A 144,179-nucleotide genomic window follows, 5' to 3' on the forward strand; every position below is an offset into this window, starting at 1 on the left:
ATTGCAACACCAAGGAACACCAGCATCAAGGTTTTATAAAGTAATTCAAGCATTAAAGGATTTTGGATTATAGAGAAATAAGAATAAGCTAAAATAGGAGGCTCACAGATTTTTGTCTACGTCACAGCCATGGCATTTATTAGCTAAGAGGGCAAGGGACTGTTTTGAGGGCTGATGTGTGCTGGATTGAGCAGAGCACTTACAAATGTGTCCTATGGTTACACACACAAGTGGGAAGCCAGCAGAGGTCTGCCTTTGTTTTTGGTGGCAGATGTGTCATTGTCAATGAGAAGAGACATCACTTGGGCCACAGCTGGAAAGATGACATGTGAGACACTATTTGTGTCTTTCAGTGTACAAAATAGCTTTGGCTATCTGAAATAGAGATATGAATATGTCACTTCAAAAAAAGCAAAGTGGGCAATATGTGATCCCAGTGTATTTGCCATATTTTTCATTAGATTATCTCAGTGTTCAGCTCTGGGATGCCTACTGACAATCCTGAAGTGACTGTACTAAGGAAACTGCAGTTCTTATTTTATTGCATTAATTTGTCCCTTTGTCCTTCAGGTTTGGATGTAGATACCCACCCGGTACTGATGAGCTGAGCTTTTTCAGAGTCAGAGGCCCATGAGGCCCACAGAGGTTGTTCATACAGTTCATTTTTGAGCCAGTTATAGTTTCGGTCTGCCTCCTCCAGACCTGCTGTCCCTGCTTCTCTGTGCCCCCCGGGAGATGAGTCTAGTGGACCACGACAACTGGGCTCCCTTTCCCTCTGGCTTCCCATTGATTCTGCCCAGTGGTATGTGCCCGCAGGACAGCAGAGTGTAGGAGCACAGAGTTTAGGATACTGATTCCCTGGCTCACCCTGTACATATGGCTTCTCTGGTTGGTTCTTCTCTCCATAGGGTTCCAGCCATTCTTTCTAGGCTCTGGTATGCTGCTCTGTCCTTGCCTCTTGAAGCCTCATCGTGGTGAGGATGCCTCACTGTTGCTAGCCCCTCATGTTTCTGCACCCCCTTTGGTTCCTTCAATCCTGCCCACACCTCTGTAATATTCCTTTCATTGAATACTCTCCAGTTAAATACTTTTGAATGTTTCATGACTTTCCTGCTGGGACCTTGACTGATAAAAATTCCTTTAGGAAGAATAGTACTTTAATCATATACTTGGGGTCATCAGTTTATTTGCTCATATGTTTTTAATCTTGAAACATAATCCTATGTGCCAGGTGTGGTGTCAGGTACTGGATGTAAGAGGAGTAAACATGACATACACTTGAACTTTCTTTTACTGTAGATGTTTTAGGAATTTCAAATTCATAATCTGTATTCAGTCACTTATGCAGGTGCTTAGTGTTACTTACAGTAAGGAAATGAGGCATGTAGAACATCCCAATCTTGTTTCCTTACAGAACATCATCACATCTGCAGTGTTCATCTTTTAGAGAAGTAAACTGTTTTTTTATGCTTCCTAACATTTACCACACAAATAGATTATATTAAAAAGAATAAGTACACTGCTGAATTTCTAGAAAAATGGGTTGAGTAGTTCTGATTAAACTTTTTGATTAGTAGAGAGTAGCCACACGAATCACAAATTTTTAAGAGAATTACAATAAAATATTCTTTTTTTAAGAGTAACATATTCTCTTTTTTAAGAGTTTATTTATTCCTGAGACACACACACACACACACACACACACACACACACGCACATACACAGAGAAAGAGAGAGAGAGAATGGGGGAGGGGAAGGGGGTGTCTTAAACAAACTCTGAGCTGATCACAGAGCCCAGTGTGAGACTCAATCCCACAATCCTGAGATCACAACGGGAGCAGTAACCCAGTTGATCGCTCAACTGATTGCACCACCCAGGCACCCTGAAAACTGAAGTACTAATGAGAAAAAAGTGTACAAACTTTTTATTCCATAAAAATGTCAACACGTTGGAAGAATATGTGAGGAATGAAAATGAGCCCGATTTTTGAGATTGTGTAAGTCCATTCTCCATAGGAAATTGGATATTTTTCACTCTTTTAGACACTAGATCACTTTCATTCAGTATGTACATTCCTGTAGTACAATTTTAGTCATATCTTGAATACACTGGGTTTTATCCTAGACGCCTAAAAACAGTAGTTTTGCTTCCCTGGCATATCTTCCTGTGAGGAAACTAGGAATTGAACAGGTACACTTCACAGAAAGCAGTGTTTGTAAAGTCACCCAGGAAAAAAGATGCATGCAAGAACACTGCATTCTTCTGAATGGAGCTCCTTAACAAAAGACAGAACAGGAAAGAGAGAAAGGAATTGTCTGAAAGACACTGCAAGCCAGGGATTAATTTCAGGTTCAAAACTGAATCCTCTGTGGCTTTCTCTACAAACCTGACAATGTGGATTTTTCTTGGGCATAGTTACTCAGCTAGAAGTTCAGGATGGTTGTTTCATTTGGGGACTGTTGGGTGTATCTGAATTATCCTGGCCAGTATGTAGTTTTTTCATTATTATTATTATTATTATTATTATTATTATTATTATTATTTTTTACATTTGTGAAGGGTTCATATCTTTCTGACCTATTGGAAGCCCAATGAATATCTGTTGAATTGAACTGAGTTTAAAATATTTTTTTTTAGGAGCAGCACGGGTGGCGCAGCGGTTTAGTGCCGCCTGCAGCCCAGGGCGTGATCCTGGAGACCCTGGATTGAGTCCCACGTCGGGCTCCCTGCTTGGAGCCTGCTTCTCCCTCTGCCTGTGTCTCTGCCTCTCATGCTCTCTCTGTGTTTCTATGAATAAATAAATAAAATCTTTAAAAAAATATTTTTTTTTAGGATTTTATTTTTAAGTAATCTCTATACTCAACAATGGAGATCAAACTCACAATCCCATGATCAAGAGTCATGCCAGCCAGGCACCCCAAGTTTAAAAGAATGTTGATCCTGGTAGCTGAGCAAATTATAAGATGAGGGAGAGAGATTTTCTGTTGGTAGATAAGTACCCAGACAGGAATTAGAACTGGAAATTGAGTGCAAATTTCTCATCTGACAGAAGGGGAAGTGAGATCAAGAGTTAACAAAGTTGCTTGGAAAAGTCTCTCTCTGGCTGGGGAAGCTGATGCTGTCCAGCATGGAAGCAAAGCCAGGCTGACAATATGTAGGGACTTCTCTACATATATATGCAGATCACGTGGCAGCGAAGGGCCTTCTTGTCTGCTCTTTAGTATGGGGGGAAGGAGGAGGAAGGCTACTTGAATTTTTTTTTTTGAAATAGTTTTTATCATGTGCCATGTTGACTTATGAATAGGTTATGTCTGAAACACAAATTTAAAAAGGATTTGCCTAAGAAATACCTAAAAGATGATGACGGGAATAAAGACGTGGTTTTCAAAATAATTTGGGAACTCTGATTTATGTGACATTAGCTGAGGCATGCTGATGGTAATGTATATTGCCAACTGAAACTTAGTTAAGAAGGAATTGGGCAGTTAAGGGATTATGCAACTCTTCAACTTTTTTTTAATCTTCTTTATACTTGCATGTTGAAAAAAATCATGTTATTGTTTTTTGATCCTCTTTTATAAGGGAATTTACAAAAGAAGGGACAGCTGATGAAAGGATTTCCCTACATAAGTAGCTCTGATAAAGACTTGTGGAGGAAAAGTGAGCAATTGGCAAAAAGGAGCTTTAGGCTTCTCTGCAAATTTGTTAGGGCATGCTCATCACAATAACTTGGTACACGGGAAGAAGGTGGACAGTATGTATAGAGTTGAAAGCTACTTCATGTCCAGCGTCAATGGGCAAAGAGAAGCCAACCCTTGTGTTCTTGACTTTTGATTTAATTGGTGACAGTGGCTTTCACTAGTTTTAGAAACAAAGTAAAAGAAAATAGGAAAACCCCGAAAAAAAAAAAAAAAGAAAATAGGAAAAGGAAAAGAAGAGCACAGTCTAATCCCTTAATCCCTTGTGGGCTCAGTCTTTTCTCTGCATATGTGTATCTTTCTCTCTATGTATCTATACAGTCACATATCTATATTTGCACATATCACCAGAATAGATATATCACCAATGACAGTACAATATCATTGATAACTCAGAGCTGCTAAGCTCTAAAGACATATAGTCTCATTCTGTTGTTAGGAGATGTATTTTGAGTATTAAAATCCTTAAAGTCTTTCAGTCAAATGAGCTACAAGCACTCTGCTTATAGTCAGATGGTGTCATTGATGAAAACGGTGGTTTTATCTGGTTCTCCAAGCACTGCACCCACTGGCATCAGGAGAACTAATTCAAACTTCTCAGGACCCTCCAAGGTGCGCTGTTTCAGGTCACCAAGGATCATCACTTGGAATATCTGCATATGCACTCCCGGAGCAAAGTCCAGATTTTGGCTGATGCCAACGTGGTCTATTCCAGCTAATGGGAAAGGAAAACTCAAGAGTGAGATTGTAGGATTCATTGTCATAAATTTTCCCTCGGAGAAAAATTTCCTTCAAAGAAAAACAGCATTCTCCTACATACACAGCACTCTCAGAATCCTAGTTTGTGGGCTCAACCCCAGAAAGGAGGTTTTCATATTCTACTAAACGCAATGATAGTCTTGCTCATCCAGGATCATAAGCCATCCTCATCAGTGTTCTCTATGTTGAGACCAGGCACAGAATTTTCTAAGTACTTCCACAAAAATCCCACCAATAGACTGAAGGCTCTCGGAAGGCAACTTGAATTTGTAGGGAAGAAATTCACTTTTCTAATTATTAGGGACACTATCATGAATTTTGTTTTCATTAGGTTTCACTCATTAATCCACCTTTGCTGGATATTTGGTTAATATTACCACATTCCACTCGATTTTACTAAGGCATGGAGTTTCTGCCACTTCCTGGATTATTAGTTACTTTGTAAATTGGATCACCCAGTCATGTAGTTTCTTTGCTACTCATTTAAAAAGTCATCAAATGTAATGATAGCAATTATAACCAATGGAATAAAATAGAAAACCTTAAGTGATATAAATAAATATGTTAGTAAATTGAGGAACAGAATATTTATATTATCTCAAGGTATCTCTCCATAAAATACATATTTTTTGTATAAAATATTTTAATATTGGAGTTCAATTTGCCAACATATTGCATATCACCCAGTGCTCATCCTGTCAAGTCATAAAATACATATTCATTGCAAAGGAAAAAAAATAACTTCAGAGTGGGGAAACCTGGCAGATACCACTTAACCAAGTGATCAAAGTTAACAGCACCATTGATGAGAAAATGGGAACTGTGTGCCATTTGATAGAATCCAGCAAGAACACAGTGTTATATCTGCAAGCATTACTGCCAAAGATGCATAGCCTGAGTCTAATTATAAGGAAACATAAGACAAGCCCAAACTGAGGGACATTTTATATGTCACCAAATCTGATAATCATGAAAAATATCAAGGTCACGAAAGTCAAGGAAATACAAGGAACTATTTCAGATTGAAGGAAACTAAACAGACATGACAACTAAACAGAATGAAAATCTCAACTGGATTCTTGCTGTAAACAATGACTGGACAACACCTGGTGCATCTTGAATAAGGTCTAAGGATTTTTTTTTTTTGATTTTTTTTTAAATTGGAGTTCAATTTGCCAACATACAGTAGAACACCCAGTACTCATCCTGTCAAGTGCCCCCTTATATGCCTGTCACCCAGTCACCCTTTCCCCCTGCCCAACACCCCTTCCACTACCCCTTGTTCGTTTCCCAGAGTTAGGAGTCTCTCATGTTCTTTCACATCTCTGATATTTCCTACTCATTTTCTCTCCTTTCCCCTATAATCTCTTTCACTATTTTTTATATTCCCTATATGAATGAAACCATATAATGTTTGTCCTTCTCTGATTGATTACTTCTGATTGACTTACTCATCATAATACCCTCCAGTTCCATCCATGTTGAAGCAAATGGTGGGTATTCATCATTTCTAATGGCTGAGTAAAATTCCATTATATATATAGACTGCATCTTCTTTATCTATTAATCTTTCAATGGACACTGAGGCTCCTTCCACAGTCTGGCTATTGTGGAGATTGCTGCTATAAACATCCGGGTGTAGGTGTCTTGGTCTTTCACTGCATCTGTATCTTTGGGGCAAATCCCAAGCAGTGCAATTGCTGGGTCATAGGGTAGCTCTATTTTTAACTCTTTGAGGAATCTCCACACAGTTTTCCAGAGTGGCTGTACCAGTGCACATACCCACCAACAGTGCAAGAGGGTTCCCCTTTCTCCACATCCTCTCCAACATTTGTTATTTCCTGTCTTGGTAATTTTCATCATTCTTACTGGTGTGAGGTGGTATCTCATTGTGGTTTTGATTTGTATTTCCCTGATGGCCAGTGATGCGGAGTATTTTCTCATGTGCTTGTTGGCCATGTCTATGTCTTCTTTGGTGAAACTTCTGTTCATGTCTTTTGCCTATTTCATGATTGGATTGTTTGTTTCTTTGCTGTTGAGTTTGATAAGTTCTTTATAGGTCTTGGATACTAGCCCTTTATCTGATAGGTCATTTGCAAATATCTTCTCCCATTCTGTAGGTTTTCTTTTAGTTTTGTTGACTGTTTCTTTTGCTGTACAGAAGTTTTTAATCTTGATGAAGTCCCAATAGTTCATTTTTGCTTTTGTTTCTCTTGCCTCTATAGATGTATCTTGCAAGAAGCTGTTGTGGCCAGGTTCAAAAGGGTGTTGCCCATGTTCTCCTCCAGGATTTTGATGGATTCTTGTTTCACATTTAGATCTTTCATCCATTTTGAGTTTATCTTTGTGTCTGATGTAAGAGAAAGGTCTACTTTCACTCTTCTGCACATGACTGTCCAATTTCCTCAACACCATTTATTGAAGAGACTGTCCTTTTTCCAGGAGATAGTGTTTCCTGCTTTGTCGAAGATGAGTTGACCATAGAGTTGAGGGCCCATTACTGGGTTCTCTATTCTGTTCCATTGATCTATGTGTCTGTTTTTGTGCCAGTACCACGCTGTCTTGAAGACCACAGCTTTGTAGTACAACTTGAAATCCGGCATTGTGATGCCCCTGGCTCTGGTTTTCTTTTTCAATATTCCCCGGGCTATTCAGGGTCTTTTCTGATTCCACACAAATCTTAGGATGATTTGTTCCAACTCTCTGAAGAAAGTCCATGGTATTTTGATAGGGATTGCACTGAACGTGTACATTGCCCTGGGTAGCATAGACATTTTCACAATATTAATTCTTCCAATCTATGAGCATGGATTATTTTTCCAACTCTTTGTGTCTTCCTCAATTTCTTTCAGTAGTGTCCTGTAGTTTTTAGGGTATAGATCCTTTACCAAGAGGTGAGGTTTATCCCTAGGTATCTTATGCTTTTGGGTGCAATTGTAAATGGGATTGACTCCTCTTTCTTCAGTCTCATTGTTAGTGTATAGAAATGCCACTGATTTCTGGGCATTGATTTTGTATCTTGCCACACTGCCAAATTGCTGTATGAGTTCTAGCAATCTTGGGGTGGAGTCTTTTGGGTTTTCTATGTACAGTATCATGTCATCTGTGAAGAGGGAGAGTTTGACTTCTTTGCCAATTTGAATGCTTTTTATTTCTTTTTGTTGTCTGTTTGCTGAGGCCAGGACTTCTAGTACTATGTTGAATAGCAGTGGTGAGAGTGGACATCCCTGTCCTGTTCCTGATCTTAGGGGAAAGGCTCTCAGTGTTTCCCCACTGAGAATGATATTTGCTGTGGGCATTTGTAGATGGCTTTTAAGATGCTGAGGAATGTTCCCTCTATTCCTACACTCTGAAGAGTTTTGATCAGGAATGGATTCTGTATTTGGTAAAATGCTTTCTCCACATTTATTGAGAGGATCATATGGTTCTCGTTTTTTCTCTCATTGATGTGATCTATCAAGGCGATTGTTTTACAAGTGTTGAAGCAATCTTGCATCCCAGGAATAAATCCCACCTGGTTATGGTGAATAATCTTCTTAATATACCATTGGATCCTATTGGCTAGTATCTTGTTGAGAATTTTTGCATCTGTGTTCATCAGGGGTATTGGTCTATAATTCTCTTTTTTGGTGGCGTCTTTGTCTGGTTTTGGAATTAAGGTTATGTTGGCCTCATAAAACGAGATTGGTGGTATTCTGTGTCCCTTTCTATCTTTCGGAACAGCCTTAGTAGAATAGGTGTTGTTTCTCTTTTAAAAGTTTGATAGAATTCCCCCTGGGAAGCCATCTGGCCCTGGACTTTTGTGTCTTGGGAGTTTTTTGATGACTACTTCAATTTCCTCCCTGGTTATTGGCATGTTCAGTTTTCAATTCCTCCTGTTCCAGTTTTGGTAATTTGTGGTTTTCCAGAAATGCATCCATTTCTTCTAGATTGCCTAATTTATTGGCATATAGCTTCTCATTTGAAAATCATTTGTATTTCCTTGGCATTGGTTGTGATCTCTCCTCTTTCATTCATGATTTTATTACTTAAGTCTTTTTTCTTTTTAACAAGACTGGCTAATGGTTTATCTACCTTATTCATTCTTTCAAAGAACCAACTCCTGGTTTTGTTGATCTGTTCTACAGTTCTTCTGGTCTCTATTTCATTGAGCTCTCTCGAATTTTTATTAACTCTCCTCTTCTGCTTGGTGTAGGTTTTATTTGCTGTTCTTTCTCCAGTTCCTGTAGGTGCGAGGTTAGGTTGTGTATTTGAGACTTTTTCCAATTTTTAAGGGAGGTTTGTATTGTGATGTATTTCCCTCGTAGGATTGCTTTTGCTGTATCCTAAAGATTTTGAATGGTTGTATCTTCATTTTCATTAGTTTCCATGAATCTTATTAATTCTCCTCTAATTTCCTGGTTGACCCATTTATCTTTTAGCAGATGCTCTTTAACCTCCACATATTTGAATTTCTTCCAAATTTCTTCTTGTGATTGAGTTCTAGTTACAAAGCATTGTGGTCAGAAAATATGCAGGGACAATCCCAGTCTTTTGGTATCAGTTGAGACCTGATTTGTGACCCAGTACGTAGTCTTCTGGAGAAAGTTCCATGTGCACTTGAGAAGAATGTGTATTCAGTTCCATTTGGATGCAAAGTTCTGTATATATCTGTGAAACCTATCTGGTCCAGTGTATTATTTAAAGCTCTTGTTTCTTTGGTGATGTTGTGCTTAGAAAATCTGTCATTTGCAGAAAGTGCCATGTTGAAGTCTCCTACTATTAGTGTATTATTATCTCAGTATGTCTTTACTTTGGTTATTAATTGATAGATATACTTGGCAGCTCCCAAAGTAGGGGCATAAATATTCATGATTGTTAGGTCCTCTTGTTGGATACACTCTTTAAGTATGATATAGTGTCCCTCTTCATTTCTTAGTACAGTCTTTGGGATAAACTTTAATTTGGCTGATATAAGGATTACTACCTCAGCTTTCTTTTAAGGACCAGTTGAATGGTAAATGGTTCTCCAAACTTTCATTTTCAGGTTGGAGGTGTTCTTAGGTCTAAAATGAGTCTCTTGTAGACAGCAAATAGATGTGTCTTGCTTTTTTATCCAGTCAGTAACCCTGTGTCTTTTTATTGGATCATTTAGCCCATTCATGTTCAGAATAACTATTGAAAGACATAGTGTCATCGTAATACCTGTTCAGTGCCTGTTTCTGTGGGTTATTTCTTTGGTCTTCCTCTTTCATTTACACAGTCCCCCTCAATATTTCTTGCAGAGCTGGTTTGGTGGTCACAAACTCTTTCAGTTTCTGCCTATCCTGGAAGCTCTTTATCTCTCCTTCTATTCTGAATGAGAGCCGTGCTGGATAAAGAGTTCTTGACTGCACGTTATTCTCATTTAGTGCCCTGAATATATCCTTCCAGCCCTTTCTGGCCTGCCAGGTCTCTGTGGAGAGGTCTGCTGTTAATCTAATACTTCTCCCCATATAAGTTAGGGATCTCTTGTCTCTTGCTGCCTTAAGGATTTTCTCTTTATTTTTGGAATTTGCGATTTTCACTATTAAATGTCAAGGTGTTGAATGGTTTTTATTGATTTGGAGGGGGAACCTCTCTATCCCCTGGATCTGGATGCCTGTTTCCTCCCCCCACTCCTGCAAACTAGGGAAATTCTCACCTATGATTTGTTCAAATATGCTTTCTGGCCCTCTGTCACTTTTGGCGCTCTCTGTAAGCGGAATTATATATAGATTTTTCCTTCTATGGCTATCATTTATTTCCCCTAACCTTTCCTCATGGTCTTTTAATTGTTTTTTCACTTTTTTCCTCAGCTTCCTTCCTTGCCATCAACTTGTCTTCTATGTGCTCCTTCTTTCATCCACCTCATTAACCCTTGTTGTTAGGACCTCCAGTTTGGATTGCATCTCATTTGATTAATTTTTAATTTTGGCCTGATTAGATCTAAATTTTGCAGTCACGAAGTCTCTTGATTCCTTCATGCTTTTTCCAGAGCCACCAGTAGCTTTATATTTGTGCTTTTGAATTGGCTTTCTGACATCAAATTGTAAACCAAATTCTATAACTCTGTGTGAGAGAGTACTGTTTCTGATTCTTCCTTTTGTGGTGAGTTCTTCCTTCTAGTCATTTTGCTCAGTGCAGAGTGGTTGTATGAACGGGCTGAATCAAAAATATCAACCACAACCTAAGTAAATATCACCCTAGATTATTCTGCCAAGGTCAGAGGCCAGAAATTGAAATTAAAGATCAGAATAAAATAAAACAAAAGGGGCACTAAAGTGAAAAACAAATTTTAAAAGAAAGTAGTAAAGAATAAAAGACCAAGAATCCCAAAGAAGAAGAAAGAAAAAAAGGAAAAAAGAAAGAAAAAAGCAAAAGTAAAGAGGAAAAAAAAGAAAAAAGACAAAAAGAAAAAAGAAAAAAAAAAGAAAGAAGACAAAAAAAAAAGAAAAAAGACAAAAAAGGAGAAGAAAGAAGGGAGGACTGGGAGATGGTGGTGGTGACGAAGTTGTAGTTGATGGAGAATGTAGTCTACCTGTGGGGTCCTAGAGGGTGATCATCTTGGTTCAGAGTATATTAAGTTCTGTATGCTAGAACATGCTCAGTCCCAAATTTACATAAACCAGAAATACTTGTAGAGGACCCAACCATTGACTACCAAAACATAAATGAGATAAAAGAGGGGGGCAGAATGGGAATGAGGAATCTCACAGAATGAACCAGCACGGTATACCACTTGGTTCTGGGTGCCTGCTGGTCATGTTTCAGAAGGTATTAACTTCTGCCATTGTAGAACAACATGAGGAAGAGAAAACAAAAAACACAAAACAAAAAAACTTTTCTTGTATTTCTCCCAAAATTAAGTTGAGTATGTTGAAGGGAAGTGGAAAATGTATCTAGGACATGTAGTTGTAGAAATATGAAAGTCAAAAAGGAAGAAACTTAAAAATGAAGAGGTGGTAAAATATTGTAGTTAAGTTGGGAAAAGAGAAAAAAAAAAGGAAATTTACAGTTTTATACAAAAACGAGTTGTACTGGAAAAAGGAAGAAAAAAAAACAGAGGTGTACCCTCTGGTTTTATATCCTGTAATGCCCTCGACTTCCCCTGGAGCTTTCCAACGCTGCTTCGTCAAGAACTTGCTCTTCCCCCATCCTTCCAGCTGGTCTTCTGGGGGAGGGGCTTGCCGTGCTGATTCTCAGGTGTGTGCACCTGGTGGGGATGCCCTGCTTCCTGCCGGTGCCGGGCTCAGTGGGACCTGTTTACCCTGTGAGACCTCTGTCCCCTGGTGGCCCCGCCCCTCCCAGGCACAAGGTAACACAAGGAGAAACAACACTAGTAGGGACAGCCAGCTCTCCAGCTCTGGAGTCAGCTGCTGCAGTAACCACCGCAGCTCCCAGTCCGCACCGGCCTAGGTGCTCCCAGGGAGCAGGGGCGCTGACCTGCACAGCTTGGGGGTGCCCGAGGCAGGAGAGTCCTCACTGTCCTATGCCCTCCCTGCCTCTGCCCATCCCGGGGAATGCAGGATCCTGGGCTGTGTCTCCCAGTGCCCTGGGATCTGGGGCTTGTGCTGCTGGAGTCGCGCTCCCGGGCCGTGGCTCCCGAGGGCAGCAGGCTGCAGCCTCCCCCATCCGGAGCCCCCGCCTGACCGACCGGCTTCTCCCGAGGCCCGGCCGGGTGGAGCTCCAGCTCTTTACCGAGATTGGCCTGTGGTTTGCGCTGCGCTCTCCCTCGGCCGCACTTCCCCTAATAGTGACTCCGGGAGCCTGGAGGCTCCACTGCCCCTCGATTCTGCTCGGTTTCCCTGCTCAGCGCCTTTCCCTCCGGGAAGAATCCGGTGCGGATTTTTTAAAGTTCCCGCTTTTGGGGCTGGGCTTTCCCGTAGGGGAGGCTCTTGCTGCCCGGCTTTAGCCTCGCTCCTCGCGGGGCCCCTCCCCACTTAATTCTTTTATATTTTATTTTTTTCCTGCCTTCCCACCTTGTTAGAAGTGAAAACTCTTGTCTCTGTAGCATTCTAACTGTTCTCTCTTTAAATCTCAGGTCGAATTAGTAGGTGCTCAGGATGGTTTGAAAGTTCTAGGTAGGTTGGTGGGGCCAGGTGGGTTGAGGACCCTACTCCTCCACCGTCTTGCCCTGCCCTAGGTCTAAGGATTAGATTGTAGTAATGTATTAAGTTAATTTCCTGATTTCATGCTTGCATTGTGGTCATAGAGGAGAATGTCTTTGTAGAAATGGCATTCTAAGTTTTCAGAAAGATGATTCCAAATTTGTTGGCAACTTTCTTTCAATGGTTCAGGGGAAAAAGTGCTTTTTCATTGTTCTTGTCACTTTTCTGGTAAGTTTGAGATTGCTGCAAAGATATTTTTTCTTTTTCTTTCTTTTTTTTTTTTTTTAAAGATTTTATTTCTTCCTTTGAGAGAGAGAGAGAGAGAAAGAGAGACAAGCAGGAGGAGGGGCAGAGGGACAGCACAGCGCCTGACATGGGGCTCAATCCTTGAGATCATGACCTGAGCTGAAGTCAGACCTTAACCAACTGAGCCACACAGGTGCTTTCAATTATATTTTTTAAAAAAGCCATTAAGTAATTATGTTAAGAAAAGCAAAACAAGATTATGCTGAAGAGTGCCAAGGCAGGAGAGTAAGGAGACCATGGGATTTGCACTCTGTGGTTTGGATCTTGAAACCACTGCTTATTTGTATAAACTATTTAACCTCCTTGAGTCTCAGTTTCTTTTACTGGGAAATGGGGATAATTATTGCTATTTTACAAGGTTGTCGAGAAGATTAGAGATAGTACAACATGGATTCTAGCACAGAGTCTAGCAAATAATAGGCATCAAAGAAATTATAATTATTATTTATGCAACAAGTTGTAATGATATAGTTAACTACATATGCATAATTATTGTTGTTTATTAACCAAGATGAGCAGATGTATTGCTTCTATTAGTCCATCCCTACCTGAGAACTAGCAGAAGGGTGATCTCACATGCAAGGGGATTTATCTAAATGAATTAGAATTAATTTTCCCAACCCCAAGCAAAATGGCCCAATGAGCCAATTAGTCTATTTATTTTCATTTCCACAAAAACAGACTGAAAAGTGGCTTATCTGACAATTAAGAAAAAGAAAGAAAGAAAAGGAAAAAAAGCACTGCCCCAACAACTCGTAAGCATCATTACTAGTTTCATGTGCCATATGCTATGATACATTCATTGGAGAGTTATAACCTGTGAATTCTTCCAAGAACTCTTCCAAGAGTAAGCTCTGTGCTCTAAACTCAACTGGATGTCTTTATTTTCCTTAAGTGTTTCTGGATGCATATTGAATCTGGGTTTACATTCTCAGATATAAATGCATATTTAATCTCTTTATATCTCACCAGGTAGCATAGGCTTTTATATCACTGGGTTTTATCTGCAGGATTTGTGCTTTTATCTTAAAATATTGTCATTGTCTTGGATATAGATGATGCTAGTCCTGAATGTTATAACCGATCATCCATAACCCTTCTGGGTAGAAGACTAAAAGGTGCAGGTGGCAAACAAGAAAATGTGGGTATCAATGCAAATGGAAATTTCCCCTTCATATCCTGCTGAATTCTTCTTTTGTTTTTTTTTTTTTGTTTATTTTTTGGTAAAGCAGCTGACAGGCTACCCAGAGGAAGTGTTATCAGAACTGTCTAGCTCCTCTGCTGGCCAGGTCTTGATTGTCCATATCAAGAGAGGCAAAGGTGAGTGGGACATGAAGACATGCTGCTTGAAGCCAAGGAAAGTGCCTGAGTCCTAGTGCAAATCTCCTATCCTGCTAGGGTCTATGAGGGGCCTGGATTTTCCTGGGAGGCCTTGCTCAACCATTAAAGGTATACCTTGGTCTGAAAAACTGTTTATGAATAGCCTACAGTATCTACAAATATTCTGAGCTTTGGAAATTAATTTGGGTCCATGACAAGCCAGTGGGTAATGAATGAATCATAAAGGTTGGTGTTGAAATAGTCTGTTTACTTTATAAACAGCCGAAATCATTACATATACAGACAATTTATGTGCTCAGGTGGGAAAGACTTACGATCAGACTCCGTCAATAAAGACCAGGCATACTACACATGACAGACCAGATCCCACCCAATATGTATATCTTTTTTAAAAATTTAAATTCTATTAATTAACATATAGTGTATTATTAGTTTCAGAGGTCCTTATACATATATGTTGATAATGATATATTTTTTAAATGGCCCTTTCACCTTCTGCTGCGGCTGGCTCGCTCTTCCTGGAGCGCACAATGACAGAGGATGCTTGTGAAAGGCCAGTGCTGGTCCTCCAGACAGAGATCTCCACAGAGCCAGCACTTTCCTCGACATGATACTCAGCATCCCCAAAGTACAGGATAGGCTCTAGGGAGGCCTAGAGACAGACTAAGAATACTTCAGCCCTCCAGGCCAATATTTCGTTGGCTTCTGTGACCCTGGGTATTTGTCACAATCATCAGACTTGACAGATCCCACAGGCTCAAGGAAGAACAGACACCCCACACCCCTGCCACACACACACACACACACACACACACACACACACAAAACCATGTCAGAGTCACATGCCACAAATCTGAGGTGGTACAGTGAAATAAGATCTGTTAGAATTCTATTCATTTTTCTGTTTCAAAAGATTTCTGTCATATACAGAAATTTCCCAATTGGGGAAAATTGGCCAACTAGCTGTGACTCAGGCAAGTCTGCTATTATTTGGGAAAAGATGGTGGGGGAATTTAGAAGGCTTTCTTCTCGGGAGAAATTGCTCTTTATGTTGAGGGATAGTCCAGCCAGGGTTCTGAATTCGGGGACTGCTACTGATCCTTTTCTCATGCTATTTGTTGATTGCAGGGATAGACAGAAATCCTAGAGGAAGGCAGAGTTGCATCAGCTGGGATACCAGAAATGCTCTCCTGGAGGCAGAGAAGGGGTTCCCTACAAAGACAAGATCGAAGGAAGCCAGAGTGGGCATCAGACTTTGGGGGGCAGGTGGCAGAGTAGTGTGCATTTCCTGAAGGGAGGAGAAGTTTGACAATGAGAAAGCTGGCATTTTTATGGGTATACCTGTTTGTATCTAGTTCTCTGTGTTTCAGAAAGTAGTCTATGAATTCAGCTATTTAAAGCTTACACAAGGTCTAGCTGCTATACCAGATACGTTGCTATGAAAAGGATTTGAAACAAATGTTTATTTTTTAAAAAATATTTTATTTATTTATTTTGGAGAAAGATACAAAGTGAGCCAGAGGGGCACCTGGGTAGCTCAGTCTGTTAAGCATCTGCCTTTTGCTCAAGTTATGCTCCCAGGACCTGCACAAAACAGCTCACCATGTACCCAACACACCATGTGTTTACAGGCCTCTCTTGTTGCTGGTGATGTTCTCTGAGTTGGAACTCTCATCCCAAAGTGCCAGTTTCACACATTTCTGCTCATTCTTTAAGACTGTTGTTAAGAGTTACCTGCTTTGGGAAGCTGTATAATAACTCCCTTAAGAAATTAAGTATTCTTTACCCATGGTTCCTAAGATTTTGAATAGCTCTATGCCTGCGATGATGGGCCACACTTGCTATTGGCTCACCTCAGTTGTACCACAGATGGGAGGCTTGCACTCAGAGAAGAGGAAGGGCATCCTCTTTTTTATTCTTGCCTAGACCTTTCATGCCATCTCCCTATTGCTGAATGTTTCTGATAGTTCCAAACTTGGGGCAGGAAAGAGGGAGGAGAGGCAAGAGGAGCAGGGAAGCTTTTTCTTGGTATTATCATGGTGATCACACTCTCTGGTCTTAGATGATGGAAGAAAACTGATTCTGTTTCTCGTGGGCACTTTTGTGTGTTCTGTGGAGACCCCTCACTCCCATAGCTGGATATTTCTCTGCTCCCTTGAAGGGGATGATGCCTCTCTATTCTTACTCTCTATACTTACTCTATTCTATTCTCACTCAATCCTTCTTCAACCCATTAATGTTGGGAACACTTCTGCTGAGGATTGTTCACCCCTCTAGATGGCGCTTTTAGACAAGACCTACGACAAATTCATTTTTGTTCTCTTGCATGCAAGGCTCATGTTAGGTCCATTGCAAACCTCCTGCAACCGTTTCCTTGATAAACTCTAAGAATACTGCCTAATCCTGATGCAGCCCTTATTTTTTGCTCATCCATCAGAGCGGCCAACCAGCTTGTCCTCTACATTGTGATTTTCCAGGTAACGCTAGACTTCAATTCACTGCATCTTCCATATTGCACATGACACATATGACTTCCCAAATGGTCTCCTTAGAACTCCATCTCCTGATTTATGAATTATGTGAGAAGTTAAAATGTTAAAGCCAACAAACTAACACATTATTCTGTATTTTTATTGAACCATACAAACGTCTCAAGGTCAGTGACCATAGTCCAAATGTCTTTGTCCCCTTAGTGATACAGAGGCTGGTTTATAATAAGAATGCAAGAATTTGTCTAATGGATAATTTTAATTCACTTCTGAAATATTTTGAACTTATTACAAAGCTTTTTAAAAAAAGTTGGGACAAAGTGATATGTATATATTTTAGCACAGAACTTATTCTGTAAAGTATTAGGGAAGGGCAAGAGGTAACAAAGAGAAAACATATTTGGGTCACTTATGCTGCTGTGCAGAGAAAAAAAAATGTATCAAATATCTATGAAGATAGATACAAGATGCAAGAGGAGGATAACATCACTTAGAAGAAAAATCATGAACCTCTTCCGAGATGCTCTGTGTATTGAGCATCAGGAGATTTGCTGAAATGGAGACAACTATGTGTTGCCCAGCAGCATCTCCTATTATCTTTGGTCTTGCTCTGTCTGAAGAACTGAGACAGTGGCAGTAATCCTTAAGGGGGGGGCCATTATGAGAGTATGATATTTTGACCACATCATTCCTATATTAAATTGATTCCATAGCTATAGATGGTTTTTATCTTTCACAGAGAATGTTCTTTAAATGGAAATAGGAAAAAGGAATATGAAAAGTTGGAAAGTGAAGCTCTCAAAAGAGATCTGACCACTATTTAAAATTAATTCAATGTCCAGATTCAGAGAAATGTCATGACAAGATCCAAAAAGGACTTGCGGATGAAGTGACAGAAACAGTATTGGTCAACTTTGAGAAACCACTCAGAACAGGATAGGTGTCAAAAGTTGGAAGATAGGAAAATGTTTTTTTCTGTCGCCTCAGCAGAGAAAATAAAATCTAGAAGCAAACTGGTAAGCTTAATCTCTAGAAAGATTCTAGAATAGCTTATTTAAAATGATTTCTGAATTTTTCAGAAAGAAAGAGGTGATGCCTATGAGTCAGCATTAGTTCTTTAATATAAGACTTCATGTCGTCAAATTCAGTTTTTTGTTGTTGTTCAGCTAAACATCTACTGAGCATCCTTTCTGTGCTCTAAGTACTGTGGTAGCTACTGGGGATGTAGAGGAATACTCATTCTGTCTTTGAGGTGTTTTTGGTATAAGAGGGCAGCCACACCAATTTCAGTCAACTAACCTCTGAGTGCTTTGACAAAAGAAGGAAGCAACCTAAAGGCTCAGAGGAGGAGGACTGGGAGGAAATAAAGCTGTGCTAGATCTCAAGGGATGAATGAAAATGGGCCAATGGAAATGGTGGGAGGAATGTTGTTGTTGTTGTTTCTGTACATCTGTCAACTCCAGTGTGAGCCACAGATTTAAGGAAGAGTTAAGGCTACCAATTAGGAAACTATTGCAACTATCCAGGTGAGACATGGCCATGGTTTGAACTATGCACTAGTATTAGGGTTGAAGTCGGAGATGAATGTGTTAAGTGCCCTGAGCAGCACCCAGTGGCTGGATACTGGGGGCTTCTAGAGAAAACTATGCATTGCCCAGCAGTATCTCCAGTTATCCTTGGCACCCAAGTTAAGAGTAAGGGCTGAAATAAACTTTTTCTACTTGTAAAGCCTACGGCAATTGTATTATAATATGAATAGCCCTATACAGCATAGTGATGCTCTTCTGAATGGTTTCCTGGTTTTACAGCACAGCAATGTCTTTCAAGTTTTAAAAACATTTATGTGTTGAAGTTTATCTTGGCCCATGCAACATTATTAACCACATTAAAAAAAAAAAAACTGGATGTGCTGATCTCACCACAATGACACGTTAAGTGCAGTTTTTCTTTACAATGTTTTCTTCAATCTGTCATCATTCTGTTAGATACTCATTTAATGATCAAGATACTAATCTAGCTGGCAATCTTTATAGGCAAATTTTATGCATGTTATACAAATCTTATTGCCTCAGGGCAAAATTAACAGCCCTCTATGAAATTGGGCATCAATTCTTGTTTTGTAGCAGATTATAAGTTTTCAAAGCACATACTAACAATGGAAAGAAACATTCTCACTAGAAAAGCAGAAACCTGTCTTAAGTGTTTATATATAAAACAGACACAATTTGCTAATTAAGAAGTGTCTTCAGCTTCTTCTTGCCCTTGGTATAGAGCAAATGGAATCTAGGGTCTGAAGCCCAGTGAAGCCTGCATTCATTCAGCTAACACTTATTGGCCATATTCTGTGTTATCTGCCCCCATATAGCTGATGTTTGGTAGAAGGGTTCTTGTGGTAGTGTAGGGCTGGGATCTTGGATGGTTAGGTTGTCTCTGCTTCTGTACAATTTCTTTTCTAATATTACTCCATGGAAGTTGCCTTTACAAAGATATTCTGTGGGTGACCCATTTGACAAGGGGATATTTGATCCCTGTTTAAAGAGGCAAAACATTTCTCAGAATCTAGCTAAGTAGAATGAAAAAAATTTCATCCTTTTAAAGGTACAGCACAGGGAATATAGTTATTGGTATTATAATAGCATTGTATGGTGACAGATGGTAGCTACGCTTGCGATGAAATAATAACACATAGACGGTCAAATCACTATGTTGTACACCTGAAACTAATGTAACATTGTGTGCAAATTATACTTCAATTAAAAAAATTATCTAAAAAACCCAAAACCAACTAAACATAAAACCCCATTTCATCCCAATTCTAACTAGAAAAAAAAAAGTTTTCCTTCAACTTACTTGGGTAAATCTTTAGATTGCTGGATACTGTGTCATTAGTTGGCCTAAATAAAAACATGCTTTTGCTATGAGATGATGGACTTGACATGTCTGAACAAAGAAAGCACTATTGGCACTTAACAAGTGTCAAATTACACTGTGGCAAATTACACACAAAACCATAACCCTGGAAAATGAATGTACACTTTCCTCAATATTTTCCCAAATCATCAATTTTGTATGACACTTGTTTTTATTCCTGACCGAAATGACAACTATATTATTACCTGAGATACACTACACATTAGGGTTTAATAAAAGCTTAATGCTTAAAAACTGAATTAGAGGAATTATCATTTCACATCAATATTTCAAAAGATTATAATCATGTGGTAGGTATGCTAATAATCACTGTAGATGTTTTCTCAAGAAGATAAAAGGATATCATTCAAAGGAACCATTAGCAGCATGAATGGCAAAATCTCTATCTTAAGTCTAGTGACTAAAGTGGAAGTAGTACCTATAGCAGTCATTCAAGAGCAGCTGCTAAATGAGCACCTGCTCACTACCTGAAAGGGGAGGAAGTTACACATTAGAATTTCACAGGATACCTTTTCTGAAATATCATTAATTCTGATCATGGAGATTGGGATGTTTTAGGGCACTTAGTAGAACTATAGGGAATGTGACCATGCAATCTCAGGAGGGTGGAACTAGATTAGTTTGGTCACATCTGTAGCAAAATAGTTTTAGCTGAAGTTTACTCTGTGTGGAATCTAGAAAAGAGAAAGCATCCAGAATAAGAAAGAATGGGCTGCCCATTTTCAGCCATGTTAAAAGGAAGAGTATTCTGACCACGGATCTTGACAGTCCAGGACCTCTGGCAGTATTTGCCCAGGAGTAGAGATGGCTTGTGGCTTGATGGTGTTGCTCGGATCCCAAACTTATCAAGCAATTTCCTGCTTGTAAAGTCACTGCCCATATAGAGTCTCCTTTAAGAAGAGGATATGTTAGGGGGTCCTTGGGTGGCTCAGTGGTTGAGCAGCTGACTTTGGCTCAGGGTATGATCCCGGAGTCCAGGGATTGAGTCCTGCATCTGGCTCCTCATGGGGAGCTTGCTTCTCCCTCTGCCTCTCTCTCCGTGTCTCTCATGAATAAATAATATGCCCAATGTGGGACTCAATCCTGGGACCCTGGGATCACACCCTGAGCCAAAGGCAGACACTCAACCACTGAGCCACCCAGGCATCCCAATAAATAAAATCTTAAAAAAAAAAAAGAAAAGAAAAAAAAAAAGAAGAGCATATGTTAACAAGTAGCTGTTGGTTTGTTTTTGTTTTTGTTTTAAGCTTAGCAGTGTTCAATCTTCAATAAGTGTTACAGGATCTGAATGCAAGTTTCCTGAACTCAACAATTAACAGTGACTTGCTCAGAAAAATGTGTAGTGATAAAGATTGTTTATACTGAACTAAAAATCTTCCATTGTTATTTCTGCACATGCTTTTTTCCCCCCATTCAAAATCCTTCATGAGTTTGAGAATAGTTTAATTAGAGATCAAGTCAGATGTGATAGAAGGCAGAAGAAAGAGCTTGTTTGACTTTGTATTCTTATACTAAGTGCACAGTAGGCCACTATAAATATTTCTTGAATAAGTTAATTACTTAAAAATCTACTAAAATCATTTCAAACAATACTACAAGTTAGCAAATGTATAATATACTGGATTTTGTGTTAATTTATGACCATCTCTGGTGTTTGTAGTGTTGAGAGACACTGGTTTTTTGATAAACTCTTAGAAAGTATTAGGTAAAGAGCTGCAGGAAACATACTTCTTATTGGGAAAAAAGAAAATTATTGACAGTCAGGCACCCTTATTCTTTACTTTTGCTTTAGTTTTCCAGGATGATTTTTTAAAATACACGTCTTTCTAAATGTGTGGGTGAGATTGTAATGTACTTCCTTATCCAAGGGTAAGTCATTATGTGACTAGAAAATATTAAAGCATGGAACACTATATTATATTTAAAATAGAGCTTAAAACTCTATGCTTTATTTTGAGGAGTCTCTTAGCACCCATGTGAGAAAGAACAGCATGAGTTAAACAATAGGAATTTATTTATCTGGGGGAAGCCCTGGAGAAATAGAAGACAAAATGGACAGTCTTAATCACAAGACCATTCAAGTACAGTGATTAGCTCTGTTCTTTATCTGACTTTTTTAGGAGTAAAATTTTATTACAAATTTTTAAGTTCATGGCACAATGTTATTAAAAAATACTCAAATATTCTTCAAGTAAGATACTTCATTTTATGGGTATGAGTAATAATTAACTGAAGTCTTCATCTTAAAATGACTTCAAGAACCATCAAATGCTAGAGTTTGCTAGAGTTTGCTAGAGATCACCCACTTAAACCTCCTTATTTTACAAATTGGGAAACTGAGCCCCAGATACCTTGATCTTCCCAAGGTCACCTGGAGCAGTAGTAGTGCCCAAACTCAGGATCCAAGTCTCCAGGCTCCCAGGGCAAGATTTTCTCACTCTGGCATTCCACTTCCTGATTTTTTCTTTCCTCCCACTTTTTTTTTTCTAGTGTACTTGGAGCAATAACTAGATCTAGCAGAGAAAGAGAACTCAAACTGTACTGACATCACTCTTTCTGGCATAGGGAAAGGTATGATGAAGGTGAAAGGAATTTGAAGCTTTATGTTTATAGATTTCCACATTTTCATGTGAATTGCTCCTCATCAGAGAAAACTGAAAATTGGTTATAAAAGGAAAGTTACCATGAAGAAAAGTATATAGAATGATCTGAGAAGTCCCTTCCTTTCTCTTCTTGTTTGGTGCTGAACTTCTCAGTCTCTGGAACTCAGTCCTGCAAACTTTCCCTACCTCACAGTAAGAGATAGGTGCTCTAGGGCAGCCTGGGTGGCTCAGCGGTTTAGCACCGCCTTCAGCCTAGGGCTTGATCCTGGAGACTTGGGATGGAGTCCCATGTTAGGCTCCCTGTTTGGAGTCTGTTTCTCCCTTGGCCTGTGTCTCTGCCTCTCTCTCTTTCTCTCTCTCTCTCTCTGTGTCTCTCATGAATAAATAAATAAATAAATCTTAAAAAAAAGAGAGAGATAGGTGCTTTAGCCATAATTCTAATTAGAAGCCTGATACTAAAAAGAATCTTTCATTTGAACTTCAAAAACCATATAATATCATATTATCATTCTTTCCTTTCAGACTGTTCTTGCTCTTTTACTGACTCTTCATATTTTTCAAATAGACTTGACTATCGGATTTTTCAGGAGTCTCAGTTAAAGTTACTCAGATTTTCCTTCTCTTCTGTTGGGAAACAACAGAGAATTTATATATAAGACTATGAATAACATTTCTCTTTCCAGAAATATTGGAAAATCAATACTGATATTCTTAGTAATCACTACCTAGTAACTCTTTGGTTTAGCAGAGAAGATTATATAAATTCTAAATTTCCATATAGTAAAAATTCATTCACAGTTTTTAAGAAAAATATCATTCTCTTAATTCTAATAGGGAAATTTTTAAAAAAGATTTTATTTATTTATTCATGAGAGATACACAGAGAGAGATAGGCTGAGACACAGGTGGAGGGACAAGCAGGCTCCATGCAGGGACCCCAACGTGGGACTCAATCCCAGGTCTCTAGGATCATGCCCTGGGCTGAAGGTGGTGCTAAACCACTGGGCCACTGGGGCTGCTAATAGGGAAATATTTTAAAAGAAAAATACACAATGAAGGAAGCCTAGACCTCAGGATCTATACTTATTCTTAGCTCTTGATACTTGTGAAAATACGTTTTGGGATGGAACTTAGTCTTTGATGATTTCTTTCTTTTTAATGGAGCAAAACTGGTTGACTGTCCAACTCTGAGATTTTGTCCATAGGGTGCAACATCAACAAATAAACCCACTTAGGAGACCAAGCAAACAAACAAAAACCAAATTACCTTTAATTACTTTTAATCTCACTCATATTTTCTTTTTTTCTATGGTTGCTATAAAAACATCATTTCACTGAAATAATGTAGTACATTTGCCATCCCATCTAGAAACTGTATACACTCTTCACCCCCAATTCAATCTGTTTTTATCACTTGGCACAGCTCTCAGTTTCATGAAAGCTCTGTGCATATCCATAAAGCAGTCACACGAATTTTGGGTTTGTGGTAACAACCAGCCTTATCTTGCCTAGATTTGAACACACAACTCACAGATTCTCAAATCCTAATGGAGGCACATTTGATAGATGAAGCAGGCTGAGACTAGTGATAAAATAGTCTGATCCTGCCCCTGGCTTTATCAACATTTTCTCTTGAAAGTGCCTCTTGTAGAAAGGGTGAGTGAGACCTAGGAAAATAATATTGGGTTTGATACTTCTTATCACATCTGGGACAGGGAGTTGGTATTGAGAAGTGAGGACATCACCCCTGCCCCCCGCCCACTTCTCTGGCTGAATTTCAGCTGAGCTCCCCAGGAAGTGAGTGGAGCCAAATTTCCTGCCACACAGGGGTAGGAAAAAAATCTGGACACCTCCACGCTGGACCTCCAGGCACCCTTGTACCATCTGAAGACTCATGTACTTACTGTTGTGAGCAAGCCTCCTTTTGCTACTAAGATGAAGGTTTTTGTGGGCAGATCTGTTTGAGGAATGAGATACTTAACTTTGGTCCTTAGGTGACTTCTTTAGAATTTTTTTTTAAAGATTTTATTTATTTATTCATGAGAGACAGAGAGGCAGAGATATAGGCAGAGGGAGAAGAAGGCTCCCAGTAGGGAAGGAGCCTGATCCCAGGACCTCAGGATCACAATCGGAGCCAAAGGCAGATGCTCAACTACTGAGCCACCCAGGTGTCCCTAGACTATTTTTTTAAAGTAGGGTCAGATACAAATATTTCATCTTCCTAAATTGCTTTTTTGTTTTTGGTGTTGGTGATATCTATGTGTTTGACAAGCTACTCACAGCCTTTGGAGGAGGAACATCAAATATTCCTATTTTTTAAAAATAAATTAATTTTTCATTGGTGTTCAATTTACCAACATACAGAATAACACCCAGTACTCATCTCATCAAGTATCCCCCTCAGTTCCCGTCACTCATTCACCCCCACCTCCACCCTCCTCCCCTTCCACCACCCCTAGTTCATTTCCCAGAGTTAGGAGTCTTTATGTTCTGTCTCCCTTTCTGATATTTTCACACATTTCTTCTCCCTTCCCTTCTATTCCCTTTCACTATTACTTATATTCCCCAAATGAATGAGAACATACACTGTTTGTCCTTCTCTGATTGACTTACTTCACTCAGCATAATCCCCTCCAATTCCATCCACGCTGAAGCAAATGGTGGGTATTTGTCGTTTCTAATGGCTGAGTAATATTCCATTGTATACATAAACCACATCTTTTTTATCCATTCATCTTTCGATGGACACCGAGGCTCCTTCCACAGTTTGGGTATTGTGGACATTGCTGCTAGAAACATTGGGGAGCAGGTGTCCTGGCGTTTCATTGCATCTGAATCTTTGGTGTAAATCCCCAAGAGTGCAATTGCTGGGTCATAGGGCAGGTCTATTTTTAACACTTTGAGGAACCTCCACACAGTTTTCCAGAGTGGCTGCACCAGATCACATTCGCACCAACAGTGTAAGAGGGTTCCCTTTTCTCCACATCCTCTCCAACATTTGTGGTTTCCTGCCTTGTTAATGGTCCCATTCTCACTGGTGTGAGGTGGTATCTCATGGTGCTTTTGATTTGTATTTCCCTGATGGCAAGTGATGCAGAACATTTTCTCATGTGCATGTTGGCCATGTCTATGTCTTCCTCTGTGAGATTTCTCTTCATGTCTTTTGCCCATTTCATGATTGGATTGTTTGTTTCTTTGGTGTTGAGTTTAATAAGTTCTTTAAAGATTTTGGAAACTAGCCCTTTATCTGATATGTCATTTGCAAATATCTTCTCCCATTCTGTAGGTTGTCTTTTAGTTTTGTTGACTGTATCCTTTGCTGTGCAAAAGCTTCTTTTCTTGATGAAGTCCCAATAGTTCATTTTTGCTTTTGTTTCTTTTGCCTTCATGGATGTATCTTGCAAGAAGTTACTGTGGCCGAGTTCAAAAAGGTTGTTGCCTGTGTTCTCCTCTAGGATTTTGATGGAATCTTGTCTCACATTTAGATCTTTCATCCATTTTGAGTTTATCTTTGTGTATGGTGAAAGAGAGTGGTCTAGTTTCATTCTTCTGCATGTGGATGTCCAATTTTCCCAGCACCATTTATTGAAGAGACTGTCTTTCTTCCAATGGATAGTCTTTCCTCCTTTATTGAATATTAGTTGACCATAAAGTTCAGGGTCCACTTCTGGGTTCTCTATTCTGTTCCATTGATCTATGTGTCTGTTTTTGTGCCAGTACCACACTGTCTTGATGACCACAGCTTTGTAGTGCAACCTGAAATCTGGCATTGTGATGCCCCCAGATATGGTTTTCTTTTTTAAAATTCCCCTGGCTCTTCACGGTCTTTTATGATTCCACACAAATCTTAAAATAATTTGTTCTAACTCTCTGAAGAAAGTCCATGGTATTTTGATAGGGATTGCATTAAACGTGTAAATTGCCCTGGGTAACATTGACATTTTCACAATATTAATTCTGCCAATCCATGAGCGTGGAATATTTTTCCATCTCTTTGTGTCTTCCTCAATTTCTTTCAGAAGTGTTCTATAGTTTTTAGGGTATAGATCCTTTACCTCTTTGGTTAGGTTTATTCGTAGGTATCTTATGCTTTTGGGTGCAATTGTAAATGGGATTGACTCCTTAATTTCTCTTTCTTCAGTCTCATTGTTAGTGTATAGAAATGCCACTGATTTCTGGGCATTGATTTTGTATCCTGCCACGCTGCCAAATTGCTGTATGAGTTCTAGCAATCTTGGGGTGGAGGCTTTTGGGTTTTCTATGTAGAGTATCATGTCATCAGCGAAGAGGGAGAGTTTGACTTCTTCTTTGCCAATTTGAATGCCTTTAATGTCTTTTTGTTGTCTGATTGCTGAGGCTAGGACTTCTAGTACTATGTTGAATAGCAGTGGTGAGAGTGGACATCCCTGTCTTGTTCCAGATCTTAGGGGAAAGGCTCCCAGTGCTTCCCCATTGAGAATGATATTTGCTATGGGCTTTTCGTAGATGGCTTTTAAGATGTCGAGGAAAGTTCCCTCTATTCCTACACTCTGAAGAGTTTTGATCAGGAATGGATGCTGTATTTTGTCAAATGCTTTCTCTGCATCTATTGAGATGATCATATGGTTCTTGGTTTTTCTCTTGCTGATATGATGAATCACATTGATTGTTTTACGAGTGTTGAACCAGCCTTATGTCCTGGGGATAAATCCTACTTGGTCATGGTGAATAATTTTCTTAATGTGTTGTTGGAACCTATTGGCTAGTATCTTGTTGAGAATTTTTGCATCCATGTTCATCAGGGATATTGGTCTGTAATTCTCCTTTTTGGTGCGGTCTTTGTCTGGTTTCGGAATTAAGGTGATGCTGGCCTCATAGAACAAATTTGGAAGTACTTCATCTCTTTCTATCTTTCCAAACAGCTTTAGTAGAATAGGTATGGTTTCTTCTTTAAACTTTTGATAGAATTCCCCCTGGGAAGCCATCTGGCCCTGGACTCTTGTGTCTTGGGAGGTTTTTGATGACTGCTTCAATTTCCTCCCTGGTTATTGGCCTGTTCAGGTTTTCTATTTCTTCCTGTTCCAGTTTTGGTAGTTTGTGGCTTTCCAGGAATGCGTCCATTTCTTCTAGATTGCCTAATTTATTGGCGTATAGCTGTTCATAATATGTTTTTAAAATCGTTTGTATTTCCTTGGTGTTGGTAATGATCTCTCTTTTCTCATTCATGATTTTATTAATTTGAGTCTTCTCTCTCTTCTTTTTAATGAAGTTGGCTAATGGTTTATCTATATTATTAATTCTTTCAAAGAACCAACTCCTGGTTCTGTTGATCTGTTTCACAGTTCTTCTGGTCTTGATTTCATTGAGTTCTGCTTGAATTTTAATTAACTCTCTTCTTCTGCTGGGCGTAGGGTCCATTTGCTGTTTTTTCTCTAGCTCCTTTATGTGTAAGGTTAGTTTTTGTATTTGAGTTCTTTCCAGTTTTTGAATGGTGCTTGTATTGCGATGTATTTACCCCTCAGGACTGCTTTTGCTGCATCCCAAAGATTTTGAATGGTTGTATCTTCATTCTCATTAGTTTCCATGAATCTTTTTAATTCTTCCTTAATTTCCTCGTTGACCCTTTCATCTTTTAGTAGGATGGTCCTTAACCTTCACGTGTTTGAGGTTCTTCCAAACTTCTTGTTGTGATTTAGTTCTAACTTCAAGGCATTATGGTCTGAGAATATGCAGGGGATGATCTTTTGGTATCGGTTCAGACCCGATTTGTGACCCAGTATGTGGTCTATTCTGGAGAAAGTTCCATGTGCACTTGAGAAGAATGTGTATTCAGTTGAGTTTGGATGTAAAGTTCTGTAGATATCTGTGAAATCCATCTGGTCCAGTGTATCATTTAAAGCTCTCGTTTCTTTGGAGATGTTGTGCTTAGAAGACCTATCAAGTATAGAAAGAGCTACATTGAAGTCACCAAGTATAAGTGTATTATTATCTAAGTATTTCTTCACTTTGGTTATTAATTGATTTAAATATTTGGGAGCTCTCACATTCGGGTCATATATATTGAGGATTGTTAAGTCCTCTTGTTGAATAGATCCTTTAAGTATGAGATAGTGTCCCTCTTCATCTCTTACTGTAGTCTTCGGGGTAAATTTTAGTTTATCTGATATAAGGATGGCAACCCCTGCTTTCTTTTGAGGACCATTTGAATGGTAAATGGTTCTCCAACCTTTTATTTTCAGGTTGTAGGTGTCCTTCTGTCTAAAATGAGTCTCTTGTAGATAGCAAATAGATGGGTCCTGCTTTTTTATCCAGTCTGAAACCTGCACCTTTTGATGGAGTCATTAAGCCCATTCACGTTCACAGTTACTATTGACAGATATGAGGTTAGTGTCATCGTGATATCTATTCAGTCCTTGTTTTTGTGGACTGTTCCACTGAACTTCTTCTTAAAAGGGAATTTTAAGAGTCCCCCTTAGAATTTCTGGCAGAGCTGGTTTGGAGGTCACATATTCTTTCAGTTCCTGCCTGTCTTGGAAGCTCTTTATCTCTCCTTCCATTTTGAATGAGAGCCTTGCTGGATAAAGTAGTCTTGGTTGCAAGTTCTTCTCATTTAGGACCCTGAATATATCCTGCCAGCCCTTTCTGGCCTGCCAGGTCTCTGTGGAGAGGTCTGCTGTTACCCTAATACTCCTCCCCATAAAAGTCAGGGATTTCTTGTGTCTTGCTGCTTAAGGATCTTCTTTTTATCTTTGAAATTTGCAAGCTTCACTATTCAATGTCGAGGTGTTGAACGGTTTTTATTGATTTTAGGGGGGAATCTCTCTATTTCCTGGATCTGAATGCCTGTTTCCCTTCCCAGATTAGGAAAGTTTTCAGCTAGGATTTGTTCAAATGCATATTCTGGCCCTCTGTCCCTTTCGGCGCCCTCAGGAACCCCAATTAGACATAGGTTTTTCTTCCTCAGGCTGTCGTTTATTTCCCTTAATCTATCTTCATAGTCTTTTAATTGTCTGACTCTTTTTTCCTCAGTCTCCCTGTTTGCCATCAACTTGTCTTCTATGTCACTCACTCGTTCTTCCACCTCGTTAAGCCTCGTCGTTAGGACTTCTAGTTTGGATTGCATCTCATTCAATTGATTTTTAATTTCTGCCTGATTGGATCTAAATTCTGCTGTCATGAAGTCTCTTGAGTCCTTTATGCTTTTTTCTAGAGCCACCAGTAGCTGTATAATAGTGCTTCTGAATTGGCTTTCTGACATTGAATTGTAATCCAGATTTTGTAACTCTTTGGGAGAGAGGACTGTTTCTGATTCTTTCTTTTGAGGTGAGGTTCTCCTTCTAGTCATTTTGCTCAGTGGAGAGTGGCCAAAAACAAGTTGTATTGGGAAAAGGAGAAAAAGAGAGAGAGAGAAGGAAAGAAAAGAGAAAAAGAAAAAAGAAAAAGAAGAAAAAAGAAAAAAGAGAAGAAAAAGAGAAAGAAAAAGAAAGAAAGGTGAAAAAAAATGGGTGCGGGAAGCAATCGGAAATCAAAAAGAAAAAGAAAAGGAAAAAGAAAAACAAAAACATGGGGGAGTATCTTCTGATTCTGTATACTTTAAGTCCCTTGACTTCCCCTGGAACTTGTCCCTCTAGCTGGTTTTCTGGGGGAGGGGCCTGCCATGCTGATTTTCAGGTGTTAGCACTTGGGGGAGCTGCTCTGCCCCCTGCCTGGTGCAGGGCTCAGTGGGGGTTGTTTACCCCGTGAGGCCCCAGGAGGAACAACCCCAGTGGCGGCGGCAGCTCTGCAGCCCTGGAGTCAGCTCCCGCAGTAACTCCGGGGCTCTCAGTCTGCAGGGCCTGGAGGCTCCAGGGTGGGGCCGCTGATCTGCTCAAATCTGGGCAGGAGGGTCCTTGTGGTCCTGGGCCCTCCCCGCCTCTGCCTGTCCCTGGGGGAGGCTGGATCCTGGGCTGTGTCCCGGCGCCCTGTGCTCCGGGGCCTGCGCTGTTGGATTCGCGCTCCCGCCGCAGCCCCCTCCACGGAGCCGCCGCCCGAGCCCCTCCGAGCTGCTCCGGGTCCCGCCGTGCACGCTGCAGCCCTTAGGGAGCTCGGCGCACTCTCCCGGGGCGCAGATGTCTGTTAGTGTCCCAGGGAGCCTGAGGGCATCCCCGACCTCCTGGGTCTTGCTCTAACTCCCTGCGAGGCCTTTCCGCCCGGGAAGGTTGGTGCAGCTCCTGCTTCTCCCGGACGAGGCTCTCCTGTCCTGGGGACACTCGCCCCGGCCTCAGCCCTGCTCCTCGCGGGGCCCCTCCCCCTTGGAGGCCTTTTGTGTCTTTATTTCTTTTTCCCGTCTTCCTACCTTGATAGAAGCCCGAACTCTTCTCACTGTAGCATTCCCGCTGGTCTCTCTTTAAGTCTCAGGCCGAATTCGTAGATTTTCAGGATGATTTGAAGGTTATCAAGGTAATTTGGTGTGGACAGGTGATTTGGGGACCCTACTCTTCTGCCATCTTGCCCCTCCTCCCAAATATTCCTTTAATAGATAATTGAAGTAGATTTGTCTCTCAACTTTTGAAAGGCAGTGTAAGAAGAAGGCAATTATTGTCAAGAATTGAAAGCAGGAAATGGACTTACCATCATCAGGATCAGCCAGGATAATCACCCTGGTGGTGGGGAACTGGGCTCCTAGTCGCCCTCCCACTGTCAGGCTCAGTGAAATGCTAAAGAATTCCTCCTCTTCATAGAGGGAGTCATTGATGATCAAGACCCGGCAGCTCTTCTCAACCTCATCCTTGTCAAAGCGGAGGATGCTGGTGTGGTCTTCCAGATGTGAGATGTAGTCAGTGAAATATAATGCTGTTGAAGGAATGGAGCCTGTGGCAGAACCTATAGAAATAGGAGATGGAACAGAGAAGGTGAGAAGAAGTGGAATTCTAAATAGGAAACCTGTTTTCCTCTGGTTCTTCAAACTGTTTTGAGGTAATAGCATTGAGTCCAATGATATATGAATTATAAATCACACTTTGCTCTGACAGTCACAGATATTAATATTGCAATTAGAAGGTTTTCAGGACAGACGCTGGCATTTTGATACGATCCACAGTTAGTGGTCTCTAAACAGGGTACATATTGAATAAGGTCTGTTTGGATTAGGGGCTAAATAAACTGAAGGATCATAAGATAGTAGGCTTGGTTTAACTTTATTTGTTCATATCACAGATGGGAAAATTGAAGTGCAGATAAATTAGGACCAGAGAATCCATGCCATGGTAGTGGTGCAGATGTTTTCCTGCTCCTACCCTTTTCACAGTGGTAGAGCTGCAAGCAGCATCTTTGTAATCTGACTTTCATGCCCTGACTAGAGTTCCTTGCATGGCATTGAAATGCAGCCACAAAATTACTTGTTATTTTACAAGAAGTATAGGATTGATGGGAAGATTTCAGTTTAGATGCAGTGTGTTTTAAATTTTATTGTAATGATTTACATACATTATCATTCACAAATTTAAACACACTATTTGATGAGTTTTGACAAATGTATATAGTTGTGTAACCATTACTACCAGCACAACAGAGAACATTTTTATCCACCCACAGAAGTTGATGTATACCCCTTGCAATTCCTCTCCTTCCCTGTCCCTGACCTGGAAACCATGAATCTGTCTTCCGTCACTACAGATTTATTTGTCTTTATGCAAATTTCATATAAATGAAATATACATTTCTTACTCTTCTGTCTCTGAGTTCTGTTACTTAGCACAATGCTTTTGAGAGTCAGCAGGTTTTTTTTTTTCCCTTTGTGTTGCTGAATAGTATTCTTCATTTTATGGTTATACCACAATTTGTTTTCCCATTTACCAGTTGATAATGTGGGTTGTTTCTGGTTTTTAGCTATTCTGAATAATGCTGCTATGAATATTCTAGTACAGGTCTTTGGATACATAATTTTATTTCTCTTGAGTTAATACTTAGGAGTAAAATTCCTGGAAATTAGTATAGTGTTATTATTATGGTAAAATACACATAACCTAAAATTAGTCATCTTAACCATTTTAAGGGTACGTATCAGTAGTGTGGTCTATTCACATTGTTGTGAAATAAATATCCAGAACTTTTTTCATCTTGCAAAATGGAAACTCTCTACCCATTAAATAACAACTCTCCATTTCCTTCCCCTGCCCCACTAGTCTCTGGCAACCACCATGAATTCATCAACTCTAGGCATTTCATGTAAGTGGAATTATACAGTATTTGTCTTTTTTTGTGACTGCTTTGTTTCAGTTAGCACAATGTCCTCAAACTTCATCCATGTTGTAGCATGTGATATGATTTTCTTCTTTTTTAAGGCTGAATAATATTCCATTGTATGCATAAACCACATTTTGTTTATCCATCCGTTTGTCCATGGATACTTGGGTTGCTTCACCTAGGCTATTGTGAATAATGTTGCTATGAATAAGGATGTGCAAATATCTCCTCAACTTTGCCTTTAACTTCTTTGAAATGGGATTGCTGGACCATAGAGGAGTTCTACTTTTAATTTTTTGAAGAATCTCTATCCTGCCTTCCATATCAGTTGTACCATTTTATAATCCCCACCAATGGTTCATCAGTGCATTTTTTTGCAGTATTAAAAAAAAACAGCAACACACAGATTTAGAGCTAAAAAGTAAAAAGTAGTCACAGTAATTTAAATGATTTAGGCAGATCAGATTTGGGTCGAACAAAAACTGTGTAGAATAACTCAATATGTTAAATAAGCAATTTTTGAAAAGCCTAAATATTTCCCACCACACTTCTTAATAGGAAGTGGCGGCGATACGACAGTGAGCTTCTGAACTGACATTCTAGTCTTGGAAGTGTCTCTCTTACTTGTAGCTCTGGTATATGCATAGCACCAATGTCCACTGTCTTTTGGATAATGTGAAAGAATCAATATAAATACAAGTTGATATCTATGAGTGTGTGTTGCATGTATACATATAGCTTGTTCAAAAACGAAAATGCTTTCCAAATTGACTTCATAGGTTTTGCTTAGAGGGGCACTAATTCAGAAAATATTTTGGAATGATTTTTCAACAGAACAAATTCTAATTGAGAATGATGAGGTATAGCAAATGGACTGTTCTGTTCTTCTCGGAACCTAAAAAAAGTTTCAAGTTGGAGGGACTGATGAGAATAAACATGTTTACAAAGGCAGAGGGCAGAAACTGCTAGACATGGACAGCTACGGGGGGATGGCCATTTGCAGGGGAAGCTAGCCAAGTTCTAGTGCCAGCTTGTGCTTTGAAACTTATTCCTTTGTGACGTTCCTTCCTGTTTCAATCCTGTGAAATCTGCACATTGAAAATCCAAGTCAGGAAGAAGAGTCTAGTCCTTGGGATTTCAGAGACAGAGCTCTTAACAAGTGCTAGGGAGGGCTACTCCCCAGCTAAACAGAGAGGTAAGGGCTACAGTACTGAAAGCTACAGGACATGATGAGATACTCTATTGGGGAGATTTTTATGCTTCAGGATATACACAAAAAATGGGGAAAAGGTCATAAAATCTTACAATAATCTGATTAGATAACAAACAACCTTTGGGATTTTTTTTTAAGAGCCCAAAGTTTAAAAGGGATTATACATGAGAATACACTCTTTTCTTCCCCCTAGTCATCTGGTATGCAGAATGTTGATATGACAGCCAATGTGAGAAAACAACCTGATCAGAAACTGCACATTTAACTCCTCAGAATAACTACCAAAAGCAGATACACACTGGACTTGACTAGTAAGTATCCAATGCTATGTTTGTTGAATAGCATATTCAACACTATCTTTATTAAATCTCTTTCTAAATATATTTCATCTTGTGAATGGTCAAATAATGATTTATCATAGTTCATAAAATAAGAGTAATTGGGGTTTTCCCCTTTTTTGTTCAATTTTTTCAGCTGACTGATCCACTTGGTGAAATAGACATTTATTTAATTAGCTTTCTGGGTTCAATGATAGAGTGAAATATAATTCTTATTGAAAATCATTTGGCTGTGAAATGTGGAATTCTACTAAAACAAAAAGTAAACAATACATTTTAGCAATTTTTAAGCAAGTCTTTAAAAAAAGATTTAGTTATTTACTCTTGGGTGGGGAGAATAGGGGTGGGGGAGGGGCAGAGAAGAGGGAGAGAGAATCTCAAGCAGACTCCCAGCCGAGTGGAAGCCCACCCTGGGCCTCCAATCTCAGGATCCTGAGATCATGACCTGAGCCAAAATCAAGAGTTTGCTGCTAAACTGACTGAGCCACCCAGATGCCCCTGGCAAAACTTTTTAAAACACCTAGTGTTGATAGAAAAAAGTCTAATTTACATCTTATTTAATAAAAAAAATTCAGTTTATCTAAATGGCCAATTCTTCCTAGGATTCTGGAACTTTTACTTTGGAAAACCAATGATCCAAATATGTAATAGTCAAGAACAGAAAATACTGGTATTTATTTTAGTTAAAAAAAAAAAAACAACCCATTATTTTATTGGTAGCAAGCGAACAATTCCCAGGAATTAAGAGAGAAAATTCTGTTCTGAAAACATTAGATGTAACCTGAATCTAAGAACAGGTCCTTGGCAATGTCTATACATATCTCTTATTTAATAGTGAAGCATGTTCCAGAGGTACTGAATGTTGTTCCAGGTGGTTTTCAAAAAGATGATTTAGCAACTGGGCCTCAAGTCTTACTAGGGCCACTAGACCAGTGGTTGTGCTATAGCATTTTTGCAAGGAACATTAGGGAAGGCTCTCATATAATACATCCTTTGTTGTTTGCAGAGGTAGATTATGAGCCAGGTTGGACTGCCTTACGGAGTATCATTTAATTCTTCAAAATTAAGATTAGACCAAAGGATTCATTTCATACTAACTCTCCCCTGTGCCCACTGGCATGAAGTTTTGCTGGCAAAGTCTAACAACTGGCTCTCTAGCTACGCAAAACACACGAAAGCCCTGATCTGTAGTCCTTGCTCATTTTTGTCATGTCATTCCCACTAGCCAGTTTCACTATCAATGTGAAGTCAGAATCCAGGTTTGGGATGACATTGTACACAATGGACTCTTACCAGCAGTTTCTGGCTGGATCCAGCATGCCACTGTATCCATAATGATGATGGTATACGTTTTCCCTGGCCCAAGCCCATCTCAGACATCATGGGAGTCTGAGAGTCTATGAAGTTATTTTAAAAAAATAATTGTTTCTTTACAGAGAGTATATATAGCTCAGTTTCTGTGGCTACATAGTACATTTGCTTTATAAAAATCATAGATCATACTTAAAGTCAGAGAAAGCCCTATCTAGAAACTATACTAAAGGGCAATTGGATCACTATATTATGGTATTTGATAACTTTATAAGGTGGCTAGGGCATTTTAGCAATGATAAAATTGAGGCAGAGAATGCCCCAGTGACTTGTCCATGAGTCAAAGACCCATCTCCTGATTGGGCATAGTTTACTTCCCGCCATTATCTTTAGTTATTGTATTACTTAATTATAAATTCTTTTAAACATACAAATTTCCTTTAGTATAGATTTTTAACAGGGCAGCAAGACAGGAAGTCACCTCTCTTTAAAAGCATAGCATTTAACTTCTGGTTGGAGCAGGTCATTGTTAGAAGCCCCAGGCACAGTTCATGTAATTCCCAGGAGGGTCTGTGACTGGGACAGATAGGGGAGCAAGTGAAGAGAAATGAAGGGTGGGCAAGGCTGGACTGGTGCCGCACCAGAGCGCTGTCTAGAAGAGTCTTTAGGAAAGCTGTTCCCAATAGACTGGCTGATTAGGTACTCTGTGGTGCTCTCCCACTACAAAATATGTAGAAGAAATGTTATTCTGGCTTTTCTGTGTCATAGGAATAAGGAAAATAATCAAGGGCCAGAATAAAATAGCAATAATATCCTAAAACCCCAAGTGCCATAAAGCTAGAGAAGGGAATTTGTCTTAGAAGCAGGGTCATCCTGAGAACAAGTACAGTATCAGCACTTCCAGGGACACTGTGTTTTGGGCCTGAGTCTCCTTCAGGGAGCAGAATCTGAAATTCTACAATTAAGCCTGGGGATGCTGGGGAGCAGGAGTGTTTCTGGGTCAGCACTGCTCTTAAATCCTGGAAGAAGCAACACAAATCCTTCTTGGAGGAAAGCATCCTCAAGTAAAGCCCTCAGATCTTTCACAGATTCAGTCAAACAATTGTGAGAAGATTTTGAATGCATAGAAAAGACCGATCACCACAAAGATGACCCTAGACCATGTGCAGGCTTTTTAACAGAAACCGTGTAAGCTGGAAGATGCTGGACCTTCAAAATGCTAGGAGTAAATCACTGTCTACCTAGATTTTCAAGACTGAGGTTGAAATGAAAACATATTCTGATAAACAAAAAATTGAAGTTTACCCCCAAAGCCTATACAGTCAAGGGACTTCTAAATGATCCAAAGGGCCTCTCTGAGATGCAAGGTGTAACTTCTACAACCTAAAAACACACTTGTATTCAAATAAACAGACACAGATTTTTTTTAAAGAAAAAAAAAAAAGGAAAAAGCCTTTTGTTTGGATGTGCTTGGAACCTGCTCAGAATAATCTGTTTTCTATCTCCTTAACATGACCCAGAGAAATAGTCCAATCAGAGAAGTGGGGCTGGGCCACAGCTTGTGGTTCACCACACAGCCCTTTACAACTGCATAAAGTCGATCATTTCAAAACCTCAACATATTTGACTTGGGGCTGACCAAAACCACGGGATAATTCAGTACCACTCCTGGACTGTTGGTTTTAGGTTCTGTGGTTTGCTCTTCATTGGCTGTCTTTTCCCAATAAGAGCAGTTTCCTAACAAGGAAGTGACTAATGAGAAGAAAAAGATGAACATCTGTCTGAGAATAAAACAAGGCCAAGAACTAAGTTGTACAACTCTGTTCCCAAGGTATCCTTGAGCTTGAAACATTTCACTAGAGAGTAATGGTTCGCGGTCATCAAGGGGTTTATTTCTCCAGCTCTGCTTCTTCCAAAAATTTTTAAAAAAAATGCAATGCCCCATGTCACTGTCTGAGAATACTGAGGATGGATGGGCATTTTAGGCAGGTAGCAAGGCAGGACACTTGAGGCAGGTGATGCCACAGCCGACTAAAACCTTAGTGGTGGGACCTTGACATCCCCATCAAAGCACAACATAAGACTAATCATTCCTTTCATCCACCTGTGACTGTGATATGCACTTAGTGTTTGTGAATTAGTGCCACTGTACAAAGCACGAGTTTGCTTTCCATACAACCATTTATACAACTCATGCTTCTTTTATCCATGAAAATAAGAATTGGTAAAGATTTATTTTAATAAGACTTCCATAAAGGTTTAAATAACCAAATTAAGGGGTGCCTGGGTGGCACAGTTGGTTAAGCATCCAACTCTTGGTTTCAGCACAGATCATAATCTTGGAGTCATGAGATGGAGCCCCACATGGGTCTCGGCTCAGCGTGGAGTCTGCTTAAGATTGTCTCTCCCTCTGCCCCTCCCTCCCCTTCAATAAATAAATAAATAAATAAATAAATAAATAAATAAATAAATCTTTAAATAATCAAACTTTCAACCTCTGAGATTTTTAAGTGGTGAGGATAAATACAATCCTATTCAAATGCACACACAAAATTTACAAGTTCTTGCTCTCTTTTAATTCCACAGTGGTGTGCGAAAATCAGAGTGTGACCATGAACTGCATGACTTTGTGTGCTGGGGAAGGACCCTGGCCCTGTTATACTTTTAAAACATTTTTTGTTTGTTTGTTTTTTACTGAAAGCCTGAGAACTGTGTTTTGGGTGGGTCAAGGCTCAGGTGCTGAGCCATCTGCCTTGTGTGCAGACTAGGTATGGAGTTTTCTGGGAATATCAGTCTTGAATCTGGAGACCTTATTCGAAGTTGGGTCCCGTTGAAGAGTTCTGTGGGAAGCTAGATCTGTGTAGCTTCTCTCACGTGGCGAGGAGGCATCCCCTTATCCTAGCTGGCTCACCGCCAAAGCTTATGGACTTCCTAGTTTGTTCTGCTTATCTTTCTACAATGTAGCTCTTTCTAGAAACAAAAGGATGGTCAGACCTTGGTGATCCTATCCAGTTTAGCAATTGCAACTGATTTTCCAGGTTTGGCTATTTACCGCTTCATTTCTCCCATTCACATCTGGAATCTCTAGAATCATTGTCTTCTTAACAGTATGCATGTGGACAGAGAATATACCAGAAGCAGCCCAGCTGGAAGCCTAGGGCAGAAAAGGAGTGCACTTTCCCCATTAGCCTCTCTGCCCAGCTGCAGCCCCTCCCCTGCATGCCTAGGTCCTCATTCATTATAGGAATGGAACCAGAGCCCAGCATGGACTTGGAAGAAAGAGTGAAGCACATCCTCCCAGGGATCACCTGGCAAAGAAGACCTCAAGGACTGCCTCATCTCATTATTTCTTGTCTTTGCTTTTCACTTCCCACACAGGGTAACACCAGGTTAAAACTTAAGAGGTGCGGAAGTTACATGTAGCCAGCAGTGTCTGATGTCTTCAAGAGAGGAGTCTTGGTTAAGGACAGACTATAGTGCCGTTCATCTCTGGATATAAAGCCAAGCACAAACGTGAAGATCTTGAAGATGTACCACAGGGGCTTGTCCTTGTATATAAACTATTTTCACATAAAATATCTCATTTCACTCTCAGAAAACTTTATTAGGTAGTTATAACATATGTTTTCATCCCAGTTTCCAGTAAAATTTTATCCTTGGTTGAAGAGACAAGCTCCAGAAGAGTTGAGGCACCTGCACATGGTTGCAAGGTAGTTAAGCAGCAGGGCATAGACCAGGGGGTGGTCTGGGCTTCAGTCTTCTGTAAGCAGTTGGCCCACTACCTAGCCACTCCTTCAGCCCCACAGCCCTGACTAAGAATCATTCCTGTCAGTACCCCCATAAAGCCTCATACCTTCATGTGTAGAGCAAATGACCATCAGTTCTTGGCTAACATCTCCAGACCATCTTAGTGGAATCAAAAGCTCTCTAACATGCTCCTCTATTTTGTATTCTGCCTCTGGAATATAAACTGTTGATTCAAGAAAAGATGGTAGAAGACACTTCAGCAAGACTTCAATTGTATTGGTGATAGTGGTGATATTTAAATCTGAGTAGAAATGTAGATACTCTCTGACACCTATATTTAACATGATTAACTGTATGAAATATAGTGGGAATAGGAAATGTTTCTTATTAAGTGGAGCTAGAGAGGCAGTGGAATTGGGTTTAGGAGGCTTCTGAAAGGTAAAAAGGAAAGCTAGCACTAAATTGGAAAAGAAAATCTTGCAGCAATTGTGTCTTTTTTTCCTTTTGAGGTCAATTTTTAGGTGTTCTAGAGATCACACATGTCTACTCTTGCTTTAGTTTTACTGCTTTTTTTTTTTTTAAGAAAAATGTTTTTAATGGTCAGGTAATCTCATTCATTAATGCAGAATTTTTTTTCCTGTTTTGTTCAACAAACATTTTATTCAACACTTATTGTGCAGATATTGGTGGAAGACACCGACCAATTATATTTTGAGAAAGGTAAGTTACTGGTTCTCCCTTAATCTTTTTATTAAGCTTTTTATTTTAATTATGGTATAGTTAACATACTCCTACCCTCAATTTTTAAAATAATATTCCCACTGAAATTTACTGAGCTGTGTGTGTGCACCTGTAAGCATTCACATGTGTGTATATTTGTGCATGTACACACATCATCAGAACCTTCACTGGAATACAGATATGAATATTGGTCATCGCCTGTTGATGGAATTATGTGTACTATTTTTCTTTGGGCATTTCAGTGTTTTCCAAAAGGCTTTTCATTAAGCATGCATTGTACAATTAAATATATGTGTTTGTTTAAAAAAATCAGAAATCTAAAATAGGTTGTTCCTATTCACAGAGTCAAGTGGACAACTGATCAAACCACATTTAATTGCTTTAGTTCTTTCCTTCATGAAAAAGGAAGCAAGAAGGAAAAATATTGTAGTAGACCATCATTTCTTCTTTTGGAACTGTTACTAAGTGATAACCCAGAATTCAATGTTGAACTAATTGTTGTGGGTTAGTTTTTTCTTCTGCCTCTAAAGAAATACTGGTCCTGATTTACAGAGGGAAAAGACCAGTGATAATTTTCTTTCTGCCATTTTATTTTCCTATGGTCGTATACTGTCTTGACATCTCTTGATTCAAAATGCTGGCATCATGGAAGAAGCTAAAAGTAAGTTAAATTATTAATATCATGTGGAAAAAACTGGAGAAATCATTAATATTGAGTTATTCAGACATGTTTTCTATTGTTCCATTTTGAAAAACCTACTCCCTTCCATCTATGAATCTAAATCCCATTTATTCTTCAAGTCTCAGCTCAAACCCTCCCTCCTGTAGGAGGCTTAATTGCTTAGGATTATGGTGATCTCTTCACTTTCTTACCTCAGAACTCTTAACTGCTTTAGGCATGTATCCTAACTTTGGGCTTTCTTAATCTATTCATGTGTCTAAGTGTTGTTATCAACAAAACTGATAAGATATCTTGTTCACTGGGTAATGGGGCAATGTTTTCTACTTTTGTCTGCCAAAAACCAAAGTGTATAGAACAGTATTTCCAGGTTGCATTCAGAGAAAACTGTAACTAAAACTGTAATTGTATAGGATATTCTTTGGGGACAATAAATTTTAGAAAGCCTAAGGTCTAGTTAAAACTGGTTAATCAAAGTTAAACAGGTTTCTTTATAGGACAGTTCCTTAGAAAGTTTACTATGCCAGCATGAATTATGATGCTTCAAAGGAAAGAAGATATTTGAAACAGTTTCTAGATTTATTTGGTCCATGAAAAGCTTTCTGATCTTGTTGTAGAAATTCTATTATACTACTGTTTTCTGTTATGCAGTTTGGGACATAATAATACAGAGGACTCTCCATGCATTCCTGTGAATTACAAGACTTAGGCCCTGGTAGTAAGTCATACAATTCTAGAGATGCTTAAATTCTTTCAATTATTGTGAAAATCAGTTGTGTCTAATTAAAATTCAAAGATGAATACTAAAACATTCCTTAAGGGAGTATTATTCTCCTTTTACAAAAAGGGGCAGTAAATCGCACAATTATTAGTTAAAACTTCTTTTTTCCCTTTTTAACTTATCTTGGGAGATATTTGCAGTACGAATGAACAAATAAATGAATAAGATGAACCTGTGAATTCAAGAATATGATGCACAACTATAACAGAACTTTGTGGAACACATGCTAAAACCAATGAGTTGTTTGGTTCCCAGCAGCCACATCTAGGACAAGGGTTATCTAAAGTCCCCCCACCAAGGTGGTGGGATGCTCCCAGAAAATGGTGAGAAGATCATTGGCCTGGAATGAGCCTGAGGATCAGCCACCTGTGGGCAAATGTATGGAGAGCTAACTATGAGTGTGTAGAGAGCTAAATATGAGGGCTTGTGCATATTTTAAAGGAATGCTGGTTAAGTCATGTCTGTTTCAATCTCCTATATTCCTTTTCAAAAATCCTAAGAGCAAAGGAAAAATACTGCCTTAAAGTGATTACTTCACTTTAAATCCGAGATGGTATGAACATGTTTGGTGGCTTATGGAGCCTGAGGAGGTATGAATGCTGGAAATGGAGCCAGGAACATGTACTGGTTAATAAGCCATACCAACAGAAACCACATACCATCACCAGGGTCTATAATTTCAACAGTTGCCATTTCTGGAAATTCCAGTGCAGCCATGACAGGGTTCAGCAGAATGATCTGGAAGGTCTCTGAAGCTTCTTATTTATTGTCAGATAAAGGCCTAATGAAGAAAGAACACCTATACTTAATCTCTTTGGGTCCCATCATAAGGTGAAGACTCTGTAGTCTTCACACATCAGAATGTGTGAAGTCAAATATCATGACCTGATACCAGCTATTATGACAAACTTTACATAAAATGAAACGAATAGTTCCTTTTGCCCTTCCCTCTGTCTCATTCTCAGAGAATCTGATATTTTGTTAAAGACACTCAAACCTGTAAAGTGTGAAAATAATTTCCAAGATAAGAGAGCTCGTGTTGACTTTTCAAAACTGCTGAAGAAAGCGTCCATCGATCCTAGTGAGAATGAATGTCCAATATCTAGGAAGAGCCTTGTCTGGCCATATGTTGGAATTAGAGAAGATAAGGAAGAGGGAGTGGTGTCCTACCAAGTTCGGGTAGATGGCACTGTTATATAAATTGAGTAGACACCTGACTATATAATATTTGGAGAGCATTAGCTCTGTGTGAAGTGCTAAGGAAGCAATGCTGAATTAGGTACAACCACTACTATCCTTGAGAGATTTACAAGGGGAAATAAAAGATTTCAATTCTGTCTGGTGAAAGATAGTTAACATTTACTATGTATTTAATGTGTGCCAGAGACTATGCTAGATTGATGCACGCTCATCTTATTTAAATCCACAAACAAATCTTGAAATGGATATTTTACAGATAAAGAAATTAAAGGTCACGAGAGCATCACAAAAGGGAATATGTATCAGAGCAGAAATTCAAACCCTACAGTTGTTTTGCTTTGTCTTGTTTTCTTCTAGCTCCTGCCTTTTGACTGCTAACCCCAGCATAGGGTGGGGGTGAGGGGATTAGGAGGGCTTCTGGGAGCACTGAGGAAGGTTCTCTCCTGTGGTGTTGATGTGGTTTTAAGTAGTTTTTTTTTGTAGGACAGATGAGTTGATTATATGTAGCTCACTTAACAACATATATCAGGTGATTGCCACATGCCTCATGCTGTTTTCAGAATTGGGCATAACCCAAGTTGTGATGCCTGCCCTAATGGGACTAGAAATCTACTGGGAAAGACAGACAATGGACAGATGGGCATATGATGCAAGCTTGGGAGGGTCAGTGCTATGAAGAATAATGCAAAGCACATGGATAGCACTGGTGGAGGGACTGGTTCAGATAGAGGCTGGGGACATCTCTCTGAGGAGTTTACAACCATCCATGTGGTTCTGGGCAGTTAAACGAGTTTATTTCTTGAATAGGATATGAAAATACTTCCTGACTTAATAACCCAAATCTTGTGCCCATGAGAAATCCCTGAGGTAAAGAATTATAATGACAGAACCCTACAAGAGAAAAGGAGTATATTTCAGCTAAAATTCCTACAGCAAGTTCTGCTGTGTGTTGACCAAGTAACCTGCAGTGTAAACTGAGGCTAAGGGCCACCCAGAAATCAGAGTGCTCTTTTGCTGACCTTTTCTCCTAGGGGAGCAGTCCTATCCCAGAGCCTCAGGCCTAGAGAAAAGACTGGGGAAAGCTTGCCTTTTCTTGATTGCCTATCCTCAGCCATAACCTTCTTGGCTTCTATCCAATAGTTTTGATATGTTGGCAGGCCTCTGATTGGGTGCCAAATGTCTGCATAACTCAGAATGCTCATTTGTAAAATGAAAATAACACACTCCTATCTGTCTTCCCAATAGGTTATGAAAATAAAGACAAAATGATCTCTGAAAATTTTGGCAGTTAAAGATGTCATAAAAATCTAATGCATTATTAGAATATTGTTAAATATTAATGATGATAATGACATGTATTATGTGGGGTTTTTTATGTTTTTTTTTTTATGTGGGTTTTATACATCTGTTTACCCCAAGAAGGCATAGGTCTTTGTAGAACACAGAAAAATTTGATGCTGTACATGTTTTGGAAGAATTTAGAACCTAGTAGCAGGGTGAAAACAATTATGTATAATCAAAAGAAATAGCTACAACAAAACATAATAATATATCATGTACTTACAAATAATTTTTCAAAAGAAATAGATAGAACTAAGGATAATCATGTATCATATGCTTAAAAACAATTTTAAAAGAAACTGAGTGACTTGGGGATTGTGGTATATGGCTATGAAATGTTTTATTTTTCTTGGCATCTTTTGGGTTGAAAAAGAGAGAAAGACTGTAACCTTCCAGAAGGGTGCAATTAGGAGGAGGAAGATGAAAAGCTGGTGTGTATATTTAAGCCTGTAACTTGTGTGGAGTAAAAACTATGGCACAATTTCACACATTTTTTAGAGGTTCCCCCAAGCGGTGTTGTCGATTCTTCTCCAATCTATTCTCTCATAATTATTTTTAAGCCCAATTTTCACATTTCCATTACCCATTGCCAACATGCAGTCTAAATTTACTTACTGATAAAGGATGTTTCTTTAAGATACCCTCTGCATGTGAGGGTTACCTCTAAGAACGTGGAGTCTTTATCTACAATGTAGTACTCTTTCTCCAAAGAAATCCAAGCCCAGTTTAGATGGTAATGTTCATGTGTTAGCTTATTTCCTTCTGCAATTGATAAGGGTAAAGGAGAAGTTGGATGAAAGTTGCAGAATTAAATGGAAAAATCATCTAATATAGGGTTTGCATTTTGCTTCTAAAGCCAAGGATTTCAAAATATATGCTTTTTTTTATATAGAGAGAAGTGCTTTGCTTTTCTAGAGTGTCATGAGCACTATCTAAAAAGCCTGTTCCCCCTGCTTAATGCAGGATTATTCGCCTGGGTCTATTCTTAAAAGGCTTTATACACTAGATTCCGAAGAGCCAAAGGTTGGTAGTCTTAAATTCCATTTATATACAACACTTTCATCCTTTGCTCACTGCTTCCTTTGTTTGCTTCCTCTCACCCCGCCTCCTCTCATTTTCTTCCTCTGCCCTCTGTTTATGCCTTTGTATTGTTCATGTATCCGTTTGCCCTCACAACAGGCTGGAGGTTTTCTTTTCTTTTTTTCTAAGATTTTTATTTATTTATTAATGAGAGACACGTGGAAAGCGGCAGAGACATAGGCAGAGGGAGAAGCAGCCTCCCTACGGGGAGCTGGTTGTGGGACTCGATCCCAGGACTCCAGGATCAGGCCCTAAGCCAAAGGCAGACACTCAACTGAGCCACCCAGGCATCCCAGGCTGGAAGTTTCTTAAAGACAGGGCAGAGCCCACATTATATTTCCTTATTTTATCACTGTGAGGCTCTGGTATGGTGTCTTGAACTTAGAATCTTAGTGTTTAAAACTGTCCAAGTGTAGTTCAAGAGACAATGATATAAGGCTTTATCTGATTTGCTCTTGTCCACACTAGGTCATAGGCTTCTTTGATAATGGCAGCCTAGCCCCATATTGGCATTGTGCAATGTGTGTGGATTGGAAGAAAAAGCAGGTCTGCCTCAACTGGGGAGCAGCTGTTACAAATAACCACTAGTAAAAGGATGTTGAAATAGGGCTCTCTCAGTTGCAGCTGATGCACCAGTGTAACAAAGTGAATGTGGGCAGACTACCATATGCAAAGTTTACAACAGAGCTTTACTAGTCAGTTCCACAACTACTAAACCCCTAAATCAGATCAAGCATAGCAAAAAAAAAAAAAAAAAAAAGAAAGGCAGCATATAGATAAGAAAGGAGGATTTATGAAGAGCACTTTAGAAAAAACTAGTGAGAATCTCTACCACCACCCAAGATGGGTGTGGCATGGAGTAGGGCTGCAGTCTCCCCTCCAGCCTAGAGGGTATGGGCTTCACAAACCTCTTGGAGGGTTGACATGTCCTTCTGTAATTGTAGGTCCATGTGACTAATGCATTCTCCAAAAAGCTTATGTAGCCTTGGCAGGGAAGGGAGAGTAGAGGGGCCAGCATCTGGGACATAATTAGGTATCTATGAAGAGTAGGACAAAGGAAGCATGCATGTGGGCCAGAGGTGGGTCATCTGTCCAACAGAACCTGTTGAGGAGACAGTGGGATCTCAGTGGAAGGAAGCTAGAAGCTGACAACCAGATTTACTGCAGAACCAGTAAAAGACAAGGAGGTACAGATTCCAGAGTCAGGAATCTTTAAGGAACTCATGAAAACATCAACTAAAGAAAGAGTCACTGTTAAATAGTTGCCATCCAGGGGCCCCAACATCAGATGACAATACTTCCCTTACCAGACTGTGCTCTGCCCCCCATCTCTCCTCTCTCTCTCTCTCTCTCTCTCTGGGGCTAACCCAAGGATCGAAACCTTGTGAGGAAGCGAGGAGAACCATGAGCATGGAAAGGGCGGAAGCTGGCCTCTGCTGTCCTCCATTGTCACAGGTTCTGGCTAATAGCTGCACAAAAGGCTTAACATAGAAGTTCTGAGATTTAGTTACTGCTTGAGGCTGTGAATTCTAATGACCAGATTAACACAGTTTTTGATTTAATATGACTGTTAAGATGTTATTATCTGAGAGTAATTTGAAAAGCTGTGTGACCTGCCCATCCATTGTAGCACGAGGGGAAGAATTCCCTTCTTCCCAAAACCATCACTGGATGGTAAAAGGACATACAGCTAAAATTATAATTTGATTATATAACAAATCGTGCTCAATTTGGTGTCCCAGGAACTCACTGAGGTATAACTGCAGGGTAAATGCTCCTGATGGATTTCACATGTTTATTCTCCATCTATCTTCTCTCTCTCTTTAGAGATAACATTATTAATATTATTGTGGATATTCTAATAAATACAAGAAAACATAAGACAAATATACCAGAAATCCTTTCATGTTATTAAAAAGTAAGATATTGGTCTTGTTTCTAGTTTGAAACCACTTTAATTATTCAAGTATATAGTTTTTTGGATTTTGAAATTATGAGTCAAAATAACAGTCTATGTTTACTTATTCTTTTTCAAAGTTCTTTCATTTAATCTTCATTTTATTCTGACTACCACACTACAGAGTAGGACAAATATGAGTCTCCTTGTAAATCTAGGCAAACAGTTTCAGAACAATGAAGTGACTTGACCAGGTTTATGCAGGGTAGTGGCAAGGTCTGGGTCTTGTCTGGACTGTAAGTCTCTAATCCAGTGCTCTGTTTTTGACTCTGACCTGCTGCTCCTATGATCAATGCTCCTGCGTCAGTGCAACTCAAATACTGCAAAAGGGAACTGGGCAAAATCTATTCCAAACAAGACCCTTTGGATCAAAATGTGTATGATAAAAAAGGATCAGGAATTAGAGGCAAAAACATTTTCACATCCCAAATGTATATAATGTGAATTTCTCAAAAAAAAAAAAAAAAAGTGGGCCTAAGTACACACAGCTGTGGCCTTGCTGCAATGTGAGGTTGAGGAGGAAGGCAGTTCTCAGAGAAGAGGGCTCAGAGATTTAGAGATATCTAAATGGTATTTAACTTTAATATTAGGATGCAAAAACTAGGTGAAAATAGAGAGGGCCCCTTTTATGTTCTTGTCTCCAGTAATTCTTCTGTACTTGGATTCCTAAAATAAAATGTGTAGATAATACAAAGAAGCAGCTAGGTGGCATAGAAATAGCAGGGACTTTGAATATAGTATCTGCTACTAATTAGCTATATGAACTCGGAAAAAGTTACCAAACACCTTTGAATTTTAGATTCCTTGACTGTTAAATGAGCATGATAACAATAACAATGACATGAACAATATCATTCTCACAGAGTTCTAAGGATTACCCTGGATAGAGAAGGTGGAAATGAGTTGCACGATGCCTGCCACTCAGGAAACGGGTCACATTAAGGTTGTATTATCATCGATGCACACATTTTAATGGAGAGACAGGAGAAAATAAATACAAATCAGTATTTTTTAATGCATAATGCATAAATCAATTAGGTACAGAGGACCATTTACCAGCTCATTTACACATCCCATAAATAATTAAATTCTGGCCAATCAGCAGATACAGTGCTAAGCACTGTGCTAGGTGTTGTGGATCAAAAAACATGCAAGTGATAAAGTTTATTTGTACACCAGGACCCACAAAATGGAGGCCCCCCAGTGGCCCAGTCCATGTCACAAGTCTAAACCAAGGTTGGCCTGTGTTTACCTGAAACACCTGTCAAGGAAATCCAACATACACCAGTCATAAGCCTTCAGCTCAACTATAGCTAATTTGCTTTACTAGAAAATAGAACCTACCAGCCTTATAAGGAAATCTCCAACCTCCTAGCCAATCATACTCTGTTTCTGAGTTGCCTCTTCTAACGCTCTGAGACTTGCTCTTGTCCCACATCCTTTGGGAACGGTGCTCCACTGCTTTCAAGGCACAGTTTCCCCCAGTCCATGAATTGCTTTCCCTTGAATAAACTATATCAAACTGGTTGCTCAGTTGTATTATTTTTGTCATTTGACACAAGGTATAATTCCTTCAAAGAGGATGTGGACAGATTTGATGTGTCAAATCAAACAGAGGCAGAAAGGGCTTAAGCACCTGGGCAGTGATAGTGGAAAGGAAAGAATAGTTTAGAGAGAAATAAAGGAGCATTGACAGGTTTGGGGGACGAGAAGCCAGCACGCTGGAGGAGAGCCATTAGAGATGACTCAGAGCTCAAGTCAGGCAGCTGGAGGAATTGTCCAGTATGAGCAGATACAGAGAAGTCAGGAGGGAAGACAGCTTGTGAGTTTTAATTTCAGATTTGGCTTTGAAAGTTTGGTAAGAAGACCAAGTTCATCAGCTATTTGGATATGTGGATGTATGGGAAAAAGGTTTTGGGGAGTTACAAAGGTGAGAAATGTATATTTGGGTGTTTCTGAAAGGGAGTTTTAAAGCCTAGGCTTTTCTTTTTAAAGATTTTATTTATTTATTCATGAGAGACACAGAGAGAGGCAAAGACTATATAGGGAGCCTGATGTAGGACTTGATCCCAGGTCCCCGGGATCATGGCCTGAGCCGAATGCAGATGCTCAACCACTGAGCCACCCAGGTGCCCTAAAGCTCAATTTTTAAAATTGTAACAATAGAGAGCTAAATAGATATTATATAATCTCTGTATTTTGTCAGGCACCGCCTCTCAAAGGACCCATGCACTTGTGGAAGTGGACAAAAACATTTATAGTAGTAGCGTCCCGATTGAGCACCTCACAGCAGACATCCTGGGGCCCTGAAGAAGCCAGTTTACGTCCTACCCTTTTCTACCCTCAGATCAGTTGGTCCGTGGACTTTGAAACTCCAAGCCAGGGGGGACATGGAGGAAAGGACTTCTGTACCAGTCACTTTGCCTCTGCAGGTGTGGCTCTCAGTCTCCCTGGTTGGTTGGCTGTGCACCATCAGTTGCTGGGGAACCGGTTGAAGGTGGAGGGGAGAGGGGAATGGAATATGAGAAAGAGGAGGTGGTTGGAATGGCCAGGGAACCCCTGTTAAGAGGGAGGCCCCAGTGTGAGGGTCTGTTATAGGCCCTCGGCTTTGGAAATCAGGGAGTTCTGAGGGGGACAGAAGGTGGGGAGACATGACTGGGGTACCTCTCAGTGGGGTCCAGAGACAAAGTTACGTAGGCCTCAGCCATGCCCTCACAGGCTTCTGTTGGGAGCATTCGGCACAGGTGCAGCTCCTTTCCCTGGACCCAAGCAGGCAGCCAGCCAGCTGATGCATTAACAATTACATTCTAGGTAATGAGAGAGGTTTAATGTATACTGAATAAGAGTGCAGAGATGCTGGATTGCATGAAAGTAATTGATGTAAGACTTTGCATAGATGATCTTATGCACTTCAAGGAGGAAATAACTATAAAGAAAGAGGAACAAGATCTAAACTTTGGGGACAGTTGCATTTGGGAGCCAGGGAAGGAAAATAAATAGCAAGATGGAAAATAAGAAGCCTTTAGTTTTAGTTTTAACCCAGTGTGGAAATCTGATATAAAACTATCATCTAGAAGTAAAAAAATAGAAGTTTCGAGTATAACTATAATCTTATGCAAGGCTGATACTTTGTTATTGCTATATCAAACTATCACAGCTATATATCTGGTTATACTTCTAGGACAGCATTTTTCAACCTCAGGACTACTGACAGGCTGGATGAGACTTTGTTGTGAGAGGTCATCCTGTGGATTGTAGGATGTTCAGCAGCATCCTTGGCCTCTACCTACTAGATCCCAACAGCAGTTCCTTACCCACCCTTGTCCTCCAACTGTAACAATAAAAAAATAAAAAAATTGTCTCCAGATATTGCCAAATGTCCCTAAGGGAGGAGAGGAACCTCTGATTGAGAACCATGGGTGTAAAGGATTTTATTGCATCTCTGATAAAAATCTTCCTATGTTCAATATTCCTGTTTTAGGAGAATGACAAAAGCAACCTTTTGGATTTGAATTTGGCATTGATAACCAAACATTCCTTATTGATTTCGGAACATAACCTGATCTAAGTTAATCTGAGGAAAATTGGAAGGACATGATATCAAGTACATGTGAACTATTTTTTTGGTTGGAAAATCAGAGTTTAAAATTGGGGACAAGAGCTGTATTTGTGGGATCTGGTTTCCCATCACACTTTTTCTGAGCAGATTTTGAAGGGGAAGCATGAGGTTGTCAGGTTTAGGAGGGAAGACTGGCAGCTGCCCTCCCACACTTGATCTCTCTGCCTGAGGCAAGTGCCTCCATCCTTCTTCCCTCATCTGTTAGGCTGAGGTAAAGACAGGTATACAGGAGGCACTGGATGGGAAGGCCTAGGTAGGTAGGGAAGTATGGATGTGTCATTCTGATGGTTTGAGCCAATTATTAAGTTCCTTTTTTTTCCTTCATGAGTCAGGAGAATGAATTGTTAAGAAAATAACTATGTGCGATAAAATTAACATTCTATTATTCTAAGCTCAGAATGGAGGATGGAAGTAAAGAGGGACCAACACGTACGAACTGCCTAATATGTGCCAGGTGCTGGGCTAGGAAGCATGCAATAGGCCAATGAAAAAGAAAAAGAAAAACAAGAGACAAAGGAGATGAAGCAGATGGAAGATGGTGAACAGGGAGTGACAGGACCAGTCTGAACAATGGAAAGATCTGAGTGCATGGTGAGGTGAAGAGAAGTAGAAAGGTGAATTTCAGAATGAGAATGGCTTAGAAGGAAATTATGGAAACAATAACAGAGAAAAATACCTAACTGCCAAATTTCTAACCTCTTAAATTGAAGAACGTTAGGCATTTACATTTTCACGATCATTTCTCTTGGGTTAAGAAAAAAAAAAAGGAAATATACACTAAGTATTTTACTATATTCAGGAAGATTTAATTTTGATGTAACTTATTTACCATTCTAGTTTCTGATATAATTTCTTCTTTTAAAAACAATAATTTAAAAATAAAGAAACTCTTAAAATGAAAAAGATTATATTGCTAAAGACAATTTTGAAAATACACCTAATAGGGACACCTGGGTGGCTCAGCAGTTGAGCATCTGCCTTCCACTCAGGGCGTGATCCTGGTCCGGGGATTGAGACCCACAGTGGGATCCCAGCGAGGAGCCTGCTTCTCCCTCTGCCCGTGTCTCTGCCTCTCTCTCTCTCTCTCTCTGTGTGTGTCTGTCATGAATAAATAAATATATTTTTTTAATTTTTTAATTTATTTTTATTTTTTTAAAGATTTATTTATTTATGAGAGAGAGAGAGGCAGAGACACGGGAGGAGGGAGAAGCAGTCTCCATGCCGGGAGCCCGACGCGGAACTCGATCCTGGGACTCCAGGATCGCGCCCTGGGCCAAAGGCAGGCGCCAAACTGCTGAGCCACCCAGGGATCCCAAATAATTTTTTTTTAAAGCTGACTCTTGTGCTCACTTCAGAAACACATATACTAAAATTGGAAAGATACAGAGAAGATTGGCATGGCCCCTGTGCCAGGATGGTACATAAATTCATGAAGTGTTCCATAGTACAATAAATAAATAAATAATAAATGCTGGCTCTCAAATGAGTAAAATACAGTACTGAATGATAAGGTAGCCACTATTGTCAAATGGTAATGGCTTATGGCCTTGAACTTCAAAAAAAGATTTAATTGACTAGGATATCTGATCTTAAATGTTTAATAATTACTCGATGAAAATCTAGTACTCTTCTTATGTTTTTTACTACTCCGTGACATTTGCAAATAGCTTCATCATCATAAGCATTTAGCTTCTACAGCTACCAACTTTAAAATGTATCTGAATTTCTTATGCACCGCATCATAATACCTCTATCAATTGTCACATAGTGTTCGTTAATATCATTTGTCTGTGGAAGACACTTCACAGTGCCCCATTATGATGGAATGTGGTACCCTGAATTGAGGCATGCCGTGTACAACTAAGCTGCATGTCCAGGATATAAATATAATAAATACAATGTATTCTCCCATTTAGAGTTATAATTTCAGGGAAAAGAAAGTAACTTGAGATAGAAGAATTAGCAAAATTAGATAAGGCAAAAAGTGCAACTGAATGTCAGACAGATTTCCATTTTCTTCCTCTAGCTCTCTTTAGTGTCCCTGGGGCTGTGGGTAGTCATTTGAAAAATGTGTTTTGTCGGGTGAGGTGCACCACATCCCCTGCTTACAACAGGAAATTATTCCACCTCCATTTCTTTTGCATAATTCACTTTTATTCAATAATTCTATGGGCCTGACTGATTCTGATTCTTCCTTCAATGCTTCAGGGTGCAACCACCCACAAGCCAAAGCTGGGAAGGAGAGATGGAGTCTCAACACATAGGTGCATATCCATTCTCTTTTTGAGGCACAACAGGTAGTTTGGTTTTTCATAAAAGTAGGGGGACTAGAGAAGAGCAAACAGATGAGATAGTGGCAGTCATTTCTCTTCTTGAATTCTTTTTTTTCTTCCTTGATTTGAGAGAGAGAGAGAGAGAAAGAGAGAGGGACGGAGGAAGAGAATGTGAGGTGGGCAGGGGCAGAAGGAGAAGGAGAGAAACAGACTCTTGCTGAGCAGGGGCCCCGATGCAGGGCTGGATCCCAGGACCCTGAGATCATGACCTGAGCCAAAGGCAAACACTTAACCAACTGGAGCCACTCAGGGGCCCCTCCTTGTGTTCTTCTAAACTACGGTAATGTCACCTCCTGGACCGTGTTTCCCTGTCCATTTCTGTAATCTTTGGAAATGTTGGGGGAGGTGGGCAGGAAAGGCAGTAGGGGTTGGCAGGTGCAATGCAGTTTGAAAGTAGTGTTTGGTGTATTCTTTTTGGAGATGTCTCCAGACTGTCTTGATGATATATATTTGGCTCTCCATTTTGAAGAATAAAAACCCAATATGTTACTGCTTTGAATAACAATACAAGTTTTCTGTGCCCTTTCTTGCCTTCCTAAAATAGAGTTCTTGAATATTAGCACAGTGGAGGGAGTGAGAAAAAATAAAGACCAGAAGCTTTTTAAAGATTCTTTTGCATGCCTCAATAGGGGCACCACATCCTACTCTTGACACAAAACAAAACTACCCAAAATATTCTCAAAGCAAGATTTTAGAGGATTAAAAAAGGGGGGGATAAGACTGCATTAGCAGAGGTTTCCAACTACTAGGAAAGTAAAAATATACTGATTGTATGATCACATGCAATGGCCATTTCTCTTTGGGATTTGGAGGTCCACATGGCTTAACTGGAAGGGAGAAAACATGGTGCCTTCTTCTATCTCAAGACTGTATAGGATTCAAGGAAGATGTTGAAGCAAACTCTTCCTCCCAGAGAATGGAATGGAATGGAACGGAACAGAATGGAATGGAATGGAATGGAAATAGAATGCAATGCACTATATAGGGCAAATTCCTCTTTGGAGATCAGAATAATCATTCTCAATTTTGGATATGATCTAGGTAGAGCCAAAGAAAGCAACTGGGTCCTTGTCAGAACCTTATTATTCTTCTCTCCCATGAGGGGTGGAATTAGAACTTTTCTGAGTTCCTTCCAGGTTTAACATTCCATAATGCTTTCTGCCCCCCTTGGCAGGTGGCACTGTCACAGCAACAAAGAAAACATATAAACTTATTATGCCCCAGTTTGGAAAAATAATGTTACTCCGCGTATGTTGGTATATAAACTTGATAAATGAAGTATGAACTTTAAGCTTTCAAGAGGCATATGTGAGGAGGATAAGTTCTTGGTAAGGCACACAAACTGTCTGGGTACAGCACTTCCCAAGGTGTGATTGTAGCCCCATCTGCATATTATAATCAAATCATTTTCCATACTTGTGATGTCATGTGAAAATCCAATGCTTACCACCACCTTGAAGAGTGGAAGTGGGCATACGTGACATTCGACAAGTAGAGTCCCTGAGGGTCAGTAGCTGTGCCTTACTCAAGGTCACAGAGCTAGTCAATACATTGAAAAATGTGCAAAGCCCTCCATGATCTGGATCCTTTCTACCTCCTCATCAGCTCCTACCTCTCTTGCTGTCTTTGGAGTCTATGAGAGATTGTTCTAAGTTATATGCAGGTTGTGAAGCTAACAGTGTGGCTTCCCAGCTCTGAAAACACATTCCTCAAAGCTCAGTTGAAACGTTGCTACTTGAAACAACTTCCCTGAGTGATGGCTCATCTCTGCCACTCATGCACATAACTTCTTGCTAGTGGCACTCACAGTTCTGCAGTGAATTGTCTCTATGTCTGGTTCTCTTCCCATATCGGTAGCTGCTTTTCACCATGGAGTCCCTAACACTTGGCACAGAGCCTAGAAATTACAGAGGCTTGATAAATACCTGTTGAATGACTGAATGTCTCCTGGAGAAAAGCTGACCTAAATAGAGATTTAAAGACTAGAAGGAGCACTGCTAATAATTTAGCCTATGTACAATCTGTAAATAATATATTACCTTGCTTAATAAGAATGTAGATAATGATTTTTAAAAATCTAGTGATAACATAGTATATATATATATATATGTAGTTTTATTCTAGTTAGAAAGGGAGCCAGAACCTGCACTCTAGGTTCTTATACTCTTAGCTAGAGCCTCTTCTACAAAATACCGTGTGTACAGGTGGTGAACTGCTCTTTAAGTTTGAGGGTCTAGCTCTAGAGAAACCTTTAAAAAATAATAAAAGTATTATTTTACATTTCCATAGTACAGATTATTTAACTTTCCCCCCACAGTTCAGTGTCCTGCTCATGTTCTAGAAACTGACATAACACTAGGTATATAAGTTTGTACTTGATTAGCATTAGAAGTGAGATAGTATAATAAAAATTATACATGTATATACAATGAAAAGGAATATTTCCTGAAAAACCATAGTGCACTCTATACCTTAGGGGGACATGATCGTAGCCAGGGCAAGGCCCTACAGTTTCTTACACATATCTTACAGAACACATCTTCCAGGGGGTCTACTCTAACGTTGGTGACTAGCACCTCTGAAATAATGGGTGTGAGAGCTCAAATCACTCATTCTCCTACAAAGAAAGAGATAAATGTCACATCCCCATCCTGGCTTATGTCCACAGTTATCTCAAAGGAGGTGTAAGACTGTTCCAAAAGCAATTTGATCCGTAAGAGTTGGGAAGGAAGCAGCCACATGAAAAAAGTGTCAAAAGGAAGCTTTGTGAAGGCATAAAAATAAAGTTGTACTTGTCACAGCCCAGATTATAGAGCCAAGTGTATTCATTCACTCTTGTAAGTGGGTTTGGCGAAACCCTGGAACCATCTAAGCTCTAAATAAATGGGGAATGACCTCTCATAGAGTTCTTCTTGAAGTCTGACAAGACAATAATTAGAGAGGAAAGTTTGGAAGTTAAGGTAAACCACAGCCTATCTCTGTGTCATCTGCATCATTAGTCCAGGCATTATAAAAATGGGCAAGCCAGGGAGCCAACAGATGTCATTAGCCCAATTCTTGGCAAGCACTTATCATGCAAAGAATAGATGCTGAGTTTTTTCCCTGGGGAGGATTTCATTTGTCAGCAATTCCTTTCTGCCAGACCGCAAATCAACAATTGCTAGATAAATGAAATGCTTCCACTCAATTTACAAACTCCTGGGTAAAGTATTTATTTTCTAGAAATAAAAATGCCGTTTTTATAGCACAAGCTATAAGCACTTCCAGTGGGTACCACTGAAGCCACAAATGCCAGATCCATAAATCTTATAGACCCTTATGGAAACTGGAAGTGGCTCTGTTAGGCATCATGTTCAGTGATGCTATAGATTCACAGAATAAAAAATGGCAGAATAGACAGACCCAACCCATTGCTGCAGTAACGGTGAGGGGAATTCAGTGTAACAATCGCTTAAAATATATTTTACAAAAACAAAATTTGTTTTGAAGACTTTGGATTACATATTTTTTTGAATTATGCTGCTGTATAATTTGACATTGGATACAATGATATATAATCATCAGGAGGCATTCAAAAGCAGAAAGAAATGTGACTAGGGCCTAACACAGAATTGTCTAGGCTTTCCGTTTCTCTGAGTCTCCTTCACACTTGTTCCTCCCCACTGTGTGCATGTGCTTGCTTGGTCAAAGACCCTCCTTGCTTCTTTCATCTTGGTCTTCCCACATATCTGCCTCTCCTGTATTTCTATTTTGTCTTTGTGTTTGCATGAGCTCTTTCCAGCTCCTGGAAGACGAGTTAGTATTTGTATACACTATATCGAAAAAATGTAAAACATAAGGAATGAGGATTGCATAAGCAGCATTTACCAAGCGGTTTCTCAATTTATTCTTTGCCTATTCCATACCAAATGGAATCCAATCTAGTAGCTCCCTTGAGGTTTATGATAAAATCTCAAGATAAGGCTTCACTTCCATATCTTTCATCAAACATGCTGAAATATGAAAATGGGTATAAAACTAATAAAATTTTTTTTGAAATATGGGTATAATCTCTGAGGTCATTTCTGGTCTTCCAGTATATGATTCTAAGTGGCAATAATAAGACTGACAATAGTTTTTATAATTTTGCTCTTTTTAAAGTGTTAAGATGAAAGCTCAATCTACAAGGCATATCAATTCCTTAAAAGTATTCTAGAGGCAAGCATCTTCCAACATGTCCTTTTAATCATATTTAGATGTTTGGACCCCATCTTCCTGTTTGGTTTGCTTATTTTAATCCAGTCAGATGCATTTAGCACACAGCCATTGTGATATGAATTCTATGGGAAGAGTTTTTTCCTTTCCCTGTGACAGACATGAACCATTTTAATCTACTTAATTTGCCCAAAGAGCTTTTATGAAGCTTTAAACTCAGATCCTTCAAAACGACAACATTAATGGGTGGAAAAGAAAAATCTATGTTTATAAAACTGACTGAAACTTTACAGCTGCTTGAAAATGCAAGGAAAGATTAGAGATGAAACACAAAGGTTTAAGAGTGTCTTTACATAAAGTATACTTAAATCCAGTTAGTTAACATGCAGTGTTATATTAATTCCAGGTATAGGGATCCCTGGGTGGCGCAGCGGTTTGGTGCCTGCCTTTGGCCCAGGGCGCGATCCTGGAGACCCGGGATCGAATCCCACATCAGGCTCCCGGTGCATGGAGCCTGCTTCTCCCTCTGCCTGTGTCTCTGCCTCTCTCTCTCTCTCTGTGACTATCATAAATAAAAAAAAAAAAAAATTTAATTCCAGGTATATACTATAGTGACTCAATAATTCCATATATCACCTGGTGCTCATGACAAGTGCCTTCCTTAATCTCCATCACCTAGTTCACCCATCCCCCATCCACCTCTCCTCTGGTAGCCATCAGTTTGCTCTCTACAGATAAGAGTCTGTTTCTTGATTTGTGTCTCCCTCTCTCCTTTTTTTTTCCTGTTTGCTTGTTTTATTTCTTAAATTTCACATATAAGCGAGGTCATATGGTACTTGTCTTTCTCTGACTGACTTATTTCACTTAGCATTATAAATCTCTAGCTCCATCCATGTCATTGCAAATGAATGCCTATTATTTTCATTACACTGGCAAATTAAATTCGCCAGTGTATTTAGAAATTTAGGAATCCAACATCTACATTCTTTATTTTCCCTATCTTAAAAAATTTTAAATTCAATTAATTAACATATAATGTACTATTAGTTTCAGAGGTAGAGGCCAGTGATTCATCAGACTTATACAATACCCGGTTCTCAATACGTCACTTAATGTTTGTTACCCAGTTACCCTATCCCCTCACCTCTCTCTCCTCCAGTAACCCTCAGTTTGTTTCCTATGACTAAGAGTTTCTTATGGTGTGTCTCTTGCTCTGATTTTGTCTTGTTTTATTTTTTTCCTATCTTCCCCCATGATCCTCTGTTTTGTTTCTTAAATTCCACATATGAGTGAAATCACATGATAATTGTCTTTCTGTGATTGATTTCCCTTCATATTATTGCAAGTGGGAAGATTTCATTTTTTGATGGCTGAGTAGTATTCCATTGTGTGTATATGTATACCACATTTTCTTTATTCATTTATCTGTTGATGGACATTTGGGATTTTTCCATAGTTTTGCTATCATGGACATTGCTGCTATAAACATTGGGGTGCACGTACCCTCAGATCATTACATTTGTTTCTTTGGGGTACATTCCTAGTAGAGCAATTATCAAGTCATAGGGTAGCTCTATTTTCAACTTTCTGAGGAACCTCCATACTGTTTTCCAGTATGGAAACACCAGCTTGCATTCCCATCAGCAGTGCAAGAGGGTCCCCCTTTTTCTGCATCCTCGCCAACATCTGTTATTTCTTGACTTGTTAATTTTAGCCATTTTGATTGGTGTGAGGTGGTATCTCATTGTGGTTTTATTTTGTATTTCCCTGATGCTGAGTGGTGCTGAGCATTTTCTCATGTGTGTTAGCCATTTGTACATCTTTGGAGAAATGTCTGTTCATGTCTTCTGCCCATTTCTTGATTGGATAATTTGTTCTTTGGGTGTTGAGTTTAATAAGTTCTTTATACATCTTGGATACTAGCCCTTTACCTGATAATGTCATTTGCAAATATCCTTTCCCATTCTGTCGGTTGTCTTTTGGTTTTGACAACTTCTTCCTTTGCTGTACAAAAGCTTTTTATCTCGATGAAGTCCCAATAGTTCATTTTTTGCCTTTATTTCCCTTGTCTTTGGAGATGTGTCTGGCAAGAAGTTGTTGTGGCTGAAGTCACAGAGGTTGCTGCCTGTGTTCTACTCTAGGATTTTGATGGATTCCTGTCTCACATTTAGGTCTTTCATCCATTTTGAGTCTATTTTTGTCTATGCTGTAAGGAAATGGTCCAGTTTCATTCTTCTGCATGTGGCTGCCCAATTTTTCCAACACCATTTGTTGAAGAGATGTTTTTTTTTTTCCATTGGATATTCTTTCCTGCTTTGTCAAAGATTAGTTGCCATAGAGTTGAGGGTTCATTTCTGGGTTCTCTATTTTATCCCACTGATCTATGGAAACATGACTAATTTTTGTATGTTAATTTTGTATTGTGCTACTTTAATGAACTTATTGATTATATATAATGGATTTCTTGGTTGAATCTTTAGGATATTCTATATTATAAAATCATGTCATCTGAAAATAGAGACAATTTTACTTCTTCCTTTCCAATTCTGTTCTTTCTTTTTTTACCTGATTGCTCTAACTAGCACTTCCATTACTTTGTTGAATAGGAATGGTGAGAATGGACACCCTTGTTTTATTCCCGATCTTAGAAGAAAAGCTTTCACCTTTTCATCATTGATGTTAGCTATGGCTTAGTTATATATGGCCTTTATTATGTTGAGATATGTTCTGTTTTGCGTAATATTTTAAGACTATTTATCATGAATAGATGTTGGATTTTGTCAAATGCTTTTTCTGCATCTATTGAGTTGATCAAATGATTCTTTTCTTTCATTCTATTAATGTGACATATCACATTGATTGATTTGTGTATGTTGAACTACCCTTGCATCCTCAGGATAAATCCCACTATATCATGGTGTGGGGTCCTTTAGTGTACTGCTGAATTTGGGTTGCTAGGATTTTATTGCATCTATATGTAGATATTGGCCTCTAGTTTTCTTTTCTAGGTGTCGTTTTCTCTCATCACACTTTTGAGGATAGGTAGGCCTTCCTGGAAGAATTGAAGACACTCCTCACTTTATATTTTTTATGAGGCTTTTTATCATGGCTTAGAGTACCTACATTAGAAGCTGTATACAAAAAAAAAAAAAAAAAAAGAAGCTGTATACAAATCTTTCTCTCACCTTGTCTGTCACTGCATATGAAACTATATACACAGTACACAGTTCATATATGAGCCTCCATGTACTTGCTATAATGGTACTAGATAGCAGAATTGATCCAGTTTATTTACTGGCCAATCAGAGTTCTGTTTTCACACTGGTTAGCTTCTTTTGTTGCTTTTGGGGGAAAGTGTTAGGACCAGTTCATGACTTGCATAAAATTTAGAGCAAAACAACTAGTTGTTCAAATCGAACAAACCAATCTATGGCATCTATTTTCATAGCTTAGGCTTAGCAAAACAGGAAGCTGGTTGGGGGTATCCTGTGCATATTAGTTATGCTCTTTCTATCCTTGTTTCTAATTATTGCTGTTGTCATGGCAATTGTTAACAAAATCATAAATGCTGTTGCATAGTTACTATTCCAATTGTTAATACCTTTGATGGTTATAGAGCAAAAGGGGTCTGAAGGGACTCTGATAAAAATTGTGATGTTGCATAAAATTAGCTCTCCTCCTCAAAAAGTGGTATACACCTGAAAATCTGATAATTAGCATATCCTTCTGTAGTCACCATATTTTGTCTGGATAGATGAAAATCAACAGGAAGGACTATAAGTGAGCTTTGTACTTGTAGCAGCTCTTACCCAGGAGATATCAAAAGATGATGCTGCATCTCCCATAGCTGGTTCTAACCAGCCATAACTGATAAACTGCTATGAATTTAAAGCACTCACTAGCTAAAGATGATCAATGACTGGTATGCTAGTCTTCCATGGTCAATGAACTATGGGACTTGTTTTAATCAGTTATATCAGTTCTGTGGAATCATTTCACCTTCCCCTGTATGTAGGCTTTGGTTCTTAATTAGCACACAATGAACTTCTTTCCGGGATATATGAGTCTGACTCTTCATTTTCAGTGAACCACTCTGAATTTCCTCACTGATGTGTATTTCCTTGCCTAGCAACACAGTAAACTCAGTGCTCATTTATTTGACTACTGCAGTGGTTTCAGTATTTCTTTTATTTTTTACTTTTCATTTTTTTAAGATTTTGTTTATTTATTTATTTGAGAGAGAGAGAGAGAAAACAAGCATGGGGGACGGGCAGAGGGAGAAGCAGACTCCTCACTGAGCAGGAAGCCTGATGCAGGGCTTGATCCCAGGACCCCAGGATCATGACCTGAGCCAAAGGCAGATGCCTAACTGACTGAGTGACCCAGGCACTGTAAGTATTTCTTTCAATAATATTCATATGTTTTTATTATATTACTCAGTATTTATCTAGGTGTTTTTGTTTTTTTTGCCAGGTAAGTAATATATCTCTACAGTGTTAAGCCAGAACTTAAACTCCCACCTCCCTTTAAAATGTTGCTAGTTTTACTCCAATTGTCACAGACTCTAGAAGCAGAGAGTTAATGTTCATCATTAGATAGTTTCTCTGTCATTTGCTAAATTTCTTTAAGCATTTGGCTTCCTGTACATGAATCAAGCAAGATAGAAACTTTTGATATCCTATGAATTCAACAGGAGTTCAGAGGATGGTTGAAAACATACATTACAAAAGATCAACATCCCAATTCCTGTATACTTCAGATAACTCAGAGTTTCACTGAAAAGCACCTGATGCCCATGATAGGGATGTGCAAATTCAGAGGCACAGCCCAGGATGCTGGAGACTGGAGAGCCTTAGAATTCATTTACTAACAGAGGGTAACTTTGCTTCCATTTCAGTAGGTACTGATTAGTAAAGTAATTGACTAAAATGCTGTACATATATTTTATTTATTTATTTATTTATTTATTTATTTATTTATTTATTTTAAAGGTTTTATTTTTTTAAAGATTTTATTTTTTATTTATTCATGAGAGACACAGAGTGAGAGAGAGAGAGAGGCAGAGACACAGGCAGAGGGAGAAGCAGGCCCCATGGGGACTGCAGCCCAATGTGGGACTCGATCCCGGATCTCCAGGATCACACCCCCGGCTGCAGGTGGCACTAAACCACTGTGCCACCGGGGCTGCCCCATCTATTTCTTTTATTAACGAGTTCATTGGACCCTCAAAGAACTGGTTTCTATATTAATTAGAATTGTGAGCACCCAATAAGGACATCAGAAAACTCTTTGACCTCTGAGAAAGAAATAAAAGCCATCCTAAAATCATCTGCTTCTCTCTATACTTCTTAGAAAATAAAGGAAGAAAGGAAGGAACAGATGGCATAGGGCAAAGGAATCTGTTAAGCACTAACTGGAATTGTGTACTTTAATTCAGTATTATTATATTTTCATTTTAATGGACCAATTCTTAGTGCTACATTTATTCTAGTCTCTGAAGAACTAATGGTTTAATTTTTTTCTATCTTTTGTAATTTTTCATAAGTCCCCAGCTGTGTATGGCATCTCACCATTTTATGCTTAATATTAAATGTTGCCAGTTTCCTTTCTATTTATTTGGTTTTCCCGGTGTGCTCTAAAGACATAATTTCAATAATAACTGAAATATTCCTTCAAATGGACTTTTTTTTTTACTTTAGAAGAAAAGAATAATATATAAGAGTTTTAAAAGCCATAATGATCAATTGAAAATAAATCTGGAAAATTTAATAGAATATAGAAATAAATCCCATTCAGCTCTCTGGACTCAGACCTAGTTTGTGATGACATGGCTAAAAGCACCAAAAAGGTCAGAATCATCAGTAAATATGGAACCTATTATGGTGCCTCCCTCAGGAAATCAGCATGCCAACTACACTTACTCCTTCTGAAACCAAGATGAAAAGATAAGCTGTGGGGATCTGTCACAGTGCTTCCTATGTGCAAACTGTAGCTGATGGTACTTGGACCCACAACAACCACTTCTGTCATCAATAATGTTGGCCATCGGAAGACTGAAGGAAGTTGAAACATCAGTGTGACCTTTACCACTTGAAAAATTGCTATCCTATGATAAATGAGTTAGGTTATGTAATTATAACGAAAAGAAAAAATAAGAAAAGCCAAAGAGAGAGAGAGAGAGAGAGAGAGAGAGAGAGAGAGAGAGAGAGAGAAGGAAAGAAAAAAAAGAAAGAAATCTCATTCAGTCCCTTTGGATATCATGACTTGGATAGATTAAGGTGAAGACCATGCATGCTCAGAACTGGCTCTTCTGTTTTGGATGCCAGGAGCTGCAAGTCTTGTTTTACATTCCCTCCTGTGCCAGGCTGGGCTGGCCCCATGGAATGGAATCTAGGGGTGGGACAGAGCTTGGAAATCTAGAAACACAATAACAGAAATGCAGGTTGCTCCAAACTGCACATAGGCAAATAAATGTTTAATTTCAAACCCTGTTATTTGCCCTATAAATATGACCTATATGGGGATGGTCAGTTGGAAGTCTCACCTGAGGGGAGGACCCTCTGCCCAGGCCCAGGCCCAGGCCTCTCACTTAGGACTCTAGCCTGGGTGTCTCCACGGGGTTTCCCCAGCTGATGAGGTTGGATGTTGTAAGTACCAAATCTGGGTAACTTTGGCTTATTCTCATTTATTGCCTACTATTACCTTCATCTGTGTGTCGATTCCTTTCCTCTTCTATTTCTATTAGGTTTCTATAATGATAATAAAGTTTTCTTTCCTTTTAGAAACCAAAACACGGCTGTTGTGAATCTTTTGTTCAGAACACAAGTTCATTCAGATTATTGACAACATTCATTTTCCTGTAATTGTGGGACTGGGGGTCCCAACTTCTTACTGGCTATTGTTGGATGCTTCCTTCAGCCTCTGGAGGCCTCCTAAAGTTTCCTGCCACATGGGGCTTTCAACAGGTAGTTTGCAACGTGGCCATTTGCTTCTTCAAGGCCAGCAGACAATCTCTCTAGTAGGTGCTAGCAAGATACACACTGATTTATTTATTTATTTTTGAAGATTTTATTTATTTATTCATGAGAGATAGAGATAGAGAAAGGCAGAGACACAGAGAGAGAGAGAAGCAGGCTCCCTGCGGGGAATCTGGTGCTGCACTGGATCCCAGGACCCCGGGATCACAACCTGAGCTGAAGGAAGATGCTCAACCACTGAGCCACTCAGGTGTCCCCAGACACTCATTTAAATTCAGACTGCAGAACAACAATTAAGGAATCTGAGGCGGGGCAAGATGGTGGAAGAGTAGGGTCCTCAAGTCACCTGTTCCCACCAACTTACCTAGATAACTTTCAAGTCATCCTGAAAACCTATGAATTCAGTCTGAGACTTAAAGAGAGAACAGCTGGAATACTACAGTGAGAAGAGTTTCCGCTTCTACCATGGTAGGAAGACAGGAAAAAAAAATAAAAATAAAAAAGCATCCACGGGGGAGGGGCCAGGCTAAAGTTGTGCGGAGAGTGTCCCCAGGACAGGAAAGCCCAGGCCTGGAGAAGCAGGAGCTTCACCAATCTTCTCGGATCGAAGGGGCTCGCAGGGAGCTCGGGCAGGATCCCAGGAGGGGCAGGGATGCCCTCAGGCTCGCAGGGGCACTAACAGAGGACCTGTGCCCCGGGGAGAGCGGGCCATACACTGGGCCGAGCTCTGTAGAGGCCTGGAGCCCGCGTGGGAGGGGGCCGGGAGCAGCTCGGTGGTGGCTCTGGCGGCAGCTCCGCGCGGAGGGGGCTGCATGGCCCTGGGGGTGCGATTCCAGCGGCACAGGCCCTGGAGCCCAGGACACGGGTGACACAGCCCAAGATCCGGCACTCCCCCCGGGACAGGCGGAGGTGGGGAGGGCCCAGGGCAGCAAGGACGCCCCTTGCTGCCGGGCGCCCCCCACCCCTGGAGCATCCAGGCCCCTGTGGACTGGAAGCTGCGGTAGTTGCTGCGGGAGCAGACTCCAGAGTTGGAGAGCTGGCCGCCACCACTGTTGTAGCTCCTCCTGGTGTCGCCTTGTACCTGGGAATGAGCAGGGGCCTCACAGGATAAACAGCTCCCACTGAGCCATGCACCTGGCAGGGGGCTGGGCAGATCCCCAAGGAGCACACACTTGGGAATCAGCACAGCAGGCCCCTGCTCCAGAACACCAGCTAGAGGACAGGGGAAAAGCAAGTTGTTGACCAAGCAGCACTGGAAAGTTCCAGGGGAAGTCGAGGGATTTATAGTATACAGAATCAGAGGATACTCCCCCATGTTTTTTGTTTTCTGTTTGTTCCACCTCCTTTTTTTCCCCCTTTTCTCTCTCTTTTTCTCCTTTTTCCAGCACAAATTGTTTTTGGCCACTCTGCACTGAGCAAAATGACTAGAACGAAGAACTCACCACACAAGAAAGAATCAGAAACAGTCCTCTCTCCCACAGAATTACAAAATTTGGATTACAATTCAATGTCAGAAAGTCAATTCAGAAGCACAATTATAAAGCTACTGGTGGCTCTAGAAAAAAGCATAAAAGATTCAAGAGACTTCATGACTGCAGAATTTAGATCTAATCAGGTAGAAATTAAAAATCAGTTAAATGAGATGCAATCCAAACTGGAAGTCCTAACGATGAGGGTTAACAAGGTAGAAGAACGAGTGAGTGACATAGAAGACAAGTTGATGGCAAGGAAGGAAACTGAGGGAAAAAGAGAAAAACAAAAGATCATGAGGATAGGTTAAGGGAAATAAATGACAGCATCAGAAGGAAAAATTAATTGGGGTTCCTGAGGGTGCTGAAAGGGACAGAGGTCCAGAAAGTGTATTTGAACAAATCATAGCTGAGAACATCCCTAACTTGGGAAGGGAAACAGGCATTCAGATCCAGGAGATAGAGGGATCCTCCCTAAAATCAATAAAAACCGCTCAACACCTCAACATTTAATAGTGAAACCTGCAAATTCCAAAGATAAAGAGAAGATCCAAGAGCAGCAAGAGACAAGAAATCCATAACATTTATGGGGAGAAGTATTAGGATAACAGAAGACATCTCCACAGAGACCTGGCAGGCCAGAAAGGGCTGGCAAGATATATTCAGGGTCCTAAATGAGAAGAACGTGCAGCCAAGAATACTTTATCCAGCAAGGCTCTAATTCAGAATAGAAGGAGACATAAAGGGCTTCCAAGATAGGCAGAAACTGAAAGAATATGTGACCACCAAACCAGCTCTGCAAGAAATATTAAGGGGGACACTGTAAAAGAAAGAGGAAGTCCAAGGAAATAATCCACAAAACAGGGACAGAATAGGTATCATGATGACACTAAATTCATATCTTTCAATTGTAACTCTGAACGTGAATGGGCTTAATGACCCCATAAAAAGGTGCAGGGTTTCAGACTGGATAAAAAAGCAAGACCCATCTATTTGCTGTCTACAAGAGACTCATTTTAGACAGAAGGACACCTACAGCCTGAAAATAAATGGTTGGAGAACCATTTACCATACAAATGATCCTCAAAAGAAAGCAGGGGTAGCCATCCTTATATCAGATAAATTAAAGTTTATCCCAAAGACTGTAGTAAGAGATGAAGAGGGACACTATATCGTACTTAAAGGGTCAATGCAAAAAGAGGACCTAACAATCATGAAGATTTATGTCCTGAATGTGGGAGCTACCAAGTATATCAATCAATTAATGACCAAAGTTAAGACATACTTAGATAATAATACACTTATACTTGGTGACTTCAATCTAGCGCTTTCTACACTCAATAGGTCTTCTAAGCACAACATCTCCAAAGAAACAAGGGCTTTAAATGATACACTGGACCAGATGGATTTCCCAGATTTCTACAGAACTTTACATCCAAACTCAACTGAATACACATTCTTCTCAAGTGCACATGGAACTTTCTCCAGAATAGACCACATCCTGGGTCACAAATCGGGTCTGAACCAATACTAAAAGATTGGGATGTCCCCTGCATATTCTCAGACTATAATGCCTTGAAGTTAGAACTAAATCACAAGAAGAAGTTTGGAAGGACACGTGGAGGTTAAGGACCATCCTGCTAAAAGATGAAAGGGTCAACCAGGAAATTAAGGAAGAATTAAAAAGATTCATGGAAACTAATGAGAATGAAGATACAACCGTTCAAAATCTTTGGGACGCAGCAAAAGCAGTCCTAAGGGGGAAATACATCGCAATACAAGCATCCATCCAAAAACTGGAAAGAACTCAAATACAAAAGCTAACCTTGCACCTAAAAGAGCTAGAGAAAAAACAGCAAATAGATCCTACACCCAGCAGAAGAAGAGAGTTAATAAAGATTAGAGCAGAACTCAATGAAATAGAGACCAGAAGAACTGTGGAACAGATCAACAAAACCAGGAGTTGGTTCTTTGAAAGAATTAATAAGATAGATAAACCATTAGCCAGCCTTATTAAAAAGAAGAGAGAGAATTCTCAAATTAATAAAATCATGAATGAGAAAGGAGAGATCACCCCCACACCAAAGAAATACAAATGATTTTAAAAACATATTATGAGCAGCTATATGCCAATAAATTAGACAACCTAGAAGAAATGGATGCATTTCTGGAAAGCTACAAACTACCAAAACTGGAACTGGAAGAAATAGAAAACCTGAACAGGCCAATAACCAGGGAGGAAATTGAAGCAGTCATCAAAAACCTCCCAAGACACAAATGTCCAGGCTTCCAGGTGAATTCTATCAAACGTTTAAAGAAGAAACCATACCTATTCTACTAAAAGCTGTTCAGAAAGATAGAAAGAGATGGAGTACTTACAAACTCGTTCTATGAGGCCAGCATCACCTTAATTCCAAAACCAGACAAAGACCCCACCAAAAAGGAGAATTATAAGACCAATATCCCTGATAAACATGGATGCAAAAATTCACAACAAGATACTAGCCAATAGGATCCAACAGTACATTAAGAAGATTATTCACCATGACTAAGTGGGATTTATCCCTGGAATGCAAGGCTGGTTCAACACTCGTAAAACCATCAATGTGATTCATCATATCAGCAAGAGAAAAAACAAGAACCATATGATCCTCTCATTAGATGCAGAGAAAGCATTTTACAAAATACAGCATCCATTCCTGATCAAAACTCTTCAGAGTGTTGGGATAGAGGGAACATCCCTCAGCATCTTAAAAGCCATCTATGAAAAGCCCACAGCAATATCATTCTCAATGGGGCAGCACTGGGAGCCTTTCCCCTAAGATCAGGAACAAGACAGGGATGTCCACTCTCACCACTGCTTATTCAACATAGTACTAGAAGTCCTAGCCTCAGCAATCAGGCAACAAAAAGAAATAAATGCATTCAAATTGGCAAAGAAGAAGTCAAAGTCTCCCTCTTTGCGAATGACATGATACTGTACATAGAAAACCCAAAAGACTCCACCCCAAGATTCCTAGAACCCATACGGCAATTTGGCAGCGTGGCAGGATACAAAATCAATGCCCAGAAATCTGTGGCATTTCTATACACTAACAATGAGACTGAAGAAAGAGAAATTAAGGAGTCAATCCCATTTACAGTTGCACCCAAAAGCATAAGATACCTAGGAATAAACCTAACCAAAGAAGTAAAGGATCTATACTCTAAAAACTACAGAGCACTTCTGAAAGAAATTGAGGAAGACACAAAGAGATGGAAAAATATTCTATGCTCATGGATTGGAAGAGTTAATATTGCAAAAATGTCAATGTTACCCAGGGCAGTGTACACGTTTAATGCAATCCCTATCAAAATACCATGGACTTTCTTCAGAGAGTTAGAACAAATTATTTTAAGATTTGTGTGGAATCAGAAAAGACCCCGAATAGCCAGGGGAATTTTAAAAAAGAAACCATAGCTGGGGGCATGACAATGCCAGATTTCAGGTTGTACTACAAAGCTGTGGTCATCAAGACAGTGTGGTACTGGCACAAAAACAGACACATAGATCAATGGAACAGAATAGAGAACCCAGAAGTGGACCCTGAAATGTATGGTCATCTAATATTCGATAAAGGAGGAAAGACTATCCATTGGAAGAAAGACAGTCTCTTCAATAAATGGTGCTGGGAAAATTGGACATCCACATGCAGAAGAATGAAACTGGACCACTCTCTTTCACCATACACAAAGATAAACTCAAAATGGATGAGAGATCTAAATGTGAGACAAGAGTCCATCAAAATCATAGAGGAGAACACAGGCAACAACCTTTTTGAACTCGGCCACAGTAACTTCTTGCAAGATACATCCATGAAGGCAAAAGAAACAAAAGCAAAAATGAACTATTGGGACTTCATCAAGATAAGAAGCTTTTGCACAGCAAAGGATACAGTCAACAAAACTAAAAGACAACCTACAGAATGGGAGAAGATATTTGCAAATGACATATCAGATAAAGGGCTAGTTTCCAAGATCTTTAAAGAACTTATTAAACTCAACAGGAAAGAAACAAACAATCCAATCATGAAATGAAAAAAGACATGAACAGAAATCTCACAGAGGAAGACATAGACATGACCAACACGCACATGAGAAAATGCTCCGTGTCACTGGCCATCAGGGAAATGCAAATCAAAACCACAATGAGATACCACCTCACACCAGTGAGAATGGGGAACATTAACAAGACAGGAAACAACAAATGTTGGAGAGGATGTGGAGAAAGGAGAACACTCTTGCACTGTTGGTGGGAATGTGCAATGGTACAGCCCCTCTGGAAAACTGTGTGGAGGTTCCTCAAAGAATAAAAATAGACCTGCCCTACCACTCAGCAGTTGCACCCCTGGGGATTTACCCCAAAGATACAGACGTAGGAAAATGCCGGGACACCTGCACCCCAATGTTTCTAGCAGCAATGTCCACAATAGCCAAACTGTGGAAGGAGCCTCAGTCTCCATCGAAAGATGAATGGATAAAGAAGCTGTGGTCTATGTATACAATGGAATATTACTCAGCCATTAGAAATGACGAATATCCACCATTTGCTTTGATGTGGAGGGACCTGGAGGGTATTATGCTGAGTGAAATAAGTCAATCAGAAAAGGAGAAACATTGTATCTCATTCATTTGGGGAATATAAAAATTAGTGAAAGGGAAAGGAGAGAAAATGAGTGAAAATATCAGTGAGGGTGACAAAAAATGATACACACCTAACTCTGGGAAATGAACAAGGAGTAGTGGAAGGGGAAGTGGCCAGGGGGTTGAGGTGACTGGGTGATGGACACTGAGGGGGGCACTTGGCAGGATGAGCACCGGTTGTTATGCTATATGTTGGCAAATTGAACTCCAATAAAAAAAAATAAAAAAGTAACTTGGAGTGAAATGAAAAAAGTAATAAAATGATTGTTTGTAAGAATAAAAGGAAGAGATAAGTTGGAATTGATCCCATTCTTTCCGGTCTTCTAGCGGTGCTTGCTTTCTATTAAAAGGAGCTTCTATATTTTGCCATATGATTTATAACCAGATTCTTCCTAAACCACTGTGAATAAAGCAAGGACATCCACTAATCTGGAGTGACCTTGTTTTTCTTAGCATTTGAAACTCCTGCCAGAGAAAGGGAAGACTCAACTCTTCTGAACTTGCCATATGATGAGTCTTCAAGCAGTAGTTCCAAACTGGTGTTTTTTTCTATAACACCATTCTACTTTGCAGTGAACTGTGTGGAGTATGTTGGGCCCAGTAATGAAACCGGTCAGAGTTAAAGAGATATGTAAATGAAGAAATTGGAGCAAGCATGGAGAAAATAGCTGGGGAGAATAGCCCTAGTAGAGCTGTTCGCTCCATTTCTATACCAGGCGGTCCAGGCAGGGAACTGGGTCCTGGGGATACAGGCTGTAGCTAGGACCTAAAGAGTCTGTAGAGACTTGACTGTCACAGACCCCTTCCACATATTCCTGTTATAACATACACCAGCAGGTTCCTGTTTAGGGTTCTTTGTCCTAACAAATGAGTTCACGGGAGAGAAAAATTGGAGCTGTGAAGGAAAATCAATATAAAGCTTGAACAGGGAAATTGTGTAGAAAAAAAAATCACCCTTTCATGCTTAATTAATCACAGAAAATGTGTCTGCCAGCATGAAGCCATTTTATCAGGAAGTAACCCAGGTGAAACAGTTAGGGAAATGGCATTACCAATCCCAACACTGTCACACATGAGCAAATGAGAGAAGAGAAACATTGCAGGCAGACAAAACTGTATTCTACATCTAGAGAGTACTCTCTCATGAATATCTCCTCAGGTCTCTAAAATTAACATTTGGAATGTTTTCTAATTGTTTTGGTTAACAACTTTTGAAATAAAAGGCAAATGTCTGACTTGTGAAATGCTCTATAGGCCTAAGGTTGAAAGTTGTAGCAGATAGTTCTAGATCTTTCATTTTGAGCAAGAGATCAAAGAACTCTCTGGCATCTGAGAAGTTTTAAATTAAAGAAACTATACATTTGTTAAGCCTGGTATATCTCAGATGTATTCAAACACAGAGTTTTTTTTTTTTTTTTCTTTTACAACATTTTTAAACAACTAGTTCTACAGGGTTCCAATCAGGAAATATCATTTAAATTACTTTGAAGTCTTGTCATAGCCATATGAAAAAAAATTTATTCCAACAGTGCTTTTCACACCTCACACCAAAATAACCCTAAGGACATAAAATAGTGAACTTGTCCTGAGGAGGGGCGAGAGCCAGGAACCTAGGGCATAGCTATAGGCTATGAGCTTTGAATCTTGGAGACACCTTAAAAATTCCCTGTGAATTTTGTAGTCTGCTTCATAATAGAAAAACTTGTGTTAATTGAAAGGAAAACTCTGCTCAGGGGATCTGTACCAAATTTACTGAATCTTCTCATATGCCACCTAGCTCATGGACACAAACCCTGCATTAATGATGGGTATTACTTGTGATAAGCATTAACAAGTCATGAAATATCTCTAAAGAAAACAGCTGACTGGTTACCGAGTCTCTCTCATGCACTGCCCTACAGACTTCTCACCCTGTTATAATTATGAACTTGAAAACAACTGATTTGCATACACTTAAAAATTACCTAGCCCTGGGGTGCCTCAGTGGCTCAGTCGGTTAAGCGATGGACTCTTGATTTTGGCTCCGGTCACGATATCAGGGTCTGGGTATTAGCCTTGTGTCAGGCTCCTTACTTAGTAGGGAGTCTACTTGAGATTCTCTCTGCCCCTCCCCGACTTGTGCACACATGTGCTCTCTCCCTCAAATAAATACATAATTTTTAAAAAATGCCTAGCCCTAAAATGTGTTTTTAAAAGAAATTCAACTGATTTCCTATTAGTTGACACTCATTATTAGTCTTCCAACTGAAATAAAGGGGTCCTCAAGGCATCAATGATGGCACATATTAAGCCTTGGATACTTTTTTTAAGGTTTATTTATTTTACAGAGAGTGAGAGAGAGAGCATGTGAACAGGTGGAGGGCAGAGGTAGAGAGACAGAATACCTAGCAGACTCTCCACTAGGCATGGAGCTCCATGTGGGGCTCAATCCCAGGACCCTGAGATCATGACCTGAGTCAAAATCAAAATCAAGAGTCCATTGCTTAACTGAATGAGCTATCCAGGTCCCTCTAGTTCTGGGTTCTTAAAACTTAGGGGAAGGCTTCCACCTCTAGGTATACATCTGAGAGAAATGAAAGCACACATCCACCGAAACACTTGCTCGTGACTGCTCCTAACATTATTCATAATATCCAAAAAGTGCAAAAAAAGCCAAATGTCCATCAGTTGATGAATGGATAACTAAAAAGTGATAGAATATTATTCATCTATAAAAGGAATTATGTACTGATATCTGCTACAATGTGAATGAATTTTGAAAACATTACAGTAAATGAAAGAAACCAGATAGAACCACACATTCCATGATTCCATTTATATGAAAAGTCTACAATAGGCAAATCTACAGATACAGAAAGTAGTTTAGTGGTTGGCAAGGCCTAGAGTGGGGAGGCAGGGTGGAAAAAATGAGACTGACTGCTAATAGATAATGGTTTTTTTTTTATTGGGTAATGAAAATGTTAGAAAACTAGATTGTGGTGATGGTTGCATATCCTGGGAATGTATTAAAACCACCAAATTGTGTGCTTTAAATGGGTGAATTGTATAATCCATGAATTATGTTTCAATAAAGGTATTAAAATATTTTATTTACCTTTCATGTATTTTTATGTATGTATATTTCATGTAAATAAGTAGATTTTGTAGAAAACAAAACAAAAACTAAGGGGCAGGGGAAGTCCCAGGAGTAGCTAATTATATTCAACAACCCAGAATACAAAATCACTTAGTAGGGGATTGTTTAGGGATTTACAAATTTTCTGCTGTTTGCAATTAAAGGCACAAGGGAAAACCAAGCTTTATGTATTCAATCCACAAAATGAAATCTAACAGGAGATACTAGAATGATTTCATATCTTGCTTGACTGTGTATTGCACCAAATACATCACATCTTACCATCCTTAGTCATATTCTGTTATAGGATTTCTGTAACCCATTCACATTTATCAAGTAACATATTAATCACTATGTAGTTGTGTGTGTAATAACAGTTCTCAGAAAGCCCAAGCCTTCTTTTCTCCGTAAAGTAGGTTAACATGATGGAAAATTCTTGAATTACTTTCCCTAAGAATAATCTCCTTCAACCTACTAAGATCATGTTAGATATCCAATAGATTTCAACAAAATAGTTAACAGTCTCCTTATAATTTTAGGATTAGAAGGGCCCTCGGAGATGAACAATTCAACCTCTTCATTTTTCAGGGAAGGACCAGCCCTCAATTGGGAGCTAGCAGGCACTCGGGTCTCCTGATTAGCATGCTTGTATTCTCCCACTAAGCCTGTCTCCAAATGGTAATTCATGAGCAATGATGACACTAAATAAGGTTTTAATCAGTTCCTGAAGCACTGGCCTCAATCACAGTATTTTTCAGTTGTATAGTATATAAATTTTTTTTAAGATTTTATTTATTTATTCATGAAAGACAGAGAGAGAGAGAGAGAGGAACAGACACAGGCAGAGGAAGAAGCAGGTTCCATGCAGGGAGCCTGATGTGGGACTCAATCCCAGGACTCGAGGATCACACCCTGGGCTGCCCAGTTGTATAGTTAGTTTATTTATTTATTTATTTTTTATTTTTTATTTTTTTTTCAGTTGTATAGTTTATAAACACTTTCACAAACATAATTTATTAGGGCCTCATCACATCCTGTGAACCAGACAGATATCAGCATCTCCATTTTGGACAGAGGTTAAAAAAGATTGTAAGATTTGCCCAAAGCCATAGGGTTGGTAAGTACTGGCTCTGGAATGAGAACTTGACACTCAGCATTTTCCAAGCAGAACTCATTATTCCTTGCCACTATGTCTCCAGGTTCTCAGTTTAGAAACCTGAGCGTCACTTTGTCCTAGGTGATACAAATGAATTTTATGGAACACTTCATGAGGTGAACTGTCTCCTTTTAGAGAACTGCAAAATAGGATGGAGGGTAAGAATTTGTTTCTTTAAAGATTTTATTTTTTATTGGGGGAGGGGAGTAGGGGCAGGGGCAGAAGGAGAGAAAGAATCTGAGGCAGACTGTGCACTGAAACAACACTTTACTCAATTCACAACCCTTGAGATCATGACCTGAGTTGAAATCAAGAGTTGGATGCTTAACCAACTTCACCACCCAGGTGCTCCAACAAGAAGCTTTTACAGGGCAAAGAATAAAGACCAAGGAATGGGGCACCTGGGTGGCTCAGTCGGTTAAGTGTCTGCCTTTGGCTCAGGTCATGATCCTGGGGTCCTGGGATTGAGCCCCATGACCATTGGGCTCCCTGCTCAGTGGGGAATCTGCTTCTTCCTCTCCTTTTGCCCCCTCCCTCTCTTATGTGCACATGCATTCTCTCTCAAAATAAATAAATAAAATCTTAAATAAAATAGTATTTAAGAATAAAGACCAAGAAAGAAACAAGTAGACAATATCTGATTGGTGGGGGCCATGTAGTCAGTCAGCCTTGTTTGGGGTGAGAAGGCACGGAGTTGGCTTGGCATTTGGAGATTGGATGATAACATACACTGCATTTCTGGTCAAGTGGAGCATTTGCAGGGACATGAAAATTATCCAAGTGTCAGTTCCCTGATGTGGCACTCTGGGCAGAAACAGCTCCATCTTGGGCTAGAAATTTATGTCAACAGTCCCCCTTTTTGATTATTTTCTTGACCATTCAAGAAGTTTGATAAAAAAATTTCAGTCTTTGAATGACTCTTAGGTACCAATGCCTCTTTGGATCTCAGTGTAGTTTTTACAAAAGGCAATATCAGGCTTGTATTCTTAAATCTGGTTATGTTTTTCTGTTCTCTTTTGCTGTTTCAGTGAGAAACAGAGCATGTGTCACTGGCCAATGGCTGCTGACATGCATTTAAAACTTTGAGAGAACACAGCATATTAGGGAGGTAATAATAACTGTTAGAAAGAAAACACCAGGCATCACTCTTGACTTCCTCTCTCTACTCTCTCAAATCCAAGTAATGTCAATTCTAGCTCTCACAGATTAAAAAAAAAAACCTATCCACTTATTTCCACATTATTGCCACCACTTAAGCTTATATCAGCATTATTTCTCATTTATTTTACTGCAAATTCTCCCTTTCTATTTTTGTTTCTACTTCGGGTGTATTCTCTATAATGCAAAATTATGTGTACAGAGTACTTGGTAATCATGTCACTGCTCAGTCTGAACTTTTACTGTTTCTTAATCACCTTAGGAAAAAGTCCATGGACACATTTAGAACATCCTTCTGGTCTGGAGTCTGCTCCCTGCTTCAACTCCTGCCACAGCCTCGGTTCTCTGGTCTTTGCAGTCAAAGTGAGTTCATAGCAGTCTCCAAATTTCCTCTGCTCTTTCTTCTGTTATGCCTTTCCACTCTTCTCCGCCCCCCGCTCCCCACCCCGGGCTAACTCCCACTCATTCAGGTCTCAGCTCAGATTGTCACTTTCTTGGGAAGCCTTGTTTCAGTCTTGGATAAGATGCCTTGCACATTTGTTCTCACAGCTATCTAAGCTGACTCTTAACATAGCACTTATTCTTCCTTTTAACTTATCGTCCATTGGACTCTAAGTTCCTTGACAGGAGGAACCATGTCCTTTATCCTGTCATATCTCATGAGCCTGGCTTATAGCAGGTACTCAATAAACATTTGCTAATTAAATGAATGATACTTAAGTCAGAAAAGTACTAGGCCATTTCTGAAATTTGAGTCCAAATTCTTCCTATGTGTTTCTTTTCATAGTTGATGACAATCATATGCCAAATCCTAAACACTTGAATCAAGTAAGTAGCTACAATATATTTCTCATTGTAAAACAGAGTTTACGTGAACCTCTACATAAATGATATAGTCATGCTGACAGATACTATTTAATGGTTATGTGGCTTCTGTTTGGAGTGATGAAAATTTTGAAAATACAGAGTGATGATGATAGCATAAGACTATGAATGAATGTATTTCATGATGTTTTAAATTGACTATAGTTTTATGAGAGATGAAAATTGTTGAAGCATTTGTATTTTTTGTTCTCTTTTCAGAACTCCAATATAACTGATTGATAAATCAACCACATTTCAGGAACTATCTGGCTTTTCAAAGTATACTCATCTAAGTAGCCTTTATGCTCTGGTATATTGAAGGCCTGAACTTATACCACCATTGAAGTGCATATTATGTTTTCTCAACATGTTTGTTGGTAAAGGTGCCTATTATGTTATCAATCAAGAAAATTTGGTTCTGAAAGTATTTTTAAAGTTTAGTCATTAGTCTAGTTCAGCTGTACTGAATTTCCAAGAGAATGCAAAATCACTATTTTTATAATGATTGCCTGTTTAGTTCTAGACATCAAACACCTGCCAGGACTTTATAGATTTAAATTAGTTTGCTTAGACAAAAGAGAAGCCAGTGTGCAGAAGTTCTTGACATTTTTATGTATGTGCCATGAAAGTGCTTTGGCAGTCTGGGAAGCCTCTGGTCCCCTTCTTCAAACAATGTTTCTGAATGTAGATGTGAAAATCCATAGGATCATGTAAAACTAAATTATAAAAACGCAATTATCAGAATACTAAAAAATTTTCTGAAGCTGTTATGGAAAACAATTCAGTGGTTACTAAAAAAAACAAAACAAACAAACAAAAAAACCCCAAAAAACTAAGCATAGAATTAGCAAATGAGAACTATCAATTCTACTCTTAGGTATATATCCAAAGGAATTAAAAGCAAGAATTTGAATACACACTTATATGCTAGTGTTCATTATGGCATCATTCACAATAGCCAAAAGGTGGAAACTAAGTATCTGTTAACAGGTGAATGGAAAAACAAAACATTGTATATGCATACAATGAATTATTATTCAGCTATAAAAAGGAAGTACTGATACATCTGATACTGATATGTGGATGAACCTTTAAGAATCACTTTAAGAATGGGGAAACATTAGAGAGGAAGACAAACCACGAGAGAGTCCTAATTCTGGGGAACAAATGAAGGGTTGTGGAAGGGGAGGTGGGTGGGGGGATGGGGTGACTGGGTGACAGGCCCTAAGGAGGGAACATGACAAGATGAGCATTGGGTGTTATACTATAAGTTGGCAAATTGAATTTAAATAAAAATTTTTTAAAAAAATCATTCTCAGTGAAATAAACTAGACACAGAAGGACAAATATTGTATGATTTCACTTACAGAAACAGGAAGTAGAAAAGATATTACCAAGGGCTGGGGGAAAGGGAGAGTGGGTAACTACTATTGAATAGAGAATTTTTGTTTGGAATAAATAAAAAATTTTGAAAATAATGGTGACAATTGCATGATACTATGAATGCAATTAGTGCTACTGAACTATATGTATAAAATGACTAAAACAGCAAATTATGTGCTATATATCAATACAGTCTTAAAAATTAATAATATGCCCAAATCCATTGAATTGTACACTGTAAGTGGATGGATAATGAATTATTTTAGTATGTGAATTATCTCATAAGGCTATTTAAAAAAAAGAAATTTCCGATAGTAATTACCACGAAAATTTCAAAGTAATGATGAATATAAAGGATACTTTGACATCTCTACAATTCCTATAATTTGATATTAAAATATCTGTTAGTTCTATTGGTTACAAAGCCACAAGTACTGCTGGTCATGTTCTTACTTGTTACCTACGTTTATAACTGGGGGGAAAGCTATATGTTAGGTGGAGCTTAGTAAAAATAAAGATACTATTTTTTTTTCATTCAAGTTCACTGACCCTCTGAATTCTATCTGCAGATCTCTTGGGTTAAGATCTACAAATCTATTTCATTGAAAATAAACTACAAAGGAGGAACATTGGACTTACCTTTGATGCCTTTAATTCAACTACATACATAATTCTGGCCACCGAGACTCTGATGCGCGGCAGTATTTATTAATTTAAAAAAGTAAATGGGAAATCTATTATAGATCTTCCCCCAAACAATCATTGAATTCCAGCAGTTCTATGCAGTCACTTTAAAAGATTAGAAAGTCATTGTCTCAAGAAACAAGAAAAGTATCTTTTCTTCTAATGCTGTGCCAACTGGTACATATTCCACTTTTCTTTCATCACAGGAAGCAGAGACCACAGCCATTTTCACTCTTCGTAATTGCTTGCACGGAGGGCCTCGGCTGGCTCTCCAGAGCAAACATGCTTCCAGCTGTAACAGAGCCAGCTCCACCAGGGTCTTGAGCAGGGATGAGTGCCTGCCCTTGATGGTTAAAGAGAGGATGGCTGGCTCCTTAAAGCTCATCATGTGGATGAAACTTTATACAGCGCTGATCTCAAAGGGATTCAATGTCCCTCCCTTCAGTAGGATTTTATTTTCTAGCAGATGTTTCTAATGTTCTTGGCTTTTTTGAGGAGACATCATAATGCTGCATTCTGTTTCAGAGACTTTTTACTTCTAACAGTAACAAATTGCATTCCTCCTTCAGCATATTGATTAGATACAACTAAGCTCAGGTATTAAGAATGTTCTCATTATAAGACATAGAGATTGTTTTAATAACAGTATTGTTAACCCTTTACCAACACTTTTTAAATAAATACACCAGGGATGCCAGGGTGGCTCAGTGGTTGAGCGTTTGCCTTTGGCTCAGGGCATGACCCCGGGGTCCTGGGATTGAGGCCTGCATCGGGCTCCCTGAGGGGAACCTGCTTTTCCCTCTGCCTGTGTCCCTGCCTCTCTCTCTGTGTCTCTCATGAATAAATAAATAAAATCTTAAAGTATGTAAATAAATACACCAAAGGAGATTATATTTACTGGAAACTGTCCCAGAGAATGGAAAAGAAGGCATAAGTAGGATTAAATTATGTAAATAAAGTCACTGGTGGAGTATATATTGTGGGGCTGGGGAAAAAAGCAAGAGGAATATAAGAATCCGGAACTTCTGGATTCTATAAGTTGCGTAGAAGAAATTAAAAGCAAACGAGGAAGAATAGGAGTTGAGAAGGTGAAAGGAGAGAAAAAAGAAAGGAAAAGCTGAAAACCAGACTACCAAAGGCATCACTAGCAATGATTTGGAGGCTCCAGGGCTCCCTCTGCTTATGCCACCTTGCTTAAGAATACATCCCCATGTTCATTTTCTTATACTTGTCAAAAAAGAAAAGTGAAGGGACACCTGGGTGGCTCAGCGGTTGAGCGCCTGCCTTTGGCTCAGGTCGTGATCTCAGGGTCCTGGGATGAGTCCCACATCAGGCTCCCTTCCTGGAGCCTGCTTCTCCCTCTGCCTATGTCTCTGTCTCTCTCTCTGTGTCTCTCATGAATAAATAAAATTTAAAAAAATGAGAGCCAAACATTCTACTTGCACATCCTACTTCTAATAACACACCTAATGAACAAAACACTGTGATCCTTAATCATCTGTGCAGTTCTCCTTATCCTTAATGTTGGCTTGAGATTTCAAGGGGCTGAAATCACACTGCCACTGACTTTCTGGTTTGTGCTACTGCTAGGGCCAAAGCGTCTGGGAACCTGACCAGGTTAAGAACCAGGTATGATCAGCATATTTTACTGCATGGTTTCCTGCTAGTGAGGTCAGGATTTGAAATCCATTCTGCGGTTCTTATATATGTTTTGTTTCTCTGTCAGTCTCTCATAAATTTGGGCTGAAATATGCAGATGGTATATGCATATTCATTCCGACTTTTTGTAAATTACTTCAGGAAAGTCTGAATCATTACCATACTTGGAGAAAACGCAGTGTCTGTGTCGTGATAGAGAATGATGAGCAAAATGCCCAGCAGCCCAATTTATATGAAGCTCTCAGTCAGAATAGCCTGTAGATAATTTTTCTATTAAGAATATTGTCTCTGGGATGCCTGGGGGGCTCAGCGGTTGAGCGCTTGCCTTCAGCTCAGAGCATGATCCTGGAGTCCCAGGATCGAGTCCCATATCAGGCTCCCTGCATGGAGCCTGTTTCTGCTCCCTCTGCCTCTGTCTCTGCCTCCGTCTCTGTGTCTCTCATGAATAAATAAATAAAATCTTAAAAAAAAAAAAAGAATATTGTCCTCAGTGACTCTAGTCATTCAAAACTACAGATGAGTCATCTCATCTAAGTTGAAACAGTGGTTTCTAATTTCTCAAAGTGGCAATGGGCATCATTCCATTATTTGTGTTTCTTGCCAGTATATAAACATCAGCTTCCAAATATTTGCCTATAATTTCAGCTTTAAATTAAGTATCTTCTGCATTCCAGAGAAATGTAATTTTTGGAGAGTGAGTGAATCAATACATAAGGACAATTTTAATACTGACTTAATTTCATAAGGATCAGGATTTTGTGATTATCTTATCCTTCCACATGACTCCCTAGAATGTTCAAGTGCTAATAACATTAATAACAATAATAATAGGGATCCCTGGGTGGCGCAGCAGTTTAGCGCCTGCCTTTGGCTCAGGGCGCGATCCTGGAGACCCGGGATGGAATCCCACATCGGGCTCCCGGTGCATGGAGCCTGCTTCTCCCTCTGCCTATGTCTCTCTCTCTCTCTCTCTCTCTGACTATCATAAATAAAAATAAAAAAATAAAAAAAAGAACAATAATAATAATTTCACTCAATGTCACCAAGATTTAGTTTTTTTTTATCTATGGAATGGGGCATGATATCTATCTCATGATAGTACTGTGGAAATAAAATGAGAAGTAAGGTACTTAAATGTAGCACAATACCTGGGACAAGACAGATGTTCAATAAGTGCTGAACCTGAATTTGAAACCAAACTATTTTACTTCCTCATCAAGAAGATGGATATATTAACTAGCCATTCCAAATGAGTCAAAATACCTTTCTCATTTTAGAGAGCTCTGTGTGTTCTTCTATACCTCCTAATATATATATGTGTGTATATACATATGTATATTTTTATTTATAATTACCTATTAATTAGGTACATGTGTTATGTACATGGAATTTAGGACTGAATCCTGAGGTGGTCAGATTTTATTTTAAATTGTTCCCTGAGGTGATTATGTAAGAGCCTGTTTACATAATGCAAGACAAAAATAGCTTTGCTGTTTTTCAGCAACAAATTCTCTTTTCAAGCAATAAAATGTTTCTTAAATTGATGTATGTGATAATGAGGATATTTAACAACCCCCGAATGAAAAGCAAGAGAAACACAATAATGTGATTGATCTAAATGAGACACTCCCTGAATATAGTAGGTATTGATTTACTAGTAGAGAATACTAAAAGAGTATCATTCATAGTATTTCTTTGCTTTCAAAATGTTTTCTCCTTTCATTAATCATCTTTATGAAGTGTGATTATTTTCTTGTATCAGAGATTTCTTAGGTTACTGCATGCTCAACCTGGCCTTCTATTTTTATACATGGAATTGTATGCTTTAAAAAATAGAGTATGGTTAAAAAAATAAGCCTGTGGGTTTTTTTTTTTTTATGGGAGAAAAATATGAGCAAAATCCTTTCATGCAAATACTCAAAGATAAAGAGACTAAAGCCATTTTTCTTTCTTTCTTTTTTTTAAAGCCATTTTTCTTTGAGGTTATTTGCTATGGATCATAAACTCCAAAATACATTTATTTATTAATTTCAAAAACCCCCTTCCAAATTATCCATAATTATGATCAATTATTTTTAAGATCACAACTATGACAGAGCATAACAGCCTCTACAAAACACAAAATTAATTTGAGATTTGGTCATTTTTCTTCATGAATTTGTATTTATCCTTTTATTTGACAAAAATGATTTGAGTCCCTATTATAATATGCCAGGTATTTTGGGGGAACATATCAATTCTAATGCAGGTTATGATCAGGATTATAGATTTGAATCTATAGATTATAGATTGAGTGTATTCACTTAATTAGCCAGATTAGCTCCTCCTTTTCTTTGCCAAGTATACACAACCCAAACTACAATCCCAAACAGCCTCCATTTACATAAAAATTAAAAATCAGACAGTTAAATTTAAGTTTATCTGCTATCTCCCAGATCTCTAGGGCTTTAAAAATTAACAGAAGACATAATTACAGCAAGACGTACATGTGTGTGCTAATGTGTGCTTATGTAAAAACAATTTTTGGTTTCACGTGGACTAGGACTACAGATGGGAACAGAAGAGAACTTTTGTTTTTTATTTTATATTCTTTTGCACTATTTGAATATTTGTACCATTTGTTTGTGCACATATTATTTCCGGTTCTAAAAATTGTGGCTGAAAACATTAGGGATGTTTTAGCAGTAACAGAATAAAATGAAGAACTGAGAAAATCATCTAGAAATCGTTTCTTAATTTTCTTTGTGGAAACTAAGAATTCTACTTGTTATTAAAAAAGCAACAATGTTTTTCAAGCCTGGACAAGCCAATGTCAAAAAAATAAGGTGTGGGAATTATATGGAATTAGGAGGGTATTTTTTTGTTGTTGTTTGCTTTTTAAAGGTTTTTTATTTACTTGACAAAGAGAGAGCACAGCAGGGGGAGCAGCAGCAGGAGAGGGAGAAGCAGGGAGCTTAGCAGGGAGCCTGACATGGGTCTCCACTCCAGGACCCTGGAATCATGACCTGACCTGAAGCCAGACAATTAACCAACTGAGACACCTGGACTCCCCTCGAATTAGGAGGTTTAAAAGTGTTCCTACACTATGAACAAAGTGTTAATAGTCAAGCACCAGGCACTGATGTACAATATTTTATAAAATGTTGTGCCTCAGACTCACTCTGCTGTGTGTCATGTAAATGGATGAAGTTGCCCTGTGTCTCTCATTGCTACTAGGTAGTGATCCTCATGACCCACTGACTAGTCAGCTAGAAATTAGCAAAACTTTTGACCTGTACTCAGAGGAGCAGTTCATCTTGGGGCAGTTCACTGTACCTGTGACTTCAGACTTCATTCTAAATTGCAGACTCAACCTTGAAAGTTCAGCATGACAGATCTTAAAAAAACCAAAACCAGAACTCCTCCAGAGTCAGCCCTAGCAGAGCCAAGGAAGCAAGAAATAAATCGGTGTGTGTGTGTGTGTGTGTGCATGTGTGTGTGTGTGTGTGTGTGTTCTGGGAGCACCTGCCAGCAGAAAAGGCTTTGCATATTTTTTCTTTTCCTTTGCTCATACTTTTTAACTTCTAAGGATTAATATTTAATTTTGGAATAAATTGCTTTCACATTTTCTATCTGAACTACAGATCTGTCTTGGTACCCTTGTATGAAAAAGCCTGGTATGTTTGAAGTAACTATGAATTTAGGGAAAAGCTGGAATGTTTTAGACATGGAAGTATCCAGGTTAAATCAGCATTTTCACTAAGAAAAGGTGTGTATTCACAACAATAGGCCAAGAGTAAGTTCATGGCAGCATTGAAAATGAGAGAGAAAAAGTATAGCCATAAATATGGAAGAATAATTTTTGGTTCGTATAGCCATAAAATAAAATACCATATAGCTGTTTTAAAAAGGATAAAGCAGATAACGTAGATCTGTTTGTGCTACTTCTATATATTTCTTGATATAAAATACACATATATTAAATAAAAGAAGGCAAGGCTTAGAGCCAAGCATAAAAAATAATCTCTTTTGTGTAAATAATAAAGGATATATGTATATTTTTCTGCTACACGATTTTCTTTTTGAAAGAACAAGTCCTCTTTTGGGAAAGGGATTAGGTATCAATGCATAGCTTAGTTATTATTTAATTATTATTATAATTAGCTTAATTAATAATAATAATTATTATTATAGCTAAACTATGTACATGTCCTTATTTTTAAAAAATGTTTATAGCAACTTATCTGGTGGAGGACTTACTGGCCATTTAAAAAATTTTAGACTGCTCATGTAGTCTAAATTGTAGACTTAAATCTTTCAGGTGGAAGTTTAATTAGCAATGCTAAAAACAAGGCTTAAATAGTGTGGCATTAGGGTAGTTTTCAATATTAGTTCCTTATCATTCTCCTGCTCATGGAATGCTCTCTCAAGAATAACTCATTACCGCGTGTTGTGAAAGATGTTGCCATTTCTAAAAGAATTAATTTGTAGGAAAATACTACTGCATAATAGTTACACTTCAGGTGTGACCTCCAAACAGAGATAGGAAATATGGTTGAGGTGCCTATCTAGACAAACTTGTAAGGTTATCCAACAGAGGTATCTCTTCCATTTTTCTATAAAGAATCAATGGTTTCAATTTTTTTTTTAATTTTTTATTTATTTATGATAGTCACAGAGAGAGAGAGAGAGGCAGAGACACAGGCGGAGGGAGAAGCAGGCTCCATGCGCCGGGAGCCTGATGTGGGATTCGATCCCGGGTCTCCAGGATCGCGCCCTGGGCCAAAGGCAGGCGCCAAACCGCTGCGCCACCCAGGGATCCCAAATCAATGGTTTCATTATGAAAGTGAAAAAGTCTAATTAAATCACAAATGCCACAAGGGGAGGATTACCTAGTATATTTCACAAAGGAGTGGGTATGACCAAGTTTTGCTTAGCATAGTGTGAGCACACCAACCCTCTAGATTTTTCCTATACCTTGCAACTCTGAATTACTTCTTCCCCAGATTGCTACTGAACATGAGGACAATGGTGGTGAGCCTTGTCTGTCCATCCAGCCATCTGCTCCATTGCCTTTGAATCTGCCTGCCTTATAGCTTGCCCAAGAGTTAACAATCCATATCTGATCATGGTAAGAAGGAATTATAGATACAAGAAGGAAAAACTCATTAGGGAAAGAGTCAGCAACAAGTATAATTGTTGATTCCTTCCTTCCTGAGAAGAATCCACCCCGATTCTTCTTTGTTTGGATTTTTAAATCCATTACATTATTAAGGGGGACATTTTTTGAATTATTTAAAAGCCAGAATAACATGCTTAGCCATTTAAATCAATATTATTGAACCAAGTTGGTTGTGTTGTATTCGAGTGTTCTTTTTTCTTAAATGGAAATTGCTTTTTTTTTTCTGATCACAGTGGTCATTGTAAAGCATTTACATAAGAAAATGTAAAGAAAAGTCAAAAGAAATAAAAACAACTTCAAATACATCACTGCCATTATAAACCATTTTAAATGTCTTGCTACATAAGCTTTAGACTTTTTCTTGTGCATATATACACACGTATATGTGAAAAATGTAGTCATCCTTTACAATTTTACAGTCTTTGACTTGGTTTTATTTTTAGCACTATATTGTGAATGTCTTTCCATATTATGTATGTGTTTATTTTGACATTATCCTGAAGACTTGTAACATGTTTTATAGCCTTACTGCTGTCATACTCTGCCATATTATAGTAGTTACAGAAATATGTTGAATGTTTTGTCACTACATTGCCTCCTGGTGTGAGACCCAAGGAATTTAACAAAAATCCCCTACCCCTGGACAAGCAGAGCAGGACTAACTCCATTTTGTGCTACACCCGTCATCTCATGTATAACCCCCACATGACCTGCTTATTGCTTAAGGCACTCCCTCACCTTAGTCAAGCTGCTGAGCACACCCTTACCTGAAATGGCTCATATAGGAACGCGGAACCCCTAGCCGCAGAGAATGTAAACCCCGCCTTTTGCCTGCCAAACCTGCGGGCCAATTCTGACCAGAATGATAGGCTAGTTCAAAAGGTCACTATAGGGTAAATTGTAAATCAATTGGCCACCTGCGTGAGGACTGACATGACTGCAACTTTCTGTGTGTTACAATCTCATTGGCCACTGGCCCCTATAAGACTGCTACGCCTGTTAACCTAGGTCCAAGTCCCTGCTCCGTTGTGTCGGGTATACTTAGACCCAAGCTCGAGCTTGCTAGTAAACCCTCGTGTGCTTGCATCCGAGTCGGCTCCTTGGTGGTTTCTCGGATTTGCAATCTTGGGCACAACACTGGTTTCTCCTGAATTTGAGTTCTCTGGCCGCTCATTTTCATCTATCTCTTCTGCATTCTGCAAGTCTTTGCTTTTAACCCCAACACTCTTCTTAGGACTGTGTTATTTTAAATATAATTAGAATGGTTTGGGAAATAAGAGTAGGTAGATACCAAATAAGAGCTTGAGTCAAGTATGAAAATATCAGGCCACAAATTCTGATTTGACTATTCAGACATATTCTTAGATGTGTTGTAGAGAGTTTAAAGTTCTCAACAAGTGGGATGACTGCCTGGGCAGCTCGCTGGACTTACAGTTAGTTCTCTCACTGGTGCTAAAAAACCTTTTTGTTGTTCTTACTTTACTTTCATAACTTGCTTTAAAAAGATAGTTCACACCTAAATAGAATATTATTACTCACATGGATCATGAAGCAAGTATCATGTCAAATTAAAAAAAATAAAATATCAAAATGCATAGTGTTAATCAGATTGGTTTTAGACACTGGATAATTCAAGAGGAAATAAAACAATTTATTTTAGGTCTTGAGAATATGAAATATCTATAGCACATACCCAAACTAAAATTGTCTCACTCCCATATAATCATTTAGTGTGGCTTATTAGAAAGTATTCACTTAATGTTTCTAATGGTTCCTTTGTATGGATCATTTTAATTCTTCGAGCCCATTTCTTCATCTTAAAATTTGAGATAATAATTTCTGTCTTACAGGTTATAGTAAGGATCAGTTGGAATAACATCTGTAAAAACACTGTGTAGAAATATTAAGTGCTATATAAATGTAAGGTTATGTTATCATATCTTAAGTAGAAGAGATCCACTCAACATTACATATAGTATTGATATGCAAAATTTCAAGACAAATCTATGAGTATAATGACTTAGAGAGGGGAAGACGAATGAACTTGACAGTATGCTTAACTGGCATAGTTCAGAGCCTTAGAAATCTGATGTATTCCCCCATTTTGCCAGTGGCTTTCATGATAACCTTGAACATAATGAATTTTATCACAATGTCATCAAAAAGGCTGAGATCTTATACAGCATTGGCCTTAGTCTGGGTTACTCAAAATTGATGATGCAGAAACTGATGGAACATACTAACTAGGTACATTGTCAAAAATTTCCATTCGAATCCTCAGTTCAAGGATACTTTGGGATACTGTGTACCCAAGTATAGGTATGTGCATAACTATTTGAGAGGGAAGAAGAAATGAAAACTCCTATTTATTGGGGAATTGATATATGCGGGGTATCCTATTACATTTTTGGCATATGTTACTTCATTTATCTACAGCAGAGCAGGAAGAAAAAGGCACACTTGATACAGGAAACAGGATGTGCATAGGCAAGGTATTCCTTTGTATAGTGGGTCAGCATGCAGTAGCAAACAAAGCCTAGAACAGTGAATCTGAGTTACTTCCTCTTCTTTGTCTCCTTAGTGGACTTTTTTTTCTTAGTGAACTTCTAATAAATATGAAATCAGTTTATAAGTGGGCAGAGAAAAAGATGAGAAACAAAGAGTTACAGGCAATACCCTGATAGATAAGTGATCATAATAGTTTAAAAGTTGAACTTTTTCCCTTAAGATTTTATTTATTTATTCATGAGAGCCACAGAGAGAGGCAGAAACACAGGCAGAGGAAGAAGCAGACTCCCTACGGGGATCCTGAAGCAGGACTCCATCCCAGGACCCCAGGATCACACCCTGAGCCAAAGGCAGACATTCAACCGCTAAGCCACCCAGGTGCCCTAAAAGTTAAACTATTTATATAATCAACTGATCTAACTATAGATTTTCAGGAATAAATTGTTAAACTTCTTTTTACCTTCTATTTACCTAAGAGAAATACAACATTTGGAAGCTCAGCTAATAATTCTTAAGATAGTAACACCTACTGTGTGCTTGCTTTGTGCCTCATGTGTGTCGTTTCTTTAGTACTCATGGTACTTAGAGTGATAGCCCCCTAAAGACGGTCACATCTTAATTCCCAGAACCTGTGCGTATGTTATATCATATGGCAAAAGGGACTCTGCAGATGTGATTAAAGATCCCGAAGTGGGGAGAGGATCCTGGATTATCCAGGTGAGCCCCAAATCACAGGGATTCTTACAGTGAAAGAGGGAGACAGGAGAATTGGTGCCAAAGTGAAGCAACATGAGAAAAGACTGGAACTTTTGGCTTTGAATATGGAGGAACGGGACAGTTTCTAGAAATTAGAAAGTGCAAAAATTGGGATATTTTAAAAGAAAAGATCAAATTGGATCTTGTAGAGAAATAAATTAACAACATTTGAAAATACCTGACATGAAAACGTTTGAGTTCTTAAGCAGTTGTAGGCTATTCTAAGAATGCTCAAAATGGGCATGGCACTCAGAAAACAATAAAAGAAATCCAGTGAACAGATAAATGCATAAATATTTAATCAGCATATGCATATACATATGTGTTTTAAGATCCAACTTTGAGCAATGTGTCTTCAAATATTTTGGAGTCTATATTTGGATATTACCATCACTTTAATTTACTAGAGGCTTCTTTGTGAGGTGAGGAAGTGCCGTCTTTGTCTTATTCCTAGACTTCTGTCCATGGTTTTAGCTTCCTGGACAGAAGTGGTTTAGCAATGGTGGTTAAGAACCTTGGCTTTGGAATCTCAATACCTGGGCTTGATCCCAGTTCACCTGTATGACTTCAGTCCAATTATAGTCAAGTTTGGTGCCTTCATTTTAAAATGGGCATCCTAATGTTTACCTCTCGTTTTAGTAAGGATCAAAAGCCAAAATGTATATACGCATTGCCTGGTCCATAGAAAGTACTCAAGAATGGTAGCCATAATAAATTCACATTTATCATCACAGACTGTTGTTTCTGATGTCACCCAGAAAGTATAGCGTCCAAGTTAGATATACGACGTTTTAGATATCATCCTTCCAGAAAATGGGCAGAAAAATAATCACTATAAAGTATTTGAATCTCATATGTGCTTTACTTAGTTTATAAGGCTTAAATTCATCTTCATCTTTTTAATGATTTTGGTCCTTGGGAACTTGGGGGATGAAGGAAAGATCAGATTTTAAACTTTAAGTGAGAAGATGGAGAAGAGGGGGCAGTGGCTTCCACTACAGTTAGTCTCATCAGAAGCAAAGAAGGTAACTCATTTTTAATGAGCATCTACTTTGTGCCAAATGCTTTACATATATTAACTCACTTAATCTTCTTGGCAGCCCTTTGGAAGTGGTATGAAGCCCACTACTTTATATGAGAATGAAATGAATCACAGGGAGAGCAGGTAACTTTTTCAAGGTCACATGGGGTAAGCTGGGGTTCAAACTCAGAATACTATGTGGCCTTCATATAGGACTGCTTTTCAAAACAGTCCTGAATGATTGCCATGATTAAGGAAGAAAATGCATGTTACTTACTGGAAATGAGTAATGATTTACACTGAAAGAGGTTATTGAATGGCAAGCCACACATGGACATAATTTTTGCAATTATTATGTCATATTGTAAAATAATTTTTCTTTGACAACATAATCAGCCCATTCCTAGAGTGCCTTCTGTTAGCTCTTTGCTTCCCATTATGCTACTATGAAGACAGACTAAATGGATACAGGTATAGCATATACAGGCAATTTTTAAAGCAAGTTTTCTTCCATGCCGGTCAATAGATTTTTTTCACCCCATCTAGGAAGATCACAATTCAGAGATCAAGGAGTCACTAAGATTCAGTTTTGGAGCTAAAAATCCTCACAGAATCCAAAGGTGGACTTTCTAATTTGTTCCAGAATGACAGTAACCATCAGTCAGATCCTCAGAACCACCTGAAGAGATTTACTTGACTATAGGATTGTCACACATAAATATTTCATAGGTAAAATACTTCATATTTCATTATTGACATTTCTCCTTGCTTCCCCCTTCAAAACAGAAATTTGTCAAGGATCATTTGGCATAGGATTACAAATAAAGCAAAAAGAATTCATTTGTTTCTATTACGGCATATACTGACTGTGATTACTATGTAAATAATTTAATTTTTTTTCAATTTTATATTGATTCTAAATATCCAAGACTCTCTCTATTAAGGTTTCAATAGTGACTTACCATTGTATTTAACAGAGAAGTAGAAGATATCTTTTGTTACTTTGCTTCCTTCATTCAACACATACCAGATCTTCCTTTCACCCATGTCAGCTAATAAAAGAGCAAGTATCACTCATCATGTTGACTCAATAGAAAATGAGTATGATAAGAACTTCAATGGTTTAAGGCATGAAAATACTACAATAAATGAATTTTAAAATTATTAAACGAATACAAATCTAACTTAAAAAATGACTTCGTGAACATAAATTTAATTTTTTCTTAAAATTTTTTTCTTAAAGTTGCACTGGCAAAACTAGAATGTTAGTTTAAAATTTTGTTCCTGTGCTATGTGTATGATCTGTAGGATAATCCCCAACAAGAAAGACACTCTAGTTAAGCATGTTTTACAACATCCTGGCCTTCTATGGAGAACCGAGTCTATCTGGTTTAGGTTTACTGTACAAGCATGGAGCTTGGCATGATGATGGTTATTCATTAACTACTTGTCAAAATAAATTTAAATAACTGCTGCATTTCTAAGAAAAAATAAAATGGGCATAAAATCATGATTTTTAAAATTACCTATTCTCTTGGATTTTTTTTTTTTTTATTTATGATAGTCACACAGAGAGAGAGAGAGAGGCAGAGACACAGGCAGAGGGAGAAGCAGGCTCCATGCACCGGGAGCCCAATGTGGGACTCGATCCCAGGTCTCCAGGATCGCGCCCTGGGCCAAAGACAGGCGCTAAACCGCTGCGCCACCCAGGGATCCCTCTCTTGGATTTTTAACAGTTTTTCACTTGGTCTATATTTGTGTGTTTTGTATAGATAATTATTAGTATATTAAAGATAATTTTGCATTTTAATTATTCTTATAATTATAAGAATTATAAAGATAATTCTTATAAAAGTACCTATGATTTTATTGGCTTTAGAAGTAATTCTGAAAAAAAAAAAGAAAAAAAAAAAGAAAAAAAAAAAGAAGTAATTCTGAAAATGTAACTAAACTATTTTTTAAACACTCTTCTAAATTTTAACTCTATTTAGGTATATATGTATCATGTGTAGAAAATTCCATGTATCTCTTCATATCTCATGCATAAAGCTACATGAAAAAGTTTTAAGACAGTGTAAAGAGCTGCCAAAGACAGCAGGTGTCACATCTCCTGGGAAAACAGAGGAACCTGCCTCAAGTTCACTTTTAGTAGTAATGACAAATATATTTTAAAAAGATTAAAGCACATCCTTCTACACACTGAGGAAAATTTGGTTCTTTGCTTTTTTTAGATGCATAAATTACATTTGAATAGTACAATAAAATGTGCAGTGTAATATTTATCTCCATAATCTAAATATAAAATATCTTCAGAAATCTAAACTTGCTGATAAACTATGAAAACAATCCCTAGATATGTGATTCTTAAAATTAGAAATTAAACTGATATCAACATTAATGTAATCATATATTATGATGATAGTTCAGAAGCAGAAACTGTCCACCTGTGTTCTAAAATTTTAAGGCATAACTACCAGCCTTACTAGATATCTGAGGGTTAAATGAATATCCTGATGAAATGGCTGCAAAAGGACTAGTTGCCTTTTTTTGGTTATCAGAATAATCTCATATTCCACCATATTTCATTAGAATCAGAATCATTCTGCCAATGGGCTGAGGTTGGGACAATTTTATACAGAATTGGGAGATTTGATTTGCTAAAGGAGAGGGACAGAGGCATCAGGGACATTGTTACTAACCTTGTGTAAACAGTCGAGTGCTCTCGTTTCCAAGACCAGTGTTGATAATGAAGCCATGCTCTGGTCCTCTGGTCACTTTATACTTCAGGAACACATGGAAACTGTCTTGATACTCTGCCCTTAGGGACCTGCTGGTAATCAGGAAGCTCATGTGTCCAGTGTGAAGGCACTTCAAGGCTGATGCCCCTTTGTTAATGGCAACCTGGGGGAGCCTGTTGTCTAGAGGACTTACATGGATCCTCATTACCTGAGGTTTGTGTGTCTCTAGGACAGGGTCTGGGAAAACATAGAAATCGGCATGAGTTCCATCTGTCACAGTCAAGGAGAAACTGTCTTCAGTTGTCTCACTGCCATCATGCCAGTAGCTAATAAGGTTCTCATTCAGGTCCTGCTTGGTGAAAGTGGCCGCAGGATGGCTGCCATTATACAAGATCCTGCCATGGATGAGGAGCTGGGTGATAGTAAAGAGGAGAAGATGATCTGGAGTATCCTCATCTTCCACTGTCAACTCGAAGGGAGTGATCTGTTTGCTTTCCCCTTCCTGCAGTATTAGTTTATGGATGGTCAAGATAGGCTTCTTATCATCTACCTCTGTGATAAAGATCCTGAAGGTCTGGAACACAGTGTTGAGTCCATCAGTCACTTGAAACTCAAAGCTGTCCATCTTTATCTCATCATTTGAAGTGTGGACATAGACTATTTTGTTGCTAGCCAACTGAAGCTGAGTGAAAGAGGCAACGGGCTTCCCTGGGTGGTCAGAGCTCTCCAAGTGCCCCAGGCTAGGGGCCCGTGTGATTCTGAAGTGATGCTGTTCATTATGGCTGTTGATGTCACTGGTGCTAAACAGATTGGTGGTAAGGGCCACTCTGCCACCTTCAGTCAGGGTAAGCCCTTAGCTAACCACCTCAGGGAAGGCCTTGTTTAAGCTGCCAATAGTGATGTAGAAGTAGTGGCCTATCAAAGGGTTAATCCCATCAGTCACATCAAACTTGATAATGTCAAGAACTCCTTGGCCTGTGTGGGTATAAGAGATGAGGCCTCTGTCAATCTCATCCTGGGTAAAGTTCATCCCTAAGGTGAGGTTATTCCTCCCCTCCCCTCTGGGTTTTCTCAGTCTCTGTAGAAGCCCTTGTTGAGGCTCTGATCGGAGGACAAAACTGAGGCTCTTTTCATCAGAGTCAGGGTCTGTGGCATTAAGGATCCAATTTGTGATGACCTTGGTGTGTCCATTCTCTACTTCCAGCCCATCATTGATGGTCAGATGAGGGGTTTCATCATCCACCAGGATCACCATAATGGGTACCTTCCTGTGGATGGTGTGTTTGCCATCACTCAGCCAGACTTCAAAACTATCTTCCGTGGTCTCAGAATCATCATGCTCATACACAATTGTGGAGGCCTCCTGGATCTCCTGTAAGGTGAAGCTGTGATTAGGCTGGCTGCCTGTGGCCAGCTGCTGTATGATTCGTCCATGCTGAGGGAGCACTGTGAGCTGAAAGTGGAGCTCATTTGGTGGCAAGTCAGCATCTGCTCCATTGAGCAGTGTGGTGTCTATGACAAGGCTCATCCCCTCTAATACCACAAACTCACCAGCAAAAAGTTCAGGCTGCTCATCATTGGTGGGTAAGATGGTTATAGGGAAGAAGACATTTGGGGAGAAGTTGATGCCATCAGAACAATGAAAGGTGAATTGATCTTTCTGTGGCTCTAACCCCTTGTGAATACTCTGTACATAATTGATATGCCTCACTTGGACATCTCTGATGGAGAAAGCACTGATGGGGCTACCAGCCCGTGCTTCATTTGAGCCAGGAGCTAGTGCAATGTTTTCCAGGTAGCCAGAGGCTAGCTGACCAGTCACTGTGCATAGGATTTTATCTTGGGATGTGTCCACATCTTCAATGCTTAGATGTTGTAAGGTCAAGGGACTCTTCCTGCCTTCATCAACAATATGGGACTTCCCCACCAAGACTGTGGGTGCTACATTGTCCACAGGCAGCACAACCACTTGCACCTGCACTCTCTTTACTATGCTGTCTCTCACCACCCGTAGATAAGAATCCTTGGAGAGGGTGAGGCTGAAGGCATCATGTTGTTTCTGGAAACCAACTTCACCTCCCGTGTGGAGATAGACTACTACCCCACTGATGAGATCCTCTTGGGTGAATTGTTCTGCAGGTAAACCATTCACTAGAAGAGTCCCAATTTTGGGCTATCCTCCATAATGAAAGATAGCATCAAGTCACCTGTGCCTTTCTTTTTGCCTTGTATGACGCCTATGGTGATCTCAGCGGCTCTGCTCTCTAGTACATCTGTGGAAACATCTAATATTGGACTACCTGTAATAGAGATCCTGGGACTTTGTGTCAGCTACAGTGGATGCACAGAAATCTGGACGGTGATGGGTATGTGGTGCACCGTGTCACTTATCTCCAGATGGAAGGTGTCATTGGTGGTTTGGTCGCTCCTGTGTTGGTAAGAGACATTCCCATTAATAATATCAGCTTGCATGAAAAGTTCCCCTGGAATCATATCTTTATTTAAGTAATGCAGGTGTCCATGTTGGGGACCCCAGACTAATATGAAGGCAATCTGGTCAACATCTATGTCCGGGTCTTTGACATCCAATTAATTATTACTGAGGATAAAACTTTCTCCCTCTAAGACAGTAAAGCCTCTGTTGGTGACTTCTGGAGGCTGATTGTCCACAGGCTTCAGGAATAATGTGAATGTGCCAGGTACAGTGTTTCCTGCAGCATCCTCCACTTGGTAGGTGAACAGCACAACCCGTGGTACAATACCCAGCTTCTTCCATGGGGGCTGGTAGGCAACTTTGTAGAGATTTACCTGGGCCTGGGTGAATTGCATGATGGGCGTATCTGGTGAGTCAGTTAGCACAATTTCTCCAGCCCGTACTTGATGGTTGTCATCTGTATCAGTTGGGGGTGTCAGTAGGGTGTACCACAGGTTCTGGTCATCCGAGTCCTGGTCAATATATTGGAGGAATTTCTCCTGGAAGTGAGTGAGTTGGTACTGGTGCACAGTCATTTCTAGGGTAGTTTCTGGAAATAGTTCTGGACTCTGCAGATCCACTGGTTGAACTTTAATGGTGATTAAGTGCTGGTTAGATAGATTGGGTGGGTCATGGTCATCCTGTACATGGAAAGTCATCTGGGCCATTACAGGTTGAGGGCTATGGGGTCCAAGATGGCGGTAGAAGAGTTTCCCTTCCATTATGTCTTGCTGAAGCCACTCAGTCACCACCTTCTCATAAAGTCCTTCTTTTTCCACATAATACCAATCTTCATCCTCAGGATAGAGAGGTGGTTCAGCCTGCCGCAGCAGCATCTCTCCTGGGTGCTGACTTGAGTAGGAGGAGCCAGAGGTCAGATCCCCCTCTTTTTCTTCCTTTTCTCCTTCTAGAGGCTGGTCCTCCAGCACAAAGTGGATAGTTGAGTCATCAGAGTCAATATCAGTAGCACTCAGGACAAAGGGGGAAATCTGGACCACCTGTCCTTCTGTAACTGGGAGTGCAATGTTGGCCTTGACCTTTGGTGGTTCATCATCGACAGGTATGATGGTGACAGGGAAGAGGAATTCCACCTGGTGGTGCCCATCCTGCATCCGGAAAATGATACTGTAACTGCAGGTGTTGCTGCCATCATGTTGGTATACCACTCGCCCTGCTGCCAGGTCCACTGGTGTGAAATGCTCGCACCCACCAGGTGCCCCAAGTACCACCAGCTGCCTGTGTCTCAAGCCCCTTACTACTGTTACTGTCACTTCTTCCAGGTTATCATCATCACTGATCTGAAGGCTGTGGCTGCTAGACAGGGGCTTTAACTGATCTTCAAATAGCAGGAGTCCCTGGTTATATCTAGCCACTGGGGCCAGGGTGTTCATGGGCTTCATTATCACGGTGAAGGCAAAGGGGTGTGAGGTGGCACCGCCTCCATCCACCACCTCCAGCTCCAGCTGGAAGAGGTGCTCTGAATTCAAGTTCTCTGTTGGGGGCTGATAGGCAATTTTCAGTTCCCGCAGTTCCCGCTGGGTGAAGAAAGAAACTGGGAGACCCAGGGGGTCATCAGTGCTGACCACATACCCCTGCTTCCCTGGTGTGGTTGTGGGGGCACTGAGAATGTTGAAGACCAGGTCATCAGGGTCAGACTCCGTGTCCTCTGCAGCCAGTGCATCAGGGGTTAGGGCTGTTAGTTAGCAAGAACTGATTGACCTCCATTGTCATCAGGGCCCCAAAACTGGGCCTGGGCGCAGTGTTCTCTACTCCGTCGCGGATGCTCACCAGCAACTGGAAGTGCTCCCGAGGCAGCACCTCCACTGACCCAGCGCCTCTGTCTTCTGGCCCTGGCAGCTCCGCCATCAAGGGCACATGGTCCCAGTTGGGCGACGGGGTGGTGGCGGTATGCTGGTAGCGCACGCCGGCTCTGACGGCAGCCTCACAGTCCATGCCTTCGCCTCTGGGGACAGGAGCCCCCGTGGCGTCCACCCAACGTCCATACCTGGGCAGTGGGCCGCCCTGGGGAGGAAGAAGGGCGAGCCGGCACCTGCGGGTCCCAGAGGTCCCCTCCGGTTCACCGGGGAGGCGAAGTCCAGCAGGCTCCTGTCGATGGCTTGGCTCCAGCCCCGCAGCTTCTCCACCAACAAGGGCCTGTTGCGCGTCACCAGCTCCGGCTGGGGGAAGGTCAGGTCCACAGCCGGCGTGAAGGGCAGTGCCAGCGTGTCAGTCGGGGCGTCGTAGCGCAGGTGCAGCCGGAGCCGAGCGCGTCCCGGGCTTGCGGAGCCAAAGTGAGTGTACCCGACCTGGTGGGGTCCGAAGGCGCAGGGGAAGCGGTGGGGGGGGGGGGGGGGGGGGGGGGGGGGAAGAGAGAGAGCAGGGCGTCCAGCACCGTCACGTCGCACCGGTCCCCGGGCTGCACTTGAATTACCAGGTCCCGGAGCGGGTCGAGCCAAAGCGAGCGGCCCACGGGAACCCGGAGTCCAGGGCTGGCGATCAGGATGCTGGCGGGGTCGGGGCTACTGCGGGTCAGTGCGCCCCAGGTGGGCCGGTAGAGCGCAGGGGGGGATTCGGTCCCGGATGAGGGTACCTGTCCCTGCAGCACCGGGCAGCTCACCGCGACAGGCTGCCGGGGCGTCCCAGCTGGGCGCCGAGATGTCCCAGCCATGGGTCCTCGCCGCTGGGATGCCTGGAGAGCACCCGACCCAGAGGGCCACCTCAAGTACAGGTGCAGGCTGGGGGGCAGGTGGCGCTGTCGGTCGGGAGCGGAGGCGCGGACTCCGAGCCAGGGGCCCAGCTTCAGCTGTGGCAGGTGAAGCAGCGGGGAGAACGGGCTCTGCCCCCCATCCGCCCTGCCTGCGTCCTGAGTCTGTCCCGGGCTGACTCCGGGGCCGCCTGGAGACGCCCCAACACCGGGAACCCTAGAGAGAGTCCCGGAGCTCGCCCCTGCGCTCCTGCGGCCTGGGAGCTGGCTGCCCTGGGGTCAGCCGCAGGGGTCGTCGGCCACCGTGCAGCCGCGCAGCCCCGGGAGCCCCCAGGAGCCCCCAGGAGCCCCCAGGAGCCCCCAGGGGACTGTCCTTTAGGACCGGGAGCCGGACCGCGACTGTCCCCAGGTCGGTCCTGCGCGTGGAAGACCCAGCGCTCCTGCGGTCCATTCAGCCCGGAAACGGGGTTTCTGATGGGGGGGGGGGGGTGGGTACCGTCCCCCTTCCTTACCGCTGACAGGCGCGCGCTTTCTAGCCAAAATTGAGTCTTACTTCGGACATAAAAGAAGCTAGTGGGAGCTATTTTGCAACCAGGATTTTCTAGCTGCCTGTGTGATTGAAGCAGCTTGTTCCAGACCTTGTAATTAGGTGCTTCCAAAACAACCCTGGCATGTTTCTTCTGCTCAGTTCTTAAGGAAAAAGCTTAGCGTCCAGGTTGGTGAACTTGAATAGCCTTTAAAATCTGTTTCTAGTCAGTGGGTCTCACATACCACAATCCCGTGTGCAGGTTGGCTTCCTTCTGGCTTTTTTTTTTTTTTTTTTTAAGAATATGGTTTCCATATCTGGTCAACAGTGGCTCCCTCTGAGTTTATTAGACATGCTGTTTCCTAAATAGTTTCTTTGTAGAAAAATATATAGTAGCCAGAGGAGAGAATGTCAAGAGAAACAGTAGCAGAGAAAATACCCCAGGTACTTGGATCAACCTCTGTGAATTAATTTAACACTTGGAATGGAATTAGGCTTTCTTTGTGGCTTTAAGGATGCCTGTCTTCCCTGGGTGTGGTGTTAGCTACTTAGTAGAAATAAAAAATATTCCTTTTTTATTTTATTATTATTATTATTTTTTAATAAATTAATTTTTATTGGTGTTCAATTTACCAACATACAGAATAACACCCAGTGCTCATCCCGTCAAGTGCCCCCTCAGTGCCCGTCACTCATTCACTCCCACCCCCCACCCTCCTCCCCTTCCACCACCCCTAGTTCGTTTCCCAGAGTTAGGAGTCTTTATGTTCTGTCTCCCTTCCTGATATTTCCACACATTTCTTCTCCCTTCCCTTCTATTCCCTTTCACTATTATTTATATTCCCCAAATGAATGAGAACATATAATGTTTGTCCTTCTCCGATTGACTTACTTCACTCAGCATAATACCCTCCAGTTCCAACCACATTGAAGCAAATGGTGGGTATTTGTCGTTTCTAATGGCTGAGTAATATTCCATTGTATACATAAACCACATCTTCTTTATCCATTCATCTTTCGATGGACACCGAGGCTCCTTCCACAGTCTGGCTATTGTGGACATTGCTGCTAGAAACATCGGGGTGCAGGTGTCCTGGCGTTTCATTGCATCTGAATCTTTGGGGTAAATCCCCAACAGTGCAATTGCTAGGTCGTAGGGCAGGTCTATTTTTAACTCTTTGAGGAACCTCCACACAGTTTTCCAGACTGGCTGCACCAGTTCACATTCCCACCAACAGTGCAAGAGGGTTCATTTTCTCCGCATCCTCTCCAACATTTGTGGTTTCCTGCCTTGTTAATTTTCCCCATTCTCACTGGTGTGAGGTGGTATCTCATTGTGCTTTTGATTTGTATTTCCCTGATGGCAAGTGATGCGGAGCATTTTCTCATGTGCATGTTGGCCATGTCCATGTCTTCCTCTGTGAGATTTCTCTTCATGTCTTTTGCCCATTTCATGATTGGATTGTTTGTTTCTTTGGTGTTGAGTTTAATAAGTTCTTTATAGATTTTGGAAACTAGCCCTTTATCTGATATGTCATTTGCAAATATCTTCTCCCATTCTGTAGGTTGTCTTTTAGCTTTGTTGACTGTATCCTTTGCTGTGCAAAAGCTTCTTATCTTGATGAAGTCCCAATAGTTCATTTTTGCTTTTGTTTCTTTTGCCTTTGTGGATGTATCTTACAAGAAGTTACTGTGGCCAAGTTCAAAAAGGGTGTTGCCTGTGTTCTCCTCTAGGATTTTGATGGAATCTTGTCTCACATTTAGATCTCTCATCCATTTTGAGTTTATCTTTGTGTCTGGTGCAAGAGAGTGGTCTAGTTTCATTCTTCTGCATGTGGATGACCAATTTTCCCAGCACCATTTATTGAAGAGACTGTCTTTCTTCCAGTGGATAGTCTTTCCTCCTTTATCGAATATTAGTTGACCATAAAGTTCAGGGTCCACTTCTGGGTTCTCTATTCTGTTCCATTGATCTATGTGTCTGTTTTTTGCCAGTACCACACTGTCTTGATGACCACAGCTTTGTAGTACAACCTGAAATCTGCATTGTGATGCCCCCAGATATGGTTTTCTTTTTTAAAATTCCCCTGGCTATTCGGGGTCCTTTCTGATTCCACACAAATCTTAAAATAATTTGTTCTAACTCTCTGAAGAAAGTCCATGGTATTTGATAGGGATTGCATTAAACGTGTAAATTGCCCTGGGTAACATTGACATTTTCACAATATTAATTCTGCCAATCCATGAGCATGGAATATTTTTCCATCTCTTTGTGTCTTCCTCAATTTCTTTCAGAACTGTTCTGTAGTTGTTAGGGTATAGATCCTTTACCTCTTTGGTTAGGTTTATTCCTAGGTATCTTATGCTTTTGGGTGCAATTGTAAATGGGATTGACTCCTTAATTTCTCTTTCTTCAATCTCATTGTTAGTGTATAGAAATGCCACTGATTTCTGGGCATTGATTTTGTATCCTGCCACGCTACCAAATTGCTGTATGAGTTCTAGCAATCTTGGGGTGGAGGCTTTTGGGTTTTCTATGTAGAGTATCATGTCATCGGCAAAGAGGGAGAGTTTGACTTCTTCCTTGCCAATTTGAATGCCTTTAATGTCTTTTTGTTGTCTGATTGCTGAGGCGAGGACTTCCAATACTATGTTGAATAGCAGTGGTGAGAGTGGACATCCCTGTCTTGTTCCTAATCTTAGGGGAAAGGCTCCCAGTGCTTCCCCATTGGGAATGATATTTGCTGTGGGCTTTTCGTAGATGGCTTTTAAGATGTCAAGGAAAGTTCCCTCTATCCCAACACTCTGAAGTGTTTTGATCAGGAATGGATGCTGTATTTTGTAAAATGCTTTCTCTGCATCTAATGAGAGGATCATATGGTTCTTGGTTTTTCTCTTGCTGATATGATGAATCACATTGATTGTTTTATGAGTGTTGAACCTGCCTTATGTCCCGGGGATAAATCCTACTTGGTCATGGTGAATAATATTCTTAATGTATTGTTGGATCCGATTGACTAGTATCTTGTTGAGAATTTTTGCATCCATGTTCATCAGGGATATTGGTCTTATAATTCTCCTTTTTGGTGGGGTCTTTGTCTGGTTTCGGAATTAAGGTGATACTGGCCTCATAGAACGAGTTTGGAAGTACTCCATCTCTTTCTATCTTTCCAAACAGCTTTAGTAGAATAGGTATGGTTTCTTCTTTAAACGTTTGATAGAATTCCCCTGGGAAGCCATCTGGCCTGGACTCTTGTGTCTTGGGAGGTTTTTGATGACTGCTTCAATTTCCTCCCTGGTTATTGGCCTGTTCAGGTTTTCTATTTCTTCCTGTTCCAGTTTTGGTAGTTTGTGGCTTTCCAGGAATGCATCCAATTCTTCTAGATTGCCTAATTTATTGGCGTATAGCTGTTCATAATGTGTTTTTAAAATCATTTGTATTTCCTTGGTGTTGGTGGTGTTCTCTCCTTTCTCATTCATGATTTTATTAATTTGGGTCTTCTCTCTCTTCTTTTTAATAAGGCCGGCTAATGGTTTATCTATCTTATTAATTCTTTCAAAGAACCAACTCCTGGTTTTGTTGATCTGTTCCACAGTTCTTCTGGTCTCTATTTCATTTAGTTCTGCTCGAATCTTTATTAACTCTCTTCTTCTGCTGGGTGTAGGATCTATCTGCTGTTTTTTCTCTAGCTCCTTTATGTGTAAGGTTAGCTTTTGCATTCGAGTTCTTTCCAGTTTTTGAATGGATGCTTGTATTGCGATGTATTTCCCCCTTAGGACTGCTTTTGCTGTGTCCCAAAGATTTTGAACGGTTGTATCTTCATTCTCATTAGTTTCCATGAATCTTTTAAATTCTTCCTTAATTTCCTGGTTGACCCTTTCATCTTTTAGCAGGATGGTCCTTAACCTCCACGTGTTTGAGGTCCGTCCAAACTTCTTGTTTGATTTAGTTCTAATTTCAAGGCATTATAGTCTGAGAATATGCAGGGGACGATCACAATCTTTTGGTATCGGTTCAGACCCGATCTGTGACCCAGTATGTGGTCTATTCTGGAGAAAGTTCCATGTGCACTTGAGAAGAATGTGTATTCAGTTGAGTTTGGATGTAAAGTTCTGTAGATATCTGTGAAATCCATCTGGTCCGGTGTATCATTTAAAGCTTTCGTTTCTTTGGAGATGTTGTGCTTAGAAGACCTATCGAGTATAGAAAGAGCTACATTGAAGTCACCAAGTATAAGTGTATTATTATCTACGTATTTCTTCACTTTGGTTATTAATTGATTGCTATATTTGGCAGCTCCCACATTCTGGGCATATATATTGAGGATTGTTAAGTCCTCTTGTTGGATAGATCCTTTAAGTATGAGATAGTGTCCCTCTTTGTCTCTCACTACAGTCTTCGGGGTAAATTTTAGTTTATCTGAAATGAGGATGGCTACCCCTGCTTTCTTTTGAGGACCATTCGAATGGTAAATTGTTCTCCAACCTTTTATTTTCAGGCTGTAGGTGTCCTTCTGTCTAAAATGAGTCTCTTGTAGACAGCAAATAGATGGGTCCTGCTTTTTATCCAGTCTGAAACCCTGCACCTTTTGATAGGGTCATTAAGCCCGTTCACATTCAGAGTTACTATTGAAAGATATGAGTTTAGTGTCATCATGATATCTATACAGTCCTTGTTTTTGTGGATTGTTCCACTGAACTTCTTCATAAAGGGGAATTTTAAGAGTCCCCCTTAAAATTTCTGGCAGAGCAGGTTTGGAGGTCACATATTCTTTCAGTTCCTGCCTGTCTTGGAAGCTCTTTATCTCTCCTTCCATTTTGAATGAGAGCCTTGCTGGATAAAGTATTCTTGGTTGCATGCTCTTCTCATTTAGGACCCTGAATATATCCTGCCAGCCCTTTCTGGCCTGCCAGGTCTCTGTGGAGAAGTCTGCTGTTACCCTAATAGTCCTCCCCATAAAAGCAGGGATTTCTTGTCTCTTGTTGCTTTAAGGATCTTCTCTTTATCTTTGGAATTTGCCAGCTTAACTATTAGATGTCGAGGTGTTGAACGGTTTTTATTGATTTTAGGGGGGGATCTCTCTATTTCCTGGATCTGAATGCCTGTTTCCCTTCCCAGATTAGGAAAGTTTTCAGCTAGGATTTGTTCAAATGCATATTCTGGCCCTCTGGCCCTTTCGGTGCCCTCGGGAACCCCAATTAAACGTATATTTTTCTTCCTCAGGCTGTCTTTATTTCCCTTAATCTATCCTCAAGGTCTTTTAATTGTTTGTCCCTTTTTTCCTCAGTTTCCCTCTTTGCCATCAACTTGTCTTCTATGTCACTCACTCGTTCTTCCACCTCGTTAACCCTAGTCATTAGGACCTCTCGTTTGGATTGAATCTCATTTAACTGATTTTTCATTTCTGCCTGATTAGATAGATCTAAATTCTGCAGTCATGAAGTCTCTTGAGTCCTTTATGCTTTTTTCTAGAGCCACCAGTAGCTGTATAATGGTGCTTCTGAATTGGCTTTCTGACATTGAATTGTAATCCAGATTTTGTAACTCTGTGGGAGAGAGGACTGTTTCTGATTCTTTCTTTTGAGGTGAGGTTTTCCTTCTAGTCATTTTGCTCAGTGCAGAGTGGCCAAAACCAAGTTGTATTGGGAAAAGGAGAAAAAGAGAAAGAAGGAAATAAAAGAGAAAAAGAAAATAGAAAAAAGGAAGAAAAAAGAAAAAAAGAGAAGAAAAAGAGAAAGAAAAAGAAAGAAAGGAAAAAAAAGGGTGGGGGAAGGAAACAGAAATCAAAAAGCAAAAACAAAAACAAAAACAAAATAAAAACACGGTGGAGTATCTTCTGTTTTGTATACTTTAAGTCCCTTGACTTCCCCTGGAACTTGTCCGTCTCGCTGGTCTTCTGGGGGAGGGGCCTGCTGTGCTGATTTTCAGGTGTTAGCACTTGGGGGAGTTGCTCTGCCCCCTGCCTGGTGCAGGGCTCAGTGGGGGTTGTTTACCCCGTGAGGCCCCAGGAGGAACAACCGCAGTGGCGGGGCCAGCTCTGCAGCCCTGGAGTCAGCTCCCGGAGTAACTACGGAGCTCTCCGTCTGCAGGGCCTGGAGGCTCCGGGGCGGGCCGCTGATCTGCTCAGCTCTGGGCAGGAGCGTCCTTCCTGTCCTGGGCCCGCCCGGCCTCTGCCTGTCCCGCGGGGAGGCCGGATCCTGGGCTGTGTCCCGGCGCCCTGTGCTCCGGGGCCTGCGCTGTTGGATTCGCGCTCCCGCCCCACAGCCCCCTCCGCTGAGCCGCCGCCCGAGCCCCTCAGAGCTGCTCCGTGTCCCGCCGTGCACGCTGCAGCCCTTAGGGAGCTCGGCGCACTCTCCCGGGGCGCAGGTGCCTGTTAGTGTCCCAGGGAGCCCGAGGGCATCCCCGCCGTCCTGGGTCCTGCTCTAACTCCCTGCAGGCCCCTTTCCGCCCGGGAAGGTTGGTGCAGCTCCTGCTTCTCCGGGACGGGGCTCTCCTGTCCTGGGGACACTCGCCCCGGCCTCAGCCCGGCTCCTCGCGGGGCCCCTCCCCCTTGGAGGCCTTTTGTTTCTTTATTTCTTTTTCCCCGTCTTCCTACCTTGATAGAAGCACGAACTCTTCTCTCTGTAGCATTCCAGCTGGTCTCTCTTTAAATCTCAGGCAGAATTCGTAGATTTTCAGGATGATTTGAAGGTTATCTAGGTAATTTGGTGGGGACAGGTGATTTGGGGACCCTACTCTTCTGGCATCTTGCCCCTCCTCCCAATAGTTTGTGCGTTGAATATTGTGTTTATTTTCCTTTTCAGGCCTTCTTGAAACAAAAATCTTGTAACCAGATGCAAAGACACAGACTCATTGCAATATGTAGATTTAAGTTTATGGCTTTTGGCTTAAAAGGTTATATTTTTAGGCTATGAGAGAAAATTTTATTTTATTTATTTACTTTTAAAGATTTATTTATTTATTCATGAGAGACACAGAGAGAGAGAGAGAGAGAGAGAGAGAGGCAGAGACACAGACAGAGGGAGAACCAGGCTCCATGCAGGGAGCCCCATGTGGGACTTGATCCTGGAACTCTGGGTTCACACCCTGTGCCAAAGTCAGACCCTCAACTGCTGAGCCACTCAGGTGTCCCTATGAGAGAAAATTTAAAGGAGTCCAAATCAGTATAGCATTTAAAAAAGTCTAGATAGCTTTACTGTCTGTTGCAAAATGTAAAATTTTAATAATACAAAGCAGCTGCAGTAAGAGCACAGGATATCAGTTGCACTCTCTTGTTACTGTTTTTGAATGAGTTTATTTTTAGTAACATGTTTATTACTCATTTAAAGTGATTGTAAAAGCAAATTTTGAATGGATGCTTTAAGCATAGAATTTTCATATAAAATCTCCATGAGTTTTCTTATTGCATGCATTTCTTGGTAATATTTTTATTGGTTTATTTGTTATCAAGACATTTATGGTGTTCAGTACCATTACTTTTACTTCTATGCCTTATAATGGCAGATGCTCTAAATTAGAGATGCGGCTGGTAATTACATAGTTATTTGGATTTGCGAGCTAAGTTTACAAACTGCAGCCTTTATGAGAAAGAATTGGATAACATTTTCAGACTTGGCAGAAATAAATAATGTCCTTTTTATATAAAAAGGCCCACAGAAGCATTGATAAGAAAATAAACAATTGAAAGAATAATTCCAACTAAATAATCTGAGAGATTAAAAAATTGTTTTTTTCCTGGTCTTAACATAGCTACCTCCACGCATAGTACTCATTGAGTCAGAGTTTAACTGCTTCTGTGTATCTGTGATATGGCCCAGTTGAGCCAGATGTATTTTACGTTTGGTGTCATTACAGGCCCATGGGATCTGAGGTCTGTAGGACCATCTTCAGGGTTGTCTTTTATCCCCTTGGACATATAGCATAGCTAGATGGCACTCCCACCCACTGTGTCTTTTTGGTGCTGTGGTTCCAGACAGGGTACAATCAGTACTTTTGACTTTTTTTTTTTTTTTTACTTTGCCCTCATAATTACTTCATAGAGTTTCAGAAGTTTGGTGTTAGGATTTAGGAAAGAAGACCATGATCCTGAGGAAAAGAATGGCTCATGTTATTATAGAAATACCAGTAAGACCTGACCTAAAAATACAGATTAGGTGTTAAAGGGGAATAGGATAACAGAAATATTCCACATCAACACAGTTATTGCAATTCACTCTACAGACATACTTTGGAGATATTGCAGATTTGGTTCCAAACAAGGCCATTATAGCAAATATCTCAATAAGGGGAATCAAATGAATTTTTTTTATTTCCCAGCACATATAAAAGGTATGTCTACACCATACTGTAGTCTAACAAGTGTGCAATAGCATTATGTCTAGAAAACTGTACATACCTTATTGAAAAAGTACTTTATTGCTAAAAAACGATAACCATCACCTGAGATTTCAGTGAGTTATAATCTTTTTGCTTGTGGAGGGTCTTGCGGTGATGTTGATGACTCCTGACCAGAGTGGCAGCTGCTGAGTGAGGGTCAGGGTGTCTGGGGTAATTTCTTAAAATAAGACAACAATGAAATCCACCACATCAACTGACTCTTCCTTTCATGAATGATTTCTCTGCAGCACACGAGCATACTGTATAGCATTTTACCCACAGCAGAACTTTCAACATTGAAGTCAGTCCTCTCAAACCTTGCCTTTACTTGATCAGCCAAGTCTGTGGAGTGTTCTAAAGCCTACATTGTCATTTTAACAGTCTTCACAGCATCTTTATCAGGAGCTGTTTCTATATCAAGAAACCACATTCTTTCTTTGTTCATCCATGACAAGCGACCCCTTATCCATAAATGTTTTATCATGACATTGCAGCAAATCAAATGTAATAATAATGAAAAAAATTTGAAGTATTGCGAAAATTACCAAAATGTGACACAGAGACACAAAGTGAGCAAATGCTGTTGGAAACATGGCAACTGATGATTTCTTGACACAGGGTTGCCACAAACCTTCAATTTTTTAAAAATGCAGTTATCTTTGAAGTATAATAAAACAAGTATGCCTGTAGTTCTGTTGAAGATCAGAATTGCCTCACCACTGATTTTCCCATTTTAACGAACAGTGCCCCCTTCCTTCTATCACGATTATACTGTACCACTATATACTTTTTATACCAATATATACTTTTCAAAAGTAAAATCATCGAAAGCCACCCTTCTCTTGTCTTCTGTATTCATTCTCTCTGCAAATATCCAGATGGCCAAATATCCACTTGCTGAGTCAGGAGCTGTGATGAATACAACACAATCTCTGTCCTCTAGGGGGTGTAGAATCTCTCAGAGCCTTGGCTTCTTAGGACTTAATTTTTCTCCCTATCTTCACTTTCCTTTTCCACTGCAACTATCCTCCTTCAGACTTTTGTCACTTTATGCCTGGACTACTATACTATTCTTCAAATCTCTCATCATCTTGCATACTACCACTTTGATCATGCTTCTCCTTTCCCTCAAAGCTTTCTGTGGCTGCTCTTACTTACTTCTCAGATAGAGTTCAAATTCTGTTGTCTGTCAGGTAAAGCCTCCCACAGAAAGCTTCAGCCTGCCTTTTAAATTTTTCTTTAAACTATGATGTTATTTGTATTATCTACTTTGCTCAGAATGCCCTTCTTCCATTTTTCGGCAAGTCCCATTTCAATCACCTCTTAGGCACCAGCTGAACCTCCACTGCAACATCCTGAGTCCCCAGGACGGAAGTGATTTCTCCCTTTTCTGAACCACTTGACCACTTACTGTTCACACTGCTCTCATGATACTCATTATTCACTGCTCGGGAAGATTGATTATCTCTTCCTGTTTGTACTTCATTAATAACTTCTATTTAGACTGTGTCTTTATATCCCCTAGAGTTCATAACACTGCGCTTTTAGCAAGCAGAAGTAAATATCTATGGATTGATTGCCTCAAATAAAGACGAATTAACTCGTTTGTTTATTCATTCATATGAAGCTCAGGCACAGGAATTTAATGATCTAAGGCCAAGTCTACAGCATTGTAAGCTTCTGTCATAGCCTTCTTATACAATCCAATTAATTCTTGTTGATAAATCACTTGGTTATTACCTCTATTGTTTTTTCAGACTCAGAGCAAACTTTGGTGACATATCATAGAGTAATGCCTTGTTTTTCAAATGCTTGGTTCTAATTTTAAGTCACTAAATACATGTATGTATTTATATATGTTTCTGTCTGTATATGTACATGTGTACATGTCATATATCTCCCATGTATATATATATACACATACTCGGGAGTGTGTGTATGCACACAGACACTATTTAAATGGTTTTATTAAAACAACAGGTACACTGAATTGAATTCTGTATCTTCACAGATTGGAGGCGATCAATACCGTAACTTGTGTTGCCAGCTTAACTCATTTTTGTGCAGTTTTTGGAAAAATGCTCTTCCTGATATGTTTATTTAATTGAAGTTTTCCTGAAATCACAAGAGGAGCTATTAAGAAATTGTTACCATTTACAATTGTGTATCCATTTGAATCATTTCCTGCATACTGGGCAATCAAAGCAGAATAAAGAAACGAACTGGATCTTAAGCTGATGAAATATGCTCGTTTATAGGTGAAGTTGTTGTCTACAATAAAGTTTGGTGCTTCTGGTGATAACAGCGGGGTCCAAATGTGAAGTAATGGGAGGAGGAGTGGGCTTGTTTTGGGAAGATCTGGACTCGGCTTATTGGTTATGTTCCAGAGCTCAAGGCAAGTGCCAGAGCTCAAGTCCCCCTCTGGGTCTCTGCTTCCCTGGCTGCAACAGGTAGTTTAATAGCAAGTAACTGCCTCTCCACAATGAGGTCTGAATAAAGTAATGTACACGAAAGCTCTCTGTAATATGTAAAATTCTCTGTAATGTAAATGACAATGAGATCTGGAGCCTTGTTTTCTGTAACCCTTCCCAAAGGTGCTGCTCTATGGCATCCCATACTCTGTCGTACACCGACTTCTGTCCCCTGAGATTGTCCTCTGTCCTCTGGATGTTGGGAATTCCTCTGTTTCTCTTGGTGCTCTTGACTTCCTTCAACAAACTGACTTCTCCCTACAGCCTTCCCTCCGTCCCCAACCCCTCCCCTGACAGATAACACCTGTGGTGAGTTTTTAATGTGGATTAAAATGTGGCATGAGATGGGTTATATTCCTGAAATGAGATGTTTGGTAAAACACGGTGAAATTAGATGTTGACCTCTCCATGTGCTTTCTTTACTGCTTCATAGGCAACAAAAGATCCAGTTTACAGATTCGTATTTGAATGTTGAATATAGGGCAGCCCAGGTGGCTCAGTGGTTTAGTGCCGCCTTCAGCCCAGGGTGTGATCCTGGAGTCCTGGGATCGAGTCCCATATCAGGCTCTCTGCATGGAGCCTGCTTCTCTCTCTGCCTGTCTCTGCCTCTCCCTCTCTCTCTCTCTCTCTCTGGTCTCTCATGAATAAATAAATAAAATCTTAAAAAAAAATGAATGTTGAATATGGGGGGCATTTACTTGTTTTTGGGTCACCAATGTCTGGGGCTGAAATTTTACTCCGCTCCAGAAAGTCTGTTGGCAATAGTCCATCCTTTCTAATTTTTAAGTTCAGAAACGCTTATTTAAAAGCAATTCAAAATTTCATAGTTTTCATTGGAGCTGAAGGAGTTCAGTTCATCCAAAGGTAATAATAGCAGATAATAATTAGGAAGGTAAGTGCTCTTTGCCTCAGTTTCTATGTTTGAAGAAATAGAAATGAGTTAAAATTTTCATTGTATGTTCAGAGATTTGCACTTCCTGCTTAAAAAGAACAAAATTAAGTTTTCCAGAATCTGAGGCTAGTAAAATAAATTATATGTTGAGTGTTTGCTGAAGAAGAAATTGTTTCATAATTATCTCTCCAGTGCTCTATGGCAAAATAACCTAAATCCTTGGGAACATGTACAAGACATGTTTGATTTTTCTGTAAGAGGACATGGGACCATCAGGTAAAATTAAGATATTTGTAATTGGGAGTAGACCTTTTACGTGGTATTTGATTATGCATTAGATTTGTAATATGACTTACAAGTTTGTGAAGCATAATTTTACGTGATGTACATTTATTGAAAAAAATGGAATTGTACCAGTTTCACTAGGATTATACCAGTTAATCTGCCAACCATCACAAACAAAGTGTACTATAGGAAAAAACTACCGTTCATTATTGTATGCCATTTTGCTTGCAAATAGTTAAACTTCATTTGGCTACTGGTAGAAGGGAATTTTATGGTTTCATCTCTTAAAGCATTTTTTTCCTTGGCTTAAATACTCTACATTTTGGGGCACGTGGGTGGCTCCGTCAGTTAAGCATGCTACTCTTGATTTCAGCTCAGGTCATTGATGATGGAACGAAGGCTAGCTGAAAACAGAACATAAGCTGACAGCCCACAAAGGACAGCCCACTCCCCCTCTCGTGGGATGTGTGTGACATTCTTTAGGCACTCCTGGCTGCCCTAAAGCTAAGGGAAAGGAAAAACAAACAGTTAACTTATAGAGATTATAGTTCTAAAGACATGAATCTTCCTCAGTTTACAAAACTTAGTGATTTACAAGAAAAAAAAAAGCATTCTCATCAATAACCTAACTTCCAGAAGGGAAATTCTCAACTATCTTAATGTTAATGTTTTACTAGAGGGAAAAACAACCTTAACGTGACAATTGCAAGGCCTTCAATATCTTGTAGGTCGTCTTCAGCATGCAAAAATTCTTTTGAAATCCTTCTGTTTTCCTTACCTCCCCCAACCCCTAAGTATATAATCAACTACCCCTCACAACCCTGGGGCAGTAGCTCTTCCTGCCCACAGGTCCTGGCCCTGGGCTTTCATAAAACCACCATTTTGCACCAAAGACATCTCAAGAACTCTTTTTGGGTCATTGGCTCCAGACCTCACCCCCTCTACATCAGTCGTGATCTCAGGGTCAGGCACAAAGTGGAGCCTGCTTAAGATTCGCTTTCTCCTCTTCCCCTACCCCTTTCCCCACCCTGCTAACACACTCTGTCTTTCTAAAAATAATAAATACTCTGTTTTGCCAAAAACATGCAATTTTCTTCTTCTTCTTCTCAATCAATTTGAACTTCCTGGTATTATTCACCTTGAAAATGCTGCAGAAAATCTCTGCAGGGCTCCTTGTTCTCCTTTAAAACATTTCACAATCTGGGTAATGATTTAATTAATTATTTGCAAGATCTGGTTAATCATTATTTTCTCTGCAGAACTGTAAGCTTTCTTTTTTTTTTTTTTTTTGAACTGTAAGCTTTCTGAGGGCAGGGACCTGCTGCCCTTTGTATACATGGCACTTCTGGAGTCTAGTACTTTGTCTGGCACATGGTGGGTGTGAAATGGAATTGTATCCATGGACTGAAAATGGTGGATAAAACAATGGCTCTAACACTTCACTGAGATAACTTGTGAATAAGTCCCACTTTTTTTTTTTTAAAGATTTGGCAAGTATGCTTCAATGGGCTTATTCACCACAAGATGAAAAGTGATTGAGAATATAGAATGTCATCTTCAATTATTACAAGGTGAAGATATTAAGCTTACAGCAAATCAGAACAGTGCTCAATATTTTAGAAACTCTGTGCTTCATGGTGTAAGTCCCTGGAAATTCACTTAAGGTAATTAAGGTGCAGTAATAAGTAGAATCTGAATCTCAAAAAGTCTCAAGTTCAAAGAAAGAGGCAATTTGTGGAAGGAATGATAACTCAACTGATGGGTTCAATCTGATCAACAAACTATTTCCTTTATTTTTTCTTCAGCTTTATTGACATGTAACTGACAAAACTGTAATTTATTTAGGGTACAAAGTGACGATCTGATATATGTATACAATTTGAAAGATTTCCCACCACTAAGTTAATGAACATATCCAACACTTTACATAATTACCTTATAGCTATTATTATTATTAGTGGAATTTTAAGTTCTACTCTCTTTGCAAGTTTCAATTATACGATACAGGATTATCAACCACAATCACCATGTGACACATTAGGTCCTCAGGTCTAATTCATCTTATAACCAAAAGTTTGTACCCTTTTGTCAGCCTCTCACTATTTCTTTCTTTCTTTTGTTTTTTTTTTTTAAGGATTTTTATTTATTTATTCATGAGAGGCAGAGAAACAGGCAGAGAGAGAAACAGGCTCCCTGCAAGGAGCCCGATACAGGACTCGATTCCAAGACCCCGGGATCAGGACCTGAGCTGAAGGTAGATGCTCAAATGCTGAGCCACCCAGGCATCCCAGCCTCTCTCTATTTCACCCCCACCTCTGAAGCCACTGGCAACCACCATTCTTTATTTCTGAGTTCAACTTCCTTCTTTCTTTTTTAAGATTCTACATATAAGTGATACCATACAGTATTAATTTGTCTTTCTCTGTCTGGCTTGTTTCACTTAGCATAATGTCCTCCAAGTCCTTCCACGACATTGCAAATGGAAGGATTTCTTTTTTTTTTTTTTTAAGCCAAATAACATTCCATTGTGTATATATACCACATTTTTTTTCACCTATTCATTCAGCAACAGACAGGTTGTTTCCATATCTTGGCTATTGTGAATAATGCTGTAATGAACATTGGAATGCAGCTATCTCTTGGAGATAATGATTGCATTTGGATGTATACCCAGAATTAGGATTACTGGAACCAACTATGTTCCTCAATAACAGTATGAGCAGTATCTCCTCCCCTGCCCCTTGCCATACAGCAGAATCTCAATACTAAAACTGAATGGAGTATAAGGTGATTCTGCTTTGGATTTCATCCCAAAGATTAAAGGTATTCTAGGATATGAAGAACAATTATGAAAGAATTTGTATGGTAGCTTGGTAGTTTGTAGAGTTAATTTTTTTTTAATGATTTTTTTTTTTTTTTTAATGAGGGAGAAGGTAAGTGCTATATTTTAGGAGCAGATATTTTTTTCTTCTTGATTTCCTTTTGAAGCAGGATTTCAGGGAACTGACTCTTGTAGAATAGGGGATCTTTCCTCTCTCTGCATGTAAGTGGGGCAGATCTCTTTGCAGACTGTCCAGGATTTCATTCTTCAAGTACAGGGCCTGAGGGACAGTTTTAGCATCACTTAGCCTCCCTGGAATAATTCTGTGACCATTTCATCCTGAAGGTTTCTCCTTAGAGATCCTGATTGTTTCCTCATCTTGAACAATCATACCTAAGTCTAAACTTTTCCCAGGGTCTTATTTGAGAGAGAGAGAATGAGATCCCGAGAAGGGGGGAATGGTAGAGGGAGAAGCAGACTCCTGCTGAGCAGGGAGCCAGACGTGACTTGATCCCAGGACCCTGGGACCATGACCCTGGCCAAAAGCAGATGCTAACTAACTGAGCCACCCAGGCTCCCCTCCCCTGGTCGGCTTGCAGAAAACTTGCCTGGAAATGGATATTGAAGCGGCTGGACTGGGGTGTGGAGGCAGAATATAAGGCTGGGTAAAGCCGAATTTATTGATATATATAATTTGCCAATGATTTAGGACATGATCCTCTGGCAAGGGCTCCTGGAACCATTCTTGTACTGCTGTGAGGGCTATTAAGTTTGAAAGAAATAAGAGCACACGTTAAATGAGGTGGAGATACCACAGTTGCCTTGGTAGTGTTGCGGAAGGGCTCAAAAGGTGCAGAGAAATAAGGATATTTGAGTAGATTCTCTATTATATTCTATAAGATCCCATGGGAGACTCTCCAAGTGATGATGTTCTTTAGAGGGGTCCAGAGGACACTCCCTTCACTAAGGTATTAAGAAATCTCCTGATAGCAGTTAGAAACTCAAAAACGGTTGTCCTCGTGCTAATGACTATTAGTGGGATTTTCTTTTTTCTTTTTTAAAGAGAGAGAGAGCATGAGCATGTGAGCAGAGGGGAGGGTCAGAGGGAGAGAATCTTTCAAGCAGACTCCCCGATGAGGGAAGAGTGGAACATCGGGCTCAATCCCACAACCTATGAGATCATGACCTGAGCCAAAACCATGAGTCAGATGCTTAACTGACTGAGCCACCCAGGCTCCCTGTTAGTAGCATTTTCTATTATGAAATGTGACTTGCTAGTGTAGTGGAAATGGCACAACTTGAGGTCAGATGATCAGAGGCAAAATGGAGATGAGTAATGGGCAAAAGGTCAGAGCTGCAGCCAGAGGGCTCTGGCCTGTAGATCCACATGGTGATGATTAACAGATCATTATACTCATAAGGACATCTGAAGAGGGATTATATAATCAAAAGATATCAGAATGAATGAGATGTTAGACACCCCAGTGGGGCAGTTTCTAGACACTAGATGAGCCAGCTTTTAGACACAAAGTTCATGGAATGAATGGCTGTGTCCTCCTGAAGAAGCACTCAGCAAAGCACAGCAAATGTATGCAATAGTAAGTAATTCTCCCAGTCTTTCCCCAAAGGAATCACTTTTTAAGTAAGTGGGCACTAACTGTACGCTAGTTGTTTGAGGGCAGTTGGATAGAGTTTGAGCTGACACTGATAGCAAGGGACTCAAGCCACCTATCATTACATCCTTGTTAGAATAGAGGCATGTGGAGTTCAGGTGATAAATTCATTCCTGGCATGTGAGGGGCATGAGAACAGCTGGAATAAATTCTCATTTTGATTCATTAACTTATGAAATACAAGCTATATTATAATGAAAGGCTGAGTGGAAGATCCTCACCTCTTCCCTGACACCCCCTGAAGCTGCCAAGTTAAGAAAATAAACCACCAATGATAAAAAGAATGAGTGGCCCCTCTCATCATTTACCATCAGCCCTTAAGGGAATTTTTGCTTCTAGTTCCAATAGCTTTAGATTCTATGAGTGGAGAGGTCTACTTCCTAGAGAGGGAACTCAGTAAAAATCCTATTAAAGCTAAAAATCCAGAGATTGCCTGGTCATTTGGTTGCTGTTAGATGAGCAGGCAATGGTTTTAGTTTATCACGAAGAGGTGTAATTGCTGTGGGGATAGAGAGAAATGTGCAATGGGGATAGAGAGAAATGTGTTTAGAATTTGTGGGATCCATAGGGCATCTCTTGGTATGCCTACATTTAACTGTGAATGGGCAATTACTCAACCATCACCCAAGAAGATCATGGTTACCAGCAGCCCACCAGGAGTGAAGGCCAAGATGAAGATCACCCCATCAGGTAAGCAACTTAGCAAAAGAGCTAGGAAAGGGTGAGGAAATATAAAATGGATAATATGTTTAGTTTCAGCCTTCACACCAGTTGAGGCAGCAGAGATTATAGTTTGTGTCAGTGATCCATCTCTTGCAAGTTTTCTCACTATACATTGTGACCAAGCACCATTCTGAGGCACACAAGGGAAAGGACTGAAATATGGGTGCATATGAGCAGTTCAAGGAGTGAACCATAGTAGGAAGACTTGGTGCTCTGCTCCACTCAGATGTCATTGACTGCCATTATTCCATTTCTGTGAACAGCTTGGGTGTACTTTTTTCCCCCTGGAAGATTGAACTTGAGCTATGTATCTCCACATCCTTCAGAGACCCAGAAATGCCCAGAAATGTATCCCCCTGACTTCCTACTGTCAGTTCTTCATGAATGACTGATAAGCACAAGACTGATAAGCTTTCTTGCCTAAGAGCTCCAAGGTGTAAGTCACACTCTAGAGCAGGGTTTCTCAACCTTGGCACTGTTGACATTTTGGATGTGATAGTTCTTTGTTGTGAGGGCTGCCCTATGCACTGATAGTCACATGCCTGCCTTCTACCCACTGGATGCTGGTAGCAACCCCCAATCATGACCATCAGAAAATATCTCCAGATATTTCCAGATGCCCCCTGGGGTCAAAAATCACCCCCTTTTGAGAACCACTGCTTTAGAGGTTTCCTGCAGGATGGGCTGCAACTAGTTTCTGTACTACTTTCAGGGCTTGCCTGAGAGTGTACTCTTCATTGGCTTTCTCCCATCTCTTGCTTCCAACTCCCTTACAGCTTTCCCTAGAAGGATGTCCTTAATGAGTCACCTGCTCAAAGATCCTCATTTTGGGAACTACTTACAAAGCACTCAACCTAAGACAGCATCCATATTTAGTCAGTCCAGGTGGTTTAAAGTACTAAATGTAAATGGCAAAAGCATAACACCTTTTGAAAAGTTATAAAAAAAATGTTTGTGACCTTGCTGTAGGTCAGGTTTTCTCATATAAGATACAAAAACCATTACCCACAAAGGAAATGACTGATCAATTCTCGTGAAGTAATATTAAGAACTTCTGTCCATATACAAAATCTCTATAAAAAGGGAGAAAAGACAAGCCATTGAATGTTAAAGATACGCACAACACATATAGCCAACAAGAACTAGTATCTATATATAAAGAATGATCATAAGTTGACAAGAAACACAGACATCCCAATTGAAAAGTGGGCAAAGGACTTGGGTAGGCCTCTTCTGAAAATCTAACCCCAAAAAAGCAGTAATCATATAAGCAATAATCATATAAAAAGATGTTCAGTCTCACTAGTAATAAGGAAATTGAAAATACACATGTATTTTGATATATTAAGTACCTACCAGATTAACAATTAAGTCTAATAACAATAAATATTGATGAGGGTATGGAGCAATAGGAATTTTTAAACATTGCAGGTGGGAGCCTAAATTGGTAAAACCATTTCAGAAAATCATTTGGCATAATCTGCTAAAATTCACATATCCTGCAACCCTTCAATTCCTCTCCTAGTTACGTATACTAGAGAAAATAGTGCACAAATGAATCAGGATGCTTATACAAATATGTGCATTGTAGTACTGTGATAACAGCCCAAAATGGAAATGACCCAAAGTACATCAATAGTCAAATGGATAAGTTGTGGTGTGTTCATACAATATAATATTATATATCACTGAAAATTAAAGAACTATAGCTATCTGAAAAATATGGTTGTATATTACAAACATAAGGAAAGAACAGAAAGTCAATTACAAAAGAGTGCATTCAAAATGACTCCATTTAAATATAGTTCAAAAATAGAGAAAACCAAACTATATTGTTTAGGGAAAACACATAGGTAGCAAAACTACAGAAAAGCCAGAAATGATTTTCACAAAAGTCTTCTGAAGAAAGAAAGGGGGTATTGGATCAAAGGGCTTCTAGGATCCTGGAAACTTTTTTTTTTTTTTTTAACATAGTGGTTCATTTCGTAGTTATTTTAAAAATCTTAATTTTATGTACATTTTTCTCACATAAAAGAGTTCAAAGAAAATCTAATATTATTCTCTTTGATCACTGTTTTAATTTGTTCAGGCTGCGCTGACAAATTACCATAGACTGTGTGGTTTATAAACAACGGACATTTATTTCTCACAGTTCTGGAGCTGAAAGTGGGAGATCAAAGAACCAGCATATTCCGTGTCTAGTGAGAGCCCACTTTCTGGTTCATGGATGCGCCTTCTCCCTGGGTCCTCACATGGTGAAAGTGGTGAACTAACTCTCTGGGCTCTCTCTCTTTTTTTCTTTTTTTTTTCTTTCTTTTTTCTTTTTTATGTATATTTTTTTTTATTGGAGTTCAATTTCCCAACATATAGTATAACATCCAGTGCTCATCTCCTCAGTGTCTCTGGGATCTCTTTCATGAGGCTGCTAATCTCACTCATGAGGGCTCTATCCTTATGATCTAATCACCTCCCAAAGGGCCATCCCTTGAAACCATCACCTTGAGGGGTGCGCAAGGATTTCAACATATGAATTTTAGGGGACACTCAGACCAGAGCAACCACAATCTTTTATACACCCCAGTATCTCAACCCATTCTTCAATGTCAGATTTCAATGTTACCTTAGTCCGTTGATTCCTTTTTATTTTATTTTTTTTCTTACAGCCACCAATCCTTGCCTGATTAGCCCTTTCCCCTCTGGTGACCCTCTGGCATTTCATACTTGTCATTCATGTTGTGTTAGCACTTTCAACTTCTTTAGTCCCTTTCCTTCTCACCATATTCACTAAGGAAACTGCCGACGTTGGCAGTTTTGATTATCTACCTTCTCGCAGGCTCTGGAATCTGGGGTGATGCAGGGATGATCAAACATTAAAAGATATTTACAACTTGACTCACTTATGTTATTTAGTCTTGGTTAGACTGTCAATCTGCTTGGAAATCATTTTTATGGTCCCAGTTTGCTTTTTACTCTATTCTCTCAAGCAACTGTGCTATAATTTTATCACTTGGCTAAAATTCCCTACCATGTTTTTGCTGAGTTTTATGCCCTTTTTATGAATGTTCCACTGGATACCACCTCCTGAAAATCATATAGACACTTCAAACTCAGTATGGCCACAATGAAATCATCATATCCCTTACTCTCCTTCGAAGAAGGAATACCTGTTCCCAGTACACACCACCCAGGAATCTAAGCCAGACACCCATGACTCAGTGTCCCAGTCCTCTTTCTTAATAATATCACCAATTCTTTACCATGTCTCATACTGAACAAACTCAGTGTAATTTATTTTTCTTCTCCTTCTTTAGCCTCTAAGGCACTGTTCTAATGCCATCCACCGTGATTTCTCAAGGAGACAGTTGAAGAACTGTCTCTATAGATTTTCTGTCTCCGGACTCACTGTGAAGCATAACCACTGCATGCCAACTACTCATGCAATTACGCAGGTAATATTATTTGAGAGTGCCCCAAACTTATAGGGAAAAAACCCTCCAACTCTGTAGCCTGTGTATATAGTTTTTACAATCTGAACACAGACTCCTGACTGACTCCTCTATTGTCCTGTCTCCCATTTATTCTTTGGTCCAGCCAAAGTGACCCTTTTGCTCTCATCTGATTATGCCTCCATGTCTTTTATTTATACATGTCCATGTCATGCATAAATAAAATCTTAAAAAAACCTTCCTATTTCTGGAATTATCACAAAACCTGCTAGCCTTAACACAACGACTTCATGCATAGTGCTGTATCTTTAAATTTGGGGATGACTGGTGATGTGGAATAGGAGAAGACTTAGGTTTGAGGGAATGCATAGAAAAATGATCATAACATTTTTATAAAGATGTCATGAGAATTTTTAAAGAAGATTTTATTTATTTATTCATGAGAGACAGACAGAGAGAGAGAGAGAGAGAGAGAGAGACAGAGACAGAGACACAGGCAGAGGGAAAAGCAGGCTCCATGCAGGGAGCTGGACGGGGAACTCGATCCTGGGTCTCTAGGATCATGCCCTGGGCTGAAGGCAGCGCTAAACCGCTGAGCCACCTGGGTTGCCCAAGAGTTTTTAAAGCTCTATAAAGTAAAAACAAGTCTTCTCGTCTGCTTTTTTATGCCTGTACTTAAAGGGGATAGAGGATATAGAGCATTCATACTACAATAGTGGATCAAAGGTCTAGATTACAAGAGATAGCTACAAATCTACAAGGCCTCAATAAATATCCTTCATATTATGCTCCAGGCATGGAAGAAATTGCTAGCTGGTTGTCAAATGGATAAGTTGTCCTCTTTCCCTGGGCACTTTGAATGACCATTTTTCCAGATTCCCAGGGAGACAGGTAAGGCCATGTGACTCAGTTCTGCCAATGGATTGTGAGTGGAAAGGACATGTGCTGTATTCTAGCTGAGTCACAGAAACCTCCCATGCTAATCTTCCTTACTCTTTTCCACTTGCAGGTGGCAGGAATGGAAAAGATTCCTATGGGGACCATGGAAACCAGATGTTAAAAAAGAGAGCACAAGATGGAGAGAAAAGACTCTGTTCTTTTGCCACTGGAAGGAGGAAAGGTACTCAACCAGGAATATCCAGAGATAAGACTGTTATGTGAGCAAGAAATAAACTTTTATTGTGAAAAGTGCTGAATGGCGAGATCTGTTTGTTATAGTAGTAAGCCTAATCCTAAACTATACAGAAAAATATTTCCTTTCTCAGCTATTTGTTCATGCATTCCTTTCCTTTGAATTATTTAAAATGGGCAAATAGGTTTGGGCCATTTTTCTTCTACTCCCATTTTAATAAGAAAAACAAAATTAAAAAAGAGTTTTATCCATACTCAAGCCCTGTGGATACAAAATCTCACTTTACCGCTTTGCCATGCACTCTAGCTTGTCCTTGTCTGAATCCGTTAGGTGGCTCATCTCCCTGAACATCCTCTGACCCTGAATCCGTTAGGTGGCTCATCTCCCTGAACATCCTTAGGAAAAGGGGAAAGAGAGATTCCAGAGCCAGCAGCTTTTGAGTTAAAGAGATGATGACTCAGAATTACACACAGCACTTCCTCTCACACCTCATTTATTTGAAGCTGGTTTTATAGCAAGAGAAGTGGAAAATGTAGTCTCTAGATGGTAGGCTGTTACCAGCTTCTGTTACTAAAATAAAGAAGAGAAAGGGATGCCTGGGTGGCTCAGTGGTTGAGAGTCTGCCTTCAGCCTAGGGCATGATCCTGGAGTCCTAGGATCAAGTTCCATATCAGGTTCCATGCATGGAGCCTGCTTCTCCTTCTGCCTACATCTCTGCCTCTTTCTCTCTCTGTGTGTTTCTCATGAATAAATAAATAAAATCTTAAAAAATAGAAAGAAAAGAGAAAATGGGTATTGGGGAATAAGTAGCTGTTGTGTTGACTTAAGAATCCATACACACTTATTTTCACTTTTATACCACCTTAGTTCTCTCCCCAAGACAGACAAATCAGCTCAGAGTCCAGAACATTAAGTGGTACACAGTCCTTTCCATCAGTTTCAAATGTGGTTCTTTGGGCTCTAGAAATCTAAAGAGTAATACATAAATAATGTATATCTACTTCTCATCCATAATAATCATCTATTACTGTGTAATAAATTACTCTAAAATTTAGCAGCTTAAAACAACAAACATCTATATCTCACAGTTTATATGGTTCAGATGGGACAGGTCCTAGGGAGGGAGTCTTCCTACTGCTGCTGCTATCAGTTCTCCACCGACACCTTTCACAGAGGCACAGCCCCTAAAGGCTCACAAGGATGCACTACAATGTATGAGTGACAATTCATATCTTAGTTACTTACCACTATTCAGGTGGTAAGGTGGAAGGAAGGCTTTTGCTCTTTGTTTTTGTAATTTTCTACTCATATTTGGGTAACTCTTGGGGGGGGGCAGGGTAATGTGGTGGAGGAAAGTCCTTGCTGTGACTATTTAGATATTCATTAGAAACAATACATCCTTTCTGAGATTTTTGCAGTATTATTAAACAATGGAAAAGGTTAAAAAAGTTCGGGAGTGACTTTCATGGAAAGTTCTGGTTCAGGGTCTCTCATAAGTTGCATTCAAGACGTTGGCCAGGTCTGCAATCATCTGAAGACTGAACTGGGGCTGAGGATCTACTTCCAAGATGGTGCACGCATTTGGTTCTTGGTAGGAGGCTTGAATTATTTGCTATATGGACATCCCCAAAAGGTTGCTTGAGTATCTTCACGACATAGAAGCAGCTTTCCTTTCTTTTTGTTTATCTTTTTACATGTTTTATTTAAATTCCAGTTAGTTAACGTACAGTGTAATATTAGTTTCAGGTGTGCAATTTAGTAATTCATCACTTACAATACCCAGTGCTCATCACAAGTGCCTTCCTTAATCCCTATCAACCATTTAAACCATACCCCTGCCCACCTCTCCTTCAATAACCTCAGTTTTTTTCTCTATAGAGTTTGTTTCCTTGATTGCTTCTCTTTTCTTCCCTCTATGTTCATCTGTTTTCTTACTTAAATTCCACATATGTGTCAGATCATATGGTATTTGTCTTTCTCTGACTGCTTTTTTCACTTAGCATAATACTCTCCAGCTCCATTCATGTTATTGCAAATGGCAAGATTTCAATCTTTTTTTATGGTTGAATGACATTCCATTGTATATATATGCCATTTCTTTATCAATTCATCAGTCGATGGACATTTGGTCTCTTTCCATAATATGGCTATTGTTGATAAGGTTGCTATAAATATCAGGGTGCATGTATCTCTTTGAATCAGTAGTTTTATATAAAAGGATAGTAGTGTAATTGCTGAATCATAGCATAGTTCTGTTGACAGCTGTTTTCCTCTATGGTGACTGATCAAACAGAGAGAGACCATTAAAACACCTTTTTTTTTTTTTTTTAAAGATTTCATTTATTTATTCATGAGAGACACACAGAGAGAGGCAGAGACACAGGCAGAGGGAGAAGCTCCATGTAGGGAGCCTGATGTGGAACTCGATCATGGGACTCCAGGATCACGTCCTGAGCCAAAGGCAGACACTCAACTGCTGAGCCACCCAAGCATCCCACACCTTTTGTGACCTAGTCTTGAATGTCACACACCACTGTCATATGCACTATCCTTTACTCACTAATAGCAAATTACCAAGTCTAGCCCACACTCAAGGGGAGGGGAATTGGGCTCCACCTTTTGAAGAGAAGATTACAAAAAAAATCTGTGATCATATTTTAAAACGATCACAGCCTGCTTTCTGGCTGTGTGTGTATATGTGATTATGTTCTTCATATATATTTTTATTGTAGTAAAATATATATAACAAAATTTACCATTTTAACCTTTTTTAGTGTACAATTCAGTGGCATTAATAAGTACATTCACATTTTTTGCATGACCATATATTTTTTACATTTGTCCCACACTCAGCATATACTCATCCCTTCTCATATCTCCTCCCAAATCTCAACTCATATATGTCAGCTCTAGGATTGACTTTACCCTCTTGAAAAGCCTATAAACTAGCCTATTGCTGTTTCATGGATGCTGGGTGAAAAGAAAACATTTTATTAATCACAGAACAGCACACAGTAGGAGCATCACATTTGGATCGGGTCCCTTGTTCTCTGAATCCCATAGCGGTGGTACAGAGAGGCCCAGGTGGGCATGTAGGGTGCCTTCTTAAAGGGGAATTTTAAGAGTTCCCCTTACAATTTCTTACAGAGCTGGTTTGGTGGTCATATATTCTTTCAGTTCCTGCCTGTTTTGGAAGCTCTTTATCTCTCCTTCTATTCTGAATTAGAGCCTTGCTGGATAAAGTATTCTTGGCTGCATGTTCTTCTCATTTAGGACCTTGAATGGCCTGCCAGGTCTCTGTGGAGAGGTCTGCTGTTAATATAATATTTCTCCCCATAAAATTTAGAGATTTCTTAACTCTTCTTGCTTTAAGGATCTTCTCTTTATCTTTGGAATTTGCAAGCTTCACTATTAAATGTCGAGGTGTTGAGCGGTTTTCATTGATTTTAGGGGGGGCGGGTATCTCTCTATTTCCTAGATCTGAATGCCTGTTTCCCTTCCCAGATTAGGAAAGTTTTCAGCTATGATTTGTTCAAATACATATTCTGGACCTCTGTTCCTTTCGGTGCCCTCGGGAACCCCAATTAAACATATATTTTTCTTCCTCAGGCTGTCATTTATTTCCCTTAATCTATACTTATGATCTTTTAATTGTTTGTCTCTTTTTTTCTCAGTTTCCCTCTTTGCCATCAACTTGTCTTCTATGTCACTCACTTCTTCTTTCACTTTGTTAACCCTAGTCGTTAGGACCTCTCGTTTGGATTGCATCTCATTTAACTGATTTTTCATTTCTGACTGATTAGATCTAAATTCTGCAGTCATGAAGTCTCTTGAGTCCTTTATGCTTTTTTCTAGAGCCACCAGCAGCTTTATAATTGTGCTTCTGAATTGGCTTTCTGACATTGAATTGTAATCCAGATTTTGTAACTCTGTGGGAGAGAGGACTGTTTCTGATTCTTTCTTTTGAGGTGAGGTTTTCCTTCTAGTCATTTTGCTCATTGCAGGATGGCCAAAAACAAGTTGCATTGGGAAAAGGAGAAAAAGAGAGAAGAGAAAAAAAAAAAGAAAAAAGAAAAAAGAAAAAAGAAAGGGGGGGGGAAGCAAACAGAAATCAAAAAGAAAAAAAAAACCACGGGGGAGTATCTTCTGATTCTGTATACTTTAAGTCCCTTGACTTCCCCTGGAACTGGTCCGTCTAGCTAGTCTTCTGGGAGAGGGGCCTGTTGTGCTGATTTTCAGGTGTTAGCACTTGGGGGAGCTGCTCTGCCCCCTGCCTGGTGCAGGGCTCAGTGGGGGTTGTTTACCCAGTGAGGCCCCAGGAGGAACAGCCTCAGTGGCGGGGCCAGCTCTGCAGCCCTGGAGTCAGCTCCGGCAGTAACTCCGGGGCTCTCCATCTGCAGGGCCTGGAGGCTCCCGGGCGGGGCCGCTGATCTGCTCAGCTCGGGGCAGGAGCGTCGTTGCTGTCCTGGGCCCTCCCGGCCTCTGCCTGTCCCGGGGGGAGGCCAGATCCTGGGCTGTGTCCCGGCGCCCTGTGCTCTGGGGCCTGCGCTGTTGGATTCGCGCTCCCGCCCCGCAGCCCCCTCCGCGGAGCCGCCGCCCGAGCCCCTCCGAGCTGCTCCGGGTCCCGCCAAGCGCTGCAGCCCTTAGGGAGCTCGGCGCACTCTCCCGGGGTGCAGGTGCCTGTTAGTGTCCCCGGGAGCCCGAGGGCATCCCCGCCCTCCTGGGTCCTGCTCCAACTCCCTGCGAGGCCTTTCCGCCCAGGAAGGTTTGTGCAGCTCGTGCTCCTCCGGGACGGGGCTCTCCTGTCCTGGGGACACTCGCCCCGGCCTCAGCCCGGCTCCTCGCGGGGCCCCTCCCCCTTGGAGGCCTTTTGTTTCTTTATTTCTTTTTTCCCGGTCTTCCTACCTTGACAGAAGCGCGAACTCTTCTCCCTGTAGCATTCCAGCTGGTCTCTCTTTAAATCTCAGGCCGAATTCATAGGTTTTCAGGATGATTTGAAGGTTATCTAGGTAATTTGGTGGGGACAGGTGACCTGGGGACCCTACTCTTCTGCCATCTTGCCCTGCCTCTCCCTGTGTCCTTTTTAACTCTGCCCTTCACTCATTCTACCTTTCTTGGCCTCATGATCTTTGCCCCCTGATACTCCTTCAGTCTGGAATGCTCTTTCCCAACATAATGTCTTGGCTCATGCCTCTTGTAGGATATTTGGTTAAATGCTATCCTTTCCATGATGTTTAAATTGCAACCTCCCACAACAATTCTTTCCTCCCTTCTCTGCCTTATTTTTCCTGTTGCAACCATGATCATCTAACACAGTATATGCAATCTCACAGTGATCCAAACTCCATCAGAGAAGGATTTTTGACTAAATGGATTATTTCATTTATGGATTCCCACCAATCTATAATGGTGCCTGGCACAAAACAGATGCTCCACAAATAGTTGAAAAAATGAATGAATGAATGATAAGCACTAGTCAGTCTTTTCCATCTAGGCAAGGGCCTTTGTGGCCCTAGAGGCTTATAATTAATATTCTTAAGACCACTTGACCAGCAGGGGTGGGGGAGTGGTAGGATGGGGTGTGGAAACCAGAGGTGAGACAGAGGGGACTAGTTGGAAATGGGGGGGCAGGATTTGAGGGGAGCTCAGAAGCCTTGCTCTATAAAGCCAAAGTTCGTAGGATTGATATGGCAGTTTCTATGGGCTGTGAGATCGGAGTTTAAACCAACTGAACAAATATTTAATCATGGTGTAAGCATTTGTTTCAGGAAGGGACTGGAATCTGCGGGAGACTGAGGGTTTGGGTCAATATAACGGGTATTGCAAATTTCCCAAGTCCTCGGAGTTGTTCTTATCTCTCACTGATCCTATTCCCCCCTCCCACATACACACATCATAAGCTTCCTTAAAAACATTCCTTGTATGTTGTTGCTGCTTTTTTGTTGTCAGCCTAATTGTGGAAGGAAGTAGGGCATGCTAAGAAAGCACACGCAGGCTTATGTGTAAGCCAGAATCTGAGAGGAGTCTTTATCTCCAGGGGTACACATGACAGATCAGCAGCATAAGCTTCCTTTTTGGGAACCACGATAGTGGTCTGAGCAGTTTGGTGGAGTTGTGTGGCAAGGGCAACTATTCCTAAAACAACATTCCAACCCAACTGAACTATGTGTGATATTGTTTAAATAAAGGTCCCTTTCCTTGCTTTTCTCTGAAAGCAGATATTGAAAATATACACAGACTTGTCTTTCCAAATACATACCAAGAAAGGGGATCTGGCCGTTAAAATGAAAATGACAATTCTTCAGGCCAGGTATTTCAGGGTTGAGTGTTTTCCCCAAGGCTGAGTGTTTGATTTAAAACAACAAAACAAGCTGGCAGGTTGCAGAGGGGCTAGACACATTCTCAATATAAATGATGAAGCACAGTGCAGGCCCTGGAGTTCACCTCCCCTTAGGCATCCAAAAAAAAAAAAAAAAAAAAAAAAAAACCAAGAAAAACCAAAAAACAAACAAAAACAAAAACGAAAAAAACCACAAACAAACAGGGAGGTGCCCACATCCCAGGATCTGAGCAGCAGCCAGTTCAAGTGCCAGTATTTACCTTCTTTGTATCAGCAGTGGTCACTGAGAAAGATTAAGTGAACTCCACACTCCCTCTTAATGAGACAAAATGCTACTTCATCAATGTCAACTGCTCAATACCTGAGTTTCACTTTGTATTAAGCAAAAAAGCAAAATCTTATTCCTTCTCAGAACCATGAGACAGAATCCAGATTTATGCTCTCACCACAAACTGGATGACACACTTATTTTAGAACTCAAAAGGAGAGAGGAGACTAATAGGGGAAAAAAAAACCCACAAGAAAAACTAGTGTCCTACAGCAGAGGGAGAGATGGGTGTCTTTTTACATTGTGCATCAGATTGTTTTATAAACATTTATGAAAGATTAAAAACCACTGAGCATATTAAGTCACTTCTGTATTTATGAGACATTATCACTTATGAATTACAACTCTGGGCCTTAACCAGTGAGTAATACTGACAGTGGATGAAAAAAATTAACATTGGATAAAAAGGCTTTATTGTATCTGTATTAAGTGTGTGTGTTTGTGTGTATGTGTAAACCAGCTAAGTACTTTTAACATTTACTACACAGTCAGATTCTTTTTCAGTTCAAATTAAGGAGGTTTCAAATTAAACATCACAGTTTCGGGATCCCTGGGTGGCGCAGAGGTTTGGCGCATGCCTTTGGCCCAGGGTGCGATCCTGGAGACCCGGGATCGAATCCCACGTCGGGCTCCCGCTGCATGGAGCCTGTTTCTCCCTCTGCCTGTGTCTCTGCCCCTCTCTCTCTGTGTGACTATCATAAATAATAAATAAAAAATTAAAAAAAAAACATCACAGTTTCACATACATGGCCTAATTAAGTCTCACAACAAGGAGGTGGTTATGACTATTTCTCTTTTGGAGATGAAGGACCGAGATGAATGACCCTTAGCAGAGGGTCACACAGCTAGCAACGAGGACCAGAACACCTAAATGTAGTGACCTTTCTCTGTTCCATTAGCTGCCATTCACTCATCAAGCTACCATTTATTCAGTACTTCCTACATGTTGTAGGTTTGTTTTTTTTTTTTTAAAAAAGATTTATTCATTTGAGAGAGAGAGAGAGAGAGAGAGAGAGAGTGTGAGTGAGGGAGATGGGCAGAGGGAGAAGCAGATTCCCCACTTGGTCCAAGGACCAAGGACCAAAGCCATGACCTGAGTCTGAAGGCAGATACTTTACTGACTGAGCCACCCCAGAACCCCGTCCTGGGTTTTTATATATTGTATTTCATGCACATGAACAACCCGGCAACAATAACCCTACAAAGTGTGTTTTTAATCACCACTCCCAGTTTACAGAGGAAGAAATTGATAGAAGTCATTGGAGAAACCTGTCTTAGATTTCTCCACTAGTAGACGGTGGTGCCATATTGTCACAGGACTTCTGATGCCAAAGCAGTCACCCTTTCTACTGTAGCACACTGCCTGAGAAGATTGTTTAAAAGATTTCTCTCCTTTAAAAACAAGACCAGAAAAACACAGAAACAAACCAACAAAAAACTTGAAGTTCATACAAATGTAATCATAAATAAAGGTATTTTGAATATGGTTCATAGTAGAACATGAAAATAAAACTCATAGAAGAATATGCCAGTGTGGTGTGACAAGTAGAAGGTGTTTTTCAGCTTTCTCATGTACTATATTTTTGTGCTTCATATGATCCTGCTTTGATGAGCTTCCTGTGAGTGTTTAGTCTTTCTTGCAGTTTCCCCAAACATTTTCCTTAGCTGAGTGGCAGGGCATTCCTTCATAACTGGAGGACCTACGAGCAGTCACAGGGATATATTCATATTCCCAGGGAGCAAAGTGGAGGGAAAGCTGCGAAATAGGTCTAAAGAACATACTTTATCTGATCCTTCAAGATAAAAATCAAATGCTATTGAAAGGCACAAAATCAATTTTCTATTTAGTTGACAGATGCTAAACAATAAAAAAAAAAAAACAAGTCTAATTACTTAGATGCCTAAAATCCCATATTTTGAAAGTTCACTTACTTTTTGTAAGGATAAGTATTTCCATGGAACAATTCCACCTGCAGAAAATGCTGGTTTTCTGAGAGAGGAATGCACCTTCTGAAAGCAGGAAGAGGATGACTAGATGAAGAGACACTAGTCCCAAACATAAATGCTATCTCCTAGAGATATCTCACATTCCCTCTCCAGCCCCACAGCCCTTTCTTAGAGATCCCACTCTCAAAACTGCCCCTATAATTTTTGTTCAGACCCTAAGGGACCTACTTCCCTGGGTCCAGAGAAGTTGCTCAATAAACAGTTGTTGACTGTACTAGTTTTCTGTTATTGCTGCAACAAATGACCATAAACTTAGTGGTTTAAAACAATGAGAATTTTTTATCTTACCTTTCAGGAGGCCAGAAGTTCAAAATGTGTCTCACTATGCTAACATCAAGGTGTCAGGAGGGCTGGATTCTTCTGGAGGCTCCAGGGGAGATGAGTTTCTTACCTTTTTCACCTTCTAGAGGCTGCTCACATTAGTTGGTTTGTGGCCTCTTCCTCCCTCCTCACAACTAGTGATGTCGTGCCAAGTCCTTTCCAGGTTGCCTTCTTTCTGGTACCCCCTTTTCTACCTCCCTCTTTTACTTTTAAGGACCCTTGTGATTACATCAGACCCACACACATAATCTGGGATGATCTCCCAGAGTCAGTTCATTAGTAACCGTAATTCCATCTGCAACCTTGTATCCTCTTTACCAGGTCACAGGGCATAGTCCTAGATCTGGGGATTAGAACATAGACGTCATCAAGGGAGAGGATGAGTGAAGATGCAGTTCATACATACTGATGGACTGGATGAACAAACTAGAAAAAAATAAGGTTTGCCTCCTCATCCATTTTTTAATTCAAAGCATGGTTTTGAATTAACTTTGTATAAAGACCATAAATTTCAAAAGAACCCAAAGACTGGAAGCTTGCATTCATCACTTTGCAAAGTCCATCGACTGTCTAATGACTTTAAGAACAATAATCTACAATGATAGTGGGAGATCAAGTGATTGATATCACAGAGTATTTAAATCTCTATGCTGTAAAAATAAAAATCAAGCGCTTTCATCAGGAAAAATAAATTATGGGGATCCCTGGGTGGCGCAGCGGTTTGGCGCCTGCCTTTGGCCCAGGGCGCGATCCTGGAGACCCGGGATCGAATCCCACATCAGGCTCCCGGTGCATGGAGCCTGCTTCTTCCTCCGCCTGTGTCTCTGCCTCTCTGTCTCTCTCTGTGACTATCATAAATAAATTTAAAAAAAAATTAAAAAAAAATTATGAAAAGGCTCAAAACCATTGTATCTATTTTATATCTGGCTTCCTGATCGTGCTAAAATACTTAGTATGGACTGAGGAAATGCCAAAAATCCCAGGGATATCATTTTCTTGAATATAGATCCTCATTAGAGCAAAACCAAAGGAACTGAACTGTTTTATCACTATCCTGGGGGGAATAGTGCTTAAATATATGTGTTAATAATACATTTAAAAAAATTTCTGTGACATACAACAGTGAACTTTGTTCTTCCCATCAATAGCCTCATTGCCTGACACTTTACTAGCAGGAAACTTATGTAAGGGCTTCACTGACCATCTCCACTCCACTGGTGTGGGATGAGTTTCACACCACAAAGTAACCCAGATACATCTTTCTTTTTTCCCATCAGAGGAACAGGAATACAACTCTCTCCACCCAATTGGAAGGGCGTGTAAAACTAGATATTAAGTTTCCAAAAGACATTTAAGGTCACTATTAGCATCTAGTATCTGGTATCCTTTTATACAAAATAAAAGTGCATTTTGGATGCACTTTTCCCAAACCACAGTAATATCCCCATGCCTCTCATATCTATAGGGCATGAAACTGACCACATCCAGAGAAGTAATCCTCTCATTTGGAATTTAGAATCTCCTATGTCCTCTTTAATATATCCTCAGTTAAAAAAATTTTTTTTCCAAGTTTTCTTTTGGGATCTCACTGTTGTTGATGACCTACCATATCTTAAGGGACAATTGAAAACAATCTACCAGAAGTGGAAAGCCATCAGTTCTAGCTGGTAATTTCCCATATTACTCTTTTTTCTTAATACAGGCCAAATTACTCTACTAAGCATCACATAGATTACCTTATTTAGTTTAATACTAAGAAAACTATCCCCACTTAACAGATAATGAAAATTAGGGCTAAGCAAAATTAACATACTTAATATCTGACTTCTAGAAATTGTGGATTAGGGACTCTAACCTGTCTGAGGTCAGTATCCATGACTTTGAATGAAGAAAATTAGTGTGACCATTCCCAGGAGCTAGAATGATTTTATTTTATTCTCTTATGAAGAAATCTAACAAAATAATTATTGAATGTTTAATAGGCCCTATGGAAAAGTAAAATATTTTACAAAGCTATCCCAAAACTGTCACGCAACATTAACATCATACTATTACTTTGTTAATAATCTAAATGTATGGTAGCATAGGATCTGAAATTCAAAGAATTGCAAAAAAAAAAAAAATGTGGTCTTTGGGTTGGAGCCACAAGTGGCCTTTTCCCTGGACTCTATTTCCTTGAAAGATTTAAAGCATATGTTGTTTTCCATTTGGGATTGACATTGTACTTTATGGAATCTGCTAGGCTTGTGGGATTTGTTGTTTAGTTCGCAATAAACAAGGTCCAGCTAGTTCATATCATTACTTTGTGTGAATTAGGAAAAGGTCACTTGCTTGTATAGACTGGGCCTCATAACTCAAGTCTCACTAAGTGGAATGAGGGCTAGGTTCAGCATCCACAGCTCATTCATTTAGGTGTCCTTGTGTGATCCAGGAGAATAATTTTATTTTATTTATTTTTTTTTTTTTAAATTTTAATTTATTTATGACAGTCACACACACACACACAGAGAAAGAGAGAGAGAGAGAGAGAGGCAGAGACACAGGCAGAGGGAGAAGCAGGCTCCATGAACCAGGACCCCGATGTGGGATTCGATCCCGGGTCTTCAGGATCGCGCCCTGGGCCAAAGGCAGGCGCCAAACCGCTGCGCCACCCAGGGATCCCCCAGGAGAATAATTTTAGATATTAATTCCTCTTAGAGGATCTTGATAACATGGTACTTAATAAAATAGCATATTTAGCTCTCAAAACAAGCCTTTTTGTGACTTGATTTTCATAATGCCTTTAATCCTTCATCTTCTTCCAAGGCCAGACTCTTTGGAGGAGGTGGTCTGAGCTATTCTTTTGCTGTGAAGCCAGGAAGTGGGTTTCTCAAGAGAAGCTGGCACCTCTGCTTCAAAGAGCAACCTGAGTAGAATTCCTCAAAAGCCAATTATGCAGTATGATGCTTTGGCCAATAGGGATTATTGTCTATTTGTAATGGCAGGACTATGATCATTGGCAATCTTCAGCCTGCTCAGAAAGCTTTGCTTGTATTTAACTTGTAAATGCATCTGAGGTCATCCTATTAATGAATTATTTGTTCATTTATTATATACATTTTTTCTTGCTATGTTCTTGGAAGACACAATGTAGAATCCTTCTCTGCTCAAGGAATTAACTATTCGGCAGAGCAAGCTAATGAACACCTTCTTACATTGTACTCAAGAGGGTACATGCAACACAGGTCAAACAGATCTTGTTGAGTGTCTGACTTAATTTTGCAAATGAAAGATGCTGTAGCTCTTGATATGAATGGATGAAATCGAATCTTTATGCTTTGGTTATTTTAAATCAATGCTGTACTCTAAAAAGACCATTTCAGACTACGTATAAATGAATAAAAAACCTAAAAGGTCAAGAACTTTGAATTCTTCAGAATAAGCTGTCAAATATATTATAATCTACCTAGTATTGAACATATCTGAAATTACTCTGAGGATTCTACAGGGTACTTATCAAAGAAACTTAAGATCACAATTTAAAATAAAAATTTTTGAAGTAGCAAAATATATCCTTTCTCTTCATATTTAATATTTTAATTCTCATAAAGATTTTACTTATATCTGAAGACTTCTTTTTCACAGTAACAATGTCAGGTTAAGGAGGACAGATAAGAAAGCCTATTTAACTATATTGATTGCTCTGCCTTACACTTTCAGTTCTTACAGTATTTTTTTATGTTATTAAATCACTTAATAGCTCAAGAGAGTGAGATAAAGATCAGAGTTTTTCCTGAAGTAATTCAAGGTTGGATCTATATAAATCAGGCAATTGTATTTTCTTGCACAAACCTGTTTCTTTGGAGCAGGAGATGTTTCCTTAAAGATAAGACAGTCTAGGGGATCCCTGGGTAGCTCAGCGGTTTGGCGCCTACCTTCGGTCCAGGCATGATCCTGGAGTCCCGGGATCGAGTCCCACATCGGGCTCCCTGCATGGAGCCTGCTTCTCCCTCTGCCTTCTCTGTGTGTGTCTATCATGAATAAATAAATAAAATCTTAAAAAAAAAAAGATAAGACAGTCTAGAAAACAGACTCTGGAGATGTAAATATGAGAATTCTTTTTTTTTTAAATTTTTTCAAACATGAATTCTTAATCTCACCTAAGAACCATAAGATCTCACCACTCCAAACAAAAAATAAGTACATCTTTTACACATATTTTCCTCTCTGTATGTTAATTATCTTTTTACTCAACAAAGGATCTTATTTTATCTGAATGTCAGATATAATTTTCCAGTATTATAGACTGCAGACTATAAGTCAGATTTTACTCTGAGACTTGAATTTATGTCTTTGATAGGAGATACAATTTAACTCCAGTTTTGCTTGCTAGCAGATGCTCATAAACTTAATGTCTGAAGAACATTTAGAAGAATGGGCTGATTTATTATTGACCCTACTTAGCAAACCACTGGCCTGGGATACACCTGAATCAATCTTCATGATTTCCTGTTTTAATTGACTACCAACTCCATAATAAATAGATTAATTTGCAAAGGAAATAGGCTGTCTTGCTTAAAGATTTTTGATTAACCTTGGAGTAGCTGTACTTTATAGTGTTAAACATAGTTGTTTTAAAAGGTTATGAAATGACTACGGTTTGTGCTCTGAGAATCAAGCCTTCAGACCAGGTATTGTGTGCTCTGATTTATACAGGAGAAGCATGTTTCTAAAAAGGCATAATGAAATTACACATTCAGTGTAGGCATGACTTTTCCATAATTGCTATAGCCAGAGATGGGATTAGTAAAAGAAAAAAAGCCTCCTAGAAAGTTAACAGGGCTTGAATATTATTTAAAATATTAAAATCATTTTGATTTATAGTTGATCTGTAAATTCTAAACTTTGGGCAAAGTATTTTAAAGCTGAAATAGACCACATACTCTAGTTTCCTTACTTTACAAACAAGGCAACTAAAGATCAGAAACATAAAATAAGCAATGGCCACATCAGGATTGGAACCGAGATCTCTGATGGCAGAAATATTTCTATTTCAACCATCATATTCCAAAACAGCAATTCGGTACTGATATTGTTATAAGGTCTTTCCTGAAAATTCTCCATAAAATAGAAGGATCCTTATTCTCACTTATTGCATGCATTAATCACTCTGCAAGAATTTGGATTCTGGATATCTCAATCACTGAGTTCTGTGGTCCAGTAATATCTATTAAACTTTAAGAATGAGTCAGGGAATACTTTTGGGCCTTTTGAAGAGGATTTAAATGCAAGGGAAATGAAGGTCTTTCCATGGAGAGTGGACAGTGTAGGACAAAGTGGGAGAGGGACAGGGAAAGTGAGAGATGGAGAAATCATATTGAGAAAACCAAAGGAAACTGGGCCAAATAGGAGATTGAGATGAATCAGAAGTCCTGAGTAAATGATGGGATTCAGTGGTGAGTTATCTTTTTAATTAGACTAGCTTGGGACCAATCTAGTGACATTGGAGCAAAGAGGGAAATGATCTTACTTGTCTAAATCTCTTTCTAAAGCCATTGCAGTTACTTGGAGCAATGTTGATGCTAAGCTGAGGCAATCTTGCATAGCTTGACACTGAGACGGTTTTGCTCTAAAGGCACAAGTTCGGTAACATACACGTTATTTATTCCCTATTAAAACTGGATAATTATTGTAAAGTATTGTAATTATTGTGTGCGTTGAATTGAAATGTTTTGTAGCATGAATGATGGCAAAAAACTTGAATATGATAATTGTCAATTAATATGTAAATTACTCTGAGCAGAAAAATAGTTTATCATTTTTATAAAAATTTATTTTTTATGGAATGGCATAAACTCTTTGATGATCTAAAAGTTCATTTTTTTTTAACAGAATGGAAATTTTAAGAGAACATCTAGAAGTTCAAAATTTATGTTAGGAGAATAAGGAAAGAAAAGTTTTAGTTATTTATTTTGAACTTTTTATTTTATTTTATTATTATTTTTAATGGTAACGACTTTGTTTTTTGTTTTTTTTTAATTTTTTTTAAAATTTATTTATGATAGTCACAGAGAGAGAGAGAGAGAGAGGCAGAGACACAGGCAGAGGGAGAAGCAGGCTCCATGCACCGGGAGCCCGAGTGGGATTCGATCCCCGGTCTCCAGGATCGCGCCCTGGGCCAAAGGCAGGCGCCAAATCGCTGCGCCACCCAGGGATCCCTATTTTGAACTTTTTAAAAAAGATTTATTCATTTATTTGAGAAAGAGAGAGCTCAAGCAGGGGGAGGGGCAGAGTTAGAAGAAGAGAGAGAATCTTGAGCAGACTCCTCACTGAGGGCAGGGACTGACAAGAAGCTTGATCTCAAGACCCTAAGATCATAACCTGAGCCAAAATCCGGAGTTGGATGCTTAACCGACTGAGCCACCCAGGTGCTCCTTGAACTTTCTGTTAGTAATTTGGTAATTGTTTTTTCATAATCACACTGCCTGTGTCAATATTATTCTCTTGAAGCTTCTGAAATGCAGTATTTTTTTTAATGAACAACCTCTAGAGAACTAAAAACAAAATAATAATGAAGGAGCAGAAGGCAAGCTGAGGGCAAAGCACAAGCTGACACCACACAGCCCCACCCCCAGTGGGATATGTGTGACATTCCTCAGGTGCTCCTGGCTGCCCTGGAACAAAGGAAAGGGAAAAAATAAATGGTTAACTGATAGAGATCACAGTCCTGCAGGACATAAGTCTCCATCAGTTTGCAACGATCTTATTGATTTACAAGAAAAAAGCAATCTTATCAATAGCCAAACTTCCAGAAATCTATAGACTCAATCTTCTGGACCACTAACATCACCCTCCCCTCCATAGGATAGAAAATCTTCTATAATCAGTCACCACTAGCACTTAGAATGCAGCTCTTTCTGCCCACCAGTCCTGTCCTTGCACTTTAATAAAACCACCTTTTTGCACCAAGACACCTCCAGAATTTTTTCTTGGCCATTGGCTCCAACCCCACCACTCCAAACCACATAAGTAATGTGACAAAGAATATACTCATTGGCAAGGTCCTAGGAGTCTCTGAAAATGAATTCCACAGTATAAGAACGGAGGTCTGTGAAGAAAGTAGTTTTCAATTCTTTGAACATTTATTTTCAAAGAATATAATGAACCAATGAAGACTAATAGATGCTCTGGCCTTAAAATGTAAAATAGTGTGAGTACCACACACATAACAGAGAAAAGCATATTCCCACTCTGAGCCTCATTAAATGACGAGTATTTACTATATTTTATGTTCAGTGCTTTTCAGGCATTATCTCCTATAATTTTCCAGCTTTATGAAATATGTGATTTTGAACTTAGGGATGTTAATCAGTTCTTCCAAGGCCACAGAGCTGGATTTCATGCATAAATATTGTGATAAGCTCTTTGTTTTGGGGATGATATCTGTGGTTATCACATCTCTGATAGAGTGTGTAGGGCATCTGAGGTAACTGCAGACCTCCTGCCTCTAGCCCAGGTGCTCTGACGGAGCAGCCTTAGGTTCTTGGGCAAATTCCGGCACATGGCCTTTAAGGGTGAAGAGATGGGTGCGACCCACAATTGAAGTTAAACATCTTTTCTAATGCAATTTTTCTGAACTCCTTATAAAGAAACAATGACCCCTTGCAGGGAGTGCAGTCCTTAGATTCTTGCAGCTTCGTGTAAAATTTAAGGCTATTTCGAAGGGCTCAAGAAAGAGGTCAAAGAGGGTTTTCTTCTATTTGTATCAGGGAGACAACCATACTTCTGCTCTTTTAACTTTTCCTCCATTATAACAGTGGAAGGGATTGAATTTGCTATTCTTTCTAGCATAGCACTGACTTATGTTGACAAAAGATTCTGAGGGTTGGCTTGGTAATCATGCTCAACAGACCAACTGAAAAGGCCACATACATTATTATGTATTTTAGCTCCAGGGGACTCCTGTGAGTGAGGCTGCATTTAAAAAATATACCAAAAAAGTGAAGTAGAAAACTAAAGATTTCATATATAGACAGAGTGGAAATTATATTTGCTATGTCTTTAGTTGGTTTTATTGTACCTAATACTGCAATTGCTAAACAAATAGGAAAATAAACATTACAAACTGTGAACATGAAAAACAAATTAAGAGCTAAAGAAGGTCTAGGTATAGAGGCTGCTTTTAGACAACAGGCTGGAACAATGGAAACTTGATCAAGACAAAAGAGCCCAGAGCCACCACCTGGCTGGATACAGACAGGCCCACCTCAAAATGTCCTGAGGCCATAACTGACCAATGAGCTACTTACAACCAGCACAATTAGCAAAAAAAAAAAAAAAAAAAAAAAAAAAAAAAGGAAAATCCCATATGTCCCTATATACCTCCTTATCTTCTTGCTTTTAATTTAGCCCCCACCCACTAGTCCATTGCAGACAGTCTCTGTTCTTCTATCCTGCCCCTCCCTGAGGTGTGTTCAATTAACTTCTGTATCCTTTGTTCTGCCTTGGGTGAATCCTTTCCTGCCCACACCACCAGCTTCCACCTGACCATCATCCCACATTCAGGAGCCCTGAAAATTTATCCATAGTGTCTTTCCAAAACTTTGTTTTTATAATTTTGCTTCCTTAATATTGACTTTGTCCTTTCAAAATTCCACATATTTCTGTAGCACATCTTTTTATGAGTAATAATCATTACTAACCATCTCCAAGTAACCAGGGTACAGGATCATAAGAGCCACTGGCTGGGGGTGGGGGTGGGGGACCCAAACAGACTAGGTTTGGCCACTTGTCACTGACAAAATCTTTCTGGCTCAAGGCAGTCCTTATTGCTTGTCAGAAGGAGGGGGTAGCTTTGGTTCCCATCTGGGATGCTTTGCCCTCAGGGTTTTTGCCTGTGTTTAGAGATAACCTGGAAAGAATTACTTAATCAATTAGAAAGTACAGACTGAGGTCAAAATGGAGGTAGTTGGTGTCCTCTTTCAGATCCCCACTATCAAAACACCATTCCATTTCTATGGAAGGAAAAGGGACAATGGTCATTTCTTCTGTAACTACTTCTTGATGACCAGGGGTGGCATAAGGAATGGAAGACTTTGACAGGGTAGAGAACTTCATTTATTTAATCTCCCTTGAAACCAAGTGAGGGCGTCTCCATTCTTGTGCAAATAGCACAGGCTCCTGTTTGACAAACAGAAGAAGTCAAACAATAACCAAAAAGAAAAAGAACAAGAAATATAATGATGCTTAGCACGGCATGTTTCCATTTGGAAGGAATCAGATTCAACCAACTGCTAAAAGGATCTAGAGCCAGGACATCTATAGCAGTGATATATTTAAATCTTTCATGGCTTCAGTTATGCTTTTCTTGGAATATATATAATGCAACACTGTTTTAATGAGAGCACAGATTCCTCTTTGGGCTGCAAGCAAGATACTGAGGACCATTTGGTTTTGAAGGACCACTTTTCGAATCTGTGGGTGACTGCATGCCAGGTTTCTTTAAAGATGGCCATGGTAAAAAAAATAAAATAAAATAAAATAAAATAAAATAAAATAAAATAAAAAATAAAAAAAAATAAAACAACAACAAAAAAATAAAGATGGCCATGGTATGCTGGGCTAAAGCCTCTACTCTTAATTCTGTATCATCAGAGGTGCCTCCTGAGACAAATACAGCTGAGGGATAAAACCATCAAGAAGCCCTCTTCGCCTGATGTCTATCTATAATAATATCCTAATTATGAGGAATCATTGTTAGGTGGGAGATGGCTTGTCCCAGGAGATAAGGGCTTCCCCAAATGTATCATCCAATCTAGTCATTAAGGAAAGTGGGATCATCCACTATTTCCCCAAGTCCATAGCTGACTCCAGTGGGGGTATGCTCCAGCTTTTAAGAGCAATTTCTCCATGCCAGCCACATAGAATCAGTCAAGGTGAGAGGTGAGTTACTAATTATTGGTGAGTCCATTCTATTGTCCAGCTGTTCAAATAATCATATACCCATGGGGTACTTTTATTACCCCACAGGGCAATAGGCATGAAGATTGTCTATACATGAGCTATGGTGGCAATTTCTCTGAAATCTACCTCAAATCGTCTAGTTTCAGTTTGCAGGGCTTCATGAAACAGAGCAGTTTTAGTTCTCAATGATTTAAAGTAAAGAAAATGAAAGAAAATTAGAAGTCTTAGGAGAGTCATTGCCAGATAGAAAAAAGAGAGGAATTTAGGGTCTAGCCCAGTTTCACAGGCATACAGAAACATTCAAAGACAATTGATCAGAACTAGAATCTAACATTCATAAAGATGTATTACTGAAAAAGAATTTTTCTCTCTAAATTCACTCTCATTTCCATCAAAGATAGCCAAATTGAGACGAATTGTAAAATGAATCTTGTTTTAACAAACTTGGCCTTAATTATTTAGATAAGCACAGCAAGAAGAGGGGTTGACTATATAAATTCTTTTAAATCTGCTTTGCTAGAACTTTTTATAAGGAATTTCACATTGAACTGTTAATAGCCTTTGCAGGCCAGAAGCCAAGTCAAATACTTGCAATCAGATTTGCCTGTAATACAATAGATTTGGGTGAATTCCTCTTCTTGAGGTCCCTCCAAATATCCTGAGGTTTCCTGTACCTGCCAGGAAGGAATACGCACCTGGTGAGGCTGCTGAGAACTCTGTAAGCAAGGTATCAGGCCAACAGTTTCTGGGGGCTCTATTGACTCCATAAAGTCAACCCTTAGTTCCTTAGAGCTATCTGGCCATATATGAGTCTATGCATGCCTCTCTCAAATGTGACATTCTAGTTAAAGCCTTGGTAAAATAACCAAAGTTTCTGATGGTGTACTGTTACAAGGAGAACAGGTTCCCGTTGAACCTAGGCAAATCACTTTAATTGCCATGAAAGAAAAAATACTCACTGAAGGTTTCTGAATTCCGGAGGGTTCAGGAAGGGAGAAAAGCTAAATGCCTCAATTTGTTCACAAAGAATATTTTATCATATTTTTGTAAGTCATGGATATCTTAAGAGAGAGCCTCCTTAAATCTGGAAGAAGAAACATTAGACAACTAGCAATGTTTTAAACAAGAGTCAGAAAAACTATAATCACCTTCCTTAATTCATTTAGTCCCACGTTAGTAATTCTTGTTCTGTTGGATGTAGCTTTTCCTTTAGTTCTGGAAATTCCCGCCCAGTTTAGTCTTATGATCTTAAAGATATCCATCTGAAACCTGTACTCAACAAAAGTCCTTTCCATGAATTTCCTTGAAGAAGAAACACATTTTCAAGAGCATCAGAATAATGACAAAAGACTAAAAAACGGACATGGTTAAAGATCTGATGAGGGTTCATTACAATGCAGTTGAACTGAAAATCGGGTTGTAAGAAAATCGAGTTGTGTCTGTGATACACAACATTTCAACGATTAGAATGTCAAGAGGTGACCTTATATCAGGATACATTAAAACTTTAGGAATTTCATATACTTTCTAGAACACTTATAGTATTTGCCCATATAGTAAAACCCAACATTTATCATTTGTTTGATAATATTTCTCATGTAACTTAACATACCAAAGCCTAATTAGCCAAAACGACTTCAATTATAATTCAAAGCTTGGGAAGTTTGTTAAAAGCACAGACCTAAATAGGATTACTGATCATTACACAACTTAATATTTAATTATATATTTACCCAAGGTGGCAATAAGAGATTCTACAGAAGGTTATACAGTTGTTAGCAAAACTTATCTCCTTTAATATGGAGTTTTAATTTTCTTAAGTAATCAAAGACCTCTAAAGACAAAACATAGAAACAAACTTTGGCTTTCTGGGTTGATAAAAGAAAGAAAAAACTTTGTTTATAATTAAACATATAATTAAACTTTGTTTATAAAAACAGACCAACAATCTGAGAAAACTTTGTCTCTCTAACGGAGAGGAAAGTCAAATCACAATCTTACACTAGTGTAATTTTATTTTATTTTATTTTATTTTTTAAGAGTTTATTTATTTATTCATGAGAGACACAGAGGCAGAGACACAGGCAGAGGGAGAAGCAGGCTCCATGCAGGGAGCCTGACGTGGGACTTGATCCTGAGTCCCCAGGGTCATGCCCTGGGCTGAAGGTGGTGCCAAACCGCTGAGCCATCTGGGCTGCCTATATACTAGTGTAATTTTAAAACTCATTCATTCCAATCTTAGTTGTGACCATGCATATACTTCTTTTCCAAAGACTTTCTTTTACAAACCTTCTACATCTTTCTTTTTCATTCAGATTTTTCCTAAGTTTTTTTCTTTCTAAATAACCAGTCTCATTTTAGGACAAAATTACTTTCTAAAAAAAGAAAAAAATGAAAATAAAAAAACAAAACAAAATTACTCTCTTTTCCCCTCAACAAAAATGTATTCCCATTCCTGTATTCCCATTCCTCATACCTTTTTAAATCAAAACACATCTTACTTTCTTTGCATACACAGTTGCTTTCCTTATTATTTTCCAGCAGTCTTAATTACATTGGTCAGAATTTTACTTTTAGAAACATTAGTCTCCAGGGAAAACTAAGTAGTAACCAATTGTAAACTGTTACCTCAGGATTTTTTATTTTTTTTTTTTACCTCAGGATTTTTTAAATCGAAAATTTATGAATATATTTCATAATCTCTAGAAGCATGCTTTTTTAAGTACACCTTTAAATAAAGCACCAAGTATGTTTACTAATAGATAGAAGCATCCTTGGTTTCTCTGCAATAAGAAGCCAAAGCAGATAAACCTACGTTCAATAATGAACACTTTAGTATTCTATCTTATTTGGAAAAGACTTAGATATCCAGTGAATTCAACCCAATTTATCATTTAGGTTATCAAAACTTCAAGATTACTAAAGGTTGTGAAAGGCATAAACCATTTTATTTACTTAAACTACTGTCCCTTAACAATTGTCCATGAAAACTTTATGAAACAAACAAAATTGACGATCATTTTAAGTCATCTTTTTGCTGACAAACTGCAACAGAGATAACATGAACTTATGTGATTTTTAGTAATCCATGGTAGAACAAAAGTTTTATATTTAATGCTGAGAACTCTAAAGAAATGTTTATTTTAATTGAACCAACAACCTTGAATTAGCTTTAATATTGAATATGTTGCACCTGTATTCATAAAAAGTCAATCTGTTTGTTCCCCGCTGTCAATTTTACCTGCCGCTCCTGTGGGGAAATCTGAAGTGAGCTGTTAAAGGCCAGGGGAGCCCTTGGGTCCCTGTGTGCTGGTTTGGGAGGTGCTTCAGTTTGAACCTCATGAGGAGGTGGCCCAACAGCTTCAGGTGCTTTTTGCTCCTTGCTAGTGAGGGTAGGAGGAGCAGAAGCTGTTGGTGTGGAGGTGCTGAGGGTGGTATAGGGGCCAGCTGTTGGAGCAGCCCAAGAGGTGATACAGGAACCAGAATGGGGTCAGGAGGCAGAGGCACAAAGGTGCCACCAGCAAGGCTGAAGAAAGATTCAAAGTTTGGACTAACATTTCTTTTTCTCCACCTCCTATCTCTCCTTCCTGTGAAATAGGCCTTTTCTGTTGCTTTTCAGCCCTCTTCACTATTGACTCAGAATATGTCCTAACGGACTTTCTTTTATTTTTTTTATTTTTATTTTTTTAATTTTTATTTATTTATGATAGTCACACAGAGAGAGAGAGGCAGAGACATAGGCAGAGGGAGAAGCAGGCTCCATGCACCGGGAGCCTGATGTGGGATTTGATCCCGGGTCTCCAGGATCGTGCCCCGGGCCAAAGGCAGGCGCTAAACCGCTGCACCACCCAGGGATCCCCGGACTTTCTTTTAAAACAGAGGGAGTATTCCCCTTCTTTCTAGGCAAAAGTTCAGGAAAAACACAGAAGAAATAAAACTATAATTAAATGAAGCCCAGAGTACCTCTGTCAGTCTTTGTTAATCCCCCAAAGTCTGGGGACTCACTGATTGAACCAAATGGCTTCCTAGTTTCTGGTTCTTTCCCATAAGTCAGAGCTTCACCAATGGAACCAAATGGCTTCCCAGATGAGCTGAGAGAGCCAAACAAAAAAACCCCTATTGGAGGTTTTTGTTTGTTTGTTTGTTTTTGCCTATTTGGAGACAACCAAATGGGAGGAAGGAATCCAGGAGAGCCATTCAGTAGTCATTGGTCATCTTTCCTCTGAGCTTGATATATACGTAGACCAGGTGGTGTTCCAATAAAATTCATTTTCTTCTCAGTCATAGGTCTATAACTTGGTTATAGGTTAAAAGTTGACCAGTTGGACAATATTCTTCCTAGGAGGCTTTGGAAGGGAATAGGGTTAGCATTCTCTATCATGTACACACATACAGACACACACACACTCCAACAGTGATCTCCCCAAATGTGTACCTGGCTTCCCATTTTATCTCACGCCCATTCCTCTTCACAAATTATAGCAGTCCCTGCCACAGCTCAAGCTATGCAAGCCTGAACCAATGGGTTATGGAAACCTGACAAATGGTTGAAAATTACCCAATAGCAAGGAGCCAAGGAAGGACAGGACGGTGGGCACTTACCAGGGAACTTACTGGTCGGTGATGAATTTCTAGGGCCTGTTACTTCTTCTTCTTTTTTTTTTTTTTTAAGGTTTTATTTATTTATTCATGAGAGACAGAGGAGAGGAGAGACACACAGAGACACAGGCAGAGAGAGAAGCAGGCCCCATGCAGAGAGCCCAATGTGGGACTCGATCCCAGGTCTCCAGGATCAGGCCCTGGGCTGAAGGCGGTGCTAAACCGCTGAGCCACCAGGGCTGCCCGGGCCTGTTACTTCTAATTCATTTCTCTGTTTCACAAATGCAGTTAAGGCAGTTGATGCGAGTCCATGGTGAAAGAGAAAGAACACTGTTGAAGTGAAACAGGTTTCAGCAGCTGCAGAGGACTTCTGTCCTGTCCTCCCCATCCAGGGTGGACTAGCCACAAGTAGTTCACACTGACCTGTCACAGCCACTAGCTCAGAAAATGAATGACTGAGCCCTGGTGCACTGCCCTGGTCAACTGCTCCATCCCGGGGACTCCAGACTGGGGGAGGGAAAGCACTAGAGAAATCAGTGCTGGCTGGCTCACCAAAATTGCAGCCATGCGCAGGGCTGTAAGAACACCTGGCTTCTGGGATTCCAAGCATACTGGATTCGGCCCCTCACTGCCAACCAAATCCAGAAGCAGAGCAGTGGTGGTACAACAAGAAAGGCATTTGTTTCAATGAGTCCAACACCAGGAAGACAGTGAACTAACATCTCAAAGACTCTCCAAAGTGCTGAAAATGCTTCTAGGTTTATATAAGGAAAATGTGAGACAAAGTTGGGTGGGAACAAGTAGGTAGGCAGTA

The 144,179-nt window shown here is 39.8% G+C and overlaps 1 protein-coding gene and 1 non-coding gene across 2 annotated transcripts; one reads left to right on the plus strand and one right to left on the minus strand.

Annotated features, from left to right (window-relative positions):
* Positions 1-4,174: 4,174 nt before the first annotated feature.
* Positions 4,175-97,446, minus strand: FREM3 (FRAS1 related extracellular matrix 3). The gene is given in 13 exon segments (XM_072722488.1): positions 4,175-4,211; positions 4,213-4,414; positions 14,706-14,855; positions 30,826-31,077; positions 39,155-39,282; positions 41,911-42,061; positions 44,406-44,552; positions 90,530-90,619; positions 92,267-94,471; positions 94,474-96,478; positions 96,480-96,857; positions 96,860-97,147; positions 97,150-97,446. Coding segments are annotated over 13 exon segments (6,330 nt in total).
* LOC112930745 (U6 spliceosomal RNA) lies at positions 51,789-51,895 on the plus strand. The gene has a single exon (XR_003237205.1). It is a non-coding gene; the product is annotated as a U6 spliceosomal RNA (small nuclear RNA).
* Positions 97,447-144,179: the final 46,733 nt, after the last annotated feature.

This window comes from Vulpes vulpes, chromosome 10 (assembly GCF_048418805.1).
Source record: "Vulpes vulpes isolate BD-2025 chromosome 10, VulVul3, whole genome shotgun sequence".
Lineage (NCBI taxonomy): Eukaryota > Metazoa > Chordata > Mammalia > Carnivora > Canidae > Vulpes > Vulpes vulpes.